This window comes from Triturus cristatus, chromosome 9 (genome assembly GCF_964204655.1).
Source record: "Triturus cristatus chromosome 9, aTriCri1.1, whole genome shotgun sequence".
In the NCBI taxonomy this organism is placed as follows: Eukaryota; Metazoa; Chordata; class Amphibia; order Caudata; family Salamandridae; genus Triturus; species Triturus cristatus.
This window is the reverse complement of record NC_140592.1, coordinates 1,273,100,225-1,273,244,403: the sequence shown is the minus strand read 5'-3', so window position 1 is coordinate 1,273,244,403 and position 144,179 is coordinate 1,273,100,225. Positions and strand designations below refer to the sequence as shown.

Here is a 144,179-nt window from a genome sequence, read left to right as displayed (position 1 = left end):
CTACCAGAAAAGGGGTGCTTGAAGAAGCAGTTCCTATTCCTCCTAGGGACACTCCAGGGCATTTTATGTACCATAAGCATGGCTTAGATGCCATATTGTTTCTTGATCTATGGGTAGATTATACCAAGGGATTGCCGGAAAGTCAAAGGTGGCCCGCAGCGGGAACCTGGGATGCAGAGTGCATCATGAAAGTGGAGGAAGAGTTATGGAAAAGAAAGGTCAGACAATCACAGAAAGACGCCGTTGAGTTATGGCGTAAAGAATCTCATAGACGAACAGAAAAAGCACGTAGACAAGAAGAGAGGAGTAAAGAAAGTTCAAATAAAGTTCAAGAAAATTTATTAATTGAGGAAGGTATCCGAGTGAAAACAGAACAAGTAAATAGACAAAGAAATGCTCTTATGAATGGTATGTATCCCCTTCTAGCCGAAGGACTACCTAAGGCTGTTACAGAGATGCCAAAAGACTTGCCACCCCCATTATTTCCAATTAAGGTACATCCAAAAGGGCATCCCAGAACCGCAGAAGATGTTTTTCTTTCCTCATATCTAGACGACGCAGCTCCCGAGTATGCTAACCCCACACCACATAGACCGTCTGGCGGGGGGGTTCAACGTCAGGATCAGGTATCTGTCCCCGTGCAACAGCAAGTCCCGACACAAGCTTCGGCAAGCACATCTGTTTCCGCATCTGTCTCCGCAGTCGATTCTATAGAGGTAACGACACCCATAGTTGCTGTGTCACGTTCAACGAACCCATTCACACCCGACGCCCCAGATGGGGCCACGGGAGGTGCTAGCAGTACCTTTACACCACCTAGAATAAATAAACTTGTCTTTCAAGAGTCAGCACATTCACGTACACCAAAATTCGTAAGTGAACGTACGCTTAAGGAACTCCTTGTTAATTGTAGATATGACCCGGTGGTTGGTAAAGAGGACGAAATGGTCCTGGCATCATTACGTATCAGGCGAGCCGCAGAGTATTTAGCAAGGTTACCAGGAATGACTACGCATCTAGATAACATATATCATTTTGTTCAAACAGGACGAGATCCAGGATGTATTAACAGAGCTATGGAATTCCAGAAAGTAGAAATACAGGGGGAACTGTTACGTTTTCTCATAAACTGTGTAATCAGAAATCAAGATCGTCCGGGGGTAGACCCGAATGCAATGCTTATTCTTACAAGATGGAGTCAGAATATATCAGAAGGGAGACACGATAAGCAAAATTGTATAATAGCCATGTGCCGAAAAATCCGTAAAGAAATAGAGCGTATTCATGAAGAAAGATTGGGAACAGACGAGTTTGAGCAAGATGAAGTGTCCGAATCAGGGAATTCCGCAAGACAGTCAGAGACCATAGCCTATGTAGGCAGAGGAAGATCCTGTGATAATGCTAGATGTTTTTCTGATCCCATACACTCTGTATGCCCAAATAATAGCAGAACGTATCCGACGCCTGTAATAAATCTGAAGTCTCCTGAACATTCGTTTCAAGCCGCAGATAAAATACTACGAGAACGAAGGGGTTACCACCTCCTCGATTCCATGGATGAGCAAGAATTGGCCAGATCAGCTGTTCACTGGATTGACAGTCCTGAAAAATACGGTGATGAGACCGTAGCACACACGTTTTTTAATCTCAGTACAGATGAACAACGTTTAGCTGGAATCTATATGATTCAGCAACTCCTCATATTATATAAGAGCCAACATGCTGACCCTGGTCCTTTACCTGATATATTAACGGAACTACTCACAAACAGATGGAGAGGTTCTAGTAACAAGCTAATTAAAGAGATATTAGTGTCACGTAAGCAGTATGTCCTTTTTGTAAGTCCGGATTCTCTCTCGCTGCCCCGCAGAGAAAGAGCGCCGTACTATATGGATAGACAAAATCCTTTACGAGAAGTGCACCCAATAAAAGGCGAAGACAATGAGTTTCACCGTGTATTTGTTTACACACCCATATCAAAAATGGAATTATTAGAAATGAAGAAAGTAGTACCTAGTCATGACAAAGACCCAGCGGGTTTCCACCGAGAAATTAAAGACATGTTACTGATGGGAGAGTACACCTTTCCTGATATTATGACGATATTAAAGGTGCTTTTGCCTGCTGGCATTTATGAAAAACTGAAAGAAAAAGAGTGGGAAGTGGGAGACCAAAAGATAGACTGGACAGCATTAGCAGAGGAAGAAAGGGGCCGAACTGCAGGTTCAGGGCTCGGGGATAAAGTTAAACTGTTACCAGGTTTACTAGTACAGGTACTGCCACGTTTATTAACTACAAAAAAGGAAGATTGGGGTGCAATCACAGCCTGCAAACAAAAGCAAGATGAAGACACAAGCGATTATTATGCTCGATTTGAAAAATGTTTTGGTATAAATAGTGGTATAAAAGCAAGTAGTGACTCATATCCACATTTATTTGTGACAAAATTAGTGGAAAATGCATTGCCTCCAGTAAAGAATAGAATATTGAAATTCGAGAGTACCTGGCAAAGTAACACTCCGTCGCAAATGCTACAAATGTTACAGTATCATCACAATAGAATTAGGGATGAACAAGAACACGAGCATAGACGCATGAAGGATACAAAAATGAAAATGCTAGTTTCTCAGACAGTACCAGCAGATGGTCACAAAAAGGGTGTGACACATTCTGGTGATTCCGCAGTTCCTGTAAAAGGAACCTGCAATTACTGTAAACAACTAGGCCATTATGTACACGATTGTCCAGTCCTGAAACGTAATATAGCTACAGGTATTGCAAAGGAGAGACCACGATTAGTTAGACACGATCAGAATGAACAAGGAGCTATGCAGCATGGACAGTCCATGCCAGTTCAGCAACAGTCCATGCCAGCCTCACAGCAACCCATACAGTTTGTGCCAGCTGCACCACCGTTGCCTGCTACTGCCACACAAACCACAACACGACAAATGTATCAGACTGCACAGTATGAATACCCTGAATATCAGCGTTACGCATGAACCAGCCTAGAGAGGGAAGTTGACTTACCGCTTATCGAGATTCCTGTAGATCAAGAAGGACCTTATGTACATAGTGAATTATTAGGTCAAGATAGAAAATTCTTACTCGATACAGGGGCAAGTCGAACAACTATAAAACGTAGTGAAGTTCCAGGGGCACCCCTCTCAGGCTCTCAAAATGTCTCCCTTGGTTTTTCGGGAAAACCTATTGTTAATGAAGTATCACAGCCTCTACCACTTACGATAGGACCTTTGACACGAACTACAGATTTATTGCTTACTAAATCATGCCCAGAAAATCTGTTAGGAATTAAAACTCTGAAAGCACTAGGAGCCATAATATGTTGTTCTCCGGAAGGAGTAAGGTTGTTTTTACGTGATTTTAAAGGTCACTATGTTTCTAGAGACATGGATCCCCGACTACAGACTTTACCAGTACATCTATGGGCACAAGGCCCTACGGATGTTGGCTGCATGAACATTACACCCTATCGAGTCACATTGAAAGCAGGAGTGGTACTACCACGAATGCGACAATACAAGTTACCGCATGATGCTGTAGTGGCTTTGCTGAAAATCATTGATGAGCTGATTGCTCAGGGAGTAGTTGTAGAAACAGACTCCAATGTATGTAATTCACCGATAATTCCGATTCTTAAACGAACTGATCCTACTGCCCCACCAGTATACCGATTGGTTATTGATTTGCGTGAACTAAACAAGTGTATTGTACCACAATTCCCTGTGGTCCCTGATATATCATCATTGTTGACAGCAATTGATTCCGAAGCAACATTCTTTACTGTAATCGATCTCAAGAATGCCTTTTTCAGCGTCCCAATAGATCCGGAAAGCCAATATTTGTTCGGATTCAGTTTAAATGGGCGCAGCTTTAAATTCTCACGCGCTCCCCAAGGATTCACAGAAAGCCCCAGCATCTACAGCCAAGCACTGAAACGAGAACTTGACAGTATCCACATGCCAGTCAATACTGCACTGCTTCAATATGTCGATGATCTGCTGATCACCGCGAGAAGCGAGCCAGAATGTGAAAAAGCTTCTCTGACAGTTTTACATTTTCTAGCCGACAAGGGGCACAAGGTGTCCCCTTCTAAGCTGCAATTCTGTGTCCAGCGAGTTATTTATCTTGGTCACTCGCTGTCCAAGGAGGGAAGGCAGCTTACACCAGATCGCATCCAGTTAATTGCTAACATGTCAATACCCCAGACACAAAAGGAGGTGCGGGCTTTCATAGGCCTCACTTCATATTGTAGGCAGTGGATCCCTCAGTACGCATTTCTAGCAAAACCACTCATTCAGTTAACCACACAAGAGGCAGCCACATCGACTGTTCTCCCTTGGACTCAGGAACATACACAAGCTTTTGAAAGCCTAAAGGAAGCTTTATGTCAAGCACCTGTTTTAGCAACACCATGTTATAGCAAACATTTTACACTCTTTGTTACAGAACGCGAAGGTACTGCCTTGTCAGTACTCACTCAGGATCAAGCAGGATCACGCAAGCCATGTGCTTATTTTTCCAGTACATTAGATCCCGTAGCTCAGGCTTTGCCTGCATGCCTGAAATCAGTGGCAGCGACAGCTTTAGCAATCAGACAAAGCGATGCCATAGTATTAGGACACCCATTGACAGTACAAGTACCACATGCAGTAGAGGTTCTTGTGAACCGAACACAAACACAACACTTGACCATAGCAAGACTTACCGGTTATGAACTGACATTGTTTCAACCACACATAGAGATCCGACGGTGTAATACATTGAATCCTGCTACACTATTACCTGTAATTGGAACAGACCCACTAGCTCATGATTGTGTTGAAATCATTGAAATAAAGACGAAACCTAGACAAGACTTGACAGACGTTCCATTGTTAGATCCAGACCTGACGTTGTATGTAGACGGATCGTGCATGAGAACAAGTACAGGAGATTTAGTGGCCGCGTATGCAGTCACAACCGACACTGAAGTTATTGAGACAAATTGTATAGATACTCTGTCAGCCCAAGCAGCAGAACTTATTGCTCTAACACAAGCCTGTATTCAAGCCACAAATAAGAAAGTTAATGTATACACTGACTCACGTTATGCATTCGGAGTTGTACACGACTTCGGCGTGCTGTGGCGAGAGAGAGGTTATTTAACCTCCCATGGTGCCCACATTCAGCACGGACCTCTCATTCATGCCTTGTTAGACGCAATACATCTACCCACTGCTATATCGATTATGAAATGTAAAGCACACACGAAGGTTACTGATATCATTTCTCAAGGCAATGATTTAGCTGACAGAACAGCTAAACAGACTGCTCAGAATCGCACATTAGACATGACAAAGCCAATAGTTCAGACACCAACGCAGTGTATGACAATTAAGGATCCCGCACTTGACGTAATTGACATACAGACACATGCCACAGCAGAAGAAATAAAGAAGTGGACTGAACTAGGAGGGATCCAGACAGATCAAGGATGGATGACGAAGGAGAAATCTGTATGGTTTCTCCCTGATTCCATGGTTCAAGCCATTATAGCTACAGTTCACAGTCCAGCACATTTAGGAGAGAAGGCTATGCTAGACAGCATTCAGCACATTTGGTTCAACAAACATTTACGAGCAGCAGCTAAACAAAAAGTTCGTACCTGTATGATATGTTGTCAGTTTAATCCAGGAAAGAGTGTTCCCGTAGAGCAGGGTGGATTTCAGCCTCCTGACCATCCTTTTGAAGTCCTCCAGATGGATTATATTCAGATGGAACGTTGTCGAGGATTCAAATATGTTCTCGTAGTTGTCTGCGCTCTCTCCCGTTGGACAGAGGCGTATCCCGTATCAGATTACACTGCCCCGACTACTGCCAAGCAGCTAGTTCGAGAATTCTTCCCACGGTACGGTTTACCACGTGTTGTATATTCAGATAACGGCCAGCCTTTCTCATCCGAATTAATGAAACATGTCTCACTTTTGTTGGGATATCAGTGGAAATTCCACTGTGTCCGACACCCCGAGGCAGCAGGTCTCGTGGAACGACATAATCAACTTTTAAAAATCAGATTGTCTAAAATATGTCAGGAAAAAGGTGTGGACTGGATAGTAGCCTTACCAGTTGCGCTATTTTACATGAGGATGGTAGCACACTCTCGAACAGGGCTATCCCCTTATGAGGTGATCTTTGGTAGACCACCGAATATGTGGGGGACGCCTATACCCCGTAAAATAACTGATGTTGACTGTAATATGCTGACAGATTACCTGGCTTCCTTGATGTCTGCACTACAATCTTGTCGTTCACAGGTAGTCGCAGCTTTTCCCGACAACACCGAGGTGAAACCTCATGATGTAATTCCCGGCGATTATGTTCTCGTCAGGAATTTCGATCGGAAAACCCAACTGGAGCCAAGGTGGAGGCTTCCTAAGTTGGTCCTGCTGACGACCAGAACAGCTGTGAAGATCGAAGGGAGAAAAGGCTGGGTGCATTCCAGCCATATCAAGAAATTTCATGGACTTCCTCCTGACACAAACAGTACTCCCCGTGTGTCTTCCCCCATTGACTCAAAGCTACCCTTGGCTGAGGCCAGTAGCACCGAATTCTATAAGCAGAAACTCAGGTCCAGATCCAAACTGTCGGACGATTTGATTGTTTAAGTCCTCTCCAAGGTGAAGCGGTTGAATCTGTCCCGACATGTATCCCTTAGGTCTGAATGATGTAGAGTCCAGAATCATAATGAAACGACATGCTTATTGTAAATTACTGCGTAGCCACTGTATTGTGACTTTATTAATTTTGTTTTCCTTGAGTTTTTTAATAGTTACTGCAAGTATATTGTTGCATATGTATTATCCTGTTTCTAAACGTGCTTTCAATATAACTGATGAACATTCTTTTAGTGACCTACCCCCACATGAGTTGTCCTATAGACTTGCGCTGCGCAATAACACATTCATTAGTATGTTACATCATTCTCATCAGACTAGTAATGCCACCAATTGTTGGGTGTGTGGCCGACTCCCTCCCTATCAGAATAACAAAGGAGTTCTGCCTTTCTTTCCACATCCGTTCACACACAATGGCTCCTGTGGAGCATGGTTTAGTTTATTAAATTCCATAGGCCCAGACACAGCAGTTTATCAACAACATTGGATATGGGGAAATCTGAATCTAGTTTTATTCAAAGTCTGTCACCCTAATAAGGAGGGTCACCCCAGTAGAACAGGAACTGATTTAGAAAATGAAGTGTATAAATTAGGTAATTTTACGCCTAATCTTATGATTTTGAATGTCAAATCCGAAGTTGAACTAATTCTGCCCACTATGTCAGTATTTCCAGTTAAGGGTGAATTATGTGTAAGAAAAGTTGGTTCCATACATATGGGCCATAGCCAATGCGTTACTACAGTAGAATATAGTGATCAAGGTAAATCTTCATTTAGAGCTTCTCGCCATTCTTACTTTATATGTGGTCAGACGGCATATATGCGTCTGCCTCTAGATTGGGATGGTACCTGTTACATAGCATTCCTTTTGCCACCTGTTTTCCTAGCTCCCCCTGATTATTATCGAAATGTTCATTTAGTACACAAAAGAGAGCGTAGAGATCTCCCAGTTGTCGATTATACTGAGACGGCATGGGACAGGTATGTAGATTTCAATAAAGGTATCTTTCCCTATATAGGTACAATATCAAATAGTAAGCTGATACGCAGACTCACCAAGACTCTTGAAGCTGTAGTAAACGAGACTATAGCCGCCCTAGGCAATCTGACAGAGGAACAATCAGTGATGAGAATTGTTGTTCTCCAGAATCGTCTTGTCCTTGACGTCATCCTGGCCGATAGGGGCGGAGCTTGCAGGGTCATCGGATCCAGCTGCTGCATATTCATACCAGAAAATTCGCCATCTGTATATAAAGCTATAACACGCCTTCATAAGATTGTAAGCCAGATACACGAGAATCCAGGCACTTGGACGTGGTCCGGGTGGTTTTGGAGTGTGATATCAGCCTGGGGATGGAGAGTTCTATCCTTCCTAGGTATTGTCCTTCTTATGCTTTTCAGTTGTTGTTTATGCCTGCAATGTGGACCAGCGATTTGTGGTCTGTGTGCCACATCATGCATTCCATATCACAGTTCTCGTTCAAAATGCCGGAAGAAGAAGGAAGAAGAAATGATGCTCCATGAGCAAATCGATGGAATGATGAAGATTGATATCTCTTGAAGGGCAAGTAGGGGACAAGGAGGGAATGTGGAAATGTGGATTTTCCTGATCAGTTATGTCCCCTATCTTGGACCCCAACGGTTCTATATGCATGTTACAAGTACATGTATGTTCCCTCCAGTTCCAGTTTCTAAGACGCAAACATATGTGTGTCTACCGTCGACATGTTCTCTGTCAGATCCGCCATCGATGGGCTGGATATTCGATTCCTAAGTATGAAAGGCCACCGACTTTATATGGCTAAGTTACTACATTTTTACAGTTCAGGCAAGTAGGCCCGATTCTGTCCTCAAAGCCTTTCCCTGCTCTCTGTCTCTGACAGCTTCAGCTTGAGCTCGCATCTGTATCCATGAACTTTGTCCTACTCCCTGTGCAGCTAACGGTGCCTGCCTCGGCCAGTTTTTCGCCTGCCTGCCAAGAAGCTGTATTTCACCTTCGAATTATCTATTTTGCTCTTCAGCCGATGCATTCCTGTCTAGTGATTTAGGTAAACATTTCCTTTAGCTCACAAGCAAAGGACTCAGCCTTGCCGTCCTCCTGCAAGTGATTCATAGCCCTGTTGCCATGGAAAGTTTTCTGCCCCTCGCATCTCATATAGGCACTTAGACGCTTGTACACGCACATACAGTTAGTATAGAATAGATTCTGTCCGAGAGTCCTTCCTTGTGGATAACATAGTTCTCTAAACATAGGATGTTAGATATGATTTGGGATTAGGTTGACTTGACCCCCCAGACTTCTCGTCTCCACATGTAGAGCTAAATGTCAAGTCCCCTTCACCCCCTAGTTGCACGTCAATCACACGTCATACTGCTGCGCACGCATCTATGTTAAGTATTATCGTATAGATCCACCTATGTAAGATAATCAGAGCCAATCATGTTTCTTTTTGCTCCTTATTACGCCTAGCTTCGATTACGTGTCACTATGTTAATTTATCTTATCAATTGTTACGCCTTTTTGCATTCGTTTCATTGTAAATGTATAACCTATAAAAGTTACTTCTTGTCAATAAAGTATTGTACTTCACTTCCTGAACCCTCGTGGTGACGGAACCTGAAGGCCGCGACTCGAGTCGGCCATTTTTGATGGAATAAAGCCCATTTAGAAAACCTCTTATACCACGGATTCTGCCTCTTGTTATTTTGAGCTATTTTACTTTATTTTAAGATTCCGTATGAAATTCAGTCCGGTAAAGAAGATTTTATTTACCACAAGGGGGGGGTCCACACACTGGACAGACCAGGGGGGGGTCCACACACTGGACAGACCAGGGGGGGGTCCACACACTGGACAGACCAGGGGGGGGGGTCGACACACTGGACAGACCAGGGGGGGGGGGTCGACACACTGGACAGACCAGGGGGGGGGGTCCACACACTGGACAGACCAGGGGGGGGGTCCACACACTGGACAGACCAGGGGGGGTCCACACACTGGACAGACCAGGGGGGGGGGTCCACACACTGGACAGACCAGGGGGGGGGTCCACACACTGGACAGACCAGGGGGGGGGTCCACACACTGGACAGACCGGGGGGGGGGGGTCCACACACTGGACAGACCGGGGGGGGGTCCACACACTGGACAGACCGGGGGGGGGTGCACACACTGGACAGACCGGGGGGGGGTCCACACACTGGACAGACCAGGGGGGGGGGGGGGTCCACACACTGGACAGACCAGGGGGGGGGGGGGGTCCACACACTGGACAGACCAGGGGGGGGGGGGGGTCCACACACTGGACAGACCAGGGGGGGGGGGTCCACACACTGGACAGACCAGGGGGGGGGGGTCCACACACTGGACAGACCGGGGGGGGGGTCCACACACTGGACAGACCGGGGGGGGGGTCCACACACTGGACAGACCGGGGGGGGGGGGGTCCACACACTGGACAGACCGGGGGGGGGGGGTCCACACACTGGACAGACCAGGGGGGGGGGGGTCCACACACTGGACAGACCAGGGGGGGGGGGTCCACACACTGGACAGACCAGGGGGGGGGGGGTCCACACACTGGACAGACCAGGGGGGGGGGGGGTCCACACACTGGACAGACCAGGGGGGGGGGGGTCCACACACTGGACAGACCAGGGGGGGGGGGTCCACACACTGGACAGACCAGGGGGGGGTCCACACACTGGACAGACCAGGGGGGGGGTCCACACACTGGACAGACCGGGGGGGGTCCACACACTGGACAGACCAGGGGGGGTCCACACACTGGACAGACCAGGGGGGGTCCACACACTGGACAGACCAGGGGGGGTCCACACACTGGACAGACCAGGGGGGGTCCACACACTGGACAGACCAGGGGGGGTCCACACACTGGACAGACCAGGGGGGGTCCACACACTGGACAGACCAGGGGGGGTCCACACACTGGACAGACCAGGGGGGGTCCACACACTGGACAGACCAGGGGGGGTCCACACACTGGACAGACCAGGGGGGGTCCACACACTGGACAGACCAGGGGGGGTCCACACACTGGACAGACCAGGGGGGGTCCACACACTGGACAGACCAGGGGGGGTCCACACACTGGACAGACCAGGGGGGGTCCACACACTGGACAGACCAGGGGGGGTCCACACACTGGACAGACCAGGGGGGGGTCCACACACTGGACAGACCAGGGGGGGTCCACACACTGGACAGACCAGGGGGGGTCCACACACTGGACAGACCAGGGGGGGTCCACACACTGGACAGACCAGGGGGGGTCCACACACTGGACAGACCAGGGGGGGGTCCACACACTGGACAGACCAGGGGGGGTCCACACACTGGACAGACCAGGGGGGGGGGGGTCCACACACTGGACAGACCAGGGGGGGGGGGGTCCACACACTGGACAGACCAGGGGGGGGGGGGGTCCACACACTGGACAGACCAGGGGGGGGGGGGGTCCACACACTGGACAGACCAGGGGGGGGGTCCACACACTGGACAGACCAGGGGGGGGTCCACACACTGGACAGACCAGGGGGGGGGGGTGCACACACTGGACAGACCAGGGGGGGGGTCCACACACTGGACAGACCAGGTGGGGGGGTCCACACACTGGACAGACCGGGGCGGGGGGTCAGGGGACACACTGGACAGACCGGGGGGACCACACACTGGACAGACCGGGGGGGGGGGACCACACACTGGACAGTCCCGGGGGGGGGGACCACACACTGGACAGTCCCGGGGGGGGGGACCACACACTGGACAGTCCCGGGGGGGACACACACTGGACAGACCGGGGGGGGACACACACTGGACAGACCGGGGGGGGGGGACACAACACACTGGACAGACCGGGGGGAGGGGGGGGGGACACACACTGGACAGACCGGGGGGGGACGGACACACACTGGACAGACCGGGGGGGGACACACACTGGACAGACCGGGGGGGGGGGGGGACACACTGGACAGACCGGGGGGGGGGACACACTGGACAGACGGGGGGGGGGGTACACACACTGGACAGACGGGGGGGTACACACACTGGACAGACGGGGGGGGGGGGGGGACACACTGGACAGACCGGGGGGACACACACACACTGGACAGACCGGGGGGGGACACACACTGGACAGACCGGGGGGGGGGGACACACACTGGACAGACCGGGGGGGGCCACACTCGACAGACCGGGGGGGGCCACACTCGACAGACCGGGGGGCACACAATCACTGGACAGACACAAACAGTGGGACACACACTGGATGGACCAGGGGACACACACTGAGAAATTGCCATCTTTCTTGCATGGTATGCCCCCACTTTTTGCTGAATTGCTGAATGTACCTTGACTGAGTGTGCCCTGGACTCCTGCCAAACAGGTGCCCAGGGCCTATGTTCCTTCCCTAAACAAAACCTCAAACCCAAATTGGCAAACCCTGGCCACATGTCAGCCCCTGGTAAATGGTACACTAGGTACCCATGGCCTTTTGACCAGGGAAGGCCTCTAAGGGCTGCAGCACTCATTGTGCCACCCTTACAGACCCTGTACCCTAACACACACACTGCCCTTGCAGGCGGAGTGTCTGGGTACAAGACAAAACAAAGTCGACATGGCACACATCCCTGTGTGCCATGCCCACCACCTACACTGCCCTGGCATACATCAGCCACCCCTCTAGCTGGGTGCCCTATGCCAGTGGTGTGGGCACAGGAGCATGAGCCCTGTGCCCCTATAGTACCCAGGTCCATTCCTGGGCCCTGTAAGTGCAGTGCTACCATTTAAGAGTACATGGTGCTGAGAGCTAGTCAAACACGACCTCCACAGCACCATAATGGCAACACTGAGAAGTGTGGTATCAAACTTCTCAGCACATTAAACCCGCAATGATGCCAGTGTGGGATTTAATGTACCAAGCACCACAGAGGGCATCGTAGAGATGCCCCCTGAAACCTAACCTACAATCCACGTCTGGTCTGAGAGGCTGCCACACAGCAGACATGTTGCTGGGCCCCTGGGTAGGAGAGCCCCTGCTCTCTTGGGCCTGCAACAATGCACATCCTGGGCGAGGTGCTAGGTCTCCTCCCCCAGGATGGCCAGAGGGAAACTTCAAAGGCATGCCGCCATGTGAGCTTCCCCCAGGCCACTTGCAACCCCCACTCTGGCGGGAAGCCTGGCCGGAAACCCTAATCAGGACTAGGCTACTGCCCCCCTCCCACAGGAGAGTGGCAGAATAGGGGGGTGTACCCACCCCAGGACAGGGACCCATTGGTCCCTGCCCTTTACCTACCTGTAACGCCCCTAAATCTAGTATTTAGGGGCACCCTGAACCTTCCTTCAACAGATTCCAAAAATACAAAGAGCAAGAAGAAAGAAGACCTGCCGTGCAGCTGCTAAGAAGAGGAAGACACTAACTGCTTTGGCCCCAGCCCTACCGGCCTGTCGACCCTCGAACCTGCTCCTGCTACATCCCGGCACCTCTTGTGGCCAGCAACCTCACAAACCCCGGAGGACCTGGCTACCTTTTGGCTCTAAGCTTCTAATCCCTGGCATCAGCCCGGAAGCACGAACCCTACACAATCTGCACCCGCCAAGCCTGGCCTGTGCCTGTGCCGGAGTGAACAAAGACCACGAGGACGACCCCCCGGCGACTGAGGCCCCGAGTCCGGCACCCAAGGACTTCCCTCGATGCTCCTGACGCCTGCAGCCTCAGAACCAGGTACCCCCCCCCCCCCCAACCGCGATCAACAGAGGGTAAGATTTCCCGACACCAAAAGGCACCCCTGCACCCGGCGCCCTGCGGCCCCCTGTGCCCAACTCCTGGGTACCTACCTATCCTCCAACTACCCAACTTACCCCTCGAAGTGGTGGTGGCACCTGAAGAATCTTCGTCCCCGAGCTTGCGGCCTTTTTCCAACCAGGAGCTTTCCCATTGAAACCAATTGAGCGCCCAAAGGCTCAAAAGCACCCTGCACCCAGCCGCCCGAGTGGCCCTGGCAGTGTAACCTCTACACGTATCTACTTCCCCATTTGCCCTGAGCAAGTGACCAGGAGCACAGCTCACACAGCCGCGTGGCCTGCCTTCCATAGGATAACATTGGGCCTAACTCACTCTGCACCCAGCTGCCCCTGTGCCGCTGAGGGTGTAACAACTGTACCTACCTGACCCTGGGAGACCGAGTCTGTGCCCAGAACCTTAACTTTTCCAGTCTAGTACTTACCCAAAAGCCGATAACTCAATTTCCTTCATAGGGTAACATTGGCTGGTTTCTTCTGAAATTTCTTCTTAGTGTGGAGTTTCTAAAACCTAAAATATTCACCAAAAATCAGCCGAGTAACGAAAACGAAAATACTCACCTGCTATTAGGTGAGCTCCCAGTGCTAGATCTTGGTGCCCAGCACTGACCCTGAAAAATATTCACACACGACGGATCGGGAGGACACGGACACACTGGACGGACCGGGGGAACACACACACACACACTAGACAAAACCGGTGGAGGGTAGCGCACACACACACACACACAATTGATGGACCAGGGGCACGCGCGCACACACACTGGACGGACCGGGGGGGGGGGGGGGGGGACGCGCACACACACTGGACAGACCGGGGGGGGGGGGATTAGGGGAAAGACGCACACACACTGGACAGACCGGGGGGAAAAACACACAAACAATGACAGACCGGTGGGACGCACACACTTGACGGACCAGAGGTGGGTGGGGGTAACACACACACTGGACGGAGGGGGACACACACTGTGTTAAAGATTGCAGGAATCTGTTAGCATGAGCTGAAAGCCATTTTGTACTTGGCAGTCATTTTAGTTAGCTATGTGCTAGCCATTTGCTTTCTCCCTCTTCCAGAACCTCGCACATGCTCAGAAAGGCCTAGCTAGTAGAATGCACCTGCTCCTAGTCTAGAACTATCAGGCTGTTCTAACTGATGTCAGCAACTCATTACTCTTCCTACTTGTTGACTGTGCATTTTCTGTATGACCATCTATGCGTGTAACTCTTCTCATGTGTAATTGTACCGCCTTCTTTTGAGCCCCTGTGTGGGTATATAAGGCCCCTGTTCTCTGTACTCCTTAGAGTGCCTCCTACAGTGACCTGAGGGTACTGTGTGACGCAATCTCCCTCATGTGAGGTTTAATAAATGCATCGTTTTTATATTACAGCTTCTGTGCCAATCTCTTTGTTGGTTTAAAAGGACCAGGTGTATCAGTGAGACCCCTGAGAAGGTTTTTTTTTCTTCAATTGGCGCTCAACGTGGACCTCAGAGAAGCGGCTATCCAAGAAAGTGGTCTTGATGGGAGACAGGAATCTACTGAGGAGGACAGAACAGGACTATTAAGGAGGTACCCTGCACAGAGAAGCTCTGTCTCTTCAGCCCAGTATATTCCTGGTCTTCCTGATTTGACTCCGATATGTTTACCGCTCCTGACTGAGAACCTTTTTGGCGTGAGTTTTCTAAAAACGACCGTTAGGTCACTCAGAACTTGGCATTGAGAGGTTGGAGATTTTTGTGCTTGGTAAGGTAGTTTGTTGCGACGCTTTTTGGAATTATATGGAAATTGGCCAATATTTGGAAATATATCAATTGTAATTTATGTAGGCAGGTAATGAGAAACTTTTGAAAACTTGAACGGCACACTTTGAGTTAAGTGCTACTTTGTGTATAATATTGTATATGCTGCAATATTCTTGGCATGCCTGTTCTTAGCACACATCGTAGAATGTGTTGCTTTCTTGAAGGTACCATTATGGAACTTGTATGAAATCAGCCGGCTCCCCTAGAGGGGATACATAAATAGGTTTAGGTATAAAAACTTATTTCTTCCCTGGTGACTAGTACCCCAAGGAACTAAATATGTACATAGAAAGGATCCCTGTCTGTGCACTTAGTAACATTCATAAGTGGTGATATGCAGAGCCATTTTTGGTGTTCTGCCAGCCAAAACTAGCACATTTGGTGTATTTTGGCTTTTTGAAAATGGAACAGTTTTTTGGGGCTGTTTTTAAACTACTTTTGAGAGTTTTTCCTTTGACTACGACTTACAATTAATATTTACAAATGGTTTGGTTTCAGTACAGTCTGTGGGCTGCCTTGTTTCTGTCCTAAATGTTGATTTGTTGGTTAAATGTGTGTTTAAATGTCTATGTGGTTTGTCATTGGTGGTACTTGTGGGAGTAAGTAGCGATTGCGCTCTGTGTAAGAATGGCTAGCCTTAAGCGCGCTCGATTGTGTATTCTGAGTGTATGGCCCCCTTCTGAAAATGTCTGGAATGAGCTCAGTGTTTTTTTTTGTCATCATTCTGTTATGCAAAATATCATTAAAATATATTTTAAAATAATCCAGCAATGAATTATATAATATATGCTAAATAGCTGCACGCTATCATTAAAATTGACAGAGTAAGACACTATAAATGTGTGCAAATTGCCACAATGCTAAAGATAAAATTAGAATTAACAAATCAATAGGAATAAAATAGGCCTCATAGAAAGGAAGAAAAAACGAAATTGTGGGTTTTACAATAATTTGGACTAAGATACAAAATGTCACAGCATTTATCATTATGTATTAGGTATTAAAAGGCTTTCACATCTGAGTAAGTTGGTTGTTGAACTAAACACACATTACAGAACAATAGATTTGTGCTGGCTTGAAAGGTGTGAGAATTGACGCCTGCTGATCACAAGCAACAGCTGTCAATAGCACATGGCTATTTCTGACTGCAGGCTACAGAGGGGAAAATGCTGAGTCACATAGATTTTAAGTCGGTGTAAACCTGGTATAAAGGTCTGCATTAGAGACGGTTTTAAAAGTTAGTTTTATTATTTTGGATAACAGAAAAGATAAGGGATTTCTTTTCTTCATACCTTTTTACATAAGCACATCCGTGGTTTTGATGTTAAATAATAACTGTCCTTTAAAAAGTGGCGCAGATTTTTTTCATATTTCAAGTAAGGTTTCTGTGCTTAGCGTTATAAATGAATGTGTTTAAATATGATAGGAATGACGCTTGCTTTTCATATGTGCAACCATAAAAAGGGTTGGAGTTATTAAAAAAAACTAAAAAGGAGAATTTTGATTATATAAAAAGTTTATTGAAAATAAGTGCATTAAATTTGTTTTTTAATCTTTATAATGCCCAATAATAATACTGTGAATCCTAGCATTAAAGTTGAATTTAAGCTGCGTTTTACAGCAATAGGGGGCACTAAAATGGGAAATGTCGTACAAAACTCATTTTTATAAGGGTGTACCTTATATATTTCTGATCCCCCATCTCTGAGATATGTAGAGAACATTCTGGGGATGAATAATATGCCCAAAAATTGTAGGATATTCATTTTTAAGTGCCCCAAACACCAAAAATTGTAGGATATTCATTTTTAAGTGCCCCAAACACCAAAGTCGAAATTGGACAAAATTAACCTTTTAAAAGCAGTTCTGCCACTCAGAGCAGCTTTCAAACTGCTCCTAGGCTTCAGTAAATGCACACATTTAGGTATAACACAAATAGCCGACCTCTAGAGAAGCACTCCGCACACTGCTTACAAATATAAATAAAATATAAAAACCCAGCAGAAGTTATTCTCTTACCTCTGAATTACTGGAAAACAGGAATAACAGGACTGCCTTTCAGCTGCGATTCTTCAGACACTTTGAATTGAAAAACCGCATGAAAAACCTTGCACACAAAATAGGACAGCTGGTAAAGGGTTAAAGGTCGAGTTCTACATTTAGAAGCCTAGCAGGGCTCAGAGCAAGGTTTGCTTTGACAATTTGACATCTGAAATTTTTAGAAAGACGAGATGGCAGCGCAGGGAGAGAAAAAAGTTTTACTTTTTTTGGCAAAAGCAAGATGTTATGCACTCATATGAACAGAAGGCAATATAATGGTATATGTGAGCTCCGATTCAGAGGATAGCCCTGCCATGTATATAAAAATACTGTTTTTAGTTTGAAGATTACTGTGCAAGGGCTGAGATAATGGTATTTAGTTTGAATTCATGCGCCCTCATGTTACAACTAGTATACTTGCTAAAGGAATTGATGGTTGGTTATTAATGTTTTCTAGCTAGCTACATGTGCTATTTACCTCCTACAAGTGTATTTGTGCCCAGCTGCCAAAGATAGGTTTTACTTCTGTCGACACTCTCCACTTCTGTTTCAGGTTTTCCTACTGTCGAAATGGGGGAAGGAAACTAGCTCCTCTACAAATTAAGGGTAGGCAAATCTATGTTTTCTCCCTCTTTTTCTCAATCTTCTAAATTGTCTAGGAAACAGCCATGAGACATTTAATTGGCTATTCAGTAATACTGTTTTAAAATGGTTAGCATTAATAAAATAAATAAATATGCTAGGTTACTGCCCATCCTGTTTGATGAAATTATGAAAGGATGAGTAGTCTAGAGTGCTGTTCCCTTATTTGATCTTTAAGGGGAACTAGATGTGGGTCGTTTTTGTTCTAAACTTCTCAGGTGATAACACCATTATTGTTTATGTTATTCTCATGCTACATACAGTTTTGCAAGGTCATTGCTAGTCTTTGATTAGCTAGTCTGTGTAAATAAACTGACAGTCCTTACTAGAGCTGATGTTGCATAGTTTGGATCGTGAAAAGTAGAATGCAGGAAAGACGCCCATGTGATCCGTAGCAAACATTTTTGAGTAAAATATTGTTTTATTGGAGTTTGTCACAACATGTTCTGCTGGAGAAATACATGTACCCACTACGTTGAGTTTTTTTAGTTCTTTATGTAATAGGAATCGCTTTTAAATTAGCAGTTTTAGATTTTCTTGCTTCACCTATATCATGAGAGCATGGTCCCAAACATACAATGTAGGTGCTTTTATTAAGAGAAATCATTTTAGAAGTATCTGCAGTCCTGTACAAGTAATGCAAAGCCTATGAGTAAAAGTGTAGAACATTTCATTTTTTCGTGAGGGTCTTCAGATGAAAAATATAGAAATACACAAATGTAAGGATTTAGAGTAGGTCTGTATTGTTTCTCTTTTCCTCATTAGTTTGTAAATGAGCACAGACTTCCTTCGCTGCTTCATATAGAATAATAGGTCCAGGGTTTTTTACTCTCAGATAGATGAAGTGGTTCTTGGGTGCCTTGCTAATATATGGGGCGCACCAGGACTAGGAAGTATTTTGAGAATATCCTCTCCGTTGATAGATTTCTATGCCTTGTCTAAAGACCTTTTGTTCTGTCCACCATATTTGCTGCCTTACAACCATTGCCAGAGGGGCCCGGACATCAGATCCAGCCTGAGGGGTCAGCACCAGTCCAGCTTGAAGCCAAGGTGAAGGGAACCAGCACAGGCATTGCTGGCAACTAGGACCTCAGTGAAGGTAGAAGGCCAGAATCACTGGGATGTGAAGTGTGTACCCCTGCCACTGTCTTGGGCGAAAGCCGGGGTCAGAAATCAGAAAGGAGAAGTCGTGGATCCAGTTTTTGATGTCCAGCTGAGAGTCACACACCGACCAGAACAGCAAGGAAGTTTTTGCATGAGGTAACCCTCTTTGAAACAAGGGTTGCTTCAGGTACTTCAGCATCACGCTCCTCAATGCTGGCTGTAAAGTCTGCACCTTTGTTTGTTGATCAAGAGATACCTGGGCACACTGTATACAATCTGTGGCTCCCACGAAAGAGCAGTGCAAAACAGGAGTTAGGGAAGGACTTGAGTTCAGGGTACTGGTGCTGTGTCTCTGGTGCCTGTTAGATTGAAGTGAAGAAAAGTGGTTCACTGCCTGAGACACTGCACAGGATCACTGAGGGCATTTGCCCCAGAAGGGGATTGCCCTATTGTGGAAATTTAGCTTGCAAACTGAACATTATCTGCGCCATCTTGCCTCTCCCCAGCGCAACGCACAGCGAATGCACGGCCGCCATTTTAGGCACCCCACTCTCTCCCCACTCATTGTCAATCGCCAGCGCGGTCCCCTTGGCGCTGCGAGCATCCCCCGCGCGCTGGCCACCCCCGCTCTCTCATACAGGCCATAAACCCTCTCCTTCTGCGCGACCCTGCTACGGAACCACATCCGACCGACATCCCATACATGGTCATGCCTCTCCTTTGATAACCCCCTTCCTCTGCGCCCCATTGTCTGAACTGGTCCCAGGCCATCACCTAGCCCTGCGGATGCAGTTTATTGCCCCTACTGTAAGGGAAACACCCCGCATCAAAGGGATTACAGTAGATCAAAGCCCCTACCCCCGGAGACCCGGCCGGTTGCACACACCCCCGGGAATTAGCGGAATTCCCTGCTGCGCGATAGCCATCTCCCACTGCGGGTAGGGTGGGAACCTCTACTGTAACTATGTGTGGGATCGGATCTGAGCCGGGGCTTCAGGGGATGTTCTTTCAGGCATCAAGAGAATCTCAAGAATGTACTATATGTAATAAAGCAATAAACCGGTGTATAAGAGACCAGGTCTCAGAGATGCGGTTAGAGCACCTCGTGACGATACCTTGCTGTCTGATCTGATGTGTTCTGCTCCGACGGAATAAAACTTTGTTTCCTGCCTTCCAGTCTCCGGCGCCTGCCTCTTTCATTGGTAAATTATCGAGTGGTATAAGAGGCGATTACCGCCGGGCAAATACTTGAAAGGTTATCGACTGAAACTGCCGCTACCATTTAACAATTGGCGTCCCAAACGTGGGGCCCATCAGCGACACGTGGATCCAGTGGGAGAGGTCCCGACGACAGAGTGAACGACTGCAACGATCGGGAGAGCTCCTGCCCAATAGACCCTCGTCTGGCAGCCGATCATCCGAACTTCACTGGTTCCGAGCAGACCTCTCTCGAGTGATCTACGGTCCTGACTGGGAACCATCAGGAGTGCCGCGGCAAATACGGAGAGTAGAGGACGATCGGGCGCTGGAGGCGGAAGACGAGAAACTATCCACGCGGTCCGGGTAAGGTCGTGATACACGACAAAATGCGAAATAATTGATTGATTGTTTAAAGCTTTGGAAATACTAGTATTGCTCATTGATTGTGCTCATTGATTGTTCTCTTTGAGATATTCGCGGTCTACAAACGGGGAGGAGTAGAAATACTCTCTCTCTCTCCCTTTGCAGATAGTGAAGGGTAGGTAACGCAGACTTTTGTCCCCGTTGAAACCCGTCGTGCCTATCTTTATCTCCCCATTGATTGATTGTCCGAACATTGATTGTTTTGGAGAATAGTGCTTTTTGAGATATTCTCTGTTTGCAAATAACGTAGAATAGGAATATTCTGTCTAGTCTTTGCAAATAGTGAAGGGTAGGTAATGCTGACTTTTGTCCCCGTTGAAACCAGTCATGCCTATCTTTATCTCCCATTGATTGATTGATTGTCCGAACACTAGTTGTTCGATATTGGTTCTTTGGAGGTATTCTCTGCTTGCAAATAACGAAGAATAGAGATATTCTGTCTAGTCTTTGCAAGCAGTGAAAAGATAGGTAGTGCTGACTTTTGTCCCCGTTGAAACCAGTCATGCCTATCTTCTCCCCACTGATTGGTAGTTGGTTCTGCCCGGACCGCTTATTAGAGGTGAACCATCCGGCTCCACTGGAGGGCACCCCTAATAAGGACATGTTCACTAAATATGGACTAGTCGCCGTAGCTTATACCAAGCTATGGCATAAATATACAAAGAAGGACCCCGAGAGTCAGTGGCCACTGATGGGATCCTTCGACGACCATAAGATAGAAACGCTAGAAATAGCTCTGCGTAGCAATAAGACGACGCCTACTATGCTTGACAGTATCGGCATGTGGCGCAAAGAAGCAACGCAACGGAAAAAGAGGGAAGAAGTAAAAGCAGAAAAGGAATTACGAAAGGCAGCTCACCTTGCCGCTAGAAGGTTAGAAGAAGACATAAAGGAGAGAAGGGAGACTAAACTAAGACAGGAGCCCGAAACCTCAGGCCAGTATGCTGTAAGGACCCCTTCTTTGCTCTACCCTGAGTTGTCCTCCAAGCAGCGAACGAATGATGAATTACTGTTAGGTCCCCCGATCATTTACATGTCCCCTCCATATGCACCCTCCCAATCAGTAGTGCAACACCCACAACCCCCGAACACGAGCGAAAGCAGTACAGGGGCCTCGGTCCTCACGGCCTCCGCGCCGGCCGAGCCTCCTGTGCTGAACACAACGTCGGCTATAACGTTAGACGACCCAGAGATGAGAAAGAAAGAGTCCACCAGAATGAATCGGCTAGCGAAGGATGAACGAACAGGAATCGACAAGATAGTAAAGGCACTGGTAGGATCCTTTTTGACCTTACAAAAACTAAAATAACGCTAGGAGTTAGCCCTTTGTGGGACATATGAAACCAAGGGAAGGAGTCAAGCTCACGGTCGAGACGACCACGAGGTAGCCCGACTCCATTACTCTCGCTACCTAAACATGTCTGCCCTACTGCCCACCCCGCCCAATAAGCATGACAAAATCCCGCACAAACGGAAGCCTGCTGACACCCACCATCGACGTCTCCAAACTAGGGCTAGATCGCGCACAATTGGGCTATGTTATTTTTCCGATTGCACAGTAACATCCTTGTGCTCGTCCTCAGATTGCAAATATGTACAAACACTCCAACGAAGTAGTATAGTTATAACATTTTAATAACTTATAGGATATAACAAACACAACAACAGGGTAAACAGGTTAAAACACGTTTTAAAACAACTATTTACATGACAGTCTGCTGCAACCTCCATCCCAAAGCCTTAACGTCCACGTGACACCGTCCTCGCCTCTCCTTCCTCGAAATTGCAACATTGGCCTGTTTTGGGCGGTTCTTTTAGTCGGCTTTGGGCTATAAAGCCATGCAAAAATCCATTGACCTCAGTGGCGGATGACTGTGCGAATAGGCCGGAGGCTATACGAAGCGCCGAAGTTCTGGCAACCCCAAGGCGGAGCCCGCCACGCTGTGCGGGCCTTTCCGCTTTCTCTTCTTTCTTCAATAAGGGCTGATGCCCTGGCGGGGGGAGGCGACGCGGACGGACCTCCCCCACCTCCCCAGGTGGAGGCTCGCCGGGCACCCCAACAGTCTTTGACTCACCGGCCAGCTAAGCTGCACCCAACCGTCTTTGACTCACCCGCCAGCTAAGCTGCACCCAACCGTCTTTGATTCGCCGGCCAGCTAAGCTGCACCCAACCATCTTTTTCATCGGTCTGCTGAATTGCACCCTGGCACGCTGTGCGGACCTTCCCATTCTCCTCTTCTTTTAAGGGCTGACGCCCTGGCGGAGGGAGGCGACGCGGACGGGCCTCCCCCGCCTCCCCAGGTGGAGGCTCGCCAGCAGACGAGGGCACCCCAACCGCATCTTTCACACGTCAGCCAGCTGAGTTGCGCCCTGCCACTTCATTCGCCGTTCGGCTGAGCCGGCGCCCCTGCACGCGGCCGCCAGGCAACCACCCAAGCACCGGGTTCACCAGGACTGCCGCTAGCACCCGACGTGAGGAGTGGGCCCCCGCAGCAAGGTAATCGGGGACCCACCCCGGCGGTGATACCATCCAAACTGCTGTCGTCACTGCTACTGGAATCACCCCGGTGGCAGTACCATCCGAACTGCCGCTGTTACTGCTGCTGGCTCCTCTCCGGTGACTGTACCGAAGAGCTGCTGCTACTGCTGCCCTTGAACTCCGGCGGTCGACTCCTCCGGATCCAGGCCTAAAGCCCACCGTGAGACAATTCTGGACTCGAAAGCTTGTCTGCTTGGGCATGGGCCCCACCCTTGACAAGATGCTCCCCTCAGCCTTGCAGAATCGACTGGAGTCATTTGACACTCGACTCCCGCGGACTTCCAGTAAGGACAAACCGCTGCCATTGCTCTTTGCCCCGGACGGCAGCCACCTTGCCTCCGCTTGGTGCAGTAAGAAAGACTGGTTCGAAGCGTCGGCGGAAGAACCCGCCTCCTGCCCCGCCCCAAGAACGAACCATGGCATTTCTACAGGGGTCGCAGTGACGCCATGCTGATGCAAAATTGACGCCAACGAAAGTTCTCGAACTGCTGAAAGGGATTCTGGTCCAACAGCTAATTCATGGAAAGACTTAGACTGTACTCTGGCCCGACCTCGCCCCAAGATGGCGCCGATGTAGGAGAGGCCTACACACCCTTGTGGCGTCCCAGTCACGTGAGATTTGTGTTAAACAGATATATATATATATATATGCGATGCTTCCACACATGATGGTCGGGGAGGGGCGGCAAGGGAACCGATTTTATGCCGTAGTAGCGTTGCTCATGACACTCGACGCCTCCCCACCACGTGGCCGGCCTGAACGGTTGTAGGCCCGTATCTTGTATGCTGACATTGTTTTAAATAAAAGGTCTCTTGAAAGAATTACGGAATCAGTGCCATGACTAATCACATAGGTTGATAGAGATCTCTTCATTTGAATAAATGATTGTTACCCCCAAGCAATAGAAAACAGATAATGCAGTCCCCATTTGCCTGAATCTTTTTGATTAACGGAATTTGTACCCATCACACCTATCTTTTCCAAGAGTTGTTAAACCATGGTCAACCATAGCTCAGGGTATATGCCGAACGTAAGGTATGGTATCTTGCACCCTAATACACGACCGATTGAGAAATGCATATATGACAAGGGAACCCCGAATTTAGGAAATGAAATAAATTAGAGCATCTTTGTCTCGGACAAAGAGAATAATAGGTCTGTGGTATCACCCATTCCTGCGACTAGCTTGGTACGTGGTAAGTAGAACTTTTTCGTGTCTGCGCGCGCTGGGGTACTTTGAATACTGCACATCCCCTCCCCTCTTTTTTCCCTCTATAGGTCACAACGAAGTTCCGACTGAAGAGTGGAGTGGACATGGACCGCACCGAGTTCAATATCAGGGAATAACATAGACAAACGTTGTGAGATAGTGCGTAAAGTTACAGACCACCATTAGGAACAGGAAAAACTGTATGATCTGATTGTGCGTGTGTACTACGATTATACGGCATGAATGTGTATGCATTTTATATTTGGGTCACTTGAAGAGAGCGTCACTGTATGATTGAAGCGCTCGTCCACCGATCAAAGGGAGGAGAATAAAGGGTCCGACACCCCCTAGGATGAACTACAAAATACTGAAAGTACGCAGCATAGAAAAAGAGGACAGGAAAGGAGAGGTCCCCATACTCAACGTAGCCCTGAGTCTCCGTCTTGCATGCATGTACCGTCACACCCTACCCGGCATTTGTGTTCACGTGATCACCGAAGTTATGTCTTTTCCCCGCCTGTGTTTTCTTACATGGAACAAACCCATGCTCCTCCATGTTGTGTGTGCACCAAGTGGCCTATTATCTTACCCATGTCTCTCTCTCTCTCTCTCGTTTTGTGTCGTATGTATGCCAAATAGCCTACTTGATGCACACGTCTCTCTCTCTCTCTCTCTCTCTCTCTCTCTCTCTCTCTCTCTCTCTCCCCCTCTCTCTCTCTCTCTCTCCCCCTCCCTCACAAAAAGGCTCTTTCTTGCCCTCTTTCTTCTTGAATAAATTAACGACACATACCTTTTCGGTAAGTGTATAATTGGCCTGAACACGGTGGTGTTCGAACAAATTGACAGAAACAAAACGACCATACTTTACCACGTTACTACCTCTCCTTTTTGCAAATGTTGAGCCTAATCGGCTGAGAAAGAAAGGACAGGTAAGACGACTGATGTCCCCCAATCTGACCCTCAACACGGGGACTATATGTCAGTGGTTTTTGTTTTTAAGGGACACCATCTCCACCGCCCAGAATTACCCCCGCCCAATTACCCCGAAATAGAACGTCTAAAGCACCCCGCCCTCCCAAGATAACCCCAGCCCTATATTAGCCGCCTCACTAATAATACATCGCCTAAACTGTTAAAGGGTTACCTATTGCCGCCAGCAAAAATAATGCTTAGCCTATGTTCATCCCCGAAATGGATACTCGTGAACCCGTGACAGTAGCACCTCGCACTTTCTTTTCATAAACTTAGCAGTCCTCGGAAGGAAATATATATATTAACAAAACTTGTGTTGAGACGAACGAGCCTCTGCCGGAGAAGCCGGTTCGAATTTTTAATAGACTAGAAGGTTGACAGATGTCAGGCTTCCTGCAACCAGTATCGGGCGCAGGAATCGGCACCTAGGGGGCCAGACGATGGACAGAGACACCCACAGAAACTTGCACCACAGCAATGATTAATAGATTAGTAACGCACACACTAACATCAGAGTTAAAAGACACCAATCATGCAGCAACCGATAAAAACATGTCCGCAACTACTCGGTGGTTGGGAGAGAGGATGAAGTATGTAAATGTCTTCCCTGCCAACTCTCTAAGACTTTTGTTTCTTGTACCCATTTAAAGATAACGTGCTGCCATCGGAAGGGAGGGGTCGGACGTGACGCACAGCCTGGCTGCAGACCTTGGAACATCTATGACATCAACCAAGGGGGAGGCTACGAAGCAAAAAGGGCGTGGGACGAGACACCATTTTCAGGATGATAAGCGCGAGGGGCTACATCGAGACCCCCTGCTCACCGACCAGCGTGCCTGAAGTCCCAACCCGTCGGGCCCGATTGATGGGCCCAGTGCTGGAAGATTCTGCTCCCCTTGGTCCACATTTTTGATCTGATCCCACTCCACCCCCTCTTCCCTCGGCGTCCTGAAGCACGTCACACCCTTCTCTCTCTCACCATCTTTTATATGGATTATGAATCTGACCTACCCACAGAAGAACAAAAGGCAGGTACCCTGTCTCAAAGTACCTATGGTGAACTGTGTTAAGGAACAGGGCTGTGATCGGAGAACAATGAATGATCACACCCTGCAACGTGAGAAATTGGATTCGAGCTGGACCTTAGCTCCACCGCCGGTGCTCAACAGTGCCAACGAAAGAAGAACAACAATGAGAGCTTACCAGTGATAGCTCTTTATCAAAAGGACACTGGAAAGAAGAACCCATGTCAAAGTCGAAAATCCTCTCCCAACCACCTTATTATATTAACTATCTTCTTATCAAGTTTTCATGATGTTGCATCAATCACTTCCGACTGTACACTGAGAAGTTAAGAAAATGTAACTTTGTATAGTAACATTCATACAACACCAGCCATGTACACGACTATACTGCAACTTTGAATGTACTTCCTCCTCGCCTACTTTATCAAACTGTATGAGACAATGTACAAATGTGTCAGATTACTCCTGCCTACCCTAAAGACTCTGTATCTTTAAATGTATGACGAACATTGACGATACTGTAACTGAAAGGCTAACAAAGGTGAATATTGGCCGGACAAGCTGGCGAGATATGTTAAAAGGGAGGACTGTGGAAATTTAGCTTGCAAACTGAACATTATCTGCGCCATCTTGCCTCTCCCCAGCGCCACGCACAGCGAATGCACGGCCGCCATTTTAGGCACCCTACTCTCTCCCCACTCATTGTCAATCGCCAGCGCGGTCCCCTTGGCGCTGCGAGCATCCCCGCGCGCTGGCCACCCCCGCTCTCTCATACAGGCCATAAACCCTCTCCTTCTGCGCGACCCTGCTACGGAACCACATCCGACCGACATCCCATACATGGTCATGCCTCTCCTTTGATAACCCCCTTCCTCTGCGCCCCATTGTCTGAACTGGTCCCAGGCCATCACCTAGCCCTGCGGATGCAGTTTATTGCCCCTACTGTAAGGGAAACACCCCGCATCAAAGGGATTACAGTCGATCAAAGCCCCTACCCCCGGAGACCCGGCCGGTTGCACACACCCCCGGGAATTAGCGGAATTCCCTGCTGCGCGATAGCCATCTCCCACTGCGGGTAGGGTGGGAACCTCTACTGTAACTATGTGTGGGATCGGATCTGAGCCGGGGCTTCAGGGGATGTTCTTTCAGGCATCAAGAGAATCTCAAGAATGTACTATATGTAATAAAGCAATAAACCGGTGTATAAGAGACCAGGTCTCAGAGATGCGGTTAGAGCACCTCGTGACGATACCTTGCTGTCTGATCTGATGTGTTCTGCTCCGACGGAATAAAACTTTGTTTCCTGCCTTCCAGTCTCCGGCGCCTGCCTCTTTCATTGGTAAATTATCGAGTGGTATAAGAGGCGATTACCGCCGGGCAAATACTTGAAAGGTTATCGACTGAAACTGCCGCTACCATTTAACACTATCCTGGAAGAAACTTTTCCCTTGAAACTGGACTGTGATTCCAGAGTTACGAGTTGTGCAGCTCTACCGTGGGAACAACAAGAGCCTGCCTGTGAGGCTCAGACAGACACAGTGAGAAGACTCCCCTCTGGCTGGTTGTACAGCGGCTTCAATTTCCCAAGGACGACGACTTTTTTTATTTTTTATAATTTACTCCTTTAGTCGTCCCATTTTTGAGGAGGAGCAGCCCTTTGCAGCTCCCGTCCTAATTCTCATGGCCCTGTGTGGTCCTTCTGGAGCCAGGATAGTTTTTGTAATAATATGTCTGACTGCTTTAATATTTGCATTAGGAATAATGTTTATTCTGCGAGAGAAAAGTTCATCTGAGCAGTTGACAAATGTTACTTTACCCTTTCCTTGATTATAATGATTGATACTCTGTCCCTCATAAAAAGAACACTGGAAAAGTCTAGTGAAAAAGTTTTTACATAGAATTGGACTAGATGGTTCTAGGATTTGATTTCTGCTTTGGGTTGAAAAATATTGGTAGTTCTGTTTGTAATAATAGTCATTACTCTCTCCTGCTATCTGTATGACCCAATGCTCTGTTCCCTTTGTACTCCTGCTAATACCTTATATATGCCCGCTTAACAATATTTAGAATGAGAAATGCCCACCTAGCAATGGATTTGAATATCGATGAATTTATGAGAATAAATGTGCAAAATATTTTCTATGTTCCTACTAGATCATAGGGATGTCTTTAGCTCATGCTAAGAGGACCATCTGTTAAAGATTGCAGGAATCTGTTAGCATGAGCTGAAAGCCATTTTGTACTTGGCAGACATTTTAGTTAGCTATGTGCTGGCCATTTGCTTTCTCCCTCTTCCAGAACCTCGCACATGCTCAGAAAGGCATAGCTAGTAAATGCACCTGCTCCTAGTATAGAACTGTCAGGCTGTTCTAACTGATGTCAGCAACTCATTACACCTCCTACTTGTTGACTGTGCATTTTCTGTATGACCAGCTATGTGTGTAACTCTTCTCACGTGTACTTGTACCGCCTTCTTTTGAGACCCTGTGTGGGTATATAAGGCCCCTGTTCTCTGTACTCCTTAGAATGCCTCCTACAGTGACTTGAGGGTACTGTGTGACGCAATCTGACTCATGTGAGGTTTAATAAATGCATTGTTTTTAGGTCTCGCCTGATCCAGCGTCTCCTCCGTCACGGGTCATTAAGTTGCTTGCATGCCTCAGAGTTTTGCAGCTCGATGTCTAATTCACTTTAAGATTCATCAGCTTCAGTCTCATTTGTGAGACAGTGCTGCCATCTACTGCTCGTGAGCTGTGAACACAAGATTGGCATAAAAACACCCTTTGCATCATACACATACCTAGTTAATAAAGAAAACTATAGTAACCAACTGTAAGACCTGGGGTCTCCAGGCCCTAAGGGGGGTAACGTGACACGAGCGGCTGGGCACCCAAAGGCCTGTGTGTTAAGCGACCATACAACACACGCATCCTCTGAAGCAGTAAACGCACACAATAATGGACGCCACACAATAAGGTGAATGCAAATTAATCAGATTTTATCTAATCAAAGGAGCACACACGGTAATCTTGGAGGGTAACGTATCTTAACTTGTACACATTAACATTTGCATTACAGCTTCTCTTTACCTGTACACTTTAACATGTGTATTCCAGCATCTCATTACCTGTACACTTTAACATGTGCATTACAGCATCTCATTACGGTTACCTCAGCAATCCCTGCAGTATGAACATCCCTAGTGCTGCGGGCCGGGGCCTGCACACGTGGCGCTACTGGTGTCTACGAAGAAACAAAGGCACATGAGCATAACTTGCGGTCGTATAATGTTTGCCTAGCACCCTGAGCAAAAGCGTTGTGGATACAGGAAGCGCCTTGCACTTGGGACCATCACTGGCGCATGGAGCGCTTGAGACCACAAACTGAGGTTACCCTCTAATTGGACTTAGCACGCTCTGAGCGCTTGTGAATGCAACACATGGGATCAGCGCTCCTTAGACTTAGAACGCATTGCGTACTGGTGAATACACAGGAATGATCAGCGCTACTGAGACATAGAACGCATTGAGCACAGGCGAATGCCAATGGATGATCAGCGCCATTTAGGCATAGAGCGCATTGAGCACTGTTGAATACAAAGGAATGATCAGCGCTACTGAGACATAGAACGCATTGAGCACTGGTAAACACAATTGGACGATCAGCGCTACTCCAACAGAACGCATTGAGCACTGGTAAATACAATTGGACGATCAGCGCTACTCCAACATAGAGCGCATTGAGCACTGTTGAATACAAAGGAATGATCAGCGCTACTGAGACATAGAACGCATTGAGCACTGGTAAATACAATTGGACGATCAGCGCTACTCCAACATAGAACGCATTGAGCACTGTTGAGTCCTGCGAACGGCAGTCCCCAGGAGAGGGTAATCCCACGGAGGGGAGACTCACAATTACGGCGGGAAATCCCACGGAGGGGGGGAAAGTCACAGTCCCTGCATGCTGTGTCGTTCCCACTTGGCAGGGGGCGCACCGGGCCTTCCCACGACTCCCGGGGAGCAAGGGGGGGGGGGGGCGAGTCTCAGGCCGCCACACGGCCGCGCTACCTCCCATCCCCCGGGGGTTACCTTGGTCTCGTCGCTCGGTTCCGCTCCGGGCCCTTCTTCCGATGCACGCAACGGCGCGGGACACTCCCGGACACTCGCTCTTCCTTCTGACGCTGCGACGGCAGCGGCAGGGCCCCGGGCTTCTCCGCAGGCCCCTACTTGGCACTGACACTTCCCTGAGGCCTACGGGCCGCGGCAGTGATCGCGTTGCGGGTCCTCGCACCAGGGGGGGGTCACAAATTAAGCGGGAGCTCGGCCAGCTCCGCGCTCGACAGCAGATCCGCACAGGGGGTCACAGGTCAGGTCTGGCAGCGCAGGAAACACAGCGCCAGTACCTGGTCGATCCCCAGCAGTCAGGCAATCAGTCGTTTCATGAAGTTACAATATTCGCTTTGGCATGAAGTTTCAGGATGTCGCTTCTGCAGTTTCAATATTCAGTCTTTGTGGCACAGATGAAACTGGCGCCCTTGGGGTTCTGTTCCTTGGGGGGGTAGGGGATGAGTTGGCGACTAGGTCCTGCCTAGTCAGGCTGGGCAGAGGTTCTCTGGGTCCTCCTACTGCTGGGCAAGATCAGTGGGTTTCACAGGATCCCTCACTCACTTAAGAGGCAGCACCTAAGCCCTGTCACTCTCAGAGGCATAAGTCCCTGGCTAGGCCCTACCGCCTACACTCCGGCATGGATTCTCCAGCCCTGTTTCACCCCAACTGGCCAACTGACTGGAAAAAGTTCCCTCCCTCACTTATGTATCCCTAGGTCAGGTGACCTCTAGCCAAGGCGGCAAAAGTAAAAACCACAGCTCCCTTCTAGAAGGTTCCAGCACATTCCAGGAGCTTCCCCATTCTACCTATGGGACAAAAAGGCGGGCTGGTGTCGCAACATTGTTGTGGGGTTCTCGCCAGCTCCTGGCAGCTAGGGTGCTACTATGAAAGACCACTCTGCAGTAGCAGGGGTCTGTGGCAGCCATCGTGGGAGAAGGGAGCACCTGTACCTTAACACTGGTTGGCAATGAAAAGGCGCCCGGAGACCTAAGTCCAACATCAAAAATGAGGGTGGAAAAAATGAGGCACGATCAAAAATAGATGGGGAGACTACCCTAGGGCTGACAAGTCCAACACGCGTCCCCCCCAGCCGAAAGAGGGGAGAGCTAACCAACCTCTAGGGAGTTCTCATCGCTAAGGCGGAAAAACCTGGAGAGACCGTCAGCATTGGCGTGGTCAACTCCGGGCCGATGTTCCACCCGAAAGTCCATCCCCTGTAGGGAAATGGACCACCTCAACAACTTGGGGTTTTCGCCTCATCTGCATGAGCCAGCGAAGGGGGCGGTGGTCGGTCTGGATAAGGAAGTGAGTTCCAAAGAGGTATGGCCTCAACTTCTTCAGAGCCCAGACCACCGCGAAGGCTTCTCTCTCAATGGTGCTCCATCGCCGTTCCCGAGGGAGGAGTCTCCTGGATATGAAGGCCACTGGTTGATCCTGACCCTCAGCGTTGAGTTGAGACCGCACCACACCTATGCCGTGCTCTGAGGCGTCTGTCTGCACAATAAATTCCTTGCTGAAATCCGGTGTTGCTAGTACTGGAGCGGTACACATCGCATGTTTCAGCGTGTCAAAGGCTTCTTGGCAAGCAGCTGTCCATATGACCTTGCGAGGTTGCTTCTTCGAGATCAATTCCGTCAAGGGGGTTACGATGGTACCATATCCCTTGACGAACCGGCGGTAATACCCAGTGAGGCCGAGGAACGCTCGATCCTCTGTTGGGGTCTTGGGGGGCTCCCAAGCCAAGATGGTCTCTATTTTGGCCTGGAGGGGTTGCACCTTACCTCCTCCCACCAGGTGTCCCAGGTACATGACAGATCCCTGTCCAATCTGGCACTTGCTGGCTTTAATTGTTAGGCCAGCACGTTGCAGCGCCTGCAATACCTCCTGGAGGTGTTGCAGATGGTCCTCCCAGGTGCCACTGAAGACAGCTATGTCATCCAGTTAGGCCGCTGAGAAGGACTCCAGGCCAGATAGTACCAGATTCACTAACCGCTGGAATGTGGCCAGAGCATTTTTGAGCCCAAAGGGCATCACTCTGAACTGGTAGTGGCCCTCGGGGGTGGAGAACGCCGTCTTCTCCCTTGCTCCTTCGGCCATGGCAATCTGCCAATATCCGGATGTCAGATCAATGGTGCTGAGGTACCGGGCTGCTCCCAGCCGGTCCACCAGCTCATCTGCACGTGGGATGGGGTGAGCATCTGTCTTCGTGACAGAGTTCAACCCCCAGTAGTCCACACAGAACCGAAGCTCCGGTGTCCTACCCGGTGGGGCCGCTTTCGGCAACAACACCACTGGACTAGTCCACGGGCTGCTGGAAGGTTCTATCACCCCCAGCTCCAGCATCTTTGCCACCTCACGCTGGATGCTATCTTTCACTCGGTCAGAGAGCCAGTAAGACTTGTTCTTCACCGGGGGGCTGTCCCCTGTGTCCACATCATGGGTACACAGATGAGTGATTCCAGGCATGAGGGAGAACAACGAGGCGAACTGTCCCAGGACATGGCGGCAGTCCCTCTGTTGCTCTGGGGTCAAGGATGGGGAAGAGGATTACACCTTCCACCGAACCATCCTTCTCTTGTACCGCTAGAAGGTCAGGAAGAGCTTCACTCTCTTCCTCTTCGCTCCCATCCATCACCATCAGGAGAGCAAACTCTGATCGCTCATGGTGCGGCTTCAGGCGGTTGACATGGAGCACCCGGAGGGGCTGACGGGGGGTCTTCAAGTCTACTACGTATGTGGTCTGGCCTCGTCGCTCCACAATGTCGTACGGACCAGTCCACCGGTCCTGGAGGGCGCAAAGCTCCCCAGGCTCCATGACCCACACCTTCTGTCCCACGTCCAACTCGACCGTCCGAGCGTTGCGGTCATACCATTCCTTCATCACGGTCTGGCTTAGCCTCCAGATTCTCAGAGGCCGCCTTCCACAGCTTGGCCATCTGGCTGCAGAACGCCAGCATGTAGCTGACAATGTCACAGGGAAGCTTCTGTGAAGTCTTCTCCCACCCCTCTTTCACGAAACTGAGGGGACCCCTAACGGGATGGCCATAGAGCAACTCAAACGGGCTGAACCCGACTCCCTTCTGCGGTACCTCCCAGTAGGAGAATAACAAGCAGGGGAGGAGGAAGTCCCATTTACGCCTCAAGCCCTCTGGCAGGCTCCGGATCATACCCTTCAATGTCTTATTGAAGCGCTCTACAAGTCCGTTAGTCTGGGGGTGGTAAGGAGTGGAGAACCGGTAGGTCACCCCACACTCCTTCCACATGGCCTGCATGTCGGCTGACATGAAATTTGTGCCCCTGTCCGACACCACAACCTTGGGGAATCCCACTCGGGTAAAAATCCCCAATAGTGCCCGCGCCACCACCGGTGCAGTGATGGTCCTCAGAGGAATAGCCTCTGGGTACCTTGTGGCGTGGTCCACCAAAACCAGAATGAACCGGTGTCCCGCTGCAGTCGGAGGGTCCAATGGCCCAACAATATCAATACCGACCCTCTCAAAAGGGGTCCCGACCACGGGGAGCGGTTCCAAAGGGACCTTCAATTTAGTCCCAGTCTTGCCACTTGCCTGACAAGACTTACGGGTCTTGCAAAAGGTGTCTGAGGCAATCCTCATCCTGGGCCAATAAAAATGAGGGACCAACCGTGCAAAGGTTTTGTCCTGGCCCAGGTGTCCGGCTAAGGGAATCTCGTGCGCTAACTCCAGCAGGAAGGCCCGGTAACATTGGGGGACCACTATGGCCCTCGAAGATCCATGTACCGGCACCCTGGGCTCACTGTATAGGAGACCATCCTCCCAATACACATGATATCCTCCCATCTCCTGACTGGCCACTTGGGCTTCGGCCTGTCGCCGCATGCCTTCAAGCGTGGGGCACGCGCTTTGTGCCTGACAAAATTCCTCCCGGGTAAGGCCTCCTCCCACATGCCAGTCAGCAAGGGTCGGCAAGTCTTCCACGGGAACGACATCCACCTCCACAGACTTCGGGGGCACCTCTGCGGCCTCCCCATCCATCTCACGGGGCGTGTCCTTTACCACCTTCTTCTTTCCTCTTCTGGTGTTGGGCTGGGCCATTATTCCAGGCTCCAACCCAGGGTGAGTTTCATGCTGGGCAGCCATGGACCGCGAGACTACGCAAGTCCACCCTGGTAACCCCAGCATCTCGGTGTGAGTTCGAAACTCGACATCTTTCCACTTGGTGTGCTCCAGGTCGTTCCCTAGCAAGCACCCCACAGGCAAGGCAGGGCTCACCGCAACTCTTAGTAGGCCTTTGACTCCTCCCCACTCAAATGGAACACGAGCCACTGGATAGTGACTCACACTGCCGTCAGCCAATACGGCTGGATGGAACTCCTCAGGGACTACTTGGTCTGGGGACACCTGCCGCCTCACTACAGTGGTCAGGCTGGCACCTGTGTCCCTCAGAGCCTCCACCTCCTCCCTGTTAATTCTCACCCTCTGCTGATATTTAGCAGTGTTCGGGGGCAGGGACACTACGGGGACCACCTCTCTATCCCCGAGTGAAACCAGGGTCAGGCCTGTCCACTTCCCTTCCCTATCTAAAGGCAGCTCCACCCCAAGCGCTATACTACTCACTCCGGGACTTTTCCCGCCCGTTGGGGCTGGGGGGGGGGGGGGTCGCTTGCGACACTTGGGATCTCCCTTGTAGTGTCCAATCTCCCCACATTCGTAGCACCGCACAATCCTTGGCTGCTGACTCCTGTCAGGGTAAGTGGGTCTTGTGGAATTGGATGGGGTGGGGTTCCTACTCCCTTCCCAAACTTATTTTGGGGGCCTTTAGAGACCTCCACCTTTTTATCTCCCCTCTCCTTCTGGGGGAAACCCTGTCCGCCTTTCGAGCCATCTCCCCCGGGGCCCTTGTGAGACACCCGGGTGCTCACCCAAATATCTGCCTCCTCCGCAAGCTCACGGGGAACCATCAACTTGCGGTCCACCAGATGTTGGCACAGCTCCGGAAAGCACTTATCCAAGAGGTGCTCCCGTAAAAAAAAGATTGTACACCCCTGGATAGTCCTGCACCTCACTGCCACGCACCCAACCATCTAGTGCCTTTCTCGCATAATCAAAAAAATCCACCCATGTCTGTGTGGACAGCTTATGGCTGCCACGGAACTTCTGCCTGTACCTCTCGGGGTTAAGACCAAACTTTTTCAGTAAAGCCTCTTTCATGGGGGCATACCTGACCTGATCCGCCTTGGCCAAATATAGCAGGGTGTCCCTGACATTGGGAGGTATAGAACGATATAAACCACCTCCCCAATTACTCTCGGGTACCCCATGGGCAGTCAAGGCTACCTTGTATGCCTCCAACCATTTAGCAATGTCGTCCCCCACTGTGTAATTGGCAATGACTTCCTTAGGTAGGTTGAATTTTGACTCGTGAGACTCTTTAGGTATGCTGCCACCATTGTCCTTATTGGACGCATTCAATTGGAGGGCGCGCAGCTCCAACTCTTTCAGCTGAAGCTCGTGCGCCAGCTTCTTTTCTTCCATTGCCCATCTCTTGTTTTCTCTCTCTTGTTCGAATTTGGCAAATTCCCTTTCTCTCTCTTGTTCCAACTTGGCCAGCTCCCACTTTAACTGCCTCTCCTCCCTCCTGTCCTCATACTCCTTTGGAGACGCGCTCCTACTAGACCCTGTCCTACTTCTGGCCCCAGAACATCTCCCTGGGCGCACATTTTCAGACATATCCACATTAAGTAGGTCTAGTACTTCTTGGGCGCTCTCCTCCTGAGGTGCATCTGTCGCCTCCTGTCCCTCATCCTCTCTCCCTTCTGGGTGGGCCTCTACCCATGCCCTAATGGCGGTACGGAGTTCCGGTCCTTTGGCCTTCCGCACCCCAGGCACCCCCATCCCCTGCCCGAACTCTCTCAGGTGCTTTACAGTGTACCCCTTGAGGTCGGCTAACCGGAATTCCATTGCGACAGGTGGGGACATAGGTACTAAGGAAGAAATTCCTAGGATATGGGTGACAGTTACCAGGTAACCAGGATTCTCTTACACTCTCAGCCTGGACAGTGGAATCAATAAATGCAGCAAATAATGGTTGCAGAGCTTTGGAACAACAGGCGTTTAATTGTGGCGCCCTCCGCTTCACGGAAGGGTGCTGTATGGTCACAGGTCCTAATATCCCACCGCTCGCCACCAATGTAAGACCTGGGGTCTCCAGGCCCTAAGGGGTAACATGACACAAGCGGCTGGGCACCCAAAGGCCTGTGTGTTAAGCGACCATACAACACACGCATCCTCTGAAGCAGTAAACGCACACAATAATGGACGCCACACAATAAGGTGAATGCAAATTAATCAGATTTTATCTAATCAAAGGAGCACACACGGTAATCTTGGAGGGCAATGTATCTTAAACTTGTACACATTAACATTTGCATTACAGCTTCTCATTACCTGTACACTTTAACATGTGCATTACAGCATCTCATTACGGTTACCTCAGCAATCCCTGCAGTATGAACTTCCCTAGTGCTGCGGGCCGGGGCCTGCACACGTGGCGCTACTGGGGTCTACGAAGAAACAAAGGCACATGAGCATAACTTGCGGTCGTATAATGTTTGCCTAGCACCCTGAGCATAAGCGTTGTGGGTACAGGAAGCGCCTTGCACTTGGGACCTCCACTGGCGCATGGAGCGCTTGAGACCACAAACTGAGGTTACCCTCTAATTGGACTTAGCACGCTCTGAGCGCTTGTGAATGCAACACATGGGATCAGCGCTCCTTAGAACGCATTGCGTACTGGTGAATACACAGGAATGATCAGCGCTACTGAGACATAGAACGCATTGAGCACTGGTAAATACAATTGGACGATCAGCGCTACTCCAACATAGAACGCATTGAGCACTGTTGAATACAAAGGAATGATCAGCGCTACTGAGACATAGAACGCATTGAGCACTGGTAAATACAATTGGACGATCAGCGCTACTCCAACATAGAACACATTGAGCCCTGTTGAATACAAAGGAATGATCAGCGCTACTGAGACATAGAACGCATTGAGCACTGGTAAATACAATTGGACGATCAGCGCTACTCCAACATAGAACGCATTGAGCACTGTTGAATACAAAGGAATGATCAGCGCTACTGAGACATAGAACGCATTGAGCACTGGTGAGTCCTGCGAACGGCAGACCCCAGGAGAGGGTAATCCCACGGAGGGGAGACTCACAATTACAGCGGGAAATCCCACGGAGGGGGGAAAGTCACAGACCCTGCATGCGGTGTCATTCCCACTTGGCAGGGGGCGCACCGGGCCTTCCCACGACTCCCGGGGAGCAGGGGGGGGGGGGGGGGGCGAGTCTCAGGCCACCACACAGCTCAGAGGTGTTAGTCTTTTTTTTTCCAATTTATTAGCAGTATGATAGTCTTTCCTGTATGTTTTAAAAGCATGCAGATCTGCTAAATCATAAGCCCTTCTCCACCTATGTTCTAGTTGTTTACAGCGTAGGTGTTGCTTTGCAAGATCTTTTGTAAACCAAGGGTCACTATACGATTTTGCTTTACTACTTCTCATGGAGTGTTTAGACGGAATTAATTCCTCACTTATAGCGGTCATTCATGTGTGAAAGCGTGAGGAGTCCTCTGTAGGATCACCAGTTAAGACTGGCTTACTTTCTTGGGCAAGTTTGGGCAATCCGGTGTTGGAGGCTACCAGATACCACTTACGTCTAGGCAGCGCTATAGTGGATTTCTTAGCTGCTAATGCAATGTTAGGCGCTGAAATGGTCAGGGGGATACAGCTATGATCTGACCAGGCCTGGGGAGTGGGAGTGTCAGTAAGGAGTAGAGAAAAATTGGAGCAGACTCCATCCAACATATGCCCTGCCCGGTATGTCGGCATCCTGACTAGTTGACTTAGGCCAAGGGAATTAGCTATTTCCAGTAAGGTGGCCGCCCCTGGTTCATTGCTACAGTCTAGATGGAGATTAAAATCACCAAGCATGGTGAAATTGGCGTATCTTAGCAGGGCGTGACTAAGTGTTTCACCTAAGGAGTTGAGAAAGGTGCTACTATTGCCGGGAGGGCGATGAATCAGTGCTCCAGAGAATGAGGGAGCCATTTATCGCGCAGCAGAAGCCACGGCATTCTGCCCCCTTAAGGGTATGCAGTTCGAAATCTTTCCATTGTAGTGAATCCCTATGAATAATGGCCATTCCTCCTCTTCTAATAACTTCTGTCTTTCCTGCAGCTCGAGTAGTTGGGGAGCAATGCAATAACAATATCTGGATTGCAGCCTTCCTTTAACCAGGTTTCTGTAATGCATAGGAAATCCAATTCCCGTTCTATAATTAGCTCTCTGATGTCAAGTGAATGTTTGACTAAAGAATGTGCATTGATTAATCCCCCTTTTATTAAAATCGGACGATGGGCTCCATTATTTCCAGCCGAAGTGTTTTACTCCGATGAAAGATAAGTTAGCTCGGCATCCCAAGCAGCAAATGGGGCCTCTGATTTTATCTACTTCTATTTGGTGGCTACACTGTTCGTGTTAAGCTTTCTTAAATTGGTCGACGAAAATGAGGAAGATAAGTTAAAACTGGCACTGGTCACTGTGCGGACGGGCACAGACTTTCTTGCCTTTGGCGCGCTTTCGGCGCGCATGGGGTGAGCCCGCTGCGCGTCTTGTGTGGCATGTTTAAATGCCTATCTGAAAGCCCGCCCGACAGCCGGCTGTAAGAGGGGGAGGTCTAAGTGGGTGGAAGGTACTGCTACAGAGGCATATTGAGGTATGTGGCGGAATATATGGTGTGTATATATATGTCCCAGCTCATTTCATCATTTGGGACTGAGATTACATCCTATGCCGATGAAACGTAGTTGATTCTGTCCCTCGATAACAATTCCACATGTAGAAGATAATTTTTAACTCCGCCTTAAGGATGTCATCCGATGGATGAAAAGCTCATGGATGAAAAGCAACCACCTACGTTGCAACACAGATAAAACAGATCCTGCTGATAGGAAAAGACAATCCCTTTCAACCAAAGGCCTGGTGGCCAGAGGAGGAGGCAGCCCCCCCCCCCCCCACCACTGTGGAAGTGTTATTCAATACCTCCCTTTCTTTTAAGCCGCATGCACTTAATGTGGCTGGGACCGGCTTTGGTTTAATTAAAACTAAAAAAAAAAAAAATCTTAAACCTTATCCCCCTCTCGGCCAGGAAAACAGTCACAGTGGCATTGATAATCTCACGTCTGGACTATTGTAATAGCCTCCTGGTGGGTATTAACAAATCTACGCTGAAGAGGCTACAGGTAGTTCAGCACGCAGCAGCCCGCATGGTACTGAAACTTCCTCTTAGGGCCTTCGCCGCTTTGAAATCTCTTCATTGGCTTCCGCTACAGAAGCGAATTTTATTTAAGCTTCTTGTCACCACCTTCAGAGCAGCTCACTGTGAGAAGTTGGCCTGGTATATGATGTTCACTAATTAAAGTGACCACCCTGTACCATGCCAAGCAACCCTTATGGTGTGGTTGTAAGTCAACCTTTTCGGACCAGCTGTCCTAGTGGTAGCGTAGGCTAAGCAGTCTTTTAGGCTAAACTCGTTTAGGCATGTTAAGCAAGCTGTTTCACCATATGTAACCCCCTTTATACCAATGAAAGGACACCACACAGATATATATTCAAAATATATATGTATTTATTACTCAAAGTATCCCCTAGACCCTTTATGAGCACAGGAACACAAATCGTTAAACAAGAAAGTATCACAATATACGAAAGTTGCACTTTATATGGATAGGCCCTGGTGGCCGCTCAAACCATATACTAAAATAGTGGTATAAGTACCACGAACAGGAAAGGGAGAAGGCCTCTAGAATCGCTGGGCCTACAAGGAGCTAACTTTAGTTAGTGACCAGGAGGTCCACGGGTCGCGTGTGCAGTAAGGAAAGTTACACGCGGGCGCCCATAGGTTTTCAATGGGTGCGTAATTGTTCAAAAGTTACTGCTAGAAGGCTCTCCTGGTTGGACTACGAATTCAAGACTTTAGACCTAGACATTAGAGATGTTACTCTACACTTGTGCACCGGAGTGCCAGCTTTACCTCACCCACAGGAAGCAGGTGCATAGGGCTCGAAGTGCGTCGGGTTTCGTCTATCTGTTCAATGGAGCCTGACGACAAAGATGCTGCAGGCGGTCGGTCCAGAAGAGATGCGGTGGATCCAAGGATGGATCGGAAGTGTAGAAAACCTGAAAGCAGAGGGGACAATGTTCACAGTCACTAGCCAGTGACCGGCGCAGCACCAGGTAGGTACCAGGCGATGTCGGGTGCAAACAGGTGGAGAGGTGAAGCTTGTCTCCGCAGCCACGTGGTCCCTGAAGGTCGACGACGTCCAGGAGTCGGTTCACGAGCTGTCCCACGCAGGCTCTCGCTGTCGGCGACTCAGAAGAAGCAAACAAACCTTGGCAAAAGCAGGAGTCGCAGGAAGTGAAGAAAGCTTTTAGCTCTGACCAGCAAGGTCAGAGGGGCTGCTCCTTTGGAGGGAAGCAGGGGCCAGTCTGGAGCAACCAGACCAGCGTTGTAGTTTTTCAAGATGGTCGCCAAGATGGCCACTAGCCAACGGACCAGTGATCGATTAGGCGCGTCGCGAAGTGCAGAGGGGCCCCACGCAGATCGTGGAGATGCTGGAGGGCTCACCTTTGGTGCAGATGCTGCTCGGATGTTGGGCTTCTCAGGTCCCAAAGCACAACTCGGAGGGAGCCTCCGTTGTTGCGCTTTCAGCTAATCGAGTGTCTTCCAAGGTGGCTGGCTCCACGTGTCTCGGTGCCTCCACGGGTTCCTTCTTTTCAGGGACTGTGGATCGGGCGGTGAGAGGTCGGGAGGTCCCGGTCTCTGGGCTCGGACGGGAGGCGGCGGCAAAGCAGATGTCGATTCGCTGGGTGGTGCTTGCGTTAGCAAGATGGTCACTCCCTGACCATAGGGGAGATTTCCTTCGGTCTTCTGTGCAGCAGAACGTCGAAGTTCCCGTCTTCTTTGTAGTAAGTTGATTCCAGGATGTCTAAAGTCTTTGGACACAGCTCCTACCTTTAAGCGGATTCTAGGGGCCGGACTACCTGCTAGGTCCCTCCCTATGGGTGGGACCAGGAAGGGGGGTGGTTACACCCCCAATCCTTTGTCCAGCTCGCCCCAGGTCTGGGGCTGGTGTGCCCCAGGACCGGATTGAACTGGCATATGCGCCGAGGCTCCTTGTGAGCCTCAGGCATGTCTGTTTCCTTTCAAGCCCTACCTGACCAATACACAAAATCCTGTCTGGGGTGGTGCTCGCACCTCCCCTGGCAGGAAACCCTTTGTCCACGTCTCCCAAGCTGGAAGGACTCCCAGCAGCAGGAGGGCAGACTTGTGTCTGTGGTGGCAGCATCCATTTTGTGGAGCTGAGGCTATGTCTGATTTTACCCGGGTTTCAGGTACTGTACATGTCGTGTCCCCCTAGGAGGGTGGAATGCTAACCCCGTCGCCAGAATTGGCGAGGGGTTAGTATTCCAATTCGTATGACACCTTACTCGACATGTTTAGATAAAGACAAACCAAAGATAGCATTTAACCGCGAGGTTCATAATGCACTCAAGAGAATATGGTATGTCGATATCTGGAAACGGTAGAAGGAAGTTGTTCCGACTACTGCAGACAGGCTCAGCTCATGCCAGAGCACCATCTCACATAAAACCAAGCACTCTGCCTTCAGGATTGTTAAGGCCTGCCATAGGAGTGACTTATAGGTTAACATGTGTCCCATTTACGGTTAGGTATAGGCATACTACACCTAAGTAAGAGGTGGATACACCAACTTACCCCAGCTGAGTGATCAGCCAGTTGTGTCAAATTGCTAGGGGCCAGGGGTGGCACAATACATGCTTCAGCCCCTGGTAGGCCTCAGATACGCCAATGCCCTGGGTACCTAGGGTACACTAGTACAGGGGCTCACAGGGTGATCCAGTTCCAATGGGTCATGCACCTAAAGTGCATAGCGTCAATTTAGCAGAGAGAACAGCAGGCTGGGGGACTGATTAGCAGGCCCACAGCCTCAATACGTCAAAAACCAGTGAAGCAAAAAGCAAAAATTTGGGGTGACCATAGGATAGCAGACCCTACTCTCCTACACTCACCGACTGGGTACAGTATATCTTTCTGCAAGATCTACACCATATTCTACAACAAGGACACTTGGAGCCTTATCTGCAAACCTCATGCCAAGCAAGGAATATGCTACTTACCAGAATGCATCTGTTCTTGGCATGTAGAGCTGCAGAGTCACACACTGAGGATAAGATCGCCATCTGGTGTTGGGCTCGGATGATTGCAGGTTGTTGTTGTCTTCGATAGAAACCTTTGGTCACGAGGTTGGTGACTCCTCCCCTGGACAACAGTGCGCATGGGCATCCACTCCATCGTCAGATTGTTTTTTCGCCATGATGGGAAAAGATGGAGTGTATAGGAATGAAAGAAAGGATGTCCATGTGCAATGTCCAAGTAAGACGGATGCTGGAACAGATACAGGTCCCGGGGAGGCGGGCGGGCGTGTGTGACTGCAGCTCTACATGCCAAGAACAGATGCATACTGGTAAGTAGCATATTCCGTTCGGGCATATGAGCTGCAGATCACGCACTGAGGATAGATTATATAGCAGTGCTTCCCCTTAGCGGGGGTCGCCTGTATCTGTTGCAGCAGCTTGAAATAAAGTTTTTAGGACAGCCTGGCCCACTGAGGCCGGTTGTTTGGCCTGCACGTCAACACAGTAGTGTTTAGTGAAGGTATGCGTGGTAGACCACGTGGCTGCCTTGCAAATGTCTAAGGGAATGTTACCTAAGAAGGCCATAGAAGCCCCTATTTTACGCGTGGAGTGCGCCCTAGGGGGAACTGTAAGTGTACGTTTAGCCTTTTGGTAGCATATTTGGATGCATTTAACTATCCACCGGGCTATACCGGATTTGGAGATTGGATTGCCTTTATGTGGTGGTGCGAAAGCAACAAAGAGTTGTTTCGTCTTTCGAAAAGGTTTTGTCCTGACGATGTAATAAAGCAAGGCTCTTTTGACATCTAAGGTATGTAGGGCCCTTTCAGCTACGGAGTCTGGGTTTGGGAAAAAGACTGGTAGCTCTACTGATTGGTTAAGGTGGAAAGGGGAAATCACTTTTGGAAGAAATTTAGGGTTTGTCCTAAGAACCACTTTGTTACGGTGTAGTTGTAAGAAAGGTTCCTCTAGTGTAAGGGCTTGTATTTCACTTACTCTGCGTAGGGAAGTGATTGCGATAAGGAAGGCTACCTTCCATGTTAGGAATTGTAATTCACATTTGTGCATAGGTTCAAATGGGGGACCCATAAGTCTTGTTAGAACCACATTGAGATTCCACGCTGGGGCAGGTGGCAATCTTGGGGGAAGAATTCTTTTGAGACCTTCCATAAACGCTTTGATGGCTGGTACCTTAAAAAGGGACAGGTGTTGCCTATTTTGCAAGTAGGCTGCCAAGGCTGCTAGGTGTAAACGGATAGAGGAATACGCTAGATTGCATCTTTGCAAGTGTAGTAGATAGCAAATTATGTTTTGGATGGAAGCATCCAATGGATGTATGTCATTAGCGCAGTAGATGGCAAATCGTTTCCATTTTGCGGCATAACATGCTCTAGTAGTAGGTCGTCTAGCTTCCTTTATGATATTCATACAGTCTGGAGGGAGATTGAGGTATCCGAACTAAGGCCCTTTAGGAGCCAGATCGCTAGGTTCAGTGTTTGAGGATCTGGGTGTCTGATTTCTCCATGGTTCTGGGTTAATAGATCCGGGGAGAGGCGTAGCCTTTGATGTGGAACTAAAGATAGTTCCAGAAGTGTGGTGAACCACGGTTGACGTGACCAAGTGGGAGCTACTAGTATTAGCGTTAGCGACTGTTGTTTGTTTGCGTACCACAAATGGAACTAGTGGGAGAGGCGGAAAAGCGTACGCAAATCTGTCTGACCAGTTCATCCATAGGGCATTGCCCTTAGACTGTGGGTGTGGAAACCTGGCGGCGAAGGTTGGGCATTTTGTGTTTTCGGGAGTGGCGAACAGGTCTGTCTGGTTGTCCCCATTTTTGGAAGAAGGGGAGTAGAACCTTGGGGTGTAATTCCCATTCGTGGATCTGCTGCGTGTGGCGACTTAGGAGGTCGGCCACTTGATTGTGGATCCCTGGGAGATGTTCTGCTAACAGGTAGATGTTTAGGGGAATTGCCCATCTCCAGATTTGCTGTGCCAGTTGGGACAGTTGGAGAGAATGTGTCCCTCCCTGTTTCTGTATATAATACATTGTCGTCATGTTGTCTGTGCGTATGAGGACAGTTTTGTTCTTTAGGTGTACTTGAAAGGATTTCAGTGCTAGGAACACTGCTAAGAGTTCCAGGTGGTTGATGTGGAGCAGTTTCTGTTGACTGGTCCATCTGCCCTGAGTGGTATGGTGAAGGAGGTGGGCTCCCCACCCTGTGAGAGATGCGTCGGTAGTTAGCACAACTTGTGGAAGAGGCTCTAAGAACGGCCGCCCTTTGGACAGGTTGATGGTGTTCCACCATTTCAGTGAGCGAAGTGAGCGACTGTCCACCAACACCAGATCGGTAAGTGGTCCGTGAGCTTGGTTCCACTGTTGTGCTAGACATTCCTGTAAGGGACGCATTTGAAGTCGTGCGTGTGGGACTATGGAGATGCATGACGCCATCATGCCTAGGAGCTGCATGAACACTTGCTGGAAGAGATGGATGAGTTTGAAATTGAGAGATGAGATTTTGTATACTGGCTATCCTGGCAGTGCTGGGATAAGCAATGGCTTTGGATGCATCTATGGTTGCTCCTAGATACTGATGTAAGTGGGAAGGTTGTAGATGGGATTTGGGGTAGTTGATAGTGAATCCCAAATTGTGGAGGGTTTGAATCGTGCGATGAGTGTGGAGAACGCATTTTTGGTGAGTATTGGCTTTTATGAGCCAATCGTCCAGATAGGGGAAGACCTGGATCTGTTGTCTTCTGAGGTGCGCCGCCACGACTGCTAAGCACTTGGTGAACACTCTGGGTGCTGTTGTTACTCCGAATGGGAGAACTGTAAATTGATAGTGTTGCCCATCTACCACAAATCGTAGATATTTTCTGTGAGCGGGATGCATAGGTATGTGAAAGTATGCGTCCTTGAGGTCCAACGTGGCAAGGAAGTCTCCCTGTTGTAATAGTGGGAGGACTTGTTGGAGGGTGGTCATATGAAAATGATCCGAATGTATATACTGGTTTAGTAGTCTGAGATCCAGTATGGGCCGTAATGTTTTGTCCTTTTTGGGAATGAGGAAGTATAGAGAATACACCCATGTGCCCTGATGTTGAAGAGGGACTGGTTCTATCGCATGTTTTTGCAACAGGGATTGAACTTCTTGTTTGAGGAGAGAGAGATGATGTGAGGACATTGGACGGTGTTTGGGCGGTATGTTTGGGGGGGATTGTATGAGTTCGAGGCAGTAGCCAGACTGGATAATTTGTCTTACCCATCTGTCTGTGGTGATGGAAGTCCAGACAGGTAGGAACTGTTGAAGTCTTCCCCCGACCGGAGTGGAATGGTCTAGGGGGAGTGGTGGCAAGTCACTGTTTGGTGGCTGGGGAGGTGCGGGTGTTGTTGTTGCCCCGCCCTCGACCTTTGTTATTGTTTCCCCTATAACCTCCTCGGAAATATCCTCTGTTAGGGGATGTTTGTCCAGAAGTTTTAAAGGTGGACGTGGTCTCAGTTGCCGTGTTTTTGGAGCCTCCTCTATAAAAGGAGCGACGAAAGGAACCTCTGTTTTGAGGAGACTGCAGTGCTCCCATAGACTTGGCAGTCTCATTATCCTTCTTCATTTTTTCTAATGCAGTGTCCACTGCAGGGCCAAATAACTGCTCTTGGTTGAAAGGTTGAGCTAGAATTGCGGTTTGAACCTCCGGTTTAAAACCGGAAATACGGAGCCAGGCATGTCGTCTGAGTAAGACGCTAGTATTGACCGCCCGAGAAGCAGTGTCTGCCGCATCTAAGGCGCATTTAATGGAGGCATTAGATATTAACTTGCCTTCTTGAATGAGGTCAGTGGCCTGGGATTTAAAGGGTTCAGGCAGATGTTGCAGAAGGTCCTCAAGTTGCTCATAATGCGCCCTATCATACCGGGCTAACAGGGCCTGGGTATTGGCAATACGCCAGTGGTTCGCCGCCTGTGCGGCGACTCGTTTGCCTGAGGCCTCTAAAAGCTTAGACTCCTTGTCCGGGGGAGGCGTTTCTCCAGTTGTCTGTGAGTTAACGCGCTTCCTGGCATTTGATACGACCAAGGAGTCTAAAGGGAGCTGGGCTTTAATGTATGCAGGGTCCTGCGGGGCTGGTCGGTACTTTTTTTCGATGCGTGGGTTGAGAACCCTAGCTCGAACAGGGTCTTTAAAGACCTCAGTGGTATGCTTTATAACCCCTTTAATCAAGGGCAGTATGTGAACAGTTTTTTGTGACTGCTCAAAAGTATCGAGGAGAAAGTCCTCTTCAAGGGGGTCCGTGTGCATTGTGACGCCATGGAATGTTGCTGCCCTATTTATTAGTTGGGCAAACCCCAAATGGTCATCAGGAGGGGAGGACTTGGAGGGGTAGGTAGTGGGGTCAGGCATTGGATAAGACCAGTCATCTACTGGTGCTGTGTCTGGAAATGTAAAAGGGTCGTTTGGATCAACAGGATCATTAAATAAGTCAGGGTCCGCCCCTCCCCCTAAGTCATCATTATCATCCTGTGGAGGAGGTGAATGATGAGGAGGTGGTAAAGGTGGAGGAGGAGGAGGAGGGGACGGGTTTGGAGGTAATACAGGAGAGGAAGGACGAAGTGGTGAAGTAGCACAGTCCTTTTTCCGTATGGGAGCTGGAGGAGGTGTGATGTCCAGCTTCAGTTTCTTGTATGGGACGGCAGTCACATGTCCAGTGTCGGGATTGATGTAGATCCGCTTTTGAGTAGGATCTGGGCGAAAAATTTCATCCGGCTCCGAAGGTGGTGGCGGCGATGGCCGTTTCGGGTCTTTATGAACTTTTTTCGGTGTGGACGTAGTTTTCGGTTCCGATGGATTTGTCGGTGCCGATGTATGTTTCGGCGCCGATGGCTTCGGTGCCGAGGGACTTTTAGGCATCGATGTCGAAGAACGTTTCGGCGCCGGTGGAGACTTCGGTGCCGAGGAACGTTTCGGTGCCGAAGGAGATTTCGGTCTTGAAGCCTGTTTCGGTGCCGACAGTGGTTTTTTCGGTGCCGAGGGTGTTAAAGGCACAATCACATGAGGTTTGCTCGAGCCCGAGCCACCTACAGGCTTAGATGTCTTCGGAGCCGGGCCCGAGGGCGGGGCTTCTGAAGAGGATTTCCGGTCACGACTGGGCCCAGCTGGCGGAGTCTTGACCAATGTCTTTTTGGATGGGGCAGGGGCAGGGGGGGTGGTACTCACACGCTGCCCTGGAGTGATGAGGTCATCGGAATCGTCGGCCTCGGACACGATCGAGATCTTCGGTGTCATCTTCAGGAACATCCTGAGCAAAGATGTCCTCCGGTTCTGGAGCTGGTTTGGCCATAATATGGCGTCGAGCTCTTCGGTCCCGGAGGGTCTTCTTGGAACGGAAAGCGGCACAAGCTGGACAGGTCGATTTGTTGTGTTCCGGCGACAGGCAGAGGTTACAAACCTCGTGGTGGTCACTGTGGGGGAACTTCGCTCCACACTGGGGGCATTTTTTAAAGGGTGTCCTGTCCATCAGCCGCTTCCGGAACCGGTCCGAGTTGATTTCGACGTCGATGGAATGAAGATTGAAGAGTTAAATCGATTGCTGGAAGTTTTCTGCTGGAGTGGAAAAAGTTCATCCGAACCCAATGGCGGAAAAAAAACAATCTGACGATGGAGTGAATGCCCATGCGCACTGTTGTCCAGGGGAGGAGTCACCAACCTCGTGACCAAAGGCTTCTTCCGAAGACAACAACAACCTGCAATCATCCGAGCCCAACACCAGATGGCGATCTTATCCTCAGTGTGTGATCTGCAGCTCATATGCCTCGAACATTGCATTTCTGTCTCCAGGAATCTCAGTTTAGGAAGGCCCTAAAAACCTGGCTCTTTGGAGCCTCAGATTAACTTTGTCATGCACTTATCTAGGTTCCTAGGCCTCATGATCAGGGTCTGGGGCTTGCCTCTATCCGTTCAGCGCCAGAAGGATCCTTCCGGAGCGACAGTTGCACTTTATAAGTACCCCATTCAATTCAATAGTGTACACAACACAATCTGCTTTTCCTGTGGTGCCATTCAATACTCCGCACACCACAATTGGCTTTTGCAGTGGCGCCCTTCAATACTCCGCACCACAATCTGCTTCTCCTGTGGTACCATCCATTCCACCACACAACACAACACAACGTGCCTCTCCAGCTGTACTATCCTTTCTCCCGTACACCAAAATCCGTCTCTACAAATGTGCCATCTGTTACTCCACATACCTCAATGCGCCTCTGCAGCAGTATAGCAGTACTATTCAAAACTCCACACATGACAATCCGCCTTTCCTGTGGTACCATCCATTCCACAACACGATCTGCCTCTCCATCTGTACTAGCCGTTCTTCCATACACCACAATCAGCATCTCCAGCTGTGCCATCCGTAACTCCACACACCACAATCTGCCATTGCAGTGGTACCACCCGCTCCTCCACAATCATCTCCCCAGCTGTGCCATCCTTTCCTCCACACACCACAATTAGTCTCTCCAACTGTACCATCCATTCATTCATTCTCTCATGCCACAATGTGCCAAAAAAGGACTACAGGTACAACAAACTTTTCCAAAACCAGTTTATTTCTAGAGCGTAAAACAAAATGCAGCAAGGGGCACAGAAAAGGAAAGGAAACTGGAGTCTAGTCCCGCTCAGCGAGAGCTACCAAGTGCACGTCGATCTCTGCTTCTGTGAGGATCCTAGAAGAGACAAACAGAACATAGATAAAGCCATGGTAGTTATAAAGCCTTGCGCCGCGCAACTTGGAATACCAAGACAGAGGGCACAGGGGACCCATAGATTTAACCCAGGAGAGCTTCAAAGCAAACACTGGTGAATTATGAGGGTATAGAGAGCAACCCATGAGAGCTTCAAAGCAAACACTGGTGAATTATGAGGGTATAGAGAGCAACCCATGAGAGCTTCTAAGCAAACACTGGTGAATTCTGAGGGTATAGAGAGCAACCCATGAGAGCTTCAAAGCAAACACTGGTGAGTTCTGAGGGTATGGAGAGCAACCCAGGAGAGCTTCTAAGCAAACGCTGGTGAATTATGAGGGTATAGAGAGCAACCCATGAGAGCTTCAAAGCAATCACTGGTGAATTCTATGGGTATAGAGAGCAACCCAGGAGAGCTTCTAAGCAAACGCTGGTGAATTCTATGGGTATAGAGAGCAACCCAGGAGAGCTTCTAAGCAAACACTGGTGAATTATGAGGGTATAGAGAGCAACCCATGAGAGCTTCAAAGCAATCACTGGTGAATTCTATGGGTATAGAGAGCAACCCAGGAGAGCTTCAAAGCAAACACTGGTGAATTCTATGGGTATAGAGAGCAACCCAGGAGAGCTTCTAAGCAAACACTGGTGAATTATGAGGGTATAGAGAGCAACCCATGAGAGCTTCTAAGCAAACACTGGTGAATTATGAGGGTATAGAGAGCAACCCAGGAGAGCTTCAAAGAAAACACTGATGAATTCTGAGGGTATAGAGAGCAACCCATGAGAGCTTCTAAGCAAACACTGGTGAATTATGAGGGTATGGAGAGCAACCCAGGAGAGCTTCTAAGCAAACACTGGTGAATTCTATGGGTATAGAGAGCAACCCAGGAGAGCTTCAAAGCAAACACTGGTGAATTATATGGGTATAGAGAGCAACCCATGAGAGCTTCAAAGCATTCACTGGTGAATTAATGAGGGTATGGAGAGAAACCCAGGAGAGCTTCTAAGCAATCACTGGTGAATTCTGAGGGTATAGAGAGCAACCCATGAGAGCTTCTAAGCAAACACTGGTGAATTATGAGGGTATAGAGAGCAACCCATGAGAGCTTCAAAGCAAACACTGGTGAGTTCTGAGGGTATGGAGAGCAACCCAGGAGAGCTTCTAAGCAAACGCTGGTGAATTATGAGGGTATAGAGAGCAACCCATGAGAGCTTCTAAGCAAACACTGGTGAATTCTGAGGGTATAGAGAGCAACCCATGAGAGCTTCTAAGCAAACACTGGTGAATTATGAGGGTATAGAGAGCAACCCATGAGAGCTTCTAAGCAAACACTGGTGAATTCTGAGGGTATAGAGAGCAACCCATGAGAGCTTCTAAGCAAACACTGGTGAATTCTGAGGGTATAGAGTGCAACCCAGGAGAGCTTCTAAGCAAACACTGGAGAATTATGAGGGTATAGAGAGCAACCCAGGAGAGCTTCTAAGCAAACACTGGTGAATTATGAGGGTATAGAGCGCAACCCAGGAGAGCTTCAAAGCAAACACTTGTGGATTCTGAGGGTATAGAGAGCAACCCAGGAGAGCTTCTAAGCAAACACTGATGAATTCGGAGGGTATAGAGAGCAACCCATGAGAGCTTCTAAGCAAACACTGGTGAATTATGAGGGTATGGAGAGCAACCCATGAGAGCTTCTAAGCAAACACTGGTGAATTCTGAGGGTATGGAGAGCAACCCATGAGAGCTTCAAAGCAATCACTGGTGAATTCTATGGGTATAGAGAGCAACCCAGGAGAGCTTCTAAGCAATCACCTGGCAATTCTGAGGGTATGGAGAGCAACCCAGGAGAGCTTCTAAGCAATCACTGGTGAATTCTGAGGGTATGGAGAGCAACCCATGAGAGCTTCTAAGCAAACACTGGTGAATTATGAGGGTATGGAGAGCAACCCATGAGAGCTTCTAAGCAAACACTGGTGAATTCTGAGGGTATGGAGAGCAACCCATGAGAGCTTCAAAGCAATCACTGGTGAATTCTATGGGTATAGAGAACCTTGCACTGCCCAACCCGTGAGCTTCAAGGCAAAGATTGGAGAATCCCATGGACTTGCAGGATCTTGAAATGTGCAGCCCGGAGAGTTTTAAATTAACATTGTTGAATCCTATGGACGCAGAAAAGCCTTGCCCATGCAACTCAGAAGAACTACAAAGTGGAAATTGGCAAATCCAAAAGGTTTGTTACGGCAGTGCAAAACTGTGCAATCTGGGAGAGCTTTGAAGCAAACAAGTGAACCCCCATGGATTTGTAGATGTCCTGAGTTGCAAAGCAGGAGGGTCTAGAAAAAAACAGAAAACGATTGTTTGTAGGCCGCTGCGCTGCACAACCTGGAGACCTTCTTGCAAACCTGTGAATCTCATGTTTATAGAGCCTCCCACTTCCCAACCTGGTAGAGCTTTACCGCAAACCTGTGAATCCCTTGTTTATGGAGCCTCGCACTGCTGAATCAGTGCAAACTTCAAAGCAAGCCAGTGAATCCCTTGGATATATAGCGCTTCGTGCTGCGCAGCTCAGGACATCTACAAAGAGGACACTGGTGAATCCCATGGGTTTATAGGACAGCATGCTGAGCAACCGAGGAGAGCTCGAAGAAAACAAGCGGTTTATAGAGCCTCGCGCTTCAGACTACGGATATCTACAAAGAGGACACTGGTGAATGAAATGTGTGTACAGCTCGTCGCACGGCGCAACATGGGAGAGCTTTAAAGCAAACCAATGAATTAATTACAGGGGTATATAAAAGTCTCTCATTTCACAACCCAGGAGAGCTTTACAGCAAACCTTGGTGAATTCTGTGGTATGTAGAACTGCATGCTATGCGTCTCATAACATCTACAAAGAGGACACTTGTGCATCCTATAGGTTTTTAGGGCCAGAGCTGCACAACATAGGAGAGCCCTAAAGTAAAACTGAAAATGTCATGTTTATAGAGACCCTCACTTTGCAACCCGGGACAACTTTACAGCAACCTTCTTTGAATCCTATGGGTATCTAGAGCCCCGTAACAGGACATCTATATAGAGGACATTGTAGAATCCTATAAGTTTATAGAGATCCACCATCTGCACATAACACACTGGCCCCACTGCAGCTTCCAGTCAGAGCCTGTTAATCCACCAGTTTACACAGACTGAAGGCAAATGGTTTACACAGCCTGGCGGAGCACAACCAGGGGCATCTTGAAAGCGGTCTTTGGTGAATCTGGTTAGATTTACAATACCAACTCTTGCTGCTCAGGTTAGAAGAGCTGCAAATAGAACATCAGGGAGCCCATGGATTTTGCACCGCCTCCACTCGCGCAGCCCCGCAGATTTTGCACCGCCTCCACTCGCGCAGCCCCGCAGATTTTGCACCGCATCAACTCGCGCAGCCCCGCAGATTTTGCACCGCATCAACTCGCGCAGCCCCGCAGATTTTGCACCGCATCAACTCGCGCAGCCCCGCAGATTTTGCACCGCATCAACTCGCGCAGCCCCGCAGATTTTGCACCGCATCAACTCGCGCAGCCCCGCAGATTTTGCACCGCATCAACTCGCGCAGCCCCGCAGATTTTGCACCGCATCAACTCGCGCAGCCCCGCAGATTTTGCACCGCATCAACTCGCGCAGCCCCGCAGATTTTGCACCGCATCAACTTGTGCACGCCAGGATAGCGTCCAATGGGTCTGCAGTGAATCTCATGCAGACTGAAGTTGTATCTTAAGACCCCATGTCTACAAAGCTCCAAATCACACATTCTTAATTTCATAGATTTACTTACATACAGCCACATGCTTTGCGACCCCGGGCAAATTTAAAATAGACATTGGTGAACCTCCTACAAACCTGTATAACCTCACAATGTGCATCCTACAAGAGCCTCCAACTGCATGCCGGTGACAATGTGAGTTCTGTGCTGCCTCAAACTGCCAATACCAGGACAGCTTCAAATCACACATTGGTGATCACATGGATTATATGAGTAGCAGGTTCTGTGGAAACCCCGCCTTAGCTTGTGCAGGGATTTGTTACCCAGGCCCCAACTCGATCACACCCAGGTATGTTACACTGCCCCAACTTGTGCGCACCCAGGGATGTTACACTGCCCCAGCTTGTGCGCACCCAGGGATGTTACACTGCCCCAACTCGCACGCACCCAGGGATGTTACACTGCCCCAACTCGCACGCACCCAGGGATGTTACACACACACAAACCCACCCTCCCCCCGGGATTTTACACTGCCCCAACTCGCGCACACACTTTTTACACTGCCCCAGCTCTCACACACACACACACACACACACACACACACACACACGCCGCACACCCAGGGATTTTACACTTCCCCAGCGCGCGCACACAGGGATTTTACACTGCCCCAACTCGCGCTCGCGCACACACACACACAGGGATTTTACACTGCCCCAGCTCACGCACACACACAGGGATTTTACACTGCCCCAGCTCACGCGCGCACACACACAGGGATTTTACACTGCCCCAACTCACACACACAGGGATTTTACACTGCCCCAGCTCACGCACACACAGGGATTTTACACTGCCCCAGCTCACGCACACACACACACAGGGATTTTACACTGCCCCAACTCACACACACAGGGATTTTACACTGCCCCAACTCTCACACACACAGGGATTTTACACTGCCCCAACTCACACACACAGGGATTTTACACTCCCCCCAACTCTCACACACACAGGGATTTTACACTCCCCCCAACTCTCACACACACAGGGATTTTACACTCCCCCCAACTCGCGCACAAACACACATGGATTTTACACTGCCCCAACACACAGGGATTTTACACTACACACAGGGATTTTACACTGCCCCAACACACACACAGGGATTTACACTGCGCGCGCGCACACAGGGATTTTACACTGCCCCAACTCACGCGAGCACACACAGGGATTTTACACTGCCCCAACACACACACACACACACACACACACACACAGGGATTTTACACTGCGCACACACACAGGGATTTTACACTGCGCACACACACAGGGATTTTACACTGCACACACACACAGGGATTTTACACTGCGTGCACACACACACAGGGATTTTACACTGCCCCAACTCGCGCACACACACACATATATCCCCCCCCCCCCGGGATTTTACAGCGCCCCAACTCGCGCGTGCAGACCCAGGATTTTACAGCGTCACCAACTCGGGCGCGCGCACACACACACACAGGGATTTTACAGCGCCCCAACTCGCGCGTGCAGACCCAGGATTTTACACCACACACACACAGGGATTTTACACCACACACACAGGGATTTTACACCACACACACCCACACACACACACAGGGATTTTACACCACACACACACACAGGGATTTTACACCACACACACACACAGGGATTTTACACCACACACACACAGGGATTTTACACCACACACACACAGGGATTTTACACCACACACACACAGGGATTTTACACCACACACACACAGGGATTTTACACCACACACACACTGTGATTTTACACCACACACACACAGTGATTTTACACCACACACACACAGTGATTTTACACCACACACACACAGTGATTTTACACCACACACACACAGTGATTTTACACCACACACACACAGTGATTTTACACCACACACAGGGATTTTACACCACACACACACACAGGGATTTTACACCACACACACACACAGGGATTTTACACCACACACAACACAGGGATTTTACACCACACACACACAGGGATTTTACACCACACACACACACAGGGATTTTACACCACACACACACACACAGGGATTTTACACCACACACACACAGGGATTTTACACCACACACACACAGGGATTTTACACCACACACACACACACAGGGATTTTACACCACACACACAGGGATTTTACACCACACACACACACAGGGATTTTACAGCACACACACACAGGGATTTTACACCACACACACACAGGGATTTTACACCACACACACACAGGGATTTTACACCACACACACAGGGATTTTACACCACACACACAGGGATTTTACACCACACACACAGGGATTTTACACCACACACACAGGGATTTTACACCACACACACAGGGATTTTACACCACACACACAGGGATTTTACACCACACACACACACAGGGATTTTACACCACACACACACAGGGATTTTACACTGCCCCAACTCACGCACACCCATTTTACACTGCCCCAACTCACGCACACCCATGGATTTTACACTGCCCCAACTCACGCACGCCTGGTTAGCTTCAAAAGGGACTGCGGAAACCAGAGCAGACTTCAATGAACCGCATGAGGTTTATAGGTAAGACATGCAGCCTATGTCACGACAGGTTCATAACGGATAAATGAGGATCCAATAGGTTAATGCATGGGTGTTTCACATCCCAGGACACCTATGAGAAAGGCGCGGACCCTGCTTACGACAGGGGAGATGTAAAGCCTATATGCTTCATCTCCATAATCACAAAAGTGGAAGATGTAGGGGAGAAAAGTAAAGATATACTAGGCTATCGCACAGAGGCAACCATTGCAAGCTGAGAAGTGCACAGTCCCACACAAGTGTGGGGGACAGAGGCGGTGGTGAAGAGTACCACACTTCCGGATCACACATTTGTGCACAGAAGGGGCTGCCACAGTAATACCAGGGAAAGGGGTCAGGGAGCATCACAGAGATTAAACCCATGCATGCAAAAAGACGCAACAGCTGCATGCAAAGAAGCAACAACATTTGCAAGCAGAGGGCATGTGTCAGTGAAAGTCATGGCTACAGGTGGTTGGAGTACTGGACAGAGAAAGGTCATGCCACTGTTACAAGCAAGAGGCTAGCACCAGAGGTGAAAGGAGGGTTCCCGAGGGAGAATGGCAGAGCACTGGAAAAGCAAACATGTCCTGCCTTTGGGACCTAATGGGTTTTAGTCTTTCTGGACAGTATCCCAGATGCTGTTAAGCACCCAGTCTAGATGCATGCACCACACTGGGTATGCCAACTAAGCGATGTGAGCAATCTATTTTTAAATCACCAATTTGAATCAGTACAAAAAAAAAAACACAACAAAGTAGCGCCAATGGATTTTACACTCAGCTTGCGCACGCCCAAGGATCTTACACTGCACTACTTCAACACATGCACGCCCACAGATTTACACTGCTTCAACTCAAGCACTCCCACAGATTTTACACTGCCTCAACTCGCGCATTTTTTCTTTTATTTAAAGCTTGGGTTTCGGGGTGGACGTAACAAAAGGCTGGGGTGGGGAGGAAGCAACATGGAGGGTTGGAAGGAGAAGCAACAGGCGAGAGAGAAGTAAGGCGCAGGTGGGAGGCAGGAACACAGGGCGGAAGTGAGGTAGAAGCAACGGGTGAGAAAGCAACATGGAGCAGGAGGGGCATGAAAGTAATAGGAAGGGGGAGGTGGAAGTTCACAAGGATGAGCACAACATGGATGAGGGCATGGAGAAGCACAATGGCAACAAACAGCAACGCAGGGGGGAAGAGCAGGGGGGAAGAGAAGTACACGGGGGAGACAGCTGGAGAGCACAAACATACCATGGAATTATCCAAAAGAAAAAAGTAATTCACAAGCAGTGGAAGCAGAGAAGCCAGACAATCAAGAGAGATGGTAAAGATATTGTGTCATTGGAGGGACAAACACAAGACTGATAGACTAGCAGCGAATAAAAAGCAGGCGATTGAGAGTGACAGGGAAGGCACACCAATAGCTGGACTCTACATGCTTTTAGGTCTCATCACAGACAGTGCATGCACAGTCTAGGAGGCTCGACCTAAAAAGAAGCAGCTTTATGCAGTGGCAAGCAGGCAGGCATGATGTGGAGTAGACTACCACAGGCACAATGGGCCCACCAGAGACCGTCACTGCAAGCACTATGGACGCACCCTGGAACCGTCAAAGTACCAGAGATTAGCAGCTGCACACCAGTCCAGAACAAACACCATGACCACCTGGCAAACTGGACTCACCTGAATTTGGGGTTTTCCACGGTTACCACTCCCACCTCCAGCTCGGAGGGCTTGAAGTCAATGGACAGCACAGTGGACAAGCAGGTGATTGCAGTCTAAAAACCAAAAAAGAAAGAAAAAAATAAATAAAATAAAGAGTGAACAGTTAAATTACCCCCTTTCACTCAAACAACATGGCTGGTAAGGCGGCTCAAGGACTGGCGGGGCAGAGCTAGAGGTCTTAACTCACTGCACCTTTCACAGCACCTCCATCTCCATTCATGATGCCTCGCAGCGCTACAAAATACTGTTTAAAGGCGCTGGGTAGATCTAGCTGCTAGGCCTTGGACTCAACCAGGCAGTCCCACTCCTTCCCACAGAGACCCCCCTACCCAGCTCCATCCCAGGGAGGGACACAGCGAAACCTTGTATAAATCGGGTGACGTCACTTCGTACGGAGATGCAGGGGGTGGCCTGGTATATGCTGTCCACTAGTTATAGTGGGCACCTTGTAGCTGTCCAAACAACCCATTATTGGTTATAGGTTAAAGACAACCTTTGTTGAAAGCTATCCTAGTGGTAGCTATGGAGAGCAGCCTTCAGGCTAAGTCTTGAAGGAATGTAAAGCAGCTTGTTTTACCACTCTACAATCTCGAGTCACTAAATGAAATATATCCACACCAGGTGTGTGTATATATATATATATATATTTTTTAATACTAAACACACCCTCCTAGTCTAGTCTTTTTATGAGAGGTCAAAACACAAGTTACACTTCAATAATCACAGTAAAATAGCACAAATACACGTCAGGCCCTAGGAGCGAGCCAAACCATATACTAAAATAGTGGTATAAGAAACACGACTTAACTAGACACAAGACCTACAGCCTGTAGAATCACTGGGACCCCAAGGAACCACCCAAGGTAGTGACACAGGGGACCCACGTGCACCGTGTGCTGTGTGAGAACACAGCCACAAGCTCCCATTAGCTTCTATGGGGAAAGTCACGGTTAGATTTTTAAAGATTAGGGACACTTAGAAATGAGTCAGGACCAAACCCTTTTGGACTTAGGAAGTTCTAGGGCTAGCACCCATGGGAGCACCTGAGTACTGTTACCTCACCCAAGGAAGCCGGGTGCATAGGTGTCTTTTGGTGTCTGATCGCGTTGTCAATTTCAATGGGAGCTGGCGAAGAAGTGCTGCTGCCGTGAGGATGCGAATTGTCCTAAGAGATCCAAGCCTGGATCGAAGACGAGAAGAACCTGAAAGCAGAGGGGACAGAGTCTGGGTCACTAGCCAGTGACCAGGAAGGCAATGAGCAGATGCCCACCGATGTCGGGTGATTTCAGGTGAAGGAGGTGAAGCTGGACTCTTCAGCCACGAGGACCAGGATTCGAGCTGTCCCACGAAGTATGTAGAGTGCTGCAGCGTCGGTACCCGGATTGGACACAACAAGCCTTGGCCACAGCAACCCACGCAGAAACGAGAAAGATGCTTCAGTGCAGACCAGCAAGGTCTGTGGGACTCACCACTTGGTAGGGAGTCGGGGCACGTCTGGAGCAACCAGGAAAGCCCAAGGAAATACAAAGTTACAAACTCGGGGACCCACCAGTCAACGGACCAGGGATTGCGAAGGGCCCTCGAGACGAAACACAAAATGGCAGCCCATGGGTCACTCGGAATGACCAGGCTGACAATCTTCAGTGGATTCAGTGCTCGAGGTGGGGGCTACAAGTCAGCCCAAGCACGACTTCAAGAAACGTCGAGAAGTCAATGCACTTGCAAAAGTGTACGGTGACCAGGAGTTCCGGTTCCACGCTACTCACGAGGGCTGCGGGTCTCCGCTTTGCTGGGGACTCGGGTCGGCCTCTGAGATGTCTGGAAATCCTCTTCCTGGGCTGCAAATACTTCGGAGTCCGGCGGGAACTTAAGAAATGCAGACCGGAAAATTGCTTTGGTGGTGCCTGCCAAGCAGGGGAGTCACTCCTTGACCCCAAGGGAGATTTCTTCAGTCCTCTGGTCTTGAGCAGAGCGTCGAAGGTCCAGGATTCGGCTTCAGAGTTTCGTCCAGGTTAATCTAAAGTCCTAAGGACTGGCGTCCCATACTTATACTAAGGTAGGGGGTTGGACATACTCTGGGGACCCACCTATGGGAGGATTTGGAAAGAGGGGTGGCTACACCCATTTCCTTTGTCCAGTTTCGTGCCAGAGCAGGGGCTGGAAGCCCCTGAACCGGTTGGAGCTGGACTATACACAGGGACACCTTGTGTGCCCCCAGTGCAGGACTTCAAAGCACTCAGAGTACTCCCACCCAGCCCCATTACACATCTGCCTGTCTGGGGAGGTGGTTACACCTCCCTGTGACAGGAAACTTATTGTCCAGGCCTCCCCTGCCGGAGTTTCGGTCAGCAGCAGGAGGCCAGACCAGTGTCTGTGGCTGCAGCATCCATTTTGTGATGCCAGGGCTCCATTAAGTTTCTACCGGGTATTCTAGTGCTGGCATGTCTCTCCCTCTAGAAGGGTGGGATCATACTCCCACACCAGTTACTGGTGTGGGGGTATGATTCCAAGGTGTTTGACACCAAATACGACATGTTCCCGTGCAGCCAGTCCAAAGTTCGCATTTACCGTCTGGTTATAATGCACTTAAGAGTATATGGTCAGGCTGCACTACAAACAGCATCAGAGAAGGGTCTCCGAACTCCGCATAGGGGCTCTGCTCATGCAGGGGCACCCTCTCACATAACCAAGCACTCTGCCTTCAGGATTGATAAGGCCTGCCATAGGAGTGACTTCTAGGTTTATATGGGTGTATAGGTATAGTGATATAGGTAACCTATATCCCAGTATGGGGTGCATGCACCACCTTACCCAGGCCGCAATAGAAGACTTGTGGTGACATTTTGGGTGGCTTTCCAGGGGTGGCAAAATACGGCCCCTGGTAGGCCTCTGGGGTACCCATCCCCTGGGTACATAGTATACCATATACTAGGGACTTATAAGGGCACCTCAGATCCAATCTGAACTGTACCCAAAGTACATGGAATCATTTTAGAGAGGAAGCAGCTAGACTGGGGCCCTGAATAGCAGTGTCAGCCAGACTAAAGTCAAAAAACAGTGAAACACCAGCAAAAAGTGGGGGGTAAACATGTGAAGCAGATCCTACTCTCCTACACAGGGCTCGCCTTAAAAGGGTTGGTACTCCTTTCTTCCAAACACATCAACCATACACTACTGTGGTGTGTCTGCCAGGCTCTAACACACAAGGATTAAAGCTTTCATCAACTAAATCTAAACGCTGGTGGGAGACTGATCAGCTACAGTCACTCACAGCCCCTCACCCAGACAACGGACCTGCTGCACTCACAGCCCCTCACCCAGACAAGGGATCTGCTGCACTCACTCACTGCCCCTCACCCAGACAAGGGATCTGCTGCACTCACTGCCCCTCACCCAGACAAGGGATCTGCTGCACTCACTCACTGCCCCTCACCCAGACAAGGGATCTGCTGCACTCACTCACTGCCCCTCACCCAGACAAGGGATCTGCTGCACTCACTCACTGCCCCTCACCCAGACAAGGGATCTGCTGCACTCACTCACTGCCCCTCACCCAGACAAGGGATCTGCTGCACTCACTCACTGCCCCTCACCCAGACAAGGGATCTGCTGCACTCACTGCCCCTCACCCAGACAAGGGATCTGCTGCACTCACTGCCCCTCACCCAGACAAGGGATCTGCTGCACTCACTGCCCCTCACCCAGACAAGGGATCTGCTGCACTCACTGCCCCTCACCCAGACAAGGGATCTGCTGCACTCACTGCCCCTCACCCAGACAAGGGATCTGCTGCACTCACTCACTGCCCCTCACCCAGACAAGGTATCTGCTGCACTCACTCACTGCCCCTCACCCAGACAAGGTATCTGCTGCACTCACTCACTGCCCCTCACCCAGACAAGGTATCTGCTGCACTCACTCACTGCCCCTCACCCAGACAAGGTATCTGCTGCACTCACTCACTGCCCCTCACCCAGACAAGGTATCTGCTGCACTCACTCACTGCCCCTCACCCAGACCAGGGATCTGCTGCACTCACTGCCCCTCACCCAGACCAGGGATCTGCTGCACTCACTGCCCCTCACCCAGACCAGGGATCTGCTGCACTCACTGCCCCTCACCCAGACCAGGGATCTGCTGCACTCACTGCCCCTCACCCAGACCAGGGATCTGCTGCACTCACTGCCCCTCACCCAGACCAGGGATCTGCTGCACTCACTGCCCCTCACCCAGACCAGGGATCTGCAGCACTCACTGCCCCTCACCCAGACCAGGGATCTGCAGCACTCACTGCCCCTCACCCAGACCAGGGATCTGCTGCACTCACTGCCCCTCACCCAGACCAGGGATCTGCTGCACTCACTGCCCCTCACCCAGACCAGGGATCTGCTGCACTCACTGCCCCTCACCCAGACCAGGGATCTGCTGCACTCACTGCCCCTCACCCAGACCAGGGATCTGCTGCACTCACTGCCCCTCACCCAGACCAGGGATCTGCTGCACTCACTGCCCCTCACCCAGACCAGGGATCTGCTGCACTCACTGCCCCTCACCCAGACCAGGGATCTGCTGCACTCACTGCCCCTCACCCAGACCAGGGATCTGCTGCACTCACTGCCCCTCACCCAGACCAGGGATCTGCTGCACTCACTGCCCCTCACCCAGACCAGGGATCTGCTGCACTCACTGCCCCTCACCCAGACCAGGGATCTGCTGCACTCACTGCCCCTCACCCAGACCAGGGATCTGCTGCACTCACTGCCCCTCACCCAGACCAGGGATCTGCTGCACTCACTGCCCCTCACCCAGACCAGGGATCTGCTGCACTCACTGCCCCTCACCCAGACCAGGGATCTGCTGCACACTCACTGCCCCTCACGCAGACAAGGGATCTGCTGCACTCACTCACAGCCCCTCACCCAGCCAACGGCTCTGCTGCACTCACTGCCCCTCAACCCAGACAACGGACCTACTGCACTCACAGCCCCTCACCCAGACAACAGATCTGTTGCTCTCACTCCCTCACATCCCCTCACCCAGCCAACGGCTCTGCTGCACTCACTCACTGCCCCTCACCCAGACAAGGGATCTGCTGCACACTCACTGCCCCTCACCCAGACAAGGGATCTGCTGCACTCACTCACAGCCCCTCACCCAGCCAACGGCTCTGCTGCACTCACAGCCCCTCACCCAGGCAACGGCTCTGCTGCACTCACTCACTCCCCCTCACACAAACACTAATTTGCAGTCTCCTGCACACGCAGGAGCACTCACTATTTTAGGAGGACTTGTGGGTTTTCCTTCGGGTCCAAGTCCCTGCTGAGCATTCAGACCCCAGCTCTCCCGGTTTCAAAGCATCGCTAGGTCTACACTGAGATAAAAGCATGTACGAGACCCACGAGGCAGAGCGGGCCTGACCACCACACCCTCGCACAGGGATGCAGGTTTTCCTACAAAACAGCTGTGTGAAAAAAAAAAAACTGTCAGAGAAAACTTTTGCAGAGAATTTCAAGAAGTATGAGAACCAAAGACACAGGTTTTGTAGATGGCTCTGAAAGGGGGCTGATGAGTTTCCTAAACTTCAGGGTCTGGCAACGAATCCAGGAGCAGTGTATCTGGACAGGCGCAGGTGTCGAATGTGTACTCGAGATAAACAACTGGGTGCACTTCAGTGAGAGTTCATGCCACAGGAGAAGCAGCACCATCAGATACAGGGTGCCACCACGAGGACATGGCAGCCGGCAATCGTATGCCAGCTTTAAATACTAGCAGAACAAATCTTATGTTAAATCGCACTTCTAGAGCGCACGGTTACCCGGGGGTGTCCTGGCGCTAAGCACTGGCTACTGGGGAAACTAGAGTATGCTACTGGGAGAAGAGCCATGTCTTCAACCCCTTCCTGAAGGAGAGGAGATCCGGGGCATTGCTAAGATGAAAAGGAAGCTTGTTCCATGCTCTAGAAGCACAGGTGATAAAACTCCTACCTCCCCAATTGACTTTTTTAAATGCGGGGAATGGCCCTTCGTTGGCTCCAGTGGACCAGAGCATTCTTTAGGGGACATACCATTGGAATTGGCACCTAAGGAACTCGGGCCCTGCCCCATTAATGGCCTTAACAACGGTGCATAGTGCCTTAAAGTGTGTTCTTTGTTTAACCGGGAGCCAGTGCAATTGCTGGAGTTCCTCTTTTACGGAGACAAATTTCGGCGTTCTTGTTGGACTTGGCCCTTTTTGCAGGGATTTCCCTAAACTTTTTGCCTGCCTCCTGTATTTTTTCTGACCTGTTGGCTGTTTTATGACTCTGGGCACCTTACCACTGCTGATCTGTGCTAAGGTGCATATGCTCTCCCTATGGTAAAATGTTGACATTGATTGGTGTCCATGTTTGGCTTATTTGGTTTACTATCAGCCCCTAGTGAAGTGCACCAGGAGTGCCAGGGCTTGTAAATACAAATGCTGCTGGTGGGCTTGCAGCACCGGTTGTGCCACCCACAGAAGCGGCCTAGTAAAATGTGTCTAGGGTCTGCCACTGCAGACCCTGCGTGCAGTCTGGTACTGTCATGCTGACTGTGCAAGTGCACCTACTTGCCAGTCCCCAAACCTTCACTTAACTACATATTAGTCACCCCTCTGGTAGGACCAAGGGCAGGGTGCATTGTAGGTATAAGGTAGGACATGCCCTGATGTGTGTGGCATACCTAATAGTGAATTACAGCCATTTTCGTTTTTCACTATTGAAGGCTACCTGCTCTCCATAGGCCAGAATGGGCTGCTGGAATTACTACACGCTGTAATCCCAGCGGACTCAGAGAGCATGGTAGAAAGTCAAGTTTAGTATGCCTGAACTCAGAATAAAATACTTCTTTTAGTAAAGTTTATTTTAATATCCTGTGTTTGTAAATACTACTTTTAGAAAGTTAGTATTTACTTGCTTAGCCATTTCAGTCCGCCTCTGCTGTGTGTGTGCTGCCTAGTTTCAGTGAGGGGCAGGGCTGGGGAATTCCAGGAGACAGGCTGGCTGCCAGGTGGTGGGTAGAGAGATTACACCAGGATGGGTGGGAGGAGTACACCTTGACTCTGAATAGACCTGTGCTCTGCCACCACAATGCTGGCTCCGCCCCCTGTGGAGCGGCTGATTGCTCTTTCCTTTCAGCAGCAGGGCAGAGACGAGTCACCACAACAAAGTGCTCCAAAACCGGACTGAGCCAGGCCCAGGCCCCCTGGCGACAAAGAACAAAAGAATTGCTGTATAAAAGAAGCAGCCCTGCTCCTAAGAAATCAGATCCTGTTTGCGCCAAGAAGAAACTCTGCCCGAAGAGAAGGACCTGGGAATGCTGCATGGAGGAGTACTGTCTCTAAGCCTGAGAGACTGGCCTGTGGTGGGTGCCTTGCTGCTGGAAGGAGAGGAAGAGAAGACTGAGAAAGACTTTGAATTCAACGTGTGCTTTAAAAACGATCTCCAAGGGCTTGCTTGTGAACTTGCTCCCTGAACTGCGCCCCAGGAACAGTGGGCGCTACCCCTCCCTGGAAGAAAAGGAAGCTGCTGTGGGTGATTGCCAACGCTGACCCCAGAGAACCTGTGTGCCCCGTCTCGCTGAACAACGCGACCTCTGATCGACCGTGCTGCTGTGAGCACCGTGAAGGCCTGCACTGCCTGGCTGAAACAAAGTAAACAGCTGCCCCCTCGAGCCGGAGCTCGCAACGTGAGGAGAGACTGTCCGGCTCCAAGCGCCGAGCCTCTGCGACCCCATGGCCGTGGAGATCACTGCAAAGTCCAACGCCACCCTGGTTCGCCGATCCTGGCCGATGCACGCTGAAAAAATCACCCCCGAGCTGCCCCTCCTGCTTCCAACCTTCGAGGTGTGCTGTGACGTCCTGAGGCGCCCCACGAAGCATCGCCGTCCACTGACCAAGCGGGACTGCAACGCGACGCGGGACACCCTTCTACGGACTGCTGAGGCCGCCACGAACCTTGCCCCCAAGAAATAAGGTACTGTGAGCCCAAGCGCCTCTGTACGGCGCGTACTTTGCTTTGTACGGACCGTACGGCGCTGTCGGCCCGCTACGCTGCTCAAGCGTGAAGCGTGAGCCTTTGTGCGGTTCGCACCAAGCCTGTACGGCGCGTCCCTGCACCTGTACGGCCCATACAGCGTGGAAGATATAGACGCTGCTCACACAGGAAGCATGAGAAGTAGCAAGAGGTGTACCGGACTTGTACGACGTGTGCCTACGAAGATACGGTCCGTACGGCTTGAGTCCCAGTACGCGTGCTCACGCGGGAAGTGTGAGAAACGGCACAACGCGTCCAAAAACTGGTACGAAGCGTACAGAAGGCCCTATGAGGCGCACAGGCCCCCAGAAGGTGCAGATTGCACCAAAAGTGACCATTTTGAGAACTGTGGACTCCCTAAAAATAATTACAAGTAACGAACCTCATTTTAAAGTGAACTGTATTTTTAAAGCCTGCTTAAAGAACTTGATATAAAGAACTTTATTTTTTTACAAAATACAGCCTTGTGTGTCTCTGTGTGGTAGGTTGGTGGTTATTGTGGGACGCCTTGAATGCTTAGCCTAATGCCCTCTGGAATCTAGCCTGACTGCTCGCGCCACGTTACCTAGAGGGTGAGCAGGGGTCATTTTTCACGAGTAATCCTTTGCCCTGACTTAGAGGAAAGGGTCCCTGCTTGTCGCAAGTGCATACCTGCGCCAACCAGAGACCCCGGATTCTAACAGTTCTTGACAACAATCTGGCAGTTGCATTTTGGGCTAGTTGGAGCCGATTGATATGTTGCTTTTGGGCATTAAGATACAGGCCATTACAGTAGTCCAGGCGTGACATTAGGAGGGCAGTTAACACTGTCTTGAGACTGCTTTCAGTCAGGAAAAACAATTTCTTATGATTCTTAGGACCAGAAAGCATGCGGAGGTCACCCATGGTGAGTTTATTGTCCACCAATACCCCAAGATTTTTTGCTTTCCTTGTGGGTATGGGGCAAGAACCAAGGTCTTCCGGCCACCATTCAGGTGTCTACACACGAGGATTATTCACAAACTATATGACCTCGGTCTTGCTAGAGTTCAATTTTAAACAATTGGAGGACTTCCAGCCCAAGATTGCACTCATACAGTCATAGAACCATGCCCCGGTTTCCTTTTCCCCAGCCTCAGTCAGTGACAACAGTATTTGCGTGTAGTCAGGCTAGGAGGTGAGTTGGAAGCCTAAGGACCTGATGACTCCTGCCAGGGGTGCCACATAGATATAAAAAAGAACGTTGGGCGGAGTGATGAGCCCTGTGGCACCCCACATGGAAGTGAAAACGGTTTGGCCCCATAAAGCGCCTTGCCATCCACGTGTCTGCGCCACCAATAAACCAGGGACTGGATGTCCTCTCTGGAGGGACATGCCAGGCGCTGGCACTAGATGAGGAACATTCGGAACACCGCGGTCTTAACCATGTGTGATCAGACTACGCAAAAGCAACCACGCATATGCGTGGTAAAGGCAGTGCGCAGTCTACCTGCTGGCTAGACCGAAGCAGAAAGTGTCAGGTGAGCAGGGCGGAGGGGGGGGGGGGGGATAGAGTCAGGGGGGGGGGGGATAGAGTCGGGGTGGAGGGGGTCAGGTAGTGTTAGTAAAGGGGCAGGGTTTTAGGCATTAGGGCAGTGGGAGGGGAATGGGTAGTCTGGGTAGTTTTTACGGCTGGGGTATCGGGTAGGTTTCAGGGCAGTGGAAGGGGTTGGGGTAGTTTAAGGGACAGTGCGAGGTGAGGGGCGTCTGGGTAGTGCAAGTAAAGGGGCAGGGTTTTAGGCCTTGGGGAGGGGGAATGGGCAGAGTCAGCACGTGGTGGGGGGGGGGGGGGGTCAGGTAGTGTTAGAAAAGGGGTAGGATTTTAGGAAGTCAGGGAGTGGGGGAGGGTTGGGGTAGTGGCGATCTTAGCCACACGCACCCCTTTACCATTCATGCTTAAAGCATGAAATTGCGTGGTAAAGGAATATGTGGTAAAGACGCACTCGTGCTGCGTGGTAGAGGCACGCGTGGTTTTACCATGCGTGCTTTTATGATAAAACCCCACCAGATGCCAGATTCCACACCGCTGCTGGCGAGGTGCAGCTCAGAGGACCCCGGAGGCTGCGGATCAAAAGAGAGTCAAGCTCAGCAGGCTGAAGTGAGCCACCCTGCTCGAAAAAAAAAAAAAAAAAAATGGCAAAGCTAAGTGGTATCCCCTTTAGACCCTATTTATTCTGCCAGTGGTCCTAGTCATGCCGTACAGCACCCCGGATGATGCAGGTGCCTACAAAAGGATGCAAGATACAAGGGCTTCAGGTTCCGTGAAATGAGGCCTCACGAGATGAACATGCAAAGCGCCAGTATTTCCGCAGCGCCGCTTCCTGTTCGGAGCAGCAACGGGCCAGAAGGCGCGGGTCAAACACTGCTGGGTGTGCAGGAAAAAGGTGCACCTTTCAGCACAGGAGTGTGCACACCCAGGCTCTCAGCACACACAGTCTATTCACACACTGGAATGTGGGGGGTGGGGACAAAGGTGTGCCTTTCACTACACGGGTGTGACGACCCAGGCTCTCACCTGGCCGTCTATTTACACGCGCTGGATTACTCTGGAAAAAGGTATTCAGAAAAGCAGGTTCCCGCGCTTGCACAGAAGACAGAATATTATTTTGAACAGGAGCTGCAGATTATATAAAGTGTTCTTTCCTGAGAACCCTCTCTTCTGCAGGCCTTTCACCAACTCTGCATGCGTGAAATATCAGAGGCAGCGTACCTACCAGCACTCAGCCCGGATCATTTAAAAATACGAGACTCCGTCCCGAGTTTGGACTATGGCAGCAGTCTGTATGTGGGCTCGCCTAAGTATGCAATAGAGAGTATGGGGGGCAAGACGCGGCCGCCAGGCTCCTGCTAAAGGTCCCCAGCTACTCTCGGGAAGAGAATCCCTCCGACTGAGGCAAGCATCAGGCATAAGCCCCTGTGCGTGGCCCGGAGGGCCAGGGAAGCTCGTAAATCTGCCTATGCTCCACCCAGACTCTTCACACCTCTCATCTGCATCTCCTCAGCACCACCAGAGGCGAGAGGACGAGATGGGGCGGAAGAACACTTGTACACTTGGAACCGAGGCTGTGGACCTCCGAGGCTGCGGACCTCCGAGGCTGCGGACCTCCGAGGCTGCGGACCTCCGATCACTGCAAGCTGAGCCTCCTTCACGAACAAACCCAAGACCTGCCGTCTCCCCTCTAATGCACTGATGGGCACAGTTACCCAGTCAGCACTCACCAGCGCGGGGAAGCTCCCCGGCAGCCATGCCCTTTACAAAACAAACGAAGTGGCATCAAACGCCCAGCACAAATGCCTTAAGAGCACACCTCAGAATACATGCGCCTTGCCGCATAATTTGGTCTTCCGCACAGTATAATTACAGTTCTCATAACAGCCGAGTAAACAGGCTTAAACCCACACCGCATGGCTTGTGTGCCTGGCGCAGGAGCCGGATGAGAGGTACCGCGGAGCGCATACTCCTGGAGGTGGGGTGTGCCCAGCAGACACGAGAGGTTTGGGAGAGGCAAACATGCCCAGATTGGTAGCGGACATGACTGACCGTCAGCCCTACAAACACCCAAACTGTGGGTCCGGACTCCGTGCATCAGACACACGGTGCGCGCTGAGGCCACCGGAGCCCCTGGACCGGTGCAGCGTGAGACACAAGCGTGTGAACTCACACCAGGAGTGATCGGCACCCGCGGCCTCACCTGCAGGGCACCCTCCCTGCACCAGGCTACCGCATCAGGAGGGCAGAGGCTGTCCAGGGTGCGAGGTACCACCTCGGACACGCAAGGGCGCCACTTCTAACCAGGGAAGAAGATCGAACCTCTTAGCGCCCAGAAGCACAGGCGCTACATCGGAAGTAAAGCCAGTTAACGGTCAAAAGGGGAGGGAAACCACCCCGGGCTCTGCACCCCGGGCTCTGCACCCCTGCGCACAAGAGGGCGGCGCAAAGGAATGCAGCGGTGAACTTCACAAAAGCTGCAATAAAAGAAACCGCCAGCTTCATTGGTGCCATAAACCAGGACAGCGCCTCACAGACAAGCCCTAGGACATCCGACGTCAGCCAGAAGTTGTGGCACTATATGCTGCTAGGAGCTTTACCAGGCACAGCAGCAGTGCCATTTATTTAGTGCATTTTTATAAAGCGCGGACATTACCCGAAGGTGTCAGGGCGCTGTACAATAGAGCTGGTTACGTTACAAGAGAAAAGTGGTACAAAATAGGACATTACAAAGAAAAACAGGAGACTAAAAATGAAGGGTACACAAACAAAATCCAACACAGCACGCAGGGGTGAGGAATGTACAAGAAAAAATACAACTTTACAATGAAGAGCGAACTTCCCAGAGGGGCCTGAGAATGAAAGGATTAGTTCTGGAAGGGTCTAAGGAAGAGCAGAGATGTGAGCTCAGCTTTGAAGGCCGGGTAGAGGACCCACAGAATGCAGACAAGCAGGCTGCTGACGTCACCACTGCACCGTGCACTTCCTGGGGACTTCCAGCGCAGGGACGTGCGAGGATGAGAAAGCGAAAACACTGCAGGAGCAAAGTGTACAGTACAGCAGTGCACCCCCTTCCGAGAAAAGAGGAGCCTCACAGGGGGCGGGGGGGCAGTCTGCACAGAGAGGAGGGAGGGGAACTTTCGCAGAGCAAGGGGGGGGGGCAGGCTGAGCAGAGAGCAAGGGGGGGCAGCCTGAGCAGAGAGCAAGGAGGGGGGGGGGGCAGCCTGAGCAGAGAGCAAGGAGGGGGGGGGCAGCCTGAGCAGAGAGCAAGGAGGGGGGGGGCAGCCTGAGCAGAGAGCAAGGAGGGGGGGGGGGCAGCCTGAGCAGAGAGCAAGGAGGAGGGGGGGGCAGCCTGAGCAGAGAGCAAGGAGGGGGGGGGGCAGCCTGAGCAGAGAGCAAGGAGGGGGGGGGCAGCCTGAGCAGAGAGCAAGGGGGGGGGGGGCAGCCTGAGCAGAGAGCAAGGAGGAGGGGGGGGCAGCCTGAGCAGAGAGCAAGGAGGGAGGGGGGGGCAGCCTGAGCAGAGAGCAAGGAGGGGGGGCAGCCTGCACAGAGAGCAAGGAGGGGGGGGGCAGCCTGCACAGAGAGCAAGGAGGGGGGGGCAGCCTGCACAGAGAGCAAGGAGGGGGGGCAGCCTGCACAGAGAGCAAGGAGGGGGGGCAGCCTGCACAGAGAGCAAGGAGGGGGGGCAGACTGCACAGAGAGCAAGGAGGGGGGGGCAGACTGCACAGAGAGTCGGTGCAGAGGGGAGGGGGGGGGAGGAGCAGCCTGCGCAGAGAGCAAGGAGGGGGGGCAGCCTGCGCAGAGAGCAAGGAGGGGGGCAGTGGGGGGATAGCCGGCGGGGAGGGGCAGCCTGCGCAGAGAGGAGGGAGAGGGGCAGCCTGAGCAGAGAGCAGGGGGGGGGCAGCCTGAGCAGAGAGCAGGGGGGGGGCAGCCTGAGCAGAGAGCAGGGGGGGGGGGCAGCCTGAGCAGAGAGCAGGGGGGGGGGCAGCCTGAGCAGAGAGCAGGGGGGGGGCAGCCTGAGCAGAGAGCAGGGGGGGGGGCAGCCTGAGCAGAGAGAAGGAGGGGGGGCAGCCTGAGCAGAGAGAAGGAGGGGGGGCAGCCTGAGCAGAGAGAAGGAGGGGGGGCAGCCTGAGCAGAGAGCAAGGAGGGGGGGCAGCCTGAGCAGAGAGCAAGGAGGGGGGGCAGCCTGAGCAGAGAGCAAGGAGGGGGGGCAGCCTGAGCAGAGAGCAAGGAGGGGGGGCAGCCTGAGCAGAGAGCAAGGAGGGGGGGCAGCCTGAGCAGAGAGCAAGGAGGGGGGGGGCAGCCTGAGCAGAGAGCAAGGAGGGGGGGGCAGCCTGAGCAGAGAGCAAGGAGGGGGGGGGCAGCCTGAGCAGAGAGCAAGGAGGGGGGGGGCAGCCTGAGCAGAGAGCAAGGAGGGGGGGGGCAGCCTGAGCAGAGAGCAAGGAGGGGGGGGGCAGCCTGAGCAGAGAGCAAGGAGGGGGGGCAGCCTGAGCAGAGAGCAAGGAGGGGGGGGCAGCCTGAGCAGAGAGCAAGGAGGGGGGGGCAGCCTGAGCAGAGAGCAAGGAGGGGGGGGCAGCCTGAGCAGAGAGCAAGGAGGGGGGGCAGCCTGAGCAGAGAGCAAGGAGGGGGGGCAGCCTGAGCAGAGAGCAAGGAGGGGGGGGGCAGCCTGAGCAGAGAGCAAGGAGGGGGGGGGGCAGCCTGAGCAGAGAGCAAGGAGGGGGGGGGCAGCCTGAGCAGAGAGCAAGGAGGGGGGGGGCAGCCTGAGCAGAGAGCAAGGAGGGGGGGGCAGCCTGAGCAGAGAGCAAGGAGGGGGGGGCAGCCTGAGCAGAGAGCAAGGAGGGGGGGGGCAGCCTGAGCAGAGAGCAAGGAGGGGGGGGGCAGCCTGCGCAGAGAGCAAGGAGGGGGGGGGCAGCCTGCGCAGAGAGCAAGGAGGGGGGGGGCAGCCTGCGCAGAGAGCAAGGAGGGGGGGGGCAGCCTGCGCATAGAGCAAGGAGGGGGGGGCAGCCTGCGCAGAGAGCAAGGAGGGGGGGGCAGCCTGCGCAGAGGAGGGGAGGGGGCAGCCCGCGCAGAGGAGGGAAGGGGCTGAGGAGAGGGGGCAGCCCGCGCAGAGGAGGAGAGGGGAGGGGGCACTAAAGGCCGAGGGTGCTGCCACCTCGCCACGAAAGAACCAGACTCCGCTCTTCACCTGCACAGGACAGAAATGTGTACAATTCCAATTCCTGCTACAGGCCAGACGAAGAAAGGCGGCTGCACACAGTGGCGGCTCTTGCACGGACGAGTGTCGCCGCGCTGCTTTTTAGCAGTGGAAAGGAAAGGAAATATAAAATGATAATAACCGAGTTATCACCTTATGTTTCCTTTGCAGGCGGGCTCAGCTGCTCTCCTCTTGGGCAGGGGAGGATTGGTTTGCCCACTCCTAAGTGCGCAATGACTTTTGGGTTGGCCTTCTCCGGCCGCCCAAACCAGTCAAGCACATTTACCCCGTTCTCCTTGCAGGCTGCATTACAGCCTGTGAGGAGAACAAGCCCAGGCTCCCATTCACCGATTGAGCATCCCACCAGGACGCTCAGAACCATTCACAACGCTGCATCACGGCGTTGTTATTGGTCAGGGAAGCCTGGCCTCCTATCCCACGAGGAGAACAGAATCAAGGAGCAGAGACGCAGCGGTGGGACCAGCGGCAGGGTAAGTGTTGTATATATTTTTTCCCCATTGTGCTACCTCGCACCCTCCCCACGTGTCATGCCGCCAGCCACTGGCTGCACCCCCAACCCTGAAGAAGAGAGATACATTTTCTGCCGCAATGGGGGGGGGGGGGGGGGGGGGGTATGGGAGGCAGGACATCAAACACTCGCTGTCGGCCAGGGGGCCTGGGGGGGCACACATGCCAACGGCCAGGGGGTGCACATGCCACCAGCTGGGGGGCCTGGGAGGGGGGCACCCTTGCCGCCGGCTAGAGCAAGGGGAGGCACAGTTTCCGCTGGCCAGGGTGGCACAAGGGGGGGGGGGGGCACACACTTGCAGCTGGCCGGGGGGGCAAGGGAGGGGCCACACACTTGCTGCCCACCGGGGGCATCCACTTGCTCCCACTCACCTCCACGGTCTGCTCGAAGCTCCAGTCGTATTTCTTCTTCACTTTCTTCTCCAAGAAGCTGGTGGCCTCGGTTTGTTTTACACCGGCGGCGGTGGCTTTGAAACCACAGTAGTAGCCAGCGGGGTCACACTTGTACACCTGGGCCCCGTGCTCCTCGTCCACTCCCATGAGAATCATACCTGCAGAGAGGAGACAAACAGATGAACACCTTCCAAGTCACAAGGACCCCCTGCAATGAAGCCATCAGCTCTACTCCAGTCTTGCCAACAAACACCAGAGGAGACACCTCGGCTCCTTAGCCACATCCAAAGCTCAGCCACCATCCCTTACAACCTCCTGGTCCGATGACCCTGCTGCACCTAGTTGCATCCTCCAATAGTCACTCCCACACCCAATGTTCACAGACACTAGGGAACTCCTGCCTTATTAAGGGTCACCGTCAGCTCACGCCAATGCTTCATGAAACCGGTCTTTGGCCGTCGTGAACACGGACGCCAGACCAACGACAATCAACCAGATCCAAAACCGCGTGCGAAGGAGCACAAGTGACGCAACTACCAGTGAAGCTAGCGTTACCTGGGATGAAAACCTACTCCTATCCTTCACGTGGTACAATTTAGTAACCCTCTCTAAATCAATCAACCCACACTCCTTCCCAAGAGGTCCATCTTTACTCCTCCCCTGCTTCACGTGGTACAGGTTAGTAGCCCTCTCTAAATCAATCAACCCACACTCCTTCCCAAGAGGTCCATCTTTACTCCTCCCCTGCTTCACGTGGTACAGGTTAGTAGCCCTCTCTAAATCAATCAACCCACACTCCTTCCCAAGAGGTCCATCTTTACTCCTCCCCTGCTTCACGTGGTACAGGTTAGTAGCCCTCTCTAAATCAATCAACCCACACTCCTTCCCAAGAGGTCCATCTTTACTCCTCCCATGCTTCAAGTGGTACAGGTTAGTAGCCCTCTCCCAAGCCGCACTCCTTCCCAAGAGACCTGCCTTTCCTCCTCCAATCCTTCAACTGGTACAGGTTAGTGCCCTCTCCAAACAACACTCCTTCTAAAGAGGTCCATCCTTCCGAGTCCCATCCCACCCCTGGTTCACTCAGGCGGCCACCTAAACAGCCACCCCCACTGAGTCACGCGAGTACTCACAGCAGCCGAGAGGCCTCATCTCTGCATTCTGCGTGTACACCTGCGAGATGTCAGCCATCCTCTTGCACAGCATGTCCACGGGGATCTCGTAGCCATATTTGTACTTCCAGTTGGCAGCTTCGTAGCGCGCCCTTTGCACCTGGGAGCGACTGTCAGCTGGGAGGAAAGAGATGCCAGGTAAGGGCAATGGAATCAGTAACCTCCCCATACCTCAACCCTCAAACCAAGCTCCTCAAAGGTCACCCTCGAGACAATCGGTGCCCATGTACATGACATGCATCTACAGGAGTATCACAGCATCAACCCAACAGGAGAAACTCACCGCCACAGAGTAACACTGGCTCATACCTCCTGTGGAACAGACCCGACAGGTAGAGCAGAGCACAAACCCACAGCATGCGCTCTGCAAACACCCCAGACGAGAGGGAGACAGACTGCAAACAGCATCCAAAGATGGGATCCTGGGGAGGGATGGGGCGGCGAAGGGAGGGAGCAGGTGTTAGCTCTGCAGAACTCAGGAGCCAGAAAGGAGACACCACAAGCAGGTAAAAGGAGATAGTAAACGAGAGACTCCAGTGAGAGCTGGGATAAAGAGTGCAGCACCAAGGGAGAGAAACACGGCAGGGAGAAGTCTGGAGACAAACAGGCAGGCTACAAGCAGGCTTTGGAGAGGAGGAAAGAAAGCAAGAGACTGCACACAGAGCTCGAGAGAGAGAGAGAGTGAAAGAAGGGGAGTGCAGGCAGAGCAGAGGCGTCTTCATGCACTGATGGGACCGGGTGGCTGCTGGCCTCTCATCTTGCACTGCTGCCAGAACACGCTGAATGATCTTGAGGGGTCGATAGCCCACATGGAGATACTTTGGGACACTGTGCACTGTGTGTAATCTGTTTATAAGCTTGTGATAGGGAAGCTGTCCCTGTTCATGGAGTCGCTGCACCAGCTGATGTTCACAGCTCAGACATCTGTCCAGCTTGGTGGAACAATACCTGTCCCAACTGAACGTAGGAACCTGCACGATGCCTGCACTGCGCCCGGCACTACCTTGGTGCACGTGTGAAAATGTTTGCTGCAATCAGGACTCGATGTACCTCAATTACCTTAAAGGACGGCTACGATTTGGGGGTCCCACAGGTGCTGCAAGCAAGAATGGGGTTTGAGGGAAAGGGTTATCTTGACTCCACCCAGGATTCCCCATCACTAGTGCGTCCCCATCAGAGGGACTCAGAAAGGCTAATGTTACTTACCCAGTAAGCATCTGTTCTAGGTATGTGGAGCTGTAGATTCACATGCTTTGCGTACTCCTGCCATCTAGTGTTGGGTCCAGATGTTTGCAAGTTGTTTTTCTTCGAAGAAGTCTTTCCAGTCATGAGGTAAGGCGGTGACTCCTTTCGGTGATAGTGCGCATGGACTCCATTGTTAGACCGCAGAGGGCGAGAATGCAGTTAGTAAGTGTAGAGATGTCCATGCGCATGTTTGTAAACTGAGAACTGCAACAACTACAGGAGACCGGTGAGGCGGGTGGGCGCATGCGAGTCTACAGCTCTACATGCCAAGAAAAGATGCTTACTTGTTAAGTAACATTATCCGTTCGAGGCATGTGAGCTGTAGGTGACATGCATTGCATAGACCATACAGCAGTATACTCCCAAAGCAGTGGCTAGCTTGTAGTTTGAAACAGTGTTTTAAGTACTGCCTGACCTACATTAGATTGTTGCCACGTGAACACATCTACACAATACTGTTTGGTGAATGCGTGCAGTGTAGACCATGTTGTTGCCTTACAGATGTCAGCTAGGGGAATATTCCCTAAGAAGGCTATAGTTGCCCCTATTTTGCGAGCGGAATGTGCGCTAGGGGGTATAAGCAAAGTTTTTTTTGCTTTCACACAACAGGTCTGATACATTTCACGTTCGATCTTGAAATGCCCGATTTAGATATGGGATTGCCTTTGTGTGGGCGAGAGAAAGCAACGAAGGCACGCTTTGTTTTGCGAAAATCTTTTGTTCTTTCCACGTATTATAGTAGAGCTCTGACATCAAGTGTGTGTAGAGCTAGTCTTGCTACAGAATCAGGTCGAGGAAAAACCACAGGTAACAAGTGATTGATATGAAAAGGCAGAAGCTACTTTAGGATTGGTTCGAAGAACTACTCTGTCTTTGTGAAGCTGAAAAAAGGGCTCTTGTATAGCTAATTTCTGGAGTTCAAAGTCTTCTTATTGAAGTGATTGCAATGAGGAAAGCAAGCTTCCATGAGGGGAATTGAAATTGACACCTGTGCAATGGTTCAAATGGTGGACCCATGAGCCTTGTAAGGACTATGTTCAAGTTCCGTACCGGTGCAGGTGGAGCTCTTGGTGGTATTACTCTTTGTAGTCCTTCCATAAAGGCTTTAATCACTAGTACTCTGAACAGAGATAGGTGTTGTCTGTTTTGTAGCTGTGCAGCTACTGCTGCTAGATGCGGTGGCATCGATGTATAGGCTAGTCCAGATTGCTGTCAATGTAACGGATGACGTTTTGCACAGAAGCATTGAGGGGATTGATATTGTTCCAATAGATAACAAACCGTTTCCATTTTGCTGCATAACATACCCTAGTGGTAGGCTTTCTAGACTTTTAGGATATTCATACAGTCTGGTGGTAATTGTAAATAACCCAACTAAGACATCAGGAGCCAGATCGCCAGGTTGAGTTCTTTGGGATTTGGATGCCTGATTTCTCCGCGGCTCTGAGGGAGGAGACTGGAGGTGAGATGCAGCTTTTGCTGTTAAGCTACTGAGAGCTCCAGCAGGGCGGTGAACCAGGGCTGACATGCCCATGTTGGAGCTATGAGAATTGGTGTGAGGGACGTTTGCCGAACTTCCAAACTACCAGTGGAATGAGTGAGAGAGGCGGAAAAGCATAGACAAATATCCCTGACCAGTTCATCCTTAGGGCATTGCCTTTGGTGAGGGGTGTGGGAAGCGGAGAATTCTGCCTGTATTGAGAGAGGCTGGAACTCTTAGTGTCTATGGTGGCTCCCAGATAGGTTTGTGTGTTGGAATGTTGTAGATGAGACTAACACGTTCACTGTAAACCGCAGTTGGGGTAATAAGTGAATCGTGGCTGGAGTGTGTTGGAGACACTTTTAGTAAGCGATTGCTTTGATTGGACAGTCGTCCAGGTATGGGAAGACATGTATATGCCGTCTTCTCAGATGAGCTGCGACTACTGCCAGGCATTTGGTAAATACTCTGGGAGCAGTGCCGACTCCAAACGGTAGTACTTTGAATTGGTAACGTTGACCCACTATCACAAATCCAAGATATTTACGATGAGGGCTGAATTGGAATGCGGAAATATGCTTCCTTTAAGTCTAGAGTGGACATGAAGTCGCCCTGCTATAGGAGTGGGAGCACTTGTTGAAGTGTCACCATGTGGAAATGTTCTGACAGTATGTAGTGATTTAGTTCTCTGGGCGTTGGCACTACATCAATGATTCCCGCCTGGGCGGCTACTCGCATACCAGAGGCGTCTAATAAATTTTGACTCCGTCAGGAGGGGGAGCATCTCCAGAGGTTTGCGAATTGGCCTGTTTATGGGCATTAGAGACCACCAGCGAGTCTAGTGGTAACTGCCCCTTAATAAAGGCTGGATCTGACAGAGCAGGCTTGTATTTCTGGTCCATCCTGGGAGTGAGAATACGAGCACGAACAGGGTCTTTGAATAGGTCATCGGCACGTCTCATCATACCTTTGAGCTTAGGGGGAGTCTGACCAGATCTGTGTGTACTACTGAGAGTTTCAAACAAGAAATCCTCTAGGGATTCTTTGTTTAACTGTACCCCGTGATTTTGACCCACACGACCGAAGCCGCTGAAACCGAACTCTCCTGGCATTGGCCATGACCTCAGAATCCAGGGTATACAAACCCTTTCTTTACATAGAAACCCCTATACGTGACCACCCGCCCTGAGGAAGCCCTAGGCCAGATGGCCATCTAGAGGGCGAAACACGTGTTGGCTGAGCCATTTTCTCTCTTTTTCCTACCTGACGAATAAAGCATAAATATATGACCAACACCACCGGATCTATTTTCACTAATTTGGATATTTTATCCTGAATAACTCAAAAACTTATAACTATAGCCCAGCTACTACCACAAACCCCGTGATTTTTTGTAGCTCCAGCAAGTAATTCTGAATACCCTACATAGTCGTCAGGAGGGGAAGGCTTTGCAGGGTAAAGGTCTGGGTCACTGTCTGTAGGTGAATCAGTATTATAGTCTTTCCAGAGATCTACAGGTAAACGAGTATCTCCATCATGATCGTCATCAGGCTGAGGTGGTGGCGAGTTAGTCAGTGTGATAATTAAATGTTCTGATGCTGGAGAAGGTGGTGAATGTGCAGGAGGACGTGGTGGAGGAGGGTTAGTACCAACATCCTTCCTCTTTAAAGGAATCGTATAATAGAATGTCCTCGGACTCAGGTTAGCGCTTCTGAGGCAGATTGGTAACAAGATGTCCCGATTCAAAGTTAATGTAATGTTCTGTTAGTTTTGGGTCCGATTTGGGAGGTGGGACATCAAAAATCGTATCCTGCAGCTTTGAAGGAGCATTTTTTTGGTTTCAGCGCGAGGAATTCGGCACCAGGTTGGAATGACTTTTAGGCGCGGATGCTTTGGGTTCCGAAGCAGTTTGATTTCGGCTCCGAAACAGTCTTCAGCTGCAAGCCTGAATGTTTCGGCTCAATGCCTGTCTTTGGCAGTTTCGATCCCGACCTGGAATGCTTAATGTGTTTCAGTGCCGAGCCGACAGGCGGGGCGTCAAACATCTTCTCGTGCCGACTGCGGCCCGGAGGTGGGACTGAAGCCTTTTGCTTGGTCAGAGTTGGATTTCTGGGCAAGGGGTTTTCAGTACTCACAGGACGTTGACCTTGCGGTATGTACTCTTCCGGAATCTGACTCCAACATGGAATAGATACAGGCTCTTCCTGCCCCTCTTCAGCCCCTTGTGCATCAAATTCTTCTTGCTCTGAATCTTCACCAAAGATATCCGACATGTATTAGACGTTCTGCACGCGTCGCGTGGCACCGAGGAAATAATTTGAATGGAGTCTGTTCCATCGACTGCAAGGTGGACCAGTGTGGTAGGCCCGAAGGCCTTCCATGAGTCTTCCAACCGAAATAGAAATTTTGTTCGACCAATATGATACGCAGGGAAGTGGGATACCCGTACGAAACAATACCGACACGGGTATAGTGGATAGCGCACTGAGGGAAACCAGGCTTCATCTGCCCACATCTCTTAGTGGTGTCAGCAGGCTGCTGCAGAGGGCATCTGCCCACTGCTCCCACATCCCCTAGTGGTGCCAGCAGGTTGCTGCTGAGTGGATCTGTCCACTGCGAGCGAGTCTATGGCTACTGAGGCTTGGTCACTTGCATCCACACTTAAAAGTTGTTTGTGAAACTGAGCTGAAACTGCCGCTCTGCCTGGTTATCAGGTGCTGTCCTCTGGTGTGCAGGACAGCCACAAGGAGCTCTGGACTAGAACTGAACTCCACTGAGGGCTTCTGGTCACAGTCCGGATTTCAAGGGTAGCAGGAGGTACAGACCACAGCCGGGTCACATACGCAGAGGTGTCATTCGAGTGGTCTCCAAATATTGAGGCACATGAGATCCTCACAGCAGGATCTGGCAGCGGCGCTTCTTCTAGATTTCTATAGAGAATGGTACTCACCTGCACGCTATTTTACTTGTAAAGCGATTGTTCGCAGAGCTTCTTGGCGCCGAGAGGGGACACAAGAGCAGACCTAACCTTACATATACCATGGATTAAAAGACAGTGGTCCCAGCCCTGTGGCTCAGTGCCAAGACATCCAACGCTTTGCAGCTGCTCTTGCAAAGGACGGGCCCCTGAACGAGCGGCTCTAGGAATGGAAAGCAAGAGGTGGTCTGCGCATCCTAGGACATGGGCAGGCTGGCGAGAAGGAGGGGCGCTCCTCATGTATGTAAGATGCCCAGAGTCTTGAAGGGCCGCCAATGAAGAGATGTCACGGGGTCATAGGTGGCCTTCAGGACCTTCGACAACTCAAGCGGCAGCATCACAAGTCAGCGGTACACCAGGGAGATGGGTTGCTGGTGACACCAGGTAAGTAGTCAACATCAAGTCCAGATAAAAGAAGGCCCTTCAAGGCCACGATGTTTAGGTGTTCTGGAGAACTGAAGATCTTCAGGATACATAGCTGAGTACACCTGAGCGTCTGTCCGATCCAGAAACATTCCTGGGTGGCGCATGGATGCGGGGGGCATGTCTACTGGCCACAGGAACTAGTCCTATGCGACCTCTCATGAGAGGTCTGCTATGTCTCAGTGTCGGGAGGATTGACGGCCTCGAACTATTGGCCACCTCTACCCCTGCACATCCCACCACCCACTACTTGGGTAAGGAGCAAATGCCTGGCTTTATTGAATTGGCTCCCTTGAAGGGACGAGCTGGGTGCGATCCTTGAAGGGGACAGACCGACGGCAGCTGGGTGCGATCCTTGAAGGGGACAGACCGACGGCAGCTGGGGGCGATCCTTGAAGGCGACAGACCGACGGCAGCTGGGTGCGATCCTTGGAGGGGACAGACCGACGGCAGCTGGGGGCGATCCTTGGAGGGGACAGACCGACGGCAGCTGGGGGCGATCCTTGGAGGGGACAGACCGACGGCAGCTGGGGGCGATCCTTGGAGGGGACAGACCGACGGCAGCTGGGGGCGATCCTTGGAGGGGACAGACCGACGGCAGCTGGGGGCGATCCTTGAAAGGGACAGACCGACGGCAGCTGGGTGCGATCCTTGAAAGGGACAGACCGACGGCAGCTGGGTGCGATCCTTGAAGGGGACAGACCGACGGCAGCTGGGTGCGATCCTTGGAGGGGACAGACCGACGGCAGCTGGGGGCGATCCTTGAAGGCGACAGACCAACGGCAGCTGGGTGCGATCCTTGAAAGGGACAGACCGACGGCAGCTGGGTGCGATCCTTGGAGGGGACAGACCAGCTGGGTGCGATCCTTGAAAAAGGACAGGCTGACGAAAAGGGTGCGAAGCTTGAAGACGACAGACAGACGAGCTGGGTGTGAAGCTTGCATGGGACAGACTAACAAGCTGGGTGCGATCCTGGAACGGGACAGACCGACGAGTGGAATGCTCCTGGATTTGGTGGCGTGCATACGACACGGAGGGTTGTACGACATCAGAACGCAGGGAAATACAGAGCATACCGTAACCACGCTTTTTTTACCCATTTTTTTTTTACGATGCTTATGCTTTTACGATGTATCAGATTACCACGCATTGTTTAAATAAAACCAATGTATTTATGGGGGAAAAGCCCACCAATTTACCATAAATGTGTTGAAAAGGCATGCGTTGTAAAATCATACACGTGGTAAAAACATGTGTGCTGAAAATGCATGATAAAGTCATAACGTGGTAAAAACCGCATTGTAAAGGCCGTTTCCCCCACTGAGCGGAATGCGCCTGGATTTGGTGGACTGCACGTAGGGTGCATACTCCGCTGTGGATTTGGTGGAGTGCACGTAGGCTGCACACTCCGCTGTGGATTTGGTGGAGTGCACGTAGGCTGCACACTCCGCTGTGGATTTGGTGGAGTGCACGTAGGGTGCACACTCCGCTGTGGATTTGGTGGAGTGCACGTAGGGTGCACACTCCGCTGTGGATTTGGTGGAGTGCACGTAGGGTGCACACTCCGCTGTGGATTTGGTGGAGTGCACGTAGGGTGCACACTCCGCTGTGGATTTGGTGGAGTGCACGTAGGGTGCATACTCCGCTGTGGATTTGGTGGAGTGCACGAGGGTGCACACTCCACTGTGGATTTGGTGGAGTGCACGAGGGTGCATACTCCACTGAGTGGAATGCGCCTGGATTTGGTGGAGTGAAAGGTAGGGTCTTGTCGCTCTGCTCTCATTGGATGCGGCGATGGATGATGGATTGATTGACTGGTTTGCATAGTCAGTGCTGGATGCAGAGGCTGAGCTTCAAACAACCACTGCCAGAGGCTGACCTGCAGTGCACACTGTTCCCCTCAATAAAGAACCAAACATGTACCCAGGACAGTCCCCACTTCACGTCCACCTGATGGAGCACACGGGCCACCACATGCACCCAACTGTGGAGAGCTCCCACACCCAGGAGACACCCAACCATAAGTGCACCCCACCCTGGAGAGCTCCCACACCCAACCATAACTGCACCCCACTCTAGAGAGCTCCCACACCTAGAGGACACCTAACTGTCCCCCCCACCCCCCTGTGGCGAGCTCCCACACCCAGAGGACACCCAACCATAACTGTACCCTACCCTGGAGAGCTCCCACACCCAGAGGACACCTAACCATAACTGTACCCTACCCTGGAGAGCTCCCACACGACCCCAACCATAACTGTATCCCACCCTGAAGAGCTCCCACACCCAGAGGACACCTCTAACCGTACCCGTACCTCCACTCTGACAAGCCCCCACACCCTCGGGGCACCTCATTACCATACCTGTCATCCCCGTCATCACACAGCCGATGGTGTCCGTGATGCGGAAGAGGTGGGTCACCGTGCTGTAATCCAACAACTTGTCCTAAAGAGACAAGAAAAACACATGAAGTGACACACTATGGGGCAGGTTGTGAACACTGAACACTGTGTGTACATCACACTGGATGCAAGGGGGGGAGAGAGGGAGGCAGTACACACCCGCACAGTGCGCACCTACACTGGGTGCGAGGGGGGCAGCAAACACGGCACACTGTGTGGTGTGCACCTTACACTTGGTGCCGTGTTTACGGTCTCCCTTGTGCACTCAGTGTGCTCCTCACACTGGGTGCAGGAAACAGTGCGCGCCTTACACCGAGTGGGGGGGGGGGGTAAACACACACAGCCCAGCACGAACCACTGGATGCAAGGGAGGGAAGGAGGCAGTAAACACCCGCAGTGTGCACCTTACACTGAGTACAAGGGGGTGCGGGGGTAAATACGCACACAGTGCGCTTCTTACACTGGGCCTTACACTGGGTGCAAGGGGGGAGGCAGTAAACACGCACAGTGTGCACCTACACTGGGTGCGAGGGGGGCAGCAAACACGGCACACTGTGTGGTGTGCACCTTACACTTGGTGCCGTGTTTACGGTCTCCCTTGTGCACTCAGTGTGCTCCTCACACTGGGTGCAGGAAACAGTGCGCGCCTTACACCGAGTGGGGGGGGGGGGGGGTAAACACACACAGCCCAGCACGAACCACTGGATGCAAGGGAGGGAAGGAGGCAGTAAACACCCGCAGTGTGCACCTTACACTGAGTACAAGGGGGTGCGGGGGTAAATACGCACACAGTGCGCTTCTTACACTGGGCCTTACACTGGGTGCAAGGGGGGAGGCAGTAAACACGCACAGTGTGCACCTACACTGGGTGCGAGGGGGGCAGCAAACACGGCACACTGTGTGGTGTGCACCTTACACTTGGTGCCGTGTTTACGGCCTCCCTCGTGCACTCCGAGTGCTCCTCACACTGGGTGCAGGGGTAGGGTGCAGGAAACAGTGCGCGCCTTACACCGAGTTGGGGGGGGGGGGGGGTAAACACACACAGCCCAGCACGAACCACTGGATGCAAGGGGGGGGGGGGAAGGAGGGAGGGCTGCAGTAAACACCCGCAGTGTGCACCTTACACTGAGTACAAGGGGGTGCGGGGGTAAACACGCACACAGTGCGCTCCTTACACTGGGTGCAAGGGGGAGAGGCGGTAAACACGCACACAGTGCGCTCCTTACACTGGGTGCAAGGGGGAGAGGCGGTAAACACGCACACACACACACACAGTGCACCTTACACTGGGTGCAGGGGTTTGGGGGGGGGGGGGGGGGAGGGGGGTAGACAGGCACACAGCCTCAGGGTCCAGACACGCGCTCCATCTTCAAGAAGCGGGAAATCCCCGACTGGGAGTTTCCATCATCAGGAACAAAACAGCAGCAGCTCAGGGAGGACCCGGAGGACGAGGGGCCCCGCGGATCCCGCAGAGAGGGAGGGCCCTACAGAGATATCTTAAGAGACGATGAGGGGGGCCTGCAGCCGGGGGCCCTGGGAAAAGCACGGGCGGGGAGCTGCAACCAAGGCGCCAGAGATGCAGGGGGGGAGGGGGGGGGGGGAGGGGCTACAGCCAGGGCGCCAGAGATGCACGGGGGCCTGCAGCCAAGATACACTGGGTGGGGGAGGGCCTACAGCCAGGGCCCCAGAGACATGTACGGGGGACCTGCAGCCAGGGCTCCAGAGAGATGCAGGGGGGGGTGTAGCTGCAGCCAGAGCCCCAGAGGGAAGCACGGGGTGGGGGGGGGGGGGCTACAGCCAGGGCCCCAGAGACATGTACGGGGGACCTGCAGCCAGGGCTCCAGAGAGATGCAGGGGGGGGTGTAGCTGCAGCCAGAGCCCCAGAGGGAAGCACGGGGTGGGGGGGGGGGGCTACAGCCAGGGCACCAGAGATGCACGGGGGCCTGCAGCCAAGATACACTGGGTGGGGGAGGGCCTACAGCCAGGGCCCCAGAGACATGTACGGGGGACCTGCAGCCAGGGCTCCAGAGAGATGCAGGGGGGGGTGTAGCTGCAGCCAGAGCCCCAGAGGGAAGCACGGGGTGGGGGGGGGGGGGGCTACAGCCAGGGCACCAGAGATGCACTGGGTGGGGGGCGGGGGGGGCTACAGCCGGGGCACCAGAGATGCACTGGGTTGGGGGGGGGGGGGGGGGGGGGGGAAGGGTCTACAGCCAGGGCCCCAGAGACATGCACGGGGGCGGGGGGGCTTCAACCAGGGCCCCAGAGATGCACGGGGGCGGGTGGCCAGGGCTCCAGAGTGATGCACGGGGGACGGGGGGGTAGCTGCAGCCAGTGCCCCAGAGAGAAGCATGGGGTGGGGGGGCTATAGCCAGGGGTGCTACAGCCAGGGCACCAGAGAGATGCACGGGGTGCGGGGGGGCCTACAGCCAGGGCCCCAGAGACATGCAGTGGGGGAAGGGGCCCTACTGCCAGGGCCCCAGAGGCATGCACTGGGTGGGGGAGGGGCTACAGCCAGGGCCCCAGAGACATGCACGGGGTGGGGGAGGGGCTACAGCCAGGGCCCCAGAGGCATGCACGGGGTGGGGGAGGGGCTACAGCCAGGGCCCCAGAGACATGCACGGGGTAGGGGGGGGCTACAGCCAGGGCCCCAGAGACATGCCGGGGGGGGGGGGAGGGGCTACAGCCAGGGCCCCAGAGAGATGCAGGGGGGGGGTGTAGCTGCAGCCAGTGCCCCAGAGGGAAGCACGACGTGGGGGGGCTATAGCCAGGGGGACTACACCCTGGGCACCAGAGATGCACTGGGTGGGGGGGGGGGGAGGGTCTACAACCAGGGCCCCAGAGATGCACGGGGGCCTGAAGCCAGGGCTCCAGAGAGGTGCAGGGGGGGGAAGGGGGGAGGGGGTAGCTGCAGCCAGTGCCCCAGAGGGAAGCACGGGGTGGGGAGGCTATAGCCAGGGGGGCTACAGCCAGGGCACCAGAGAGATGCATGGGGTGGGGGAGGGCCTACAGCCAAGGCCCCAGAGGCATGCATGGGGTGGGGGAGGGCCTACAGCCAAGGCCCCAGAGACATGCATGGGGTGGGGGGAGGGCCTACAGCCAGGGCCCCAGAGACATGCACTGGGTTGGGGGGGGGGGGGGGGGGGGGGGGGGAGGGCCTACAGCCAGGACCCCAGAGAAATGCACTGGGTGGGGGAGGGCCTACAGCCAGGACCCCAGAGAAATGCACTCGGTGGGAGAGGGCCTACAGCCAGGGCCCCAGAGACCTGCACGGGGGGGGGCTACAGCCAGGGCCCCAGAGACCTGCACGGGGGGGGCTACAGCCAGGGCCCCAGAGACCTGCACGGGGGGGGGGCTACAGCCAGGGCCCCAGAGACCTGCACGGGGGGGGGCTACAGCCAGGGCCCCAGAGACCTGCACGGGGGGGGGGGGCTACAGCCAGGGCCCCAGAGACCTGCACGGGGGGGGGGCTACAGCCAGGGCCCTAGAGACCTGCACGGGGGGGGCTACAGCCAGGGCCCCAGAGACCTGCACGGGGGGGGCTACAGCCAGGGCCCCAGAGACCTGCACGGGGGGGGCTACAGCCAGGGCCCCAGAGACCTGCACGGGAGGGCTACAGCCAGGGCCCCAGAGACCTGCACGGGGGGGCTACAGCCAGGGCCCCAGAGACCTGCACGGGGGGGCTACAGCCAGGGCCCCAGAGACCTGCACGGGGGGGGGGCTACCACCAGGGCAAAGTGGCAAAGTGAGCAAGGGACTCACGTCTGAGCATACCCTGCAAACTTATGGCGAACAAAGCAAAAACCAAAGGAAATGATGGACGGAGTGTTAAACATTGCAAGCACTCACCCCGCTTTGTTCGCCATAAGTTGGCAGGGTATGCTCAGACGTGAGTCCCTTGCTCACTTTGCCACTGGATTCAAGCAAGCCTGGCTGAAGACGGCTGAAATGCCAGAAACCGGTCTTAGGAAGCTTGTTTCCGGTCCAGGAAAGGCATGGTTTGGCAGTTCGGGCTGGACTGTTCCCATGAGGCACAGGGTCAGACTGATTTGCATATGGCCATGTCTGAACTGGGGTGGCAGAGTGGGCTAAAGAACGGTGATGGATTAAACCCAGATCTGTTGACTGGGTGTGAGTGTTTGATTGGTTCTGATGCTCCATCCATCACCACCCCCTTTTGTACCGCAGTGCACCAGGAGCCAGGCTCAGTCTGTCCCTCAGAGGTCGGCGCAGTGCACTAGGCTCATCCGGTCACTCAGGGGTTGGTGCAGTGCACCAGGAGCCAGGCTCAGCCTGTCCAGCAGGGGCAGGCGCAGAGCACTAGGCTCATCCGGTCTCTCAGGGATCGGTGCAGTGCACCAGGAGCCAGGCTCAGCCTGTCCAGCGGAGGTGGGCGCAGTGCACTAGGCTCATCCGGTCTCTCAGGGGTCGATGCAGTGCACCAGGAGCCAGGCTCAGCCTGTCCAGCAGAGGTGGGCGCAGTGCACTAGGCTCATCCTGCCTCTCGGAGGTTGGTGCAGTGCACCAGGAGCCAGGCTCTGCTTGTCCTTCGGGGGGTGGGGGACGGTCAGTGCAGCACACAAGGAGTCAGGCTCAGCCTGTCCCTCGGGGATAGGTGCAGTGCACCAGGGACCAGGCTCAGCCTGTCCCTCGGGGATAGGTGCAGTGCACCAGAGGCCAGGCTCAGCCTGTCCCTCGGGGATAGGTGCAGTGCCCTAAGCTCAGTCTGTTCTTCGGGGGGTGGGGGACGGTCCGTGCAGCACACAAGGAGTCAGGCTCAGCCTGTCCCTCGGGGATAGGTGCAGTGCACCAGGGACCAGGCTCAGCCTGTCCCATCAGGGGTCGGTGCAGTGCACTAGGCTCATCCTGCCTCTCGGAGGTTGGTGCAGTGCACCAGGAGCCAGGCTCTGCCTGTCCCTCGGGGGTCGGTGCGGTGCACCAGGAGCCAGGCTCTGCCTGTCCGAGAGGTCTGTGCAGTGCACCAGGAGCCAGGCTCGGCCTGTCCGAGAGGTCTGTGCAGTGAGCAAGGCTCAGCCTGTCCCTCGGAGGTCGGTGCAGTGAGCAAGGCTCTGCCTGTCCGAGAGGTCTGTGCAGTGCACCAGGAGCCAGGCTCGGCCTGTCCCCGAGAGGTCTGTGCAGTGCACCAGGAGCCAGGCTCGGCCTGTCCCCGAGAGGTCTGTGCAGTGCACCAGGAGCCAGGCTCGGCCTGTCCCCGAGAGGTCTGTGCAGTGCACCAGGAGCCAGGCTCGGCCTGTCCCCGAGAGGTCTGTGCAGTGCACCAGGAGCCAGGCTCGGCCTGTCCGAGAGGTCTGTGCAGTGAGCAAGGCTCAGCCTGTCCCTCGGGGGTCGGTGCAGTGAGCAAGGCTCAGCCTGTCCATCAGGGGTCTGCAGGGCACTAGGCTCAGCCTGTCAGTGAGCGGTCTGCACTGAGGGAGGCCTCAGGGGCCCATTACTGAAACCAGAGCTGCCACAAACAGGTCGGACCGGAGACAAAGGACAGGACAGCGCGCTGAGCCCGGCGGGGACTTTCAGAAGAGGGACTTTCCACCGCCTGGGCTTCGAGGCGGAAGCGCTGTGGGGAGGGGGGTGGGGGGGGGGGGGGGGGAAATCAAACCTTGCCGTTCTCACACGCCTTAGAGCACGAGGCTTTCCAGGGAATTTTCGAAGACCTGAACTTCCTCCAGGCTGGCCCCACATGCTCTGAATGCCCCACACGGACCCCCCCCCCCCCCCCCAGCGAGCTCGGACCTGTAACTACAACTCCCCCCCCCCCCCCGCCCCCCCACACACAGGGAACGATGAGTAAACCCACATGGGTGCAGGGTTTGAAGAAACTCACCCGCCAGACTCAATCCAGGAGTTTGGGGTGCGTGGGGACTTCCGGCCTGTTCTAAGTTCAATTATAGAAGCAGCTCTATTTCCATGCCCGCAAGAAAAAACAAGCATTGGCAAATCCCATAGGTCTCGCCTATACAATAGCTATTGGCTTGGGTAATGTGGTTTTGCAGGATTTACACCAGTGGCTGCTGTTGAGCACGGCTAAAAGTTAGTGGCGTGGAGTGTCCTTGAGTGGAGTGTGTGGGTAGGGAGTAGAGTGTCGTCGAGGGGAGTAGAGTTCAGTGGTTTAGTGGCAGAGAGTGCCATGGGGGGGGGGGGTGGATTGCGGTGGTGTGGGCTGGGTTGGATTGGAGTACATTGGGTGGATGGGAGTAGACTGGATTAGATTGAGTGGGGTGGGGGTGGGGGTGGGGTCAGAGGTGGGTTGCAGTGGCGTGGATTAGATTGGTTTGGTGTGGGGTGGATTGAACTGAGTGGGGCGGATTGTGGTACAGTTTGGTGGACTGGAGTGGGGTGGATTGGTCTGGGGTGGATTGGATTGAGAGGGGCGGAGTGGGATGGATTGCCCTGGGGTAGACTGGATTGGGAGGGGCGGAGTGGGATGGATTGCGCTGCGGTAGATTGGATTGAGAGGGGCGGAGTGGGATGGATTGCCCTGGGGTAGATTGGATTGAGAGGGGCGGAGTGGGATGGATTGCCCTGGGGTAGATTGGATTGAGAGGGGCGGAGTGGGATGGATTGCTCTGGGGTAGATTGGATTGAGAGGGGCGGAGTGGGATGGATTGCTCTGGGGTAGATTGGATTGAGAGGGGCGGAGTGGGATGGATTGCTCTGGGGTAGATTGGATTGAGAGGGGCGGAGTGGGATGGATTGCCCTGGGGTAGATTGGATTGAGAGGGGCGGAGTGGGATGGATTGCTCTGGGGTAGATTGGATTGAGAGGGGCGGAGTGGGATGGATTGCTCTGGGGTAGATTGGATTGAGAGGGGCGGAGTGGGGTGGATTGCTCTGGGGTAGATTGGATTGAGAGGGGCAGAGTGGGATGGATTGCTCCGGGGTAGATTGGATCGAGAGGGGCGGAGTGGGATGGATTGCTCCGGGGTAGATTGGATTGAGAGGGGCGGAGTGGGATGGATTGCTCTGGGGTAGATTGGATTGAGAGGGGCGGAGTGGGGTGGATTGCTCTGGGGTAGATTGGATTGAGAGGGGCAGAGTGGGATGGATTGCTCCGGGGTAGATTGGATCGAGAGGGGCGGAGTGGGATGGATTGCTCCGGGGTAGATTGGATTGAGAGGGGCAGAGTGGGATGGATTGGTCTGGGGTAGATTGGATTGAGAGGGGCGGAGTGGGATGGATTGCTCTGGGATAGATCAGATTGAGAGGGGCGGAGTGGGGTGGATTGGTCTGGGGTAGATTGGATTGAGAGTGGCGGAGTGGGGTGTACTGACAATTATGTGTTAAAGCCTAATTTCAGAAATGACCCACAAGAGTGGAATAATGTCGCTTTGCAATAAGATAATCCCCATCTTTGAGAAACGCGCCCACGAGCAAAAACAAAAGAAAACATGAGCGCAAAGGGAGAAAAGAAGACTTGGCAAAATAAAAGTTTGTCGGAGCCACGGAGAGGTATTTACTAGGGTGAGAGCAGCTTTGACAAACGTGCGACTACAAGCGCTCCTCCCCTCTAGTGAAAATAGCTCATGGGGCTATAGTGTAGTAATAATAGTATTAACTAAGACTATACCAGCTGGGTACAGTATATGGTGCATGTTATGAAAGTGCACTTGATTAGGCGCCCACATTGTTTGTCTGTTACGAGTTGTGTAGGGATCACTCTTTTGGTCCTGATGAGCAGCCAGGGGGGGGGGGGGGGGAGATGGCGGAGGGGGGGGGGATGGCTTCGAAAGATGTAGACTATGAGGTAGGAGCCCATCATAGCATACATCCTCCACTCCCCATTTTAAACAATACCAACAAGGAGTATTAAATACTAGTTTCCACATAGGTATTTTTTAATCCCACTTTATTCACTTGGACCCCTCCACTCTCACATTACACATAGTATCGTTTCACTTCTAAGTGCTCCCATGTCTCCGTCGGTAGTAGCACGCTCCATCCTGCAGCGGGGCGGGAAGAACCTGATGAAGCATGACACCAAGGAACCTTTTGGTGGGTGAGGGTTATTTTAACAAAACATTGTGTTTCCATATACATCTTTAGGGGACGCACAGTTCTTGCAATTGTTGAACTGACTTATGAAGGATACTATTGACTGGGGTGGCTTCTTTTTGGTTTTTCATGACACACAGAGGAGGGAGAGTCCACCACTTTTTCAACCTCTTCACTCCCCCTCGTTTATAAATAAAATTAACTACAGAAAATAAATCTCTGCAATTTTGTTTGTGCTGCTGGACACGTTTTTAGCAGCCACTTGCTTTCTGTGTGGAGGGCACTAAAAGTTAGACAGAACAAAAATAATAATCATGTCAGGAGCAGCAGTTAGGCACCGGTTGAATCAGTCAGTGCTTGGTCCCTGCTCCACAGAGAGGAACAGAAATGTTAGGCCTGCCTTGACAAATCAGGAGGCTGTAAAGACGAGTGCCACGCAAACCAACAAATGGTAAGCAACAGAGGGGCTCCAAGCTCTTATGTATACGTGTCTCGCAAGCGACTGTAAAAGGATGGAATATGGTAAAAAAAGCACGCATCTTTTCCAGTCGCACCCAGCAGAGCTATCCTACTGAAGACTCAGCTTTCAGTCTCAGCTACTTCCAGAGCTACCCAGATCTTACTCTAGAGAAAGAAGAGCTTACTGCCCCATTAGATCAGAGGCTCAGGGGGCAGACAAGCGAGCTATCTCTCTGCTAAGACAATTTACAGGTTTGGGGTGCAATCCTAAAAGGCATCCGCCTTAGACAGCTGACCCATCGCTCTGCTGGCACTAACTTGAGCAGCCTTACTAGCCTGTCTGCTCTCCATACACTGTAGGGTGGGGGGGGTGGGGGGGGGGGGGGGGGGGGGGTGGGTGTCAAGAAGAGCCCACACAAGCAAGCGAATAAGAATCCCAGCTAACATTTATGCACCACCTCACGCCCTCCACAGGCTCCCACAGCGCTCATTTCCTCAGGTTCCCGGAAGCTCTTTGGACTGTATGACTGAAAAGGCTGTTTGAGACACATTCTCCTGTATGGAGGGGTTACGTGGGATGTGTTAGGCCAAAGTCTTACTCAAAATAGGAGTGACGATATTGGTGTACATAACCACCAAACATTGTAGTGTGTGACAACATACAATATTGTGAATGGGGATACCTACTTTAACAAGCATTTGCAATGCAATATGTCTCGCAGTTGCAAGTGTTTAAGCTATTGGCATTGTTAATGACAATGCCTTTCATTTATGTTACAAAAAAAACGACATAAAAGGCATTGGCATTTACAATGCTAATAGCTCAAGCTCTCGCAAATGTGAGACCTACGGCGTTGCAAATGCTGGTTACTAATTAGGATGATTGGTCATGGTCTAAGACGCATATCACAGTGTGGTGCGTTTTTAAAGAAGGGCTTCCTAAACGTGCTGGGGGGAACTTAGGGCTGCGTTTAAGCAGGAGGAGATGTGGGGTGGGCTTGCTTAGATATGTTCCGTGTTGGGGTGGTTGGGTGACGTCCCTGCTTGGTGGGAACAGTGTGGGCGTGTCGACTGGTGTAAGTGGGAAGTGTTGTACGGCATGCATGGCTGTAGGGGGTGCTCGGGGCGCCAGCTGTTTGCATTCTTCGCACAATGCCTCTGTTGTGAAGCGTTCTCCCCCTGGTAAATGAGGTCTGTTCCACTGGTGGTGTTTATTTACCCGGCCCGTGGCGCGTGTAGCAACTCATGGCCGCCCGTGCCGATGGAGGAGAGGTCTGTTAACCCCTTTTCTGCAGGGGACGGCACCGAGGTGAGGAGGGGGAGCCTGCTGCGCAGTGTGCAGCATGGGGAGGCGCGAGTGGCGCGCGCCTGGCACCTCCGCTTATTTACCAACCCTTTGACATCCTCAGCTGCCCTGTAAACCCTTAATCAGTGCTCTAAATGACCAGGCGCTGCCCGGTACCGGGTACCCGCGCTTTGTTTCATTTCAAAGTGACAGTGCCTGCACGACTGCAGTACATTTTATGGGCACTTCTCGGAAGGAAACAGACACTCCGAATAGCGAGTACCTGCATTTGTATATTTCCATTTAAAGTGCTGCCCATTCTACTCCCGGAACCCAACACGGCCCCATTCTGCGACGTTCAACACCAAACTACTACTTCTTATTTAACTTGCAACGACTGGGGTTTTTATGCGAAATGTCTAGACATGCTGCCATGTGTATAAATACGGCGCACACATAAGATAACTTGACGCGAGTGTCACGTGACGCTTCGTCGCGGCCAAGTGGCTTTTCTCTAATGGGAAATAGCCACTACCTTACTGGCCCGTGGGCTTCGTAGAGCTCGGTGGCGGCACGAGGAGGGTCAGAATGAGCCGCAGGGCGCACGACCTAGAGGGGACAAGTAGGGACGGAGCCAGCCTACATCGCACAGTTGTAAATGGTGGTAGAGACCACGTTTTTTAGGTCTCGGCTCGAAGGCTGTGCTTGCGCAGTGGCGCTCCGAGATTTAATGTTTTAGGAGTGGGGCTTTAACCAGCCCCTTTTTTTCACTCTTCTCCATTGGCTGGCCTCTTAAATGCTGGTCAGCCATTGGAGAAGAGCTTTGTCGCTCCAAACAAGCCCAGTCTTTTTGCGATTCGGGGGCGTGTTTTTTCGATTCTCTCTCTCCTCTGGAATGTAAATATTCCAGCCAATGGCAAGAGGAGAGAAAGAAACACGCCCCCGAATCCAAAAACGCTGCTGCGTTTCTCCAAGGTATTCCTGCTTGACCTCGGAGAAAGGCGGTGGTGTTAATGGCGTCCTCTCCCCCTGCTGTCGGCTCCCGTGTTCGGCTGCTGCTCTGGTCTCCTCCCCCCTGTCCTCTCAGGCTGGCGCCGAAGTGTTGTGCATGCCCTGCTACCATCCAGCTCCCCTTCTGTAAGTTTCTAAATGCGCTTCCGCAAATACAGATGGTGAATTTGTGTGTTTTGTGAGGCAATGCAGTGTTTGGTCCGAATAGAAAAGCGACGGAGAAGAGGTGTTGTGCAATAAAAGTGGCACGTTCTGAACCTGCACTACGATAGCGAATGACGAGATGGGCACCGAACAAACAGTGTGAAATAAAAGCGGACGTTTCCGGGGCTTCACTACTTCCTGGCTCTGTAGTAGTTTATTTTCCTGGTACTACACACCCGCTCTGGGCGTTCACTTCCTCCGATTGACAGCGAGAGCCGCCCATGGAGAGACATCTGGTACGCATGCGCTCATAGCGACAGCGCTGAAATTCAAATTCGAACGTTCTGTGTTTGAGAAAAGATAGTGAGTCGGTGCGTCGTAGCGCTAGATCCCGAGAGAAGAATCCGAATCTGCCGGTAGGATGGACCCTTTCACAGAGGTGCGTGACTTTTCTATTGCTAGTGTTGTGGAATAGCAACTAGTGAGTGCTTGCACACTGGGGCAGCCTCTCCCAAACCGGAGCCTGCCATCCCCTTGTTTGCTGCGGTTCCTTTTAGCCCATGGTCCAGCATCGGGCGTGGACTGGTGAAGAGGGACTTTGTGCTTTTGCCTTCATCGCCAGCTGCAGACCCTCTGTTCTCTTCGCTGGATTCATTTCTGTGTCTGAGCTTGCTATCTTCATGTCTGTCCTAGGGCAGCTACTAGCTACGACTGCGCAGAGCCATTACATCTCGCTCGAAATTAACATTTAATCTTTGTGGCGAAAGAACCCCTTTACCAGCACAGGCCTGCTGAGGTGAATTTCAGTGCTTCTACGAGTAATTTTCCTCTTAGCTTCGCCCCAAAGTTGGTTTTTACCGGTGTAAGAGGAGCTTCCTACTTACACAGGATTCAATTGTCATGCAGTAATCGTTAAGCCGAAAATCTTTTGTTCACCTAGGAAAAATAGTATTTTCAGTGAAAACTGTGTGAGGTTTGCTACTTGCTGTAATTCTGTAAATATATAGCTACGCGAACTTCATAGTAGATACATCAACTCAGATGAGACTAAAATAAGTTGCAGTTTCTTTTAAATATTGATATCTGTATAGTTTATTTTCAAAAATGGTACTTGGGGGACTAGCACGAATCGTGGTTTACTCAAACCAGCAAGTCTTTGCAGAGTATTTATATGTACTAAATAGTGCATATGTTTATACTAAGTTCTCTTAATAGCTTACAACCTAGTTGATGCTTTTGATATCTCTGCTAGCCTTTATGGCACTTTGCCGAGGACCTTACTGGTGGCAGAGTGCTTGTAACGCCTGGCGAGTCAGGGTGTATTTCCCTGGCAGTTGAGTAGTAATTGCATGGAAACTTGTGTATGGGTATCGAGTTCCTTGCCCTTAAAGCCCAAAAGGAAAGACTTTCCCTCCCGGTGCATCCCTCATGCAAACGACTTGGAATTTAGCAAGCACGCGGGTAGAAAGAGCAGAGTTTCTTGGTTTAACTAAGGGAGTGCATAGGTGTCGGTGGCTAGCAAGCACGCGGGTAGAAAGAGCAGAGTTTCTTGGTTTAACTAAGGGAGTGCCTAGGTGTCGGTGGCTAGCAAGCACGCGGGTAGAAAGAGCAGAGTTTCTTGGTTTAACTAAGGGAGTGCCTAGGTGTCGGTGGCTAGCAAGCACGCGGGTAGAAAGAGCAGAGTTTCTTGGTTTAACTAAGGGCGTGCCTAGGTGTCGGTGGCTAGCAAGCACGCGGGTAGAAAGAGCAGAGTTTCTTGGTTTAACTAAGGGAGTGCCTAGGTGTCGGTGGCTAGCAAGCACGCGGGTAGAAAGAGCAGTTTCTTGGTTTAACTAAGGGCGTGCCTAGGTGTCGGTGGCTAGCAAGCACGCGGGTAGAAAGAGCAGAGTTTCTTGGTTTAACTAAGGGCGTGCCTAGGTGTCGGTGGCTAGCAAGCACGCGGGTAGAAAGAGCAGAGTTTCTTGGTTGAACTAAGGGCGTGCCTAGGTGTCTGTGGCTAGCAAGCACGCGGGTAGAAAGAGCAGAGTTTCTTGGTTTAACTAAGGGCGTGCCTAGGTGTCTGTGGCTAGCAAGCACGCGGGTAGAAAGAGCAGAGTTTCTTGGTTTAACTAAGGGCGTGCCTAGGTGTCTGTGGCTAGCAAGCACGCGGGTAGAAAGAGCAGAGTTTCTTGGTTTAACTAAGGGCGTGCCTAGGTGTCGGTGGCTAGCAAGCACGCGGGTAGAAAGAGCAGAGTTTCTTGGTTTAACTAAGGGCGTGCCTAGGTGTCGGTGGCTAGCAAGCACGCGGGTAGAAAGAGCAGAGTTTCTTGGTTTAACTAAGGGCGTGCCTAGGTGTCGGTGGCTAGTAAGCACACGGGTAGAAAGAGCAGAGTTTCTTGGTTTAACTAAGGGCGTGCCTGGGTGTCTGTGGCTAGCAAGCACGCGGGTAGAAAGAGCAGAGTTTCTTGGTTTAACTAAGGGCGTGCCTGGGTGTCGGTGGCTATACACGTGACTATAGAAACAGACACAGGGTTTTTTGGCACAAGCTGAGGTTAGGAACAGAGCTCCATTCAATGACATGGCACCGTCAATGCAAGTCTTGGGTGAAGGGAATTGTGGAGCTCGTTGCTTCTTGCACTGAGAGGTCGCTGCTGTTAACCTCGACTCCTCGCGGCCCCCGCTTCGCGGGAGCCGCTCGAAAGTGGGTTAATTCCTGTCAAGGGCGAAGCGCTGGGACGCTGTTGGATCTTTGGTACTTACTCGGAAAGGACGCCGTGATCGACATCCGAGGGACCCACCACCGAGGCTGACTACACGGGACTGCGAGGCCCAGGGTGCATTCTGGCAATTCTTCTTGCACACCTGGTACCTCTTCCCGGCCCCGCCTCCTCAATCTCCTCCTCTTTTTAAATATCTTGCCGGTCTTTTCGCGTCAGCGGAACGCGCGCGGGACGCAGATCGGGGCGAAGACCGGGCAAAGAGCGGGCCCTCTGAGGCCCTCAGAGTCACGAGGAGACCGGGCCGGGTGAATTCCTTTACCTTCCAGCAAACGTGAGTTGTGTGTGCGATAATTGAATCAATAACCATGGCCGAAACTGTCCCTACAAACGCACCCACAACCACTGGTGGTACAAACAAAGGTACATTGGTTGATTACTTTATAAAGGTTGCTGCGCCCACGGACAAGGAGACTACGCTCGCTGAACGAAGGGCTGAGCGACGTCGGTCCATAGAGTGTATTAAAAATAGGACACCATTGGATAATTTGTCTCCTCCGACCCCCATTGAGCTAAGTTCTCCTACCCTTACGCAGGAGGCACTAGCTATTGATAATGTTCCTGTGCTGCTTAGAGTCATTGATTCTACATCTGACAATTCCTACTGTCCGCATGGCTCCACTGATCTGCCTCCGTCCAGTACTTTTATCAAGGAAATTGACATTATTATTACTCCTTCTCAACCTAAGGCTAAGGCCCCCAATAAGAAGGCGGGGAGGGTTGTGGTACCCAAAGTGTCAAGGCCCCCTCCCCCTAAAAGAAGAAAGAGGTTAGGTGATCTGCCAAAGGACAAGATTTATCACTGACTTTGGCAAAGGACCCACTCAAACTTCAGTAACTACACCTCTGCCAAAGGCATCATCCACTTTACCAATAACACACACCATGGCCATAATATCTCCTACTTCTTTGGCACCCCCATCTTCTGATCTGACTTGTCCCCCGCTGCCCCTACCCAATGTAGGTCCGATGCCACCCTATCTCGAGGGCATCGAGCAATTGATGAGGTCATTTATCCTACCCATTATCGAAAGATTAAAAAACATAGAACAACGCCTAGGGGACCTAGAATCAGCAATTATAAAAAACCCGGGGGCACGGAAAGATCCTGTACAATCAGTCCTGCCCCCCCCTGTGGTACCAGCCTTAGCTCCAATTTACACTAGGAACAATGACCTGGCTAGTCTTAATTGCCAGTCTAGGGCCAAGTCCTCTTCCAACATAGCCCATCAATGCTTCGGACAAAGCGAAGTGGGTGAATTAATAAAGGAAACACCATTCCCTACTATAGAAACAATACCAAATGAGAGGGGCGGGAATCAGCCTTTAGTTAGGGTAAGAGACCGACCTAGGCATCTAGTCGATCTACCCCCAGAGGCGGTTCCATATGTGGTAGTGCTCACAAGAGTCCCGCCTCTGGAACAGGGCAACACTGAAGGTTTTCACGAGCTCAAAAATAAAACCATGCACTGGCTCATGTCAAACAGACCCCTCCCTTTTAACATCAATGGGGAGATATTACATGTCCGGAGACTTCCTTGGTTAGGGCGTAGAAGCAAGGACATCGAAGGGGATGTAATAATCATTAACTTTAGAGATCCTAGAGCAGTTAATCACATCCTAGACTACCCCTTGGGTAACACCTGTGGGTCCATAAATCCCCGCGAATTGTTATACTTCTATCCAAGACCTTTAGTCTCTTATAATGTATATTCAAGGGCCCCAGTACAAATGACGACACACCACGCACTTCCTGCATTCTCTGCTCCCCCTGTTAAATACTGTAATACCTATGCACCCACCTCTGCGGCTCATGAAACTGCACCAGAATGGGTTACGGTGCCCCATGAGAGTCACAGATATGGCCCAAGGAGGGTGAACCATAGGCTACCATTTACTCCCCTTGAAGTCGCAAATAGATTCGGCGCCTTATCAGGAGTCGATGACTGCGACTGACATAGGGGTCTTTCCGACCATGGGCCTAGTTCCTTGGTGTATCAGGCTGTGGACATTAATCCGATTCTTCAATTGCAGATTTCTTGCCCGCAATACTCCATCACTCCTGGGATACCTCCGCCTCCACCTGAGACTCATACAGCGCCCCATGAATACGCTCCTTTGGTTGCAGAAGAGTCAGCTATAAATCCCTACCGTCCCGTATCTAGGGCAGAGAGGAAAAAGGCGCAGGGTGGTTGTTTGTCAAGACAGATTAATCCGATACAGGGTTTATTAACCAAGGACCGCGATGATACAGGGGTTTGTGCCCTTTTTAGGCCGGTACAATGCACTCCGGATGAGATTGCTACGACCACAGATAGGGCTGTGAGGTCATTGGAAATCCTATCGTGGAACGTTGCTGGGTTGCCTAACAAGTTGGATAGTAGTGAATGGGAAACCTTCATTAAAGAATATGATATATGCATGTTCCAAGAGACGTGGGCCAGAGAAAACCATTGTTACCCTGGGTTTGCAACTTTTAACGTCCTAGCCAGATGGGGAGGGAAGGGACGCCCATCTGGCGGTTTATCAATATGGATCGCTTCCCATCTAGGCTGTACGGCCGAGATGGTAGAAACAAACTCATCTGACATCCTGTGTGTGGTCTTACGTTGGCCCACTGGGATGGGTATGACCCTGGTAAATACATACTCCAGACCGGTCGGAGTTGCGGCCACCTCAAGGACAATGGAGGACTTACTGATATTCCTTGATTCTCTCTCTGGCTCAGAATTACTCTTGGTTGGAGGTGACTTTAACATCCAGTTTGAACCATTCCCGATCCACCTTGACGGGCTTAGTAGTGAGGAGGATGACCTCTGGGAAATCCCAAGCATTGCGGGTCCGCCAGTTAAGTCATCATCACCTCTCCTACTCCAAGTCATAACAATGACCCTGGCAAACTCACTTAGAGCTTGCAATGGTAGGTTTCAAGGGGACATACCGCCACAACCAACTTTTAATAGACTAGGCCAGGAGTCCCGGATAGATTATGTAATGATCAAACTTCAGGACTGGAAACTGGTCCTAGATTTTAAAATAGCCCCCAGGCTAGACAGCGACCACAATGCTCTAACCCTTTCATTAGCCGCTGACGGATTTTTTAATGCTGCTGCTCCAGGGAATAGATTATCTGCCCCAAGTCTAACCTTATCCAGCAATAGGCGAAGAATAAGGTGGGACAAACTTCTAGAGAAACCGAAATGCATAAGGACCATCTATGAGCTAGTGGTATCAGCTCTTGAAAAAGTGGAAAGCCTCCTCCCTCAATTGCCCTCGTCAGATGGATGCCTCTCCCTCGGGGATACTCACCAGACCCTTTGCGATAACCTTGCTGAGGTATTGAACCCTGTGGTCCGGGACAGGAAAGCGAGGAGAGAAAGAGCCTCATGGTTCAATGCCAGCTGCAGAGAAGCTAAGAAAGACCTTCTTCGGGCATTTAAAAACAAGGAGGCCCCCTCGGTAATTAGGGAAAAGAGGGTTGCTTACAAGCTCCTCCTTGAAAATGCCAAAATCGACTGGGACTGGGAGAACTGGGCGGAAATGACATCTGCACTTAAAACCAGAGACCCAAGGAAATTCTGGCAAATAGTCAAACATGGCTCAGCCGAGCCTGTTATGGCTATAGAAGGAAATATTGCGCCAGAAGTATGGGAGGAACATTTTTCTTCGCTTTATAGTAGGGCTGGGCTGGACCAAATAGGAATCCAGGCCGGGACCCCAGCTGCCATAATCATTGATAATCCTTCTGAGATGGAAGATTTCAACTTAGAGGAATTGGAAATGGCAATAACTCGCCTTTCCACAGGAAAAGCGCCAGGTCTTGACAAGCTCCCAGGTGATCTCTTCAAGCACGAGGTTGGAATTTGGGCACCCTACCTTTTGGTACTGTTCAATGCCATCATCCATGGGATGGCGGTCCCTCCAACTTGGCTCGGAGCGGAGATTGTCCCTATCTTTAAAAGGGGCTCACCTTTGCTCCCTGCCAATTACAGACCGATCAGTCCGATAGACGTCCCACAGAAGCTTTTCGCGAGGCTTCTGTTGGATCGTCTCTTGGACTGGATCGAAGAGAGGGACATCCTGAGCCCCCTTCAGGCATGGTTTCGTCAGAAGACCTCCACCATAGACCAGGTCTTTAGGCTGTCCCTTATATATTGGAAAACAATACAGCTGGAGGGTGGCAGTCTCTATACTGTATTTGTGGACTTAAGGGCAGCCTTTGACCTGGTTCCACGTGGCAAGCTCTGGGAAGTGCTGGCGAATGTTGGGGTGCCAGCTGATCTTTTGACAATTATCATCCGCCTCCACACTAACACCTATGCTCGTGTGAGGTGTGGTAGCCAGGGTGCTCTATCAAATAAGTTTCCCGTTGACAGAGGGGTAAGACAGGGGTGCGTACTCGCACCAACCTTGTTCTGCCTCTTTGTCAACGGTGTTATTGATCACCTCAATGGGGTCCAAAATTCGGATGTCCCAAAGCTGGCGGGAAGGAGGGTCCCGGCAATTATGTTTGCGGATGATACCCACCTTCTCTCCAAGTCGCCGATGGGAATCCAGCGTGTGCTGGATGGTTTCGGGGACTTTTGCAGAGAGCACGGATTGGAGATAAACACTCTAAAGACAAAATTCATGGCCTTCAATCCGCCACCCAGGTTTCACCGCATCCCACGTATAGGGAATAACACACTCGAACGAGTCAACACCTTTGAATACCTTGGTGTTACCCTTAATGAGGAATTGGGGTGGGGTCCGCACCAGGAGAAAGTAAGGATGAAACTAGTGCAACATGTGGGTGGGATACTAAGGCTGGTAGGGAAGAATAGGTCGACCCTCAAACCCATAGGCCCACCACTCCATATTTACAGGGTGCAAGCCAGAGGAGCTGTTACATATGGTAGTGAATTATGGGGTCATAAAGTCTTTGATAGTCTGACAAAAGAGGAGAATAGATTTCTTAGGTGCCTAGTAGCTCTTCCTCCTAGTACACCCCTAGTGCCTCTAAGACTCGACCTAGGCATTAGACCCCTGGGAGAAGAATTGGCACTTCGCCCTGTGATCTACTGGCGCAGATTGTGGGCGGTGCCCGAATTGATTCATTACAGACAGGGCCTGCAGGAAGTCCTTAGCTTTCCAAACTCGGGGAACATTGCTTGGCTTAAATTTGTAAGGAATAGTCTGGTGGGCCTAGGTTTAGATGCACTTTGGAACGACCCTCAGGATGCCTGTCTCAGGCTTCCCAAAAAAGTTTTAACCAAATTGTATTATAACTCCAAGGCTCCCGCACTTCGACCTTCAAAATCTCTAGGGTCCTTAACGCACCAATTCCTGTACATGAAGAACACCTACAGCTTTGAATCTGTCCTTGACAATGTTTACCCTGTAATAATTAGGAAGCTATTTGCAATGGAGGCACGGGTCCTTGCCAATTCGTGCACTTACTAGTCTTTGGTCTGTGTCGACATCCAGTATTTGCCCGGCATGCGGGGTAAGCGATGAAACTGAACTGCATATTATATTTTTTTGTCCGGGCTACACTGAGGCGCGCAGAAAATGGATCATTCCCGCTTGTAGGAATCTGGGTTTCACCAGGTGCCACGAAGCCTTTAGAATTCTCAAGAGTGAAATGGCTGTTCACATTGTGTTTGCTGTGGCCAAATTTCTGGGGGCGTTATGGCACAAGCGGAAACGGTATTTAAAAATGTTATCATGACTCATCTTGCACTGTGTTAAATGGCATATGATTTTATGTAATCAGCAGATATCTAGCTGTGTGGCTGCACCAATGTTATATTCCCTTTTATCCCCTTTTACTACTAATTTTAATTACCTAATGTACGGTTTTTAAATTCTTTTATATTCATCTTATGTACCTTTTATGGAGATTTCTCCGAAATAAAGTTTTCTTGAATTGAATTATGTACACTTTCGTTGGAGGAGTAGCGAATTACAGAGAGATGACTGTCTTGAAGTTGACGTGGAAATAAAACAATAAGACTGGGAAGCGCTTCAATACTTAAGGAATGTTAGCAAGCGCTGCACGAGTACAACCTTTTACAGTACAGTTATCTGGGGGCCCTATAAAAGATGGGGAGCGTACATTGCAGTTTTATTTTTTTAACTGCGTGTGTCATGTTTGCTGGCAGTGTTCTCACATGTGACTGTCAGACGAGCACTAAAGCTGGTGTAATGGGTGGCTGTGTGTGTGTGGGTGGCTTTGTGTGTGGGTGCAAATGCAATAGGTCTCGCATTTGAGAGTGTCATGAGCAATGCCAATAGCTCTAACTTTAACAATGCCGAGACCATTGCATTGTAAATGCTGGTTATTAAGAGGGCGGTACAAAAGGGGGTGGTGATGGACGGAGCATCAGAACCAATCAAACACTCACACCCAGTCAACAGATCTGGGTTTGATCCACCACCGTTCTTTAGCCCACTGCCACCCCAGTTCAGACATTGCCATATGCAAATCAGTCTGACCCTGTGCCTCATGGGAACAGTCCAGCCCGAACTGCCAAGCCATGCCTTCACTGGACCGGAAACAAGCTTCCTAGGACCGGTTTCTGGCATTTCAGCCGTCTTCAGCCAGGCTTGCTTGAATCCAGTGGCAAAGTGAGCAAGGGACTCACGTCTGAGCATACCCTGCCAACTTATGGCGAACAAAGCGGTACAAAAGGGGGTGGTGATGGACGGAGCATCAGAACCAATCAAACACTCACACCCAAACAACAGATCTGGGTTTGATCCATCACCGTTCTTTAGCCCACTCTGCCACCCCAGTTCAGACATGGCCATATGCAAATCAGTCTGACCCTGTGCCTGATCAACTATCCTGGCTGATGACGGCTGATAGCCAGAAACCGGTCCTAGGATGCTTGATTCCGGTCCAGGGAAGACATGGCTTGGCAGTTCGGGCTGGACTGTTCCCATGAGGCACAGGGTCAAGACTGATTTGCATATGGCCATGTCTAAACTGGGGTGGCGTAGTGGGCAAAAGAACGATGGATTTAACCCAGATCTCTTGACTGGGGGAGAATGTCTGCATTGTCAGCATTCCGTCCATCATTTGTTTGTTGTAACGCTGTTATTAAGAGGGGACAGAAGCCATTACAGGCATAAAGCACAAAGTACTTTGCTCTGAACGTAGTAAGTCTAGTCACAGGCAACCATGCAAGTGAGAGGAGCAACATGCTAAGGAGTTGCGTCACGGCAGAGGTCCAAGTTCTCTGCAGCTTTTGAGTCACCCTGGGGATGCTGGTGTGCGCGCCACGCCACTGATCTAGGCTCATACAAGGAGTAGCTCATGGGTTACAGGTCTCGCTTCAGCTACATGCAAGAAGCGCTCCAATGTGCAACCCAGCTTACTACATTAAAAGCTTCTTCTCAGTTGAATTTCCTTAAAATAGAAAAGAATGTACTCAAGATGAAAATGTATGTATTCGCGGATGTTTGAGATTCAATCATTTTTCTCCAATCTTTCCAACAATTGAGTTGGGTAACGTGTTGTTTCAGTGCCAATACACCCTTTAGGGTATACAAGTGCTTCCCAAATCCACGTTAAATTATATTTAAAGCTATTATTTAATTGATAAAATGATGCTGCATTGGGGAGACTTATCTTGGTGACAGACACATTACACTATAGCTTTCGTGTTACCCATGTAGAGGCATTGCACACATTACTGCTGGTAACACTGCTGATAGGCTTGCATGGCGTGGCAACCAAAATAATCTTGCCTGATGTGGTCACTGAGAAATGGGGTCGTTGGGGGACTGGGGTGTTTGCCCTGGTCATGCAACAACCACAATCCCTTGCAGGATGAACCACAAAGTCACTAAATTAACCTGTGCTTAAACCTGGGTAGCTTTGCACAAAAATCAGTAAGGCTTAATTTAGCTGCAAAGTATTTATGAAGCATACAAACAGTAAAAGTAAAACTACCAAAAGAAAAATTCCAAACCAAATTTAGAAAAATTGAGTAATTTAACACCAAAGTGACAAAATCCAATCATCAAATTTTAATGAAATATAGCAGCTAACAGACTGGACATATGGTCACGCAAGACCAGGTCTACGTCGAAAGTTATGGCCGACTGCAATGGAGCACGGTTCGGATACAAGTGGATTCGTCCCAGTCAGCGCTTACCACCAGACTTTGAAAAATTCTTGAAGAAAAATGTCTGAGAAGGTAGATGTTAAGTGGGGTACGGCTGCAGTAGTGTCCAAGGAGAGAGCATTGTCAGATTGCCGTGGAGCAAATCTGCAGTGCAGACTTGTTTTTGGACTTAGTCGCCAAAATGGAAGTCAAAAATCTCTAGCAGGAGGAGGCAGCCGATGACTGGGAGCTCCCGCTCCCCGGGGGCTCCCCGTTGGGAGGGCACGAGCCTGGTGCCCCCTTGGCCGGTGCAGTCTGCTTCCCAAGCCTGCTCCTGCTGCTCTCAGCTGTTGTGGTTCGGGTCCCTCATGGTCTCGTCACCCATACTTGCTGGTTCCACAAGGTCAGATACCCCCTTTGGCTAAGGACTGCTGAAACAGATTCGCTACTGTGGAGAACGTAGCAGGAGAAGCCGCTAAGTCAATATGACTGGCAATGCACCTTGGGCGGAAAGGCGAGAGGTTGGTCCCAGTCTCCTCCCGGTTCTCAGAGCACTAATTACTCTGTTTTGGAAAATGCCCATCTGGGCACCCTTCAGCACCCCAAAAGTCCAGGACTGGTGGGACACCCCAGGATCCAGATGTGGGTTCAAGATGGTGGGAGCCTGTTATGTCCCTGAGGCTCTGCACAGGAGACCAGCAAACTGGTCCTTGGATTCACTTCTGGTAATCCTGGGAGCAGGTGTAGAAGCAGGGCTGGCCTCCGACAGTTCAAGGCAGGATCCATGTAGCAAGGCAGTCCTTCCAGGTACAGCAGCAGTCAGGCAGAATGCACAGCAGGTCACAGCAGCAGGTAGTTCTCAGAGCCCTTCCGCAGGTCCGGTAGCGAACTGAAGAGAGAGAATGAAGGTCCTACTTTTATACCCTGGTGTCCCTCTAGAAGGTGGGAGAAGTTTCGGGAAAGATTCTTTAAAGTGCCTAGAATTTCCGGACTCCAAGCCCGCTGAAGTGACAATACAGGGTTGCCAGGCGGCCAGTTGATGGCCCATTGAGGCATACCAAATCCCTCTATTGTGCGACTGTCTGGGAGGAATTCACAAAGTCTGTCAGCTACACCTAGTCATGTGACCCAAGACAGGCTGTAGACACAAATGGCTACGGGCAGGAAAATACCAACTTTCAAAAAATTGGCATTTTCAAAATTATAACGAAAAATCTGACTTTACCATTAGAGTGTTTATCATTACAACCCCAAAAGGTAGCAAACATTAAATATCTACTTCCTCTAAATTAGGAACTACAGCTTATTAAAAGGTAATAAGGAATCCCCGATTTTATCCTAAGTGAGGGATAGGCCTCACAGTAGTGAAAAAATAAAATGTGAGTTTTTTCACTACCAGGACATTTAAGACTTAAAAGTACATGTCCCAGCTTTTAATTACAGAGCACCCTGCCAACTGGGTTACCTAGTGCCTACCATACGTGTGATTTATATGTAATGAAAGTTGAGTTTAAGGCTTGACAAGAGGGATTAATTGTCGAATCGGCATGGCAGTGTGCAATGGCATTCAGGGTGCCATAGAAGGTCTGGGAGAAGTTCTAGAGGGCTACTTAGGTGAGTGGCACAAGAAGTGCTGTATGTCCACTGGTAGCATTTAATTTACAGGTCCTTGGTATATGGTATACCAATCTACAAGGAACATCTCAATCTCAGCCAGGATACAGTTCAAAGCTAGGTGCCTGGCCCATAGAGCCATATGGAAAACTGGCCCGGTCATTACTCATTCCCTCGTCACTCCTTATCAACCCTCTAGAAATCTTCGTTCCAGCGCCTCTTTTCTGGCCATCCCAAAGCCAATACGAAGATCAAGATGGGGTGGACGCTCCTTCTCGTTTAATGCCCCAAAACTCTGGAACACGCTTCCTGATATCTTACGGAAGGAAAAAAAACCTGCTGCCCTTCCGTAAACTCCTAAAAACTCACCTTTTCAAGACATCGCTCTAATCGACCCTGCGGACCTGCCTCGTCAGTCCTACAGCGCTGGGAGGCCTCAGGGTAGCCATGCGCTATATAAATTTAATTCCATTCATTCATTCACATACACGTTAATTACACATGCCAATTAGGTATAGGGCAATCAAGCCATGTTTAGTGGAGTGAGCACAAGCACTCTAACCAACATAAGCAAACATCCAGCAAAAATTGGGAGTCAAGTAGACAAAATGTTTGGGGGAAGAGCACTCTAAGAGTGACAGGTCTAACAGTCACTTTTCCAACACCAATATGAGTAGCTCTGGAAGATTTTAATTGAACACAAGTATCTCCTACTACAGAAAAGGCTCAATGCCCCTGATCCAGCAAAGTACTAGGTTCAGGGCGGCTGTACAGTTTGGTAGAGTTCTGGGAAGGGGTTATTCAAAACAGCTTGACGTGACGCAAGAGTTCAGCTATGGGTCATCTTGTTTGTTTCTGCATTCAGATACCTTTCCAGGTCTTTGAATCTGGAGATAAGTTGTTGTGGGAGTCATTTTGAAGGTGGAGCTCTCCAGGTACAAGAAAACAGCAATTACCGAGGGAAGATCCCGGATTGGGTGTGGGGCTTTGTAGCGGTGTCATGGGTGGTGGAAGTGGAGACATTTCACCTTTCTAACTGCAGCTTAATGGCCTCTGGGGCGACAATGCAGAGCTCGTTTGTTGGTATAGATAGAGTAACTTTCCAGAGAATTTGTGGTGGATTTGAGCAATTTCAGCTCCGTTACCATACAACCAGCTTGCCCAATATTGGTGGGAGGGTATGGGGTCTTTGTTCGGTTGATGTCGTTGAACACCGATATCAAGTATTGAAGGAAATGTAAAAATGGGATTGATCAGTGGTTTGGCTATAACGAGTTCACCACGGACAGTGGCACGGTCCAAAATGTAGTGCATGGAAGAAGGGGAAATAGGCGGAGGTTGAACTGAATTATACCACGAGCCGACTGACATTTGTAAGTGTGACCATGTTCTGAAGGGAAGCCTTTGCATTAAAGTTGGGTAGGAGGCATATGGATACAGCCGATTAAATTGTGTCACACTAGGTACTGAAATCCCCCAATATGCAAAGAGTGGAATATTTTAGCACAATACAAGACTTAAAACGGAAGAGGGAAAAAAAAAAAAAAGGGCTGCATGGAAGAGATCTGTAGCTAAGACGTCCGAAACAAAGGATGTTGTAAGCGAACACTAGAACAGCATAATTCACAACGGACTTAATGGGTACATTGGCCTTGTGGACTACTGCAATTCTACCTCCAGTTTTCTGAGAGGTCACATTTTTTAAAGATTTTTTGTAGCCGCCTTGTATGGCTTAATTTAGGAGTGGCTGAGCATCATCGCAGTCATGTTTCAGTGAAGCAAAGCCATTCAATGTCCAAGCCACACAAAAAAAAAAAAACAATTTTTTTTTTTTTTTTTTTTTTTAGATACGGTGGTTCTTCTTCAAATATCTTACATGGATAGAAGGGTGGAAGGGAGATGAGAGTATATACGAGGTCAGGCTTTAAAGAATAATGATCGTTCACAGGTGCAAGGAGGGGTGAGGTAAGGTGTGCCAGGGCGACTCTTTACTTTTCTTTACACCAAAACATGCACCCTGCATTAGCATTGTGTGGGTGTCAAGGTACAGGGCCTATAAGGGTGCACAATTGGTGCTGCAGCCCATAGAGGCCATCCGTGGTCAGTGCCCTTGGTACCTTTTACAAGGGGCTTATCTGTGGCCAGAGATGTGCCAATTGGGGGAACAAAGGTACAGTTTTGGGAAAGAACAGGCCCCGAGAGCCCGATTGGCAGGGACTTAAGGCACATCAAGTCCAGCTGCGTCATATGTCAGGCAAAAAGTGGGGGATAACCACGCAAAAAGGGGTACTTTCCTCCACTCCCTGTGCACCATGCCACGGTACACTGCATATACTATATGCAAGTCACTGCTACAGCAGGCCTTCGAGCCCAACGGCAGGGTCCATTATATTATATGCGAGTAAACATTTGCACAACACTGCTAAATATCGCATGTGATCAGGCAGCCATCTTAAGGACATGTACTGGGCACCGGCTATTACAGGTTACCCAGCTACATGATGGTTTCACTGAAAGCAATGGTCTTTATTTTGTACTGATGCTAGTACTGGATTTATGTCGTGCACTCAGAGGGCACCTTAAAGGTGCCCCCAGAAAACATACTAGCCCTCTAGTGTGCTGACTGGCATCGTCCAGTCTTCCACCAAAGACTGTATTCTGACGCCCCACAGTTGAGAGGCCGTGCACTCAGAGGTCAGAACAATGCCTGCTCCAGTGGAAGGTGATCACACCTCCTCCAGCAAGATAGCTAGTAAATTAGTATGTCAAGGTCAGAGGCCTCAAAATCTTTGCCGCCTTTGATATGCAACAACGGCTTTCCCTAGACCTTGGGAACGCCACGTCCTGCCCGTGGGCCCATTTGGTACCAGAGCAGGCAGGAAATGAGAAAGCCAATGGGAGTGTTGCGCTAGGAACACCCCTAAGGTGGGCCACTTGAAGAGGACAGCCAAGAAAGGGTTTCATCATTTTGAATTTGGTGAAACTAGGAACGCTGGGTAAGGATTATGACCCCTCTCCACAGGAAGTAGTCATATAGGGGGGTGTAGTCACCCCTTGGGTACATAGCCCCTTTGGCTACTACTCTACACTCATAAATGCAGTTTATTGGTCCCCTGACACCAGGAATTTAGAGTGGTCTATCCGAGGAGGAGACATGAGAACAGAGGTCCTGCACTGAAATGGACGCCAAACCCTGCCTGGCTGTGACAATCACAAAGACCAACTCCACCAGAAGCTGAACATCCTCCCCAACCCCTTGAAGGACTGTTCAGCGCCTCAACAACCAAGCGCAAAAACAGTTGATGAACAGACTGCAGAACAAGGTCATACATTCACCCCAGTACAGAGATCTGGGCCTAAATCCATCGTTTTTTTGCTCACCATGCCATTCCAGTTTGAACCCAGTCATATGAAACTGGTCCTAGGCTGCTTGATTCCGGTCCAGGGAAGACATGGCTTGGCAGTTCGGGCTGGACTGTTCCCATGAGGCACAGGGTCAAGACAGATTTGCATATAGCCATTTCTGAACTGGGGTGGCGTGGTGAGCAAAATAACGATGGATTAAACCCAGATCTGTGACTGGGGGTGAATGTTTTGCCAATGTGCAACATTCCGTCCATCATCTTGTGTGTTTTGCTCAACAACCAAGCAGCATCTCCCTTGGGGAGGAGGAGCAACATTCCCACAGCTGGAGGCACAGACCGCACTTTTCCAGTATTCTGTCTTGCTGCCCACCGAGGGAACATCTCGCCAGTAAGATGCTTACCGTGATTCTAGGAGGTCAGACCTGCATCTACAGCAAGTTTTGAGATGCAAGACACCCTAGGAGCCTCACAGCACTGTAGCATTTGCATCAACCAAGGCTTATTGAGTCCCAGCCCGGTCACCATAGCCAAACTGCAGACGAGGGACTTCAGGATCAAGGAGGCCTACATGGAAAGTGGCCCTGCTGCTCAGTTCTCTCTCTCTCCAGGTCACCCTAGTAAAGTGAGAGCCTCCAAAGAAAGCGACCCTCCAGACAAAACGCTTCTGCACCAGAGCCCCACAGTCGAGTTAAAGTAAACGGATGGTGGACCCTTGCCCAAGGGAATCGAGAGCAGAGCCCCTGGAGGGATTCTGCTGGACTTGTGCCCAACTTCCCCCTTGCAACCTTGCTGGCACAGATACTTTGCCAAGGACTTTAACGTGTAGTGCTCGAGGCTACCAACGCGACTAGTACCCGGACTGACCAGGGCAGGGAAAACTGAACTGCTGGTGGTTTCTGGGACCCTGAGCACTATGTCCCAAGAGGCACCCTCAAGAAACGCTTGCAAGTATATGTATACATTGTATGTTCCATAGGATAACATTACAGCATTCAAGGATCATGCCTAAACAAAACGTTATTGAAGCATTTTACTGCAAAAAAAATAAATAAAACTCATCTCCGAAAGTACTTGCCTGATTCTGACGATCTTGGTGTCTAAAATGATATCAAAATAGCCACTGTTGTTCCAAATTGGTCTCGGATTTTTTTTTTTTTAAGGGTGCATCTCGTTAATCGACTGGGTGTACAAGAAATGCTCTACACTCCCATCTGATAAGCCTGAGCTGCCCGACCACACTACCACAAATGGAGCACTTCGGATTATTGAAGTAAGCCCCTGTAAAGCAGGGTCGTCTGGGCTTTTTGCATGGTGTATCCCTACATCAGTACAATACATAAAAGGCAGCTTCCTGCACCTACGTTAAATATTGTTCCCATCTTAATTTCCAACTTACAAATTACAACTATCACAAATGCGGGAATTTATTGAATTCATTTCCCTGGTACAGAAGTTACCGAAAGGCATTCCCCAAGAGCTGAACACTCCAAGTATCCCCAAACTTAGAACACGTGCCTAAATATTCGGTGTGCTTGGAAGGTGTTAGAAAAACACACTCCCACTCTGGAAGGGTGGTGGTGTTCTCCCAGACACACTGTGGTAGCTTGGCTCGAGTGGTCAGGAATCAGGCTCCGTGCTAAGCATACGACATACCCAAACAACCATGCGTGCATCCGTTCCAAAAACGACTCTACACCGTAAAAATTATGAAAATATCTTTATCTTCTTTTTCTCTTAGTTGCTGATTAGATAAATAATAACACAATCACAATATACAAACTTTTTAAATAGTGCAGGTCAAATAAATACTGGCTTAATGATTCAATAAATAGGGGTGATCATAAATAATGAAGGCATAAATATAAGTGCAATACATACAGGCAATTAAATATTCTGAGGCAATAAATACTGTAAACCAATAAATATTGTGCATCAATAAATACTGTGGACCAATAAATACAGTGAAGCAATAAATAGGTTAAATACAATAAATACAGTGCCCCTAATAAATAATTAATTAAAAGCTGACAGTGACACTCATAGAATCAGATCACATTTGAATTCCTAAGGGCTGACTTGGCCCAGGCACAGCTTGTGGGGATGTGGAAGGCTTGAGGGTGTCTACTCCCTGGCTTGGACAAGGCTGAGGCCTAAACTGAGGTATATCAAGGGGGGAATACCAGAGACCTGGCTCTCTCACTCCACACAACCCCTCTAAATTAGTCTCAGCTCACCCCTGGCACAGTCCAGCTGGTTCCAGCACCTCTCTAACCCCTAGAGTAGTCTCTTAGGATTCCACAGGGCCTTTGGCGCCCTCTATTCCACTTACTGCCCTTTTTCTGATGTTCCGACGCCGCTGGAGTCGTGTCGACGCCGTGAGGCGGATCCGGTTCGACGTCGGCGGCCTCGGCACAATGTCAGTTCCTGACGACGCCGGTAGGCGGCTCCGGTTCGATGTCGGCAGCCTCGGCTCGATCTCGACCTCCGATTCGATGGCGTCGGGCAGTCTTTACTCGATGTCGACTTCGGGCGGCTCCGGTCCGATGGCGACCTCAACTTCGATGACGTCGGCCGGCCTTGACTCAATGTCGACTTCCGGCGGCTCCGGAGTGCGATCCTCACTCCCGACCTCCGGTGCTCCTCTCCTTAGGTTTCCGGCGACTCCGGAGTGCGACCTCCACTCCCGACCTCCGGTACACTTCTCCCAGGTTCCGGCGACTCCGGAGTGCGATCTCCACTCCCGACCTCCGGCACACTTCACCTCGGTCTCCGGCGACTCCGGAGGGCGGACTTCACTCCCCCGTTGACACCGCTCACTCGACCTTGGTTAACTTCCTCCTCGACCTCTGGTACACCTCACGTCCTCCGTCGGTGCCCTCTCACGATCTCTGGCGGCTCTGGGCACGACGTCTGCTATTCCAGTCAGCGCCGCTTCTCCACCTCAGGCTCCAGGTCTCCAGGCTACTCGACGTCCGGCTCCAGGGAAACCAGTATCCAGGTCAGGATCTTACTGTTCTTGGTTTCTAAGGCCTGTTCCTGCTGTCCAGGTCCTTAAGATGGTTTTTCTTCCTTCTTCCCACACAGGGCTCCAGGCTGGGCTCAGTCAGTAGGGACTAGTATCACGGGTGGGTTTATGGACCCCACTCCAGGCACAAGTTTCCACCCCTGCTGCCTCACTCCTTCCTCCTTCAGGTTTCTGCTGCTCACTCTTCACCAGTCAGGTGCCAACTGCCAGCTCCAACTGCCAACTCTCTGTCTTAGCTTCCCAACATTCTAAACCGCCTCTAACGGTCACAGGGTTCTGGAATGTTCTGGAAGGTGCTAGTAGGTTCCAGTGGATGCTGGTGATGTCACAGGTGGCCACCATTTTGTGCTCCAGGCCCTCAGACAGAAGTTTCAGGGGTAGATAAAATGGCTCCCTGAATCTGCAGCAACACGAAAAAGTCTGGTGGTTCCCAAAAAAGGAAAAATTCAAACAGGGTTTGAGGCAAAAGTGGGACAAAATAAATAATGATGAGGAGGGACCACCCAAAGGGCTGACAGGTCTAACAGAAGGATTGCAGGACTCGCGCCTCGTTAGACTGCTTCCGTTAGTGTGCCCATGCTGTGCTAGTCTGTGTGACTGGCACACACACCACCTGCTGACCATTTTGAGGCGGGAGGTGTGGGGTGTGTTGCTTGACCTACTGTTGGCTGTGATGTACATGTTTGAATTGACTTGGCATAATGACCATTCAAAAACGGTTCCAGGTATGAGGGAAGCGCGAACTGCTCTTACCAGTGCTGTATCTATTCTAACGAAAGAAGTATACAGTTGTACCAGTAATGTTCCATCTTAGGCTACACACACACAGGCTGCCACTGCCAGACATGTACTATCAGAGAAGCTTGTTGGAAGCTCAATTTTCTGTATTTGTTTGCAGCAAGTAAATTGTCAGTTCAGCAGATTTAATAAATAAACAAACTGCCCAGATGTTATAACTCACCGGCACCTTCTTCTGTGTGACCATCACCGCACAGTCCTTGCCCCGCACAGCCACTGACGTCAGGCCACCCTGATTAATGGCCTTAAATGCATATTCTGCAAAGAAAGATCAGTCAGTGACAACACACAAGTCACAACGCAAGGTTCAGCTGTTATTCAATAATACTCTGCACAATTTCTCCTGATACGGTGGTCGCTGGGAGGGAAAGGAAAGAAGCCCTTGAAAAGGGGAGTAAGGGCTGCCTTTCCTTAGAGAAGCCAACAGATGATGTTGTTGCAATGTGCGAAAGGGCACTGGAGCTTGCAAATAGGAAGAGTTAAGAGTGCCATTAGCGTATTGCCCTTAAACAGAGGGTAAGTTGTACTTTCCCCATGTGCAGCTCCAAGGTGTGGCTGTCGCTGGGCCAAAGACCACAAGGCAGAGTGCGGTGGCAGGTTGTAAAAGCAGTGTACTTCTCAGGGCATGCGCTACTGGTTTTATTTGGTCTCCCAATGTCACACTGATTCTAGTAATGCACCCTGGCACTTAGATTTACTGTAATCTGAAGACCTAGACAAAAGGCTAAGTCAATAGCACATTTTATTTGCACCAATAACAGGGGAGTGGAACTTATTAAAACATCTACCTGTCCATTGGGCAGCTTGCTTCATAAATCTACTTGTCCTGTAACAAAATCCACATGTCCCTTTGGTGCCATTTTAGTGCAGTGACAAATGACGGCAACAACCTCAATATATAAGAGCAAGGATACAGCCTCTCCAATTATGCCACGGCTAATACCATAGCAGTGTTTGAATACTTCCAATCCCCTGATGTTGCCACGTTTCCACAGATCTACATTCTGGGGCTGAAGGTAGTGGTAAGCAATAGTTACAGGGGGATAATGCCTTTTGGAGTCTGTGAAAGCCTACTAATCTGCATGCTTTAAAGGTTTTCAACAACTCTTCTCTAATATTTTCCCATACTGAGAAATGTTGAAAATTTACTCCTGACAATGGCAGACGTAAAGAGTAGGGAAAAAAGTGGTTGGAGGGAAAAATGAACTTGCAAACACTTGCATGAACAAGTCTACACATGCTTATTTGCTTAGCTAAAATGCAGTCCACAAATATTTGTTAGGAGTACTTTTTCTTCTCCTACTTCTGTAAATTCTTGGGAATTCACGAAAGTCGTATAGCTGCACTTAATGCAAGAAGATATAACATGGGTGCACTTTTGAGACCAATAATTTTGCCCCTAATATTGCCTGGCAAAGACCCTGACCTTTTGCGTTTATTAAAATTTGTCTCTCTCGGCTGGCTTCACTGCGAGTGACCGCATTCTGCTCACAAATCGGCACAAAAGTAGTTTTGTTCAGTGCCAGTAACTACTGTGGCAGTGTGTGGGTCTTTTTAAGACCAATTTTTTTTGTTTTTGCTAATGTTTGTTGTAATGGTGAGGGTCTGGCAGCTCCCACACCAATAAGGGTTAACAAAAACCATGGCAAAACAATTCACACATTGACAAAACTAAAAAGCTGATCACAAATTTCAGACCTACTAGCTTTGCCAATGCTTATTTATTTTTGTTCCCCATAATCTTATTGAAACTGGTTACACGGATTTTTCATTATGAATATTTGTGGGAAATACTAGCATGCATCAACACGTTACTAAATGATGCTGCAAAGAAATGGTACCTGACATTTTATAGTAGTTTAGCTAAATGTTCCCCCCCCCCCCCCCCCCCCCCGCTTTCATGTTTTATGAACATTTTATTTTGACAGCAAAGACTCATCAATCTTGCTTTCAAGCTTCGGCAAACATTTGCATCAAATCAGAGAGCATTCTGGGACCATTATACATAGCCTCATATTGCTAAACTTTGAAAACGTGTGTACACACTTTTATACTGGAACCACTGTCCACTGTCAGTAGTGCAATCTGAGCTTACAACATTTACGTAGAGCGCTCACCCTATGAATAAAGGCTTTGCATTAATGAACCATATATACAGGTTTGAACAGCATTAACAGATGGACAAACAGATTACCTTAACTGCAGACAGGGCCCTTCCCTAATCCATAATGTGGTACTGCAGACTGGCAGCCAAAGGGTTTGTGCTGTAGGGGGATGGGCCTACTTGGCCCAAGTACAAAATACACATTAAAACTTGTGCCCTGGACCCTAACCAATATGTCCTGGGCGTCGGGCTATAGGAATTCCAAATCCAGGGGGTTCAATACCAGTTATAAATCCACTTGCCTTATAGGAAGCATCACAAATATTTGTAATCAAAAATTTTATTGGAGGCATACTTGAGGCAGGTGGCAGCATTTTTAGGTCTCGCCTACCGAACACAGCGCATGCGCTGTTTCGCCCTGGCGAGTCTATTGCTGTGGCTTTTCTTAGCCAAGGGAGACAAACCATGTGCGCGCACGGACAGTCGATGTGCGCGTGCATGGTGGCTCATCTGAAGGGGAACAGGAGATGTGCACTCCGTGCGTGTGCACATCTCCTGGCCCTGCGTGACCATAGCGCGCGCATGGCGCGCTGTACTTCTCCTAAGGCTGGGTGCGTTTAGCTTGTTGTTAGAATTTCAACTCAGAATGCAGATACCATGGCGCGTCCAGAGCCTCAAAGACTGAGCGAGAGGAGGGACGGGGCAATCCCCATGTCACTGTTATTTTAGTGACTACGTTGTCAATTTCGTTTTGCACCCTTGCAAAGTATATCGAGTGGACCATTATTTCGATGCTGCTGCACTATAGGGAGGCTGAGAGCTAGGCCCACCCCAAATAGGGTGTGAAACGTTAATCGTTTGCTGAACATCAGGGAGAGAGATCAGTCTCTGGAAGATACACCCTCATGCAAAATCCTGGCCCTGCGTGACCATAGCGCGCGCATGGCGCGCTGTACTTCTCCTAAGGCTGGGTGCGTTTAGCTTGTTGTTAGAATTTCAACTCAGAATGCAGATACCATGGCGCGTCCAAAGCCTCAAAGACTGAGCGAGAGGAGGGACGGGGCAATCCCCATGTCACTGTTATTTTAGTGACTACGTTGTCAATTTCGTTTTGCACCCTTGCAAAGTATATCGAGTGGACCATTATTTCGATGCTGCTGCACTATAGGGAGGCTGAGAGCTAGGCCCACCCCAAATAGGGTGTGAAACGTTAATCGTTTGCTGAACATCAGGGAGAGAGATCAGTCTCTGGAAGATACACCCTCATGCAAAACGCTGGTGGACTTTCACTTGGTATCTCTGAAGCTGGAAGGTGTTTATACTATAAAAAAAGGGAAGAAGTGCCCTCATGCAGATGTAGTAAGGAGGCCGCCTCGATGGTTCAAGTGCTGGTGCATTGCACTGGTCTGCTCCACACAACACTGATTTCACAGTACACCTCACCCCCTGGTGGCTGCACATGGGAAACACTGTTAATGGGCAAAGATATTTCGAGGGCTTAGGCGGGTGACAGCGATTCCGCTTTGAAACCGGGTGATTCTTTGTCCGCGACTTTGCAGGGACGTCTGTCGACTTTTGAAGGAGGTCACGCTCTTGGCTGCACCAACAGCATCGTGAAGCGGTGATTCCGCTTGGAGTGATGCAGTTTACTACCTTATTCGGCGGAGTCTAAATTCTGAGATGAGGTATTCCTACCCGGCTGATAACCAGCCATTAGAGTAGACTAACAAATGAAGCTGTTAAGTGACTCTGGCTAAAGTGTCAGTTGGAAAAGGCCTCAGACTCAGGGGTGTACCACACACCAGTGCAGCCCCTGCAGCGCCCAGGGCCCCTGACCATTCAGGGTCCCCCAAACGTTTCAGAGAGGCCCGTTACGCCAAAGCCAATGCATATTTCTGAAATATGGGAGACTGAGAAATGCCTCTTAATATTCTGGGGGTGGGGGGGCATCATTTTACGTTCTGCCACAACTGCAATTTACAAATTACTTTTAGAAATAGTTTGTGTAAGCAACGATTCCTGTGGTAGTTACCCATTTCTTTGGGTAAACGTGAATGTGCATGGGAATAGCACTCTGCAGGGCTCCGATCTCTGTAATGGAGCCCTCCCCTACAGCAGACAATGCGACACCGTGACTGGGAGGGTTACCTCAGAGTCGGTCGTGGAAACGATGGTGGACCTTCAGAACGGGGGCACATCTATCTATTGTGCAGCGGGACCAGCGTGAAAAGGGCCCACCGATCCCCAATTACATCTATTTCTTACTACACAACCAGTGGGCTGCAGGCCCATTCTGCTTGTTCACACTGGGGACTGTGGCACTCTTACTACGTTACTGCTTCAGAAGTAGGCATAGTGTCCCTGACATGCTGAGAAACACCCTTCAGCTGGTCATGGGGTTTAGACATCTGGGACCTTGGCCGAATATCCACTGTCCAAATTTGGTGGTGGAAATTCCACCACCTGGCACAGCACAATTAATGCTGACCACCCCCCCCCCCCTCAATCGGCCACCCGCCACACAAAGTGGATTCTTCCAGGGTAGCTGGAGCTGCTTTAGTGGAGAAACCTCCCCTGCCTTAACAGAAAGCTCTAAATCGTCCGCAACCTTCTTGGCATTGGGGGGAAATCTGCAGCAGAGGAAGATAGAAAATCTACTGCCCAAACTCTAAATCAAGCCTTTAGTTTAAACAGATTTAGTTTGGTGACTTTCTATAGCTCCAATATGTTGCGTTAATCACTTCTGAGTGCTGTGAGGAGTTGGAGTTTGGGGGAACAGTAAAAGAAATGAAAGTAACGAAGGAGAGTGGCAACATCGCTGTTGAAAATGGAAATAATCATATGTAGTGCAGAAAAGTGAAGGGAAGGAATAGAAGTAGGGCGGCTGAGATGCGGAGAACTGGATGACAGTGCAGAAAAGCAGGTGGCAAGAGTGGAAATTAAAGATGGAAAAGCAGTGTTGGGGGAACAAAAAAAATATAGATAGGCAGAGAGAGTACAGAAGACTGAACATTGCCCTGCTGGCGAAGTTGCCATCGTTTAAGATGGGTTCAAATATTATTTACAGTTCTGCCATCTAACAATCTATTCAGCTGGACTGTCAAACTTAAATGGACAGCTTTGCTGTCTAAGACGTTACCCACATGGTCTGTAAATGTATGAGATCCTATACTTCCTAAGGCTCCACCCTGCACGTCTATCCAGAAACGATGAAGACCTATACTAACTGACCTATAATAAGACCAAAGGTAGATGGGTGGACTAATCTTCTGATCATACCAACCACCTTTTGATCCGTTCTTGGCTAGCCCGAATGTCGGTCCCTGTTTTAATCATGCACTTAGCCCTTTTATTCTTCAGGACTAGCCAGCACATAATCCGTCACAAGTGGGTTTCCTTCTCCTTTCTTCACTAAAGAGTAAGAGGGTCACCAGCGAGGGCGGCCAGAGAGGAGTTCAACGGGACTGAAGCCGATCCCTGGAGAGAAGTTCGACTGGTGGCAAATGTCAAGCATGGCAAGCAGTAGTCCCAGTTTCTCCACGAGTGCTGCTCCAAAGTACACTTCATGTGACAAGAATGTGCAGCAGAAGTAGCTTGAGTGCTCACCTCAGGACTGTCCACGTTAATATAACAAGCATTGAAAATGCAACAGGTCTCGCCTTTAAGTTAAAGCCATTTGCTTTGCTAATGGTATTGTATAGCAAAGCAAACGTCTTTAACTTAATTAAAGGTGAGACCTATTGCCTTTTTAATGCTTTTTTGTATTTGTGTGTCATGTGCCCGCACGAAAATAAAATTAATAACCATTGCACAATCTTGAAACGCCCAGACCAGTGTCTTATGGTCTGGCCTGGCAACCCAGCAGTCAGACAATATGTGACAATCACCAGAATCGGGGTTTTGGTTCTGCCCACATGCTGGGAGCAAGGAGTATGTTTGAACTGGGCAGAAGTTGATTGCCGCCACACAAAAAAGGGCTTGCTCTCCAAGCAGCTGTGATCCTTTTGTTTATTTATCCATCTGCCTCAGCTTGAACCCTCAGGGGCACACACATGACTGTGATCTACAAAAAAAAAAAAAAAAAAAAAAAAAAAGAGCTTTCAGAGTCCTATGGGGAGAAGAGCTTAGGCTCCAACCACACGTTAATTTACCTTGCTAATGCTGTCGAGTTTGTGTGCGTTTTATTCAGGTTGCGTCAGGGGGTAAATGGAAGGATGAGTCCGAGGATTGGTGGATGCAAAGATGAGTGACAGAGCGTGTATATGATGACTTGAGTGTCTGCACCCATCAGGGAAGCAAAAGGTACTTTCCTTCAGAAGCCAGGCCTATTGGCATTGCCAATATTGGGTTGTTTTAGGTTAGTTAAGGACGAGTAAAAAAAAGGTTCCACCAGGAATTTGATGATACAATTTAACAAGTAATGGTCAAGCTAAAAATGAAAGAAGCAATAAGTCAATCTCCGCACAGAAAGAAATCAAAGAGAAATCTACAAAAATGTGGATGTTCAGTTTTGATTCAAAATAGCGAAATCAAGAAGACTGATCACACTGTAATCAACGATAGGTAGCTCCAAGTGACAGGTGCAGTGCAAGTTAAAACCTGTGCGCCATACAAAATAGAAAGGATTACTAAAAATGTGTTTACAATATGTACAAGGGGGCAGTAGCCATTGGACGCCTGATTGAATCAAACACAAATTCAATGATATGAGCATTCAAGCTTGCAAGCCCTTCAATTAAAGAAACGGGTAGGCCCAGGAAATGTCAACATTTCGACCCCTATTAAGACAAATCAACCGGGGTCTTCATCAGGACAAAGATCTGGGAGCGACCTACAGCGTGAAATACACAGCAAGTCTGAAATGATGAATCACGTACTAATGAGTAGGAGAGCAGAAGACAAATGGATGCGTCTTACCAAAGCAGATCAACGTGTACACAAAGTGCAGTAGTGGTCATTCTCCGGACAAAAGGGACGAGAGAAAGAAAGACCCATACAAGTGAAGGGGATGAAGCCCCAGAGCTATGTCCAAAGGCAAGGCATGCTGTGGATAGTCCCAATATAAAGCGACCCGAGGGGACAAACAAAATGTGAAAATACATGCACACAGAGCAGGGTGAGCAAAGGATCATGCGAAGGCAACCTGGGGGGCAAGTGATTGGGGGAAGACTGTGCCCAGGCAGAATATAGTGTGGACCATGATACAATGCAGAGCAATCATGCTTAATTTGTACCAATGGGACTCATGTATGACAAGTAACCATGCATGTACGTCTCATGCCTAAACGCAGGAACACTGGACTCTAAAGGCATTCAGCCCAAAAGAGAATTTGGTTGGATTCATCAGATCGCAGGTATATAATAAGCATTTGTAATGCAATAGGTCTCGCATTTGTGAGAGTTTGAGCTATTGGCATTGTAAATAACAATGACTTATCTGTGTTTTTTTAAAACAGATAAAAGGCATTGTCATTTACAATACCAATAGCTTAAACTATCGCAAATGTAAGACCTATTGCTTTGCAAAAAAAAGCGTTAGCAAAGAGCGTGTCCTGTCCGCAACAGCAGCCGGGACTAAGCTATTTGAGAAAAATAGTGCTTTGAGGCTGTAATTAAAGCCTACCGAGCAACAACACATGTAACAGGGGTCGCCATGGGAGGGTACAAAATGACACAAAAATACTAAGGAGGGACTACTAACCCATTTGACCAATGAACGACCACAGTTTACAGTGGACAATCACAGAAGCCAATGAAAAATGTGGGCACAGAGTAAGCGGACTTCAAGTCCCTACCTCAAAGGCGCAGCCCAGGATCGACCTAAAAATGGAAACCTATTAGGGGCTCTTACAGCAGATGTCTGTATTGGACTCACTTTTATAACTCTGCCATGGGATGGAGCAGTAGGGTCTCTAACTATCAGTATAGCCCGAGGCAGAAAGACAATCACACGATTAGAATATTCTACCAACTGAGGCGAACGTTCTAAAATAATCCAGAAAAGCAGAAAGGCGAGTATTGTAATGTCTGGGTAGAATATAGGGGCACTAAAAGCTATTAATGGCCCTCTGCCATTCAGTTTTCTTCAGTGCAGCTCCCCAAACTCCGATGTTGATATAGCCTTATAACCCGCTACTGAGGGTTATTCTGGTCGTTAAAGGCCCTTAATGTGAGTTACAGCACCGAACAGCAGGCCGAGTGAAAGAAAGTAAACTCCTCTTCCAGCAGATCAGAAACAGAGTGTATGCCCACCCCCTGTAAGAAAGATCGTAGAATAGAGGTGGACCCCCCTTCTCCCAGCTTTACAGTGGATTGGCGAAGGGAAGTGGACGGCCCATGGCAGCCAGTGCAAGACCTATTGGCTTTTCCAATGCTGGTTTTCTACATCTTTGTAGGTTTGGCCTTACTCCAGTGCACCACAGCCAGTATTACGTTTAGTTTGCCCAGGTTTGTTTTTGTTAAAGGAAAAAAAAAAACACGTTCGGTAATCTTTAGAAATCCCCCCCCCCCCCCCTCAAAACTGTGACATCACTCGCTACTTCTGAGTATAGGGCCCAGAACAGGTCTTAGAAAATTATTCCTATGCTCAACCCTTGGTAACGTGGCTGCGAGCAGGCAGGCTTAACTTCAAAGACGGGTATGTAAAGCATTTAAAAACACTTCAGTAAATAATTAAGACACCACAAAATAAAAATCCAACACCAATTTATAAAAATAGGTAATTTTTTTATCTTTGACACCAAAACGGGGGAAAAAAAAAAAAAATACCCCGACTGTAGGAAACCAGAGATATGATTTTTTAAACGATTAGTCACTTTCTAGTGCTTAGAAGTCAACAGTGCCCCTTTCAGTCATTTTGTTTTCTCAGACAGGGACACACCTTTAGAAATTGTTCTGGAGAATTTCTCACCACTGCGGGGCAGCCTTCTCCAGCAGGCTGGGTCCAGTTAGAACTCCTTCCTGAAGTTCTGCTTGCGGGTACCAAAGTATCCAACACACAGTCCAAGGTTCTGGAATCTTCGAGAGGGTCCTTGAAAGTACGAAACTTCAATTCCGCAATCCACTTGAACAAAACCCTTACAAATCCACTGGTACTCCAGGCTGGGAATTCTTTGTGGGGATGTCCAGGTGAGCTCTGTTAACCTGTAGCTTGCAGGGAGTCCACTCTTTAGTTCTTTTACAGCAAGGCAGTCCACAGGGCTGTAGTTTCAGATAGTGCAGTCTTCAGAGGGCAGGCCTTAGAAATTGCACTTCCAAATTCTCAGCATGGCAACGTCTGGTTTTCTTAAGTTTCAAGCAGCAAATCTGGAGGGCTCTGCCCCTCGCAGATACTTATTCCCAAGTTCTCTGGGTCAAGCAGGAGGTCACTTCTGACCAATGGGAGCAGGGTAACTCCTCCAAGATATGACCACATCCTGTAGAGAGTGGCATTATTTTGTCCCAGAGTGCATCAAATCTTCCACATCCATAATGGCTGATTTTCCAGCAAGGAGGTAAGAGCTGGCTAAACACACCCCTAGGATGGCCAATTTACTCTCCCCTTCTGCATCTACTCATACCTTCCTTAATCCTAACATCTGCCTGAGTTGGTAAGTTCAGAGCTGTAAATGACACTTGTCTCTGCTCTCCTCTTTGAAGACCACGGTTTACGACTGCTCCCCCCTGGCCTGGCATTCATATGCAACAGTACACTGCCCTCCCTCCCAGCAGAGCTGGTCAACCCCAGGGGCTCTATCACCTCTACAAGGCAGCCTGGCTAATCCACTTAACTCTGACCAATCAGGGCAGACCACTGGAAGGCTGAATTTGGACTTACAAACAAGAAAGTCTTATAACTTCTTGTATGTACACTTTTGGAAAAATTCAACACTGATATTGTTGGATTTATTAATACCACTCTAGGAAGTCTTGGAATGGCATTTCTAGCCTTTTCCTATCAAGAGTTATTAATTAATAACTTCCTACCATGTTAACCTATGTAACAGGGGATTTGCAAAGGGAAAATGACTTGGGCCATTTTTCCAGCACCAGGACTTACAAAAAACATATTTATAAGTGCCTGTCTTATATCTACAGGAACCCCACCCCATGCGCAACTAGGGGAGACTTTAGGCAGCACTGTACCACAATGTAGGGAGTGAAATGCGAAATTTCACTTTACCCATACATAAAAAAAACTCATTTTATAATGCTGTACCTTCAAAATACCTGACCCCCCCACCCCTGGGATACCCAAGGGAGACCATGGGGGTCCCCAATATGCCAAAATAGTGTAGGTTATCCATTTTAAGTGTCCCAAACACTAAAGTCGAGTTTGGGCACAATTTACTTTTAAAAGCTTGACCCATCTAATGTGATTACTGAACTTTCTCAATTCAGGAAGATTTTATCTTCCTCAGCTCCAGAACCCTCCCTCACCATAAAATCCCTAACACCAAACACAATCATTGGAGATCGACTCCTCTCCGCTGCTGTATACATAGACCTCGCCGCACCTCGATCCATCTCTCCCCGTCCGACCTCTCAGACCTATGCAAATCTTACCTTCCTAGTTTACCAGCCACCAATCCTCCACTCTCCTACTCCCACATCCCTATTATCCTAGGGACTAATAGAATCCCCTCCTCCCCCGCTTCCCCCAGACCACCGCCCTAACTCGCGTTGATCCACTCTTGCCCACCCACCATATGCAACCCCACACCACTTACTTGTATGATTGTCAACTGTCGCTCCGCAGTCCAACATGCCACGGAAATTTCGGAAACTATCCTGAGTGAATCCATTGACATTGCATTCCTCACAGAAACCTGGAGCAATGACCACTCAACAAGCATACTTGACCTACTCTCCCTCCCCCCGCCCCCCCGGGATACTCTATTCTTAGAAAAGATAGACCTGACAGAGTTGGGGGTGGTCTAGCCATTATCTTTAAAAGTGAACTTCAGCTATCCCTTGACAATAATTCTGGCTACTCCTCCTGCGAATACCTGGAAGCTAAACTGACAACTCAAAATTCCCACCCAATTCGTCTACACAACATCTATCGCCCCGGGAGCCGCCAGCCCTTAAACAAGGACTAATCTGAGCTGTCACAATCCTCATTATCCAACTCAAAAAATCTCTTTCTTGGGTATCTTACCCTCCATTGGAACGATACCGATGATCCCACCGTCTCCCTTCTCACTAGTCTATCGGAGATCAATGAACTCAAACAACTATGCCTGTCCCCGACGCACACCAAAGGAGCCATCCTTGACGCCATTCTTTCCAACGAAGATCTGGCATCCGTGACCATTATCATCCTCATTGACTGGTCTGACCATCACCTTATACCGTTCACCGTTGCAAATCTCCCCACCTCCAAAATTAACACACCTAAGAAATTGACCAGAAATCTAAAACTTATACCCCCCTCCCCCCCCGGTGTTCTTGGGTCTAAACTCCAAGCACAACTTCTCATTCCCCCTTCACAAAATGCTAATGAGCTCACCGAACACTTTAACAATACTGTCACCGGTATTCTTGACCAATTGGCCCCACCTAAACTCAAAAACCAAAGAAACACCCCCTCCAACTCCTGGTTTAATACCGAGCTTAATAACGAAAGACGGTCACTCAGACTGTCAGAAAGAACCAGGAGACACCATCCCGCTCCCTTCCATCTTGCACTCCTCAGACGTGCTAGAACCACGTACAAAATAAAAAAAGACTCCTCACCCACCTACTTCCTCACCCCCCCCCCCCTCTACCCACATCTATCACCTACCACACCTCCGGAAACCAACTCCCCTAACTCACAATTAAAGAAAAATGCCTCCTTGCTCAACTTCCTCCCCCGTGACTGAGCTGGAAGCCCTTAAAATAATTGGTAATCTTAAACCGTCCTACCACACAAAAGACCCCTTACCCTCTAACCTTGTCCCTGCCCTTAAGCACATCATCACCCCATACTGGACAACAATCATCAACACCTCTCTCCCCACTGGCTGTGTCCCCACCTCCCTTCAACTTGGACAAATCTCTCCCATAATCAAAAACCCCAATGCTGACCCCAATGACCTAAACAATCTCCGCCCCGTCACTAACCTCCCCCTTCTCTCAAAGGTCCTTGAAAAGTGTATCCTACTACAACTAGACAAACACATCGAAAACTTCAACCTACTCGACCCCTTTCAATCAGGCTTCAGGAAAGGCTGCAGCACCGAAACGGCTATGCTTAATGTCGATGACAACCGCCACTCACTTGATGATGGTCGAGACCTGCCTTCTTATCCTCCTTGATCTCTCCACAGCGTTCGACACAATCAACCATTCAGCCCTACTTAATGTGCTTAGGACCCGTTTCGGCCTTAATGGTACTGCCTACAAATGGTTCGTCTCCTACTGATCACAGACTGCAAACGCTCCGATCATATATCCCCGGCTCTCAAATCTCCTAAATGGCTCCCTATTGAAGGCAGATCTGCCTATAAAACTGCCTGCATTACTCAAAGTCCTCCACCAAAACACTCCGCAGTAGCTCTCAAAGAAACTCCTCATTGCGGGTACCACACGACCTCTAAGAAGCACCAACACCTTCTTCCTAATCCCACCACTGCATAAAAAGAAAGCCACACAATCATGCTCCTTCTCTGGTAATGCCCCTATCATCTGGAATGCCCTCCCTAAAAACCTGGGCTGTAACCCCTCCTATTTCAGCTTCAAAAAAAGACCTCAAAATCCACCTCCTCAATTATGATTGGGGATCCCAACCTGTGACCTGCACTTGATCTCCAATTCACCATGTTATATTAGTCCAGTAATATTTGTCCATTTCCTGAACAACATCTACCCAATTACTTGATATGTATAGCTCTTGCCCCTGTTTATCTCTTTGATTTGTATATTTTGCATGTTGTTTTCATTATCTTTTATCTATTTGTATGCCAGATTTGGCCCAATTATTATCAGGGGTCCTAACCTGTGACCTGCACCTGATCTCCAATCACCATGTTATATTTGTCCAGTAATATTTGTCCATTGCCCGAACATCATCTACCTAATAACTCGAAGTGTATAGCTCTTGCACATGTATATCTATTTTAATTTGTATATTTCATATGATGTTTCATTAACTTTTATCTACTTGTATGCCATGTTTGCTTTATATTATCTTCTCACGTAAAGCGCTCCGATACCTCTGGGTCTAGCCAGCGCTATATAAAACTTTTAAAAATAAACTAAAAATAAATAAAAATAAAAAAGCAGTCCTGGCACCCAATGCCGTTTTTAAACTGACTTCAGGCTTCAGCAGTGCACACATGCAAGTGCAGAAAAAGGCTGCTGGCCTCTAAACTGCCATGCCCCAGGGTACCGGGGACTTATAGGTAGTTTCAATCCCCCTGACCTATTATATACTAGGGACCTATAGGGGAGGTCATGCCAATCACAGGGGTACCCCACCATACCATTGTGAACCCTAGTGTATGTAGGTGTTTTAACTGTATTCCAAGTGTCTCTTAGCATAGCACTGGCCCTGGTTAAGCAGAGCCCAAGGTCAGTCAAAATCAGTTACCTCCAGTACCATTCAGCAAAAAGTTGGGGAGTGCCCAGGGCACAGGAAAACTTTGCAACGCAGACCAAGGATACACGTGGTGCGTGAATAACACACAAAACTTGCCATATGAGTTCAGACTATCCATGTAGTTCACTCTGTAGGTCGCTACCAGTTCTTTGCCCTGAGGAAGACCCCAGATGATTTGTGTAATATGGGGTCGAAACGTTGACAATTCAAGGGCCTACTCATATCTTTAATTGAAGGGCTTCCAAACTCAAATGCTCATATATCATTGGGTTTGTGATTGATTCAGTTCAATTGACTTTTTTGGTCTATTTTGAATGACTCACCGACTTTCACTTATACTGCGCAGTCACTTGGAGCACCTACTGTTGATTACAGTGTGATGGCCAGTCTCTTTGATTTGTCATTCCAAACACGAAACTGAACATCATCAATTTTGTGGATTTCCTTTCTGCAATTGACTTATTGCTTCTTTCATGTTAAGTTTTACCCATTCATTACTTGTTAGATAGTATAAAAAAAATTTCCAAGCAATACATTTCTAATTTGGAAGATTTTAGAAGTTAGCGCTTCAGTGAAAAGTACAATTAATAACTCTGGTACACTTCTCCCACATTTTCACATAGACATTCTTTCTCAAACTTCAAAAAGTACTCTAGAACAAAGGTTTGAGAACTATGAAAGTTAACTGGCAGTTTGAATACCTCACTGTGACAAAACAGCATCTGAAGCAAATTAGACTCGGGAGCATAAGCTTCTGGAGGTAGCCCTCGCAAATCCAGGGGATAATCACAGCCCTGTATTCCAATTAAGGACTTTACAGTTCTGCAGGTAATAACTTGTGGCTCAAAAGACATTGTGCTTTGCGAGAGCAGGAAAAATGTTGGTTTAGGACCCCAAGGTGCAACCTGCTGCACTTGCATCTTGGCCTTGTAAGAGATCTTCGAGCTGCGACTGCGCAGAGCATACAAATTGCAATTGTATGGTGTTGCCTTATACATGTACCCCTTAATGTTCTCTCCTCCGACTGACATTGTAGCAAACCCAGCTTGGAGATCCACGTCCACCTTCATATTAGGGCTGCCTAAACCAGCTTTCCCACCCGACGAAAGGTAGATTCTCTGGTACCTCCGATCATTGGTAAGTTAGTCACATCACCCATTCTTTACTTCCCTTCAGGATCATTCACTTGGGTGAGAATTCTACAGCAAGACTGAATATAGTGGTATGCCCCATGTCATTGTCCTCCAAAGTGACTCCCCTGTCAACACTCTAATAATCCCACGCCCCCTTGGGGGTAGGGTCTTCAAAACTGATCGCAGAAAAATGCCTTTGGCACAACTACCTGACTGAATTAATGAGACAGCATAAGCAACACATTGGATCCCGGTGCTAGGGGTTTGATAAAACTCAGAAGAACATAAGGACCTGAAAGGAAAACGTCAACATGAAGCTTCGTGGATTAAGATCATTGGTGAGACAATGAAGGGGCAGAGGTGGATGTGAACCACAGAAAGGACCGTCCCTAGTTGTGTCTAAGAGATGCCCAATTTAGTGGGGGCAAATCACAAAAATTGACGGACTGGCATCACACACCACCAGGTGTCATGCTTCATCATCTGCCAGTCCTCGCCCTCTAAAAACCGCGTTTGATAGAGGGCGGGCATACACCTGAAGACAGGGATGCACTTCTAAACTAAGTGGGGGCCCAAACAAAAAAAAGGAGTGAGTGAATTTAAAAACCATCATAGTATACCCCCCCCCCCCCCCAAGTACTCCATAATCATCCATTCCCCTTATCTGAACACCAACAGCCGATCATTCTATTCTTACAGACTCGCTGGTTGGAAAGAGACTTTCAATGCCGATAGTGTGACAAGGGCTCGGACCCACCTCACTGATCTATGGCCTCTCAGTGTAGCCCCTCTGGGTGCCCCTGGTCTCCTCACTCCAAGGATCACCCTTTGAAAGAGCCAACCCTGGAAGTTCAAGGCAGCAATATGCAGTCTGGATGGATCGCCTGTGCCCTGGCCTCTACTTGCTCTCTCCCCTCTCCATGGGCTCTGGCTGCTGAGCCCCTGCTCCCACGGGCTCTGGGCCCCCCTGTCTGCCCAGGTGTGGGGGGCGGGGGGGGGGGGGGGCGCCCCCCCCCCTTGTTTCACAGCTCAGGTCCTAGGGAGGCACAGGTGAGGGGCACCGCGGTCTCCCCGGACTTGCCCCCTTGGAAGAACCGGGCTGACGGTACCGATAGAGCTCAGGCACAACACAAGCACCCCCCGTCCAGCCCTCTCTGCTCACCCGCACTCACCCACTTGGTAGAGCCGGCCCTCCGGGCTGAAGATGGTAATATGCCGGTCAAAGCCGGCGCTGGAGCCGCGGGACATGATGCAGCGATTACAAGAACAGGGACTGCTTAAGAAGACAGCCGGAAGCACAACAAGGCACTTCCGGGGCTAAGGTGAGCCATCGACACAAGAGAAGGACCAGCGCCGGCGCCGCGGCCATCCTGGAGAGTCTTTGAGGGCGCCTGACTATTGCACGCAGACCGAGGGGAACATCGCGATCTGGGAGGTGATGGAGATAATCCTGACATGAGACACGAGGAGTTGGGCTGGTAAACGTGAGGCAAGGCTGAAAATGTGATTGCTGCGTAATATTGAGTAATTCCATCACTATGTAGGTGTCCTTCGGACTTTTTAATTATCATTTCAAATACTGTTCTATTCTACCGCCCGTAAACACTGAGAACAATAAAGACGAATTCAAGACGGCTGCGCCTGCCGACTACAAAGCTCGCGGTCTTCACCGGCCGGCTCTCCAAGATGGCGGCCATCCTTCAGCGCGCAATGTTTACAATGGAGGCGCGAGCTGTGGAAGGCAGGTATAAAGGAAGGATGCTTGTGATGGCACGAGTCGGTGGCCATCTTGGATCATGAAGGGAGAAACGGCTGAATCCCACTGAGTCAGCACAACTTAAATACTGATGTCCAAGAGAGCCGCAAGAACTCCTGCAGCAGGGGTGTCGAGTATTCCGACTGCTTATGTGTGACAGTTCCATATTTTCAGTGTGCCTATGCCTGACACTGTGCTTAAATGGTTTGCTTCCTTTCTCTCTGATAGATCCCAAATGATCAAAATAGTGAACAGTCTCATCTCCTTTGGCGGCCGGTCAAGGTGTTCCCCAAGGCTCTATACTTGCACCCACTGTTCAACAACTATTTGGAACCATTGGGAAATCCAGGATCCTCTATCATCTCTATGCGGACGACACTCAAATCTACCTCAAGGTGGCCTCCACTCACAATCTCTCCATCCTAAACTCTACTCTCGACTCCATTCAAAACTGGATGTTAACTCATCAACTGATTCTGAATCCCTCTAAAACTGAATTCCTCCTCCTCACTTTCTCCTCCGGTTCAATCATAGATGGATCAGATGAATCTACTTGACAATAAACCCATCATTGTCGACAGCGCAAAATCCCTTGGTATCATTCTCGACAAAAAACTCAATCTACTCTCCCACATCAATTCCATTGCAAAGTCTGCTCGATACCAACTGCGCCTTCTTTGGGGGATTTGTCGCTTCTTCCCGGAGCAAGACCTTAAAACCCTGGTTCAATCGCTGGTTCTCTCTAGATTGGACTACTACAATTCTCTTCTTACTGGCCTACCCAAATCCCTCCTGTCCCCCCTTAAATCTGTTCTCCATTCAGCAACTCGTTTCATATATGGGGCCAAAAGAAGCGACCACATCACACCCATTTTATCCACCATTCGTTGGCTTCCCATCGAGGCAAGATCTATCTACAAGACTGCCTGTATCACCCACAAAGCCTTGCATTCCTCCTCTCCTTGCTACCTGGCAAATAAACTGAAACTCTCTGGAGGCTCTAGACCATCGGGTAATGCGGAAAATGTATTGCTTAAACCTCCCACTTTCAAAAAGGAAAGATCGATGGCCCAATCCTTTTCAGGCAACGCAGTGAGAATCTGGAACTCACTTCCACCTCAGCCACGGACCACCACCTCTTCCCAGTCCTTCAAAACTGACCTAAAAGTTCTCCTCCTTCCAAGACACTTCCAAATCTAATTCACGCCCTCTCTATTCCCTGAAGGAAGTTCTTCCACTATAGGAAAGTCTGCACTCCATGCCTATAGAAGTGCCTTCCCAGTGTGTTCTTGTGTTTTGAGTGTCTGCCATTTATTGCAGTTTTATACCTCTACTTGTATCTTGTACGCTTATGTAACTTGCACACATGTCACTTTTTCCTTTTGTAACGTATCGTTTGCTACCTCTTCTTGTATTTTGTTTGCTTTTGATACATGCACAATTGTGATTTTTGCCTCATGTAATGTAACGTTTGCTTTTGTAACATGCCCACTTGTAATTTTCTCCTCATGTAACGCTACTGTTCCTATTGTGAAGCGCTCTGACACCTTCGTGTAAAGTTCGAACTATATAAAAACGTATAAATTAAATAAAAAAATAAATATTACATTGTATTTATTAAGCGCAACCATCATACCGAGGGATATCATGGCGCTGGAAAGCAATGTCCTAATATAACAGTGAGCAGATGGCCCGACAGACTAAAGTAGGGACCCAGAAGTGCAGAGGACCGGTAACATTGTTTATAGCCTAGGGAACAGTGTTTTTTTCAGCTTCTTTCTGAAAGGCATATGGTCATCCGTACGGCGAAGGTCTAGCTCCACTCAAACAAATGAGGCAAACCAAATCTAAACCCTGGTTCAACGTGGATCCTAATAACGAAAGGCGTCAACTCAGACAAACTGAAAGGTCTTGGAGACTAAACCCCTCGACCTTGCACCTAGCGCAACTTAGATCTGCTCGGCTGGCATACAAAAAACACATTTTTTGTGAAAAGGCGTCTTTCTTCCGCAGCCAACTAGATCTGGCGAAAATCAGACCGAGAGAACTCTTCAACATTGTCAAAAGCCAAACTAACTGCACTCCCTCTCACGAAATCAAAGCCACCAAAGAGCGATGTGAAGAAATTGCCACCTTCTTCACTAATAAAGTCTAAAAAATTGATCAATCCTTCATCCAAACCGCAAATCCTCCTTCCCTCTTAACCTGCCCTCCCTTAATCACCCTTGACCAAGCAGAAAGAGTTCTTACCAAGGACAATCGGGTCTGCCTCCGGCTAAAAAAACAATGCACATTGTTCCGACTTTGAGCTAATGTCAGAAAACAAGGTCTTCAGTATAATTTCAAACCTAAAACCTTCTTCCCACACTATGGACCCCCTCCCATCCACAATTATAAAAGAACTCAACCACACCATTTCCCCTTTCTGGACAAAAATCATCAACGCCTCTCTCATCTCAGGCTGTGTCCCAGACTCCCTTCAGCTAGGATAAATCACACCCATTCTCAACAAACCAGGGGTCGACCCTAACGATCTCAACAACCTCAGACCTATCTCCAACCTCCCGTTCCTTGCAAAAACATTGGAGAAATGCGTTCTCCACCAACTCAAAAAACACATTGATGAGTTCAACCTCCTCGACACTTTTCAATCAGGATTCAGGAAAGGCTATAGCACTGAAACTGCTATGCTCAACATCTCTGACGATATTCACAAGGCTTTAAATGAAGGTGATACCTGCCTACTCATCCTTATTGACCTATCTGCGGCATTCGACATAGTAAATCATCCAGCTCTTCTGGAGACCTTGACGAAGCGCTCCGGCATTAATGGCACAGTACTAAAATGGTTCACCTCCTTCCTTTAATACCGCTCGCAACAAATTAAAATCAACTCCTGTCTTTCGAAGCCAAGAAAAGTCACACTTGGGGTCCCACAAGGCTAGATCCTCTCCCTATCCCTCTTCAATCTCTTCATGGAGCCCCTCTTAATCATCTTGAAAAAAGCTGGCGTAAATTACCACCTTTACACTGATTAAACCCAAATGTATTTCAAAATCAAGTCACCCAGCGACATCCGACACCTCAATGTCACTCTAACCGAGATCCAAACTTGGTTCAACGCTAACCACTTAAAGCTCAACCCAGATAAAACAGAACTAATCCTATTCTCTCCAAAAAGTAACCACTGACCAATCCAAGAGTGGCTCAAGAATCTGGTTGCCCTAAACTGCCCCCTCGTTCTATCCGACTCAGTTAAGTCTCTAGGCATCACCCTTGACAAGAACTTATCAATGGAGGCCCGCATCAAAAACTCTGCAAAAAGTGCGCTTTTCTCACTAAAACACCTCAAGAAATTGAAACCTTTTCTTCCCCATGATGACCTCAAGACAGTAGTTCAATCCGTAGATCTCTCTAAAATTAACTACGGGAACGCCATCCTAACAGGGACTCCAAAAGCTCACCTAGCCCCACTAAGGCCAGTGCTGAACATGGCCGCTCAACTCATATCTGGAGTAAAAAGATTTGAACACATCACTCCAGCTCTCAACTCCCTCAACTGGCTTCCCATGGAAGGGAAGTGTATTTACAAGCTAGCCAGGATAACACACAAAACCCTTCACTCTCCAGCCCCCCAACTACCTGAACAACAAACTAGTAAGAGCCGGTCAATCCAGAACTCAGAGAAGCCTCAACTCACTCCTTCTTATCCCTCCGAAACTGAAAAAGAAAACCACTCAGTACCGATCATTTTCTGGAAATGCTCCAAGGTTATGGAACGCTCTCCCCAGAGTCCTCAGATGCAACCCCTTCTTCTCTTGTTTCAAAAGGGACCTGAAACTCCATCTCCTTAACAAATACTTTCCTGACCAACATCAACTAACCTAGACTTCAATATCCGAGTTGACTCCTCTCTCTCTTGACATTCAAGGATAGTTGGTGACCGGACTGTGTTAGCCACCTTAGTTTATTTTCTCTCCCTCCCCTGCACTGTTTACTTTTTTTTAATTTTGATATTTTTTTTATCTCTGTTTTGCTTCCTTACTGCCTTCCTACTATGTAATGCAATTTTTCTTCTGTTTTTACAGTGTGTATGTAAAGCGCTCTGATACCTACGGGTCAAGCTAGCACTATATAAAACTTTAAAAATAAATAAAAACTTCCAATGGATGGCTGCCAAATTGGAGAAGGACCAGCCTCCTTCTCTGGTTTTCTTAATGCGTTTACTTTTGGCCAGAGTGCGATTGCCAGACCTCAGGGGCCAATTGTGTAATTCTCTATGTGCAATACGCAAGAGTTTAAACTTGGCTCTCTGGAGCACAGGCAGCCAGTGAAGCTCCCATAGGCACTCTGATGCCGAGCTATACTTGCTTTTATTACAGACAAGTTTGGCAGCAGCGTTTTGAATCATCTGCAGTCGGGAAAACAGGTAGTCTGACATGCCCACATAACGTGCATTCCCATAATCCAGTCTGCTAGTAACTAATGCCTTAGCGATGGTCTTATGACAGTTCAAAGGAATCCATAGAAAAAGTCTCCGTAAGAGCTTTGCATGGCAAAGCTTTTACCACACAGTGATTTGACTTGGTCCTCCATGGTGAGTCCATTGTCTATTTCGGTTCTGGGGCATCTCCAAGTGTTCCAGGTATTGTCCCAGATTAGGCTAGCTCCTCCAAAGAGCAATATCTCCGATTTCTCAGCATTCAGTTTCAGGCAATGTTCTGTCATGTTTGGAGGCGTCCGCGGTAGCGGTCGATGTGCGGCGACTGTGACTATCTGCAGGGGATGCGTGGCTAAAAGGTGTGAGCACCCCTTAGGGGTGTGTTGCGGGTACGAGAGATGACAGTAACCACCTGGCTTAGCTTGAAGTACCAGTGAGGTGAAGACGGGTTCACTGGAGCCCTGATGAAGTTGCCGCAAATAGATTTGCAACAAAACATGTCGGCCCTTCCCATTTGAAATGGCCAAATACATGCCATTCTTTTAATCTGAGGGTTCTCACGGCACCCAATAAAGTATGCTTGTTTGCAAGTGAGTAACACCTCATTTTAGCCTGGAGAAGCAAATTTCTGTCTCTCTTTTCACGACAGGGTCCAGTGGGTATAGAATGACACAAGTATTTGTAGTGCATTTGCATACACATCACCTCTTGCTTTCTTTTCTTCACCTCTAAAACATTTGGACACAGGTTATATTCTTTTCATGGTCATGAAAGTTACCAAAGATGATAACGTGGGCAAACTGGTGAGTACCAACCAGCAGCTCCCTCAGTGATGCTTACGTGAGGTACTTTCTGACCTTTCATTCCTTTTTCCCTCTTGCTGTTTACAAGATGAAATGTCTTATGGTGTATTGGCAAATAGTACAAATTGAACACCCGGATCAGGAGGTGAATGGTATTAATTGTAAAAACCAGCCCATGAGCAGAGATAGAGACTTAACTGCTGCTGACATCCGGTAGTGGAACAGTGTTCATACATAATCACATAAAATCATGTGCCCATGTGTCCCACACGACAGCAGGTTCTTTACATATACGTTTACGACATATATCACCCATGTGTTATCACACTATATCTTCTACGTCGCGGCAAAGGCCTGGAACAAGCTCCTGGTCAACATCAGATGCTCCCCCACCCTGCACTCTTTCAGGAAGAGCCTCAAGACCTGGCTATTTGGCTGACTGGGAGCTGCACCCCGCACCCACTCCCAGCACCTTGAGACTCTCACGGGTGAGTAGCGCCCTTCACAATTCCCTGATTGATTTCACACTGGGCTCACCTTGTTCAGTTGTAATAAAGTGTATATAATGTCTTACTTGTCATAGGAACTCTTTCTAATAACAAAGTAAAAGTACATTAGAATCTGAATATCTGTCCAACGTCTAGCTTACGAGAGCTGTATTTCAAAAACTCTCTTACCCATAACAGGACCGTTCTTGAGTATACAGTCCGCAAAGGTTCAGTTTGATCGGTTTAAAAATGTGTATACAATTGGGTCTAGATGTATATCTTGTAAAAGATGAGTTCTCACAAACCTACATAGTCATCACTTTCTCATAACAATTATAAACTAGCATGGTCTTTAATATTGTCTGTCTTTGTCAGGCAACATTTCAATCTCTATCCAAAGATAATCACGTAATGTACATTATCGTGAAACATCTTTAATGAAGCCATAAAAGATTTGGCACTCTCAGCGGTTTATATACGTTCACAATATTCATTTCAAGTGACCATGAATATATCATTTGAAGGTCAGTATCTCCTGTCAATTTTAACGCAAGCCAAAACTTGGACTACTCTCCATTACTATAAGGCCATCGTGCGCTAGGCGGCAGCTTAGTAAAATCGTATGCATTCATGATGTAGCCATAAGTCCGTATGCATCTCATATATGTTACTGTCTGTATTTCTTAATAGCTATTGCTGCCGAAGTCCGTCAACAGAGTATTGCGGCATTCTCTTACATTACAGCTGTGTATCAAAACAGCAGTCACAAATGTGCAGCACACACTCGAGTGCACCTAACGGGGGACTATTAGGTTTTACACATGCTAATGTAACCAAAATACAGAGTTTTCCAACGCTTATTTTTACCTCTGGGAGAGTACTGTCACCACTTGTTGACTTGTCTCCATTTTTGGCGCTCCGAGTCAGTGCCATCAAGAAGTTTCTTATTATACTCAACAAAATTGCGTGATTCACGTGGTGATGCACTTCCTATTAAAGTCTCCGGTAGTCCGATAAGTAAAACAACGGCCATCGTATGTTACAGCTGCGTCGCCCATTCAATGCCAGACTCATTAGCCACCATAACAACCAAGGGTTTATGGTGGCTAAAAAAAAAAAACCCTAATAAGTACCATAATATATGGTGTGAAGTATTCTAATGGTCTAAATGCCATATGTATCCTATTAATATATGAAGGTGTACATAAATCGTCCATAAAACGGGTTAGATGTAGAAGATAGACTAGGCGACCCCAAGTTGGCAGCACATGTATATCTCCAAAAAACGTGGCTGTGTATATTAACACCTCATTCTATATTAACATCTTGATTGTAGACTGGTTGGTCACATTTAAACAGTAGGACGTGTAAAACATAATTTGTTTGGTACCAGTACTATATCCATCCACTAGTCATGTTAGCAGAGAGGAAGGGTAAGCAGGAATATCTTAACATGATATTAGATTGCAAATTTCAACACATATATTACTTTGCTTGACAATCATCTTGACATTATTGAATATTGATTAGTGATGGTTGTGTAACAATTTGTGATCAAAATATAACCTGTCTAGGACTCAAATTCAGTGCTGTAATAGATCACATCTCCCGTGTTGTTCTCCTAGGAAATAATGTCGTTCGGGGTCTATATTAGTTACCTCGTCTGCGGAGTTCGCATTAGTCTGACCCGCGATGCGTGGCACTTGAAGGGCTGCATTTTAGTGCTGGTGTCCGCATCACTGCACTAAAACGCATTAGTCACACATATTACAGCTCCTATAATGTGCGACAACGTGCCGCAGCATATCATTAAACACAAGCACTGAGCACTCTTCAGCTTGCTCTGCGTTTCTGCCCCGTGCAGTTATCAGCCCAATGACCAGTAGGCCTGCCCAAGTGCCTCAGTTTACAATCAGCAGTGCCAGCAGCCGGTGGCACCGAGCCTAGCACGAACACCCTCTTTAGCAGCCCTGCCAAGTGCATCTCTGGTTAAAACTCATTTCTCCATATCTCCACCCCACCGGAGATCCGTCACACAGGTTCAGCCTATAGTTTGTTTGAAATTGGCTACTCATAAGTAACATTAACCTCTTAAGATCCGCTGTCAGCTGCACTCCCTCCCAGTGCATCTGCCGGCCATTGGCCAACACGGGGGAGGGTATAGAGGCCCCTCTGGGGCTCTTTATTTCTTTTCCCCATCAGGATGCTCAGGAAGCCCCTCCCGAGCACCCGGATTGTTTTTTTTTTACTGCAATTATGATTGGCGTGCAGGGGCGAAGAGCCGAGGGGCTCATACGGGCTCACATTGACCTTGGTTTGATCTGTTCCTGTCGCGGGCACTGGGACCAAACACACAAGTGTTGCAGCGTTTTTATCGGCACAAGTGGGGTAACAATGGGTGGTAGGAATTTTGTGGATTCCTGCGGATTCCGGACGTTTCCATCACAGAAACTTGAGGAAATTGCGTGATTTCAGGCAAAGGTGGAGGTTTGCAGGGCATTATGGGTCAGAAAACCTACCTCATGGTATCCATGCAAGGCACGTCACCCTGGACTCCCCTAGATGTCTAGTTTTAAAAAATGTGCAGGTAGGAGGAAAGGCCTAGCCTAGCTTACATTTGAATAAACACAGACATTTGTTATTGGATCCACGAGTGGACCTCGTCGATTTAGGAGCGCGAATCATTAAAAAAAGATATTATATACACAGCCCCTGCCCTGATGAAATGTGGCACTTTTCATGATTGCGGATTATAAAATGTACACTCCCCAGATAGTGTCCATTGAAGAAACATGTATGCTCCAGTCCTTTGATGAAACTCCTAGAATTCCATGAGAAGCATATGAGCAAATGATCACTTTAGTTTGAGTTCTTTTTAATAGCTTTATTGTGTCATCTCGAGATGCGATGCCCCCTAGCTTTCAACAGGCCGGCAGCCCGGCTTCATCTTCACAGTATTGTGGACAAACACTATAGGGATGCGAGCGTTTGGTTCCCAGCCTGCTGATTTCAAGACAGACTGAACTGGTTCACCCCGTGGGGTGGGGGGTTCATTGCTGTCAGTAGGGTGGGGTGGGGGGTTCATTGCTATCAGTAGGGTGGGGTGGGGGGTTCATTGCTGTCAGTAGGGTGGGGGGGGGTTCATTGCGGTCAGTAGGGTGGAGGGGGGGTTCATTGCTGTCAGTAGGGTGGGGGGGGTTCATTGCGGTCAGTAGGGTGGAGGGGGGGTTCATTGCTGTCAGTATGGTGGGGGGGTTCATTGCTGTCAGTAGGGTGGGGGGGGGGTTCATTGCGGTCAGTAGGGTGGGGGGGTTCATTGCTGTCAGTAGGGTTGGGGGGGGGTTCATTGCGGTCAGTAGGGTGGAGGGGGGGTTCATTGCTGTCAGTAGGGTGGAGGGGGGAGTGCATTGCTGTCAGTAGGGGCTATCACCTCTAAGACAACAGTAAGTTGTATTTATATAGTGCTTACTACCCCTGACGAGGCGTCAAAGCGCCTTTCGGCGAGTAGGGGGCCTGAAGTACCCCTGGCCTGACAGCCTCCCTCGGATCAGTCATTTCAAGTGTTACACCCATGAGCGAAGTGGAAGACAGAACCCCCTAAACATACATTGAAATGGAAAGCACAGCCTTCTAGAAACCAGTCCATCTGTTCCCTCTTTTCCAATCTGCCCCCTAGCTACAAGGCAATCAGCAGAGCTTCTCAATGGTAGCTTACCCACCTCATACTTCAGTTCTGCTAGTGGGGCCACTTGTCAGCTATGCAAGTTGCCCATTGCTGTTGTGAGGTAATACTGCTGCCCTAGACAGAAGCAGAATTAAATCAATTGTGGGACTAAAAATCTATCCAGGACAACCCTCTTAGAAAATTCAAATGAGTTAGTGACTTTGTGTGAACACCTCAATCAAGTGCATTGCAGCGGGTGTAAGGTACTTTCCTGACCATTGCATAAAAGGGGCTAAAATGTGAAACCTGCCTCATTATGTGATCGTGAATCCTTTTACTCAAAATAAAATGTCACTCCATGTCACACATGTGGCAGTGAAATGTCACCAACCAGCACACTGAAATGATGGAAATGTCACAGATAAGCAAACTGAAAACTTGCCAGCTATGCTCTGGCTTGGCCTGGCAGGCACTGAGGAAGCACCTCTGGTTGGCACAGGTGAATCCAGTGGGCACTGAACTCATCCTGAGTGCACTAGGGGCAGCGTCACAGTGTGGGGTGGGGATCAAAGTCACGGCTGAAAAGGACAAAATATTCTGTAACTATTTTGCTGGTCTTTCACCTTCAGGTAACTCCACCTATAAAATAACACCATCTTAAATGAAAGGCAAATGTAAGTTAGAGTAATCAGGAAATGCAATCGTTTACATTATGAAACCTCAATTGGTTACCGCAATCACTGCCGAGGTCTCTGTGTGACAAGAGACACAGAATTGAATCCTGGTGGGTGCAGTGGGAAATAATCCTTTGTGTACTTCTAGTGCTATAACACCCAAGCCTGCAACGGAGAAGGCACTGTCAGTATACAGATCATTATTATTTTAAAAGTGTAATGCACAGAGTATATGACAGGCTGCAGCAAAAAGTGCCAACAGATTTAGTGTTTAATAAAAAGAGAAGCTTTCAAAATATATATTTTGAATAATGCACTCTCCTTAAATGAAAGAGAAATGCAAGCGAAAGTAATCCCTGGGAAACACACCCGTACGTTACAAAGCATCAACTGGTTAATGCAGTCGTTGAAGATGTCGGTGTGTATGTGTAACCGAAGAGAAACAGAATTGAATCCTAGTTGGCACAGTGGGGTATTGAGGGAAAATGTTTTTGTTGCAGAAGTCTCCCCCCCCCTCCCCCCGCTTTTTGCCAGGTTCTGATGCAGTTTTGATTGAAGTGCACTGGGTCCCTGCTAAGCAGGTCCCCGGTGTCAGTGTTCCTCCCCCAAAACAAGATAACTGGTGACTTGATCCCCAGAGACCAGACCCTTAGAACCTCTGTATGTCCCTAGTAAGTGGTACCTGGGTTATAGCTACTAAAGAGGGTCCCTAAGAGCTGCAGCATAACTTGTGCTGCTCTAAGGGACCCACCACCAAACACGCAGACTGCAGGCTGCATGACCAGGTGCTCTAAAAAGTGAAAACACAACATAGTACCCAATTGTGTACCATGTCCCCTAATACTGCATGTCATATTTGTAAGTCCCCCCTGCAGCAGGTTTTATAGCCCCCAGGCAGGGTGCATTATATTACATGTGAAGACATATCTGCATGAGCAGATAAGCTGCTGTGCTGGCCAGTTCCATTACTGCCAGTACAAGTGATCGGGGAAGCCATTTTAAAACAAGTGCTGGATACTGGTAAAAACGAGCTCCCCAGCTACATGATGTCTTCACTGAAACATGGGATGTTTGGCATCAAACATCTCATATTAATAAACCCACACTGATACTAGTGATGGATTTATCAATACATGCATCCAGAAGTCACCTTAGACGTGCTCCCTCAAAACTCACCAGATACTTGTGTGCTGACTGACCGTTTTCCACCAGCCTGCCACCAGACACGTTTCAGACCCCCAAGGGTGAGGTCCTATACTTTCAGGAGGTCAAAAACCCACCTACTTGGGCAGCTGGTGTTTACACCCCCTTCCACAGTATGACCTGCAGATTAGCATTCCAAGGCAGGGGAGCTTTAAAGAGGCCATCTCCTTTGGTGTGTGAATCTGGCTTCCCTCACATAAGAGGAGGCCGCCCCCTTTGTCCAGAGCTCCTTGGCACCTGGACAGGCAGAAAATATAGGTAGCCAGAGAGATGTGTCCACCCTCAGGCTAGTACCACCCCTAAGGTGGGCTACCTGAAGTGATTAAAAAATGTCATCTTGGTGATGGCAAACTTTGGAACTCTAGGGGGCATTGTGAACCCAGGGGTCAGTAGCCCATTGGCTACTACCTATACTCTCCTAACGCCCCTATATCCAGTATTTTGGGGAGCTCCTTGCACCAGAGCGGCAGATTCCTGCTGACCTACGAAGGAGAAGGACAATGAAGAGCCGCAAAAGCAAAGACTAAGGAAGAAGCACGTGACCTGGCACTAGCCCCGCCGGCCTGTCTGCTGTTCTCATCGAATTGCGCCAAAGTCGTCTTGTCCTGCAAGCTGTCATGTCTCCAAAAGCCTGGGAGGACTGCCTGCCTTCAACATAGACCCACAAACTCCTGTGGGTGGAGCAACAAAGCTGCTTCTCTGCATCCTGCAGACACCAAAAGAAGACTGTGAGACTCTGAAACCGCAAAAAAAACAACGCCCCAAAGCACCACTGCACCTGCAATTCCTAGCCCAAGCTAAAGTGGGCCCATGGTGCTTCAATTACCATTTAAGGGATCAAAAACCTGTTTTCTTCAAACCTGCTATTTTAAAAAGTACTTACCTGATTTTGATGATCTTGGTGCCTAAAATTATATAAAGATATTGTGAGAAGTTGGCCTGGTATATGCTGTCCACTAGTTATAGTGGGCACCTTGTACCAGTCCAAACAACCCTTACTGATGATAGGTTTAAAGACAACCTTTATTGAAAGCTATCCTAGTGGTAGCTATGGAGAGCAGCCTTCAGGCTAAGTCTTGAAGGAGTGTAAAGCAGCTTGGTTTACCAGATTATAACCTCTTGAATCACTAAATGAAAGGAGAACCACACAAGGTATATATAAAATATATGTATTTATTTCTAAACGCTCACTACTAATCTCTTTATGAGATTAGAGTCCAAGATACACAATAATACAGTTATAAAACAACAGTATAGCACAATATACAATGGACCCTAGGGGTGGACCAAACCATATATTAAGAAAGTGGTATAAGAACCACGACTTGACTAGACACAGTGCCTAGAGCATGTAGAATCGCTGGGACCCCAAGGAACCACCCATGGTAGTGACACCGGAGACCCACGGGGAACCCGTGCAGTGTGAGAACACAGGCGCGAGCCCCGTACTATTCTATGGGAAAGTCGCAGTTTGAATTTAAGAAGTTAAGGACACTTAGGAGAGGACTTTGAGCAAACCCCTTTAGACGTAGGGGGTTCTAGGGCCAGCACCCATGGGAGCACCGGAGTACTCGAGTTACCTCATCCAGAGGATGCATAGGTGTCAAATTAAAGTGGGTGTCAAGGGAAAGAACGCGCAACCTGCAAAATTTCACAACCTTTCACTCTATGAACCAAAAATTTACAATACGGTGCTTACAACTTGAGGTTTAAACACCCAAACCCTAAAAAAACAATCAAAGATTGATTCATGTAATTTCCTATTGTCGAAGCACACGTAAAATCATATGAAAATGTCTCTTGTAATAACCACAAATTTAGAAAAAGATTTTTGTGGGCTTCTCTTCTTCTTTATTTTCCAGTTGAATCTTCAAATTTCTTATTCACAAACATTCCTCCACTCCCCAACGCGTTTCGTCGATAAGGGAATAACCCATACGACTTCCTCAGGGCTGGAAGTAATAAACAATACAAATTGGAGTACATAAACCTCCTTATTCCATACTTAATAGCCCACAATACTTCCATGTGCAAAGGAAAATAAACATGCTGTGTGACTTCACACTTTCAATAACCCGTGTATTTACACGTTTTTATATATTTTTTGTGACAATTACACCTCAAAGATTAATAATAAAAATAATTGCAACTACTTAGCCACTTTCATGACTGTGAGCATTGGACAGTTAATGTGATGGCACCATTTCCAGACATGCGGTACATGCTATATTATCAAGCCTGAATAAATGATATGTACCTTATTATCTGGAATCTTTCTCCTACAAAGAGACAACCACGTAAACCCGCAATACACACTGCGGAGCACATGAGGCATAGGCTGGACTAATCACCACATTGAACAACACAAACATACCTTATATACTGTGTATAATGTCTTCAGTAATAATTGTTGAACATATCCAAGTCAGGTTAATGGCGCTAATCTGAAATATAATTCACATTCTAAGTAAACTCCACACTATAATATTTTTCTTCAATGCTCAAGCGACAGAATTTCTAACCATCTCCTAATCTCACCTGATTCTTAATCTCGTATCTCAGACAAGCCTCCAACGTATTCCCAAACAATCGCCTTAAGCATAAGTCATTTAGTCCTCCTCAATTCCTGCAGTACGGGGATCTGATGAAATACAAAAACGAAAACAAAATTACTTCATTCTGTGCGTTCATAATCAGCGTCCCCTAGCAGCCGACAGTGTCAAAGCTATCTCACTTACTTTTTAAAATGCCATGGCCC

The 144,179-nt window shown here is 49.8% G+C and overlaps 1 protein-coding gene across 1 annotated transcript; it reads right to left on the bottom strand.

Moving 5' to 3' along the window:
• Positions 1-49,408: 49,408 nt before the first annotated feature.
• On the bottom strand, positions 49,409-129,742 carry PSMA6 (proteasome 20S subunit alpha 6). Its single transcript, XM_085627441.1, has 7 exons — positions 129,565-129,742; positions 113,756-113,850; positions 83,001-83,082; positions 74,474-74,629; positions 73,323-73,501; positions 57,630-57,724; positions 49,409-49,543 (listed from the first exon to the last, which is right to left on the bottom strand). Exons 1-7 carry the CDS (start codon positions 129,638-129,640, stop codon positions 49,486-49,488), a joined length of 741 nt encoding a protein of 246 aa, XP_085483567.1. The 5' UTR covers positions 129,641-129,742; the 3' UTR covers positions 49,409-49,485.
• Between the last annotated feature and the right edge of the window lie 14,437 nt (positions 129,743-144,179).

What these genes read in the sequence shown, in the direction of transcription:
- PSMA6 (XM_085627441.1), bottom strand. Translation starts at nt 129,640, where the DNA reads ATGTCCCGCGGCTCCAGCGCCGGCTTTGACCGGCATATTACCATCTTC. An exon ending in GGGCCGGCTCTACCAAGTGG is followed by an intron (nt 113,851 to 129,564) that starts GTGAGTGCGGGT and finishes CTTTCTTTGCAG; the next exon opens with AATATGCATTTAAGGCCATT. An exon ending in GCTTCGAGCAGACCGTGGAG is followed by an intron (nt 57,725 to 73,322) that starts GTGAGTGGGAGC and finishes TTTGGTTTTTAG; the next exon opens with ACTGCAATCACCTGCTTGTC.